A 138,561-nucleotide genomic window follows, 5' to 3' on the forward strand; every position below is an offset into this window, starting at 1 on the left:
TAATAGAGCCCTCACTGCTGGAGCGCTTGGCAGTGTGCAACACACCGGCAACTAAGACGTCCACAAGAACGCCTGGGGACTAGGTGCAAAGGCAACGCAGGAGTGGAGCTGAGGCCAGGAAGGCGCCAGTAGCATCTCCCAGTCTCGCGCAGCCCGCTCATTTCTGGACAGGAAGCCTATGCGAGGCAAGTCTGGGCAAGGCTCGCCCAGGGCACAGCAGCCTCACGCCAGCAACTCTGCCAGATCAGGCCTTTGAGCAGAGCTGGAGCTCTGCCGTACTGGAAGGGCACTTGGCTCCGCCAAAGCAGTGATTGCAGCCGCACGCAGCTGGGCTGCCTTCTCTTCTACCGAGGAGGCTCGCTTCCCGCATGCTGTGCACTAGGCTTCCAGGCGGGGGCGCCCCGCTCCTCCTACAAGTCTTAGCTGAGGAGCTGCTTCCCTGAGCTGGGAGTGTGGAAGGGAGTCCAGACACTCAAGGGCAGGCCCCAACCACCTGCACACGTCTCTGTTGGGGAGGAGAGCACTAGGGAAATGACGTCTGTCAGGCACCTTCTGGGCGCTCACCGAGTCAGCCTCCGCGTGTGTGGGGCTGCAGACCCCAGGCAGGGGCCCTGTGAGCCTTGTGCTCTCCGTGCTGTGCTGAGTCTGGGCGGTCAAGCCACCGCTGGAGGAGCCCTGCAGTTGCCCTCCCATTGCCGCTAATAGAGCCCACACTGCTGCAGCGCTTGGCAGTGTGCAACCCACCGGCAACTAAGCCCTCCACAAGAACGCCTGGGGACTAGGTGCAAAGGCAAGGCAGGAGTGGAGCTGAGGCCAGGAAGGCGCCAGTAGCATCTCCCAGTCTCACGCAGCCAGCTCCTTTCTGGACTGGAAGCCTAACGTGAGGCAAGTCTGGGCAAGGCTCGCCCAGGGCAGAGCAGCCTCACGCCAGCAACTCTGCCAGATCGGGCCTCTGAGCAGAGCTGGAGCTCTGCCGTAATGGAGGGGCACTCGGATCCGCCAAAGCAGTGATTGCAGCCACACGCAGCTGGGCTGCCTCCCCTTCTCCCAAGGAGGCTCGCTTCCCGCATGCTGTAAACTGGGCTTCCAGGCGGGGCCCCCTGCGCCTCCCACAGGTCTTGGCTCAGGAGCTGCTTCCCTGAGGTGGGGCGGTGGACGGTAGCCCAGACACGCAGGGGCAGGCCCCAACCACCTGCACATGTCTCTGCTGGGGAGGAGAGCACTACGGAATTGACGTCTGTCAGGCACCTTCTGGGCGCTCAAGGAGTCAGCCTCCGCGTGTGTGGGGCTGCAGACCCCAGCCAGGGGCCCTGTGAGCCTTGTGCTTTCCGTGCTGTGCTGCGTCTGGGTGGTCAAGCAAACGCAAGAGGCGACTTGCAGTAGCCCTCCCTTTGCCTCTGATAGAGCCCTCACTGCTGGAGCGCTTGGCAGTGTGCAACCCACCGGCAACTAAGCCCTCCACAAGAACGCCTGGGGACTAGGTGCAAAGGCAAGGCAGGAGTGGAGCTGAGGCCAGGAAGGCGCCAGTAGCATCTCCCAGTCTCGCGCAGCCCGCTCCTTTCTGGACTGGAAGCCTAACGCGAGGCAAGTCTGGGCAAGGCTCGCCCAGGGCACAGGAGGCTCACGCCAGGAACTATGAGAGATCGGGCATTTGAGCAGAGCTGGAGCTCTACCGTACTGGAGGGGCACTCGGCTCCGCCAAAGTACTGATTGCATTCGCTCGCAGCTGGGCTGCCTTCTCTTGTACTGAGGAGGCTCGCTTCCGGCATGCTGTAAACTAGGCTTCCCGGCGGGGGCGCCCCGCGCCTCCTACAGGTCTTAGCTGAGGAGCTGCTTCCCTGAGCTGGGGCTGTGGAAGGGAGTCCAGACACTCAGGGGCAGGCACCAACCACCTGCACACGTCTCTGCTGGGGAGGAGAGAAGTAGGAAAATGACGTCTGTCTGGCACCTTCTGGGCGCTCCCGGAATTCCCCTCCGGTGTGTGGGGCTGCAGACCCCAGCCAGGGGCCCTGTGAGCCTTGGGCTCTCCGTGCTGTGCTGTCTGGGCGGTCAGGCAACCGCTGGAGGAGCCCTGCAGTTGCCCTCCCATTGCCTCTAATTGAGCCCTCACTGCTGGAGCGCGTGGCAGTGTGCAACCCAAAGGCAACTAAGCCCTCCACAAGAACGCCTGGGGACTAGGTGCAAAGGCAAGGCAGGAGTGGAGTTGAGGCCAGGAAGACGCCAGTAGCATCTCCCAGTCTCGCGCAGCCTGCTACTTCCTGGACTGGAAGCCTAGCCGCGATGCAAGTCTGGGCAAAGCTCGACCAGGGCAGAGCAGCCTCACGCCAGCAACTCTGCCAGATAGGGCCTCTGAGCAGAACTGGAGCTCTGCTGTACTGGAGGGGCACTCGGCTCCGCCAAAGCAGTGAATGCAGCCGCACGCAGCTGGGCTGGCTCCTCTTCTCCCGAGGAGACTCGCTTTCCTGCATGCTGTAAACTAGGCTTCCAGGCGGGGCCCCCTGCACCTCCCACAGGTCTTGGCTGAGGAGCTGCTTCCCTGAGGTGGGGCTGTGGACGGAAGCCCAGACACGCAGGGGCAGGCCCCAACCATCTGCACACGTCTCTGCTGGGGAGGAGAGCACTAGGGAAATGACGTCTGTCAGGCACCTTCTGGGCGCTCACCGAGTCAGCCTCCGCGTGTGTGGGGCTGCAGACCCCAGCCAGGGGCCCTGTGAGCCTTGGGCTCTCCGTGCTGTGCTGAGTCTGGGCGGTCAAGCAACCTCTGGAGGAGCCCTGCAGTTGCCCTCCCATTGCCTCTAATAGAGCCCTCACTGCTGGAGCGCTTGGCAGTGTGCCACCCACCGGCAACTAAGCGCTCCACAAGAACGCCTGGGGACTAGGTGCAAAGGCAAGGCAGGAGTGGAGCTGAGGCCAGGAAGGCGCCAGTAGCATCTCCCAGTCTCGCGCAGCCTGCTCCTTTCTGGACTGGAAGCCTATGTGAGAGGCAAGTCTGGGCAAGGCTCCCCCAGGGCAGAGCAGCCTCACGCCAGCAACTCTGCCAAATCGGGGCTCTGAGCAGTGCTGGAGCTCTGCCGTACTGGAAGCGCACTCGGCTCCGCCCAAGCAGTGAATGCAGCCGCACGCAGCCGGCTTGCCTTCTCTTCTCCTGAGGAGGCTCGCTTCCCGCAATCTGTTAACTAGGCTTCCAGGCGGGGCCCGCTGCGCCTCCCACAGGTCTTGGCTCAGGAACTCCTTCCCTGAGCTGGTGCTGTGGACGGGAGCCCAGACACGCAGGGGCAGGCCCCAACCACCTGCACACGTCTCTGCTGGGGAGGAGAGCACTAGGGAAATGACGTCTTTCAGGCACCTTCTGGGCGCTCTCGGAGTTCGCCTCCGGTGTGTGGGGCTGCAGACCCCAGCCAGGGGCCCTGTGAGCCTTGTGCTTTCCGTGCTGTGCTGAGTCTGTGCGGTCAAGCAAACGTAAGAGGCGACTTGCAGTAGCCCTCCCTTTGCCTCTGATAGAGCCCTCACTACTGGAGCGCTTGGCAGTGTGCAACCCACCGGCAACTAAGCCCTCCACAAGAACGCCTGGGGACTAGGTGCAAAGGCAAGGCAGGAGTGGAGCTGAGGCCAGGAAGGCGCCAGTAGCATCTCCCAGTCTCGCGCATCCCGCTCCTTTCTGGACTGGAAGCCCAACGCGAGGCAAGTCTGGACAAGGCTCGCCCAGGGCACAGGAGGCTCACGCCAGCAACTATGGGAGATCGGGCCTTTGACCAGAGCTGGAGCTCTGCCGTACTGGAGGGGCACTCGGCTCCGCCAAAGTACTGATTGCAGCCGCACGCAGCTCGGCTGCCTTCTCTTGTACTGAGGAGGCTCGCTTCCGCCATTCTGTAAACAAAGCTTCCCGGCGGGGGCGCCCCTCGCCTCCTACAGGTCTTAGCTGAGGAGCTGCTTCCCTGAGCTGGGTCTGTGGAAGGGAGTCCAGACACTCAAGGGCAGGCACCAACCACCTGCACACGTCTCTGCTGGGGAGGAGAGCACTTGGAAAATGACGTCCGTCTGGCACCTTCTGGGCGCTCCCGGAATTCCCCTCCGGTGTGTGGGGCTGCAGACCCCAGCCAGGGGCCCTGTGAGCCTTGGGCTCTCCGTGCTGTGCTGTCTGGGCGGTCAGGCAACCGCTGGAGGAGCCCTGCAGTTGCCCTCCCATTGCCTCTAATAGAGCCCTCACTGCTGGAGCGCGTGGCAGTGTGCAACCTACCGGCAACTAAGCCCTCCACAAGAACGCCTGGGGACTAGGTGCAAAGGCAAGGCAGGAGTGGAGCTGAGGCCAGGAAGGCGCCAGTAGCATCTCCCAGTCTCGCGCAGCCTGCTCCTTCCTGGACTGGAAGCCTAGCCGTGAGGCAAGTCTGGGCAAGGCTTGCCCAGGGCAGAGCAGCCTCACGCCAGCAACTCTGCCAGATCGGGCCTCTGAGCAGAGCTGGAGCACTGCCGTACTGGAGGGGCACTCGGCTCCGCCAAAGTATTGATTGCAGCCGCACGCAGCTGGGCTGGCTCCTCTTCTCCTGAGGAGTCTCGCGTCCCGCATGCTGTACACTAGGCTTCCAGGCGGGGCCCCCTGCGCCTCCCACAGGTCTTGCTCAGGAGCTGCTTCCCTGAGCTGGGGCTGTGGACAGGAGCCCAGACACGCAGGGGCAGGCCCCAACCACCTGCACACGTCTCTGCTGGGGAGGAGAGCACTAGGGAAATGACGTCTGTCAGGCACCTTCTGCGCGCTCACCGACTCGGCCTCCGCGTGTGTGGGGCTGCAGACCCCAGCCAGGGGCCTTGTGAGCCTTGTGCTCTCCGTGCTGTGCTGAGTCTGGGCGGTCAAGCAGCCGCTGGAGGAGCCCTGCAGTTGCCCTCCCATTGCCTCTAATAGAGCCCTCACTGCTGGAGCGCTTGGCAGTGTGCAACCCACCGGCAACTAAGCCCTCCACAGGAACGCCTGGGAACTAGGTGCAAAGGCAAGGCAGGAGTGGAACTGAGGCCAGGAAGGCGCCAGGAGCATCTCCCAGTCTCGCGCAGCCCGCTCCTTCCTGGACTGGAAGCCTATGTGTGAAGCAAGTCTGGGAAAGGCTCGCCCAGGACAGAGCAGCCTAACGCCAGCAATTCTGTCAGATCGGGCCTCTGAGCAGAGCTGGAGCTCTGCCGTACTGGAGGCACACTCGGCTGCGCCAAAGCAGTGAATGCAGCCGCACACAGCAGGGCTGCCTTCTCTTCTCCGGAGGAGGCTCGCTTCCCGCATGCTGTAAACTAGGCTTCCAGGCGGGGCCACCTGCGCCTCCCACAGGTCTTGGCTCAGGAGCTGCTTCCCTGAGCTGGGGCTGTGGACGGGAGATCAGACACGCAGGGGCAGGCCCCAACCACCTGCATACGTCTCTGCCTGGGAGGAGAGCACTAGGGAAATGCCGGCATTCAGGCACCTTCTGGGCGCTCCTGGAGTTCACCTCAGGTGTTTGGGGCTGCAGACCACAGCCAGGGGTCCTGTGAGCCTTGTGCTCTCCGTGCTGTGCTGAGTCTGGGCGGTCAAGCAACCGCTGGAGGAGCCCTGCAGTTGCCCTCCCATTGCCTCTAATAGAGCCCACACTGCTGGAGCGCTTGGCAGTGTGCAACCCACCGACAACTAAGCCCTCCACAAGAACACCTAGGGACTAGGTGCAAAGGCAAGGCAGGAGTGGAGCTGAGGCCAGGAAGGCGCCAGTAGCATCTCCCAGTCTCACGCAGCCCGCTCCTTTCGGGACTGGAAGCCTAACGTGTGGCAAGTCTGGGCAAGGCTCGCCCACGGCAGAGCAACCTCACGCCAGCAACTCTGCCATATCAGGCCTCTGAGCAGAGCTGGTGCTCTGCCGTACTGGAGGGGCACTCGGCTCCGCCAAAGCAGTGAATGTAGCCGCAAACAGCAGGGCTGCCTTCTCTTCTCTCGAGTAGGCTCGCTTCCCGCATGCTGTGCACTAGGCTTCCAGGCGGGGGCGCCCCGCGCCTCTTACAGATCTTGGCTGAGGAGCTGCTTCCCTGAGCTGGGGCTGTGGACGGGAGCCCAGACACGCAGGGGCAAGCCACAACCACCTGCACACGTCTCTGCTGGGGAGGAGAGCACTAGGGAAATGACGTCGGTCAGGCAACTTCTGGGCACTCACCGAGTCAGCCTCCGCGTGTGTGGGGCTGCAGACCCCAGCCAGGGGCCCTGTGAGTCTTGTGCTCTGCATGCTGTGCTGAGTCTGGGCGGTCAAGCAGCCGCTGGAGGAGCCCTGCAGTTGCCCTCCCATTGCCTCTAATAGAGCCCTCACTGCTGGAGCGCTTGGCAGTGTGCAACCCACTGGCAACTAACCCCTCCACAAGAACGCCTGGGGACTAGGTGCAAATGCAAGGCAGGAGTGGAGCTGAGGCCAGGAAGGCGCCAGTAGCATCTCCCAGTCTCGCGCAGCCTGCTCCTTCCTGGAATGGAAGCCTAACGTGCGGCAAGTCTGGGCAAAGCTCGCCCTGGGCAGCGCAGCCTCACGCCAGCAACTCTGCCAGATCGGGCCTCTGAGCAGAGCTGAAGCTCTGCCGTACTGGAGGGGCACTCGGCTCCGCCAAAGCAGTGATTGCAGCCGCACGCAGCTGGGCTGGCTCCTCTTCTCCCGAGGAGACTCGCTTCCCGCATGCTGTAAACTAGGCTTCCATGCGGGGCCCCCTGCACCTCCCACAGGTCTTGGCTCAGGAGCTGCTTCCCTGAGCTGGGGCTGTGGACGTGAGCCCAGACACACAGGGGCAGGCCCCAAACACCTGCACACGTCTCTGCTGGGGAGGAGAGCACTAGGGAAATGATGTCTGTCAGGCACTTTCTGGGCACTCACCGAGTCAGCCTCCGCGTGTGTGGGGCTGTAGACCCCAGTCAGGGGCCCTGAGAGCCTTGTGCTCTTCGTGCTGTGCTGAGTCTGTGCGGTCAAGCAACCGTAAGAATAGACTTCCAGTTGTCCTCACTTTGCCTCTAATAGAGCCCTCAAGCTGGAGCGCTTGGCAGTGTGCAACCCACCGGCAACTAAGCCCTCCACAAGAACGCCTGGGGACTAGGTGCAAAGGCAAGGCAGGAGTGGAGCTGAGGCCAGGAAGGCGCCAGTAGCATGTCCCAGTCTCACGCAAACAGCTCCTTTCGGGACTGGAAGCCTAACGTGCGGCAAGTCTGGGCAAGGCTCGCCCAGGGAAGAGCAGCCTCACGCCAGCAACTCTGCCAGATCGGGCCTCTAAGCAGAGATGGAGCTCTGCCGTAATGGAGGGGCACTCGGCTCCGCCAAAGCAATGATTGCAGCTGCACGCAGCTGGGCTGCCTCCCCTTCTCCCAAGGAGGCTCGCTTCCCACATGCTGTAAACTAGGCTTCCAGGCGGTGCCCCCTGCGCCTTCCACAGGTCTTGGCTCAGGAGCTGCTTCCCTGAGCTGGGGCTGTGGACGGGAGCCCAGAAACGCAGGGGCAGGCACTAAACACCTGCAGACGTCTCTGCTGGGGAGGAGAGCACTAGGGAAATGACATCTGTCAGGCACATTCTGGGCGCTCGCCGAGTCAGCCTCCGCGTGTGTGGAGCTGCAGACCCCAACCAGTGGCCCTGTGAGCCTTGTGCTCTCCGTGCTGTGCTGAGTCTGTGCTGTCAAGCAACCGCTGGAGGAGCCCTGCAGTTTCCCTCCCGTTACCAATAATAGAGCCCTCACTGCTGGAGCGCTTGGCAGTGTGCAACCCACCGGCAACTAAGCCCTCCACAAGAACGCCTGGGGACTAGGTGCAAAGGCAAGACAGGAGTGGAGCTGAGGCCAGGAAGGCGCCAGTAGCATCTACCAGTCTCGCGCAGCCTTCTCCTTCCTGGACTGGAAGCCTATGTGCGAGGCAAGTCTGGGCAAGGCTCGCCCAGGACAGAGCAGCCTAACGCAAGCAACTCTGCCAGATCCGGACTCTGAGCAGAGCTGGAGCTCTGCCGTACTAGAGGCGCACTCGGCTCCGCCAAAGCAGTGAATGCAGCCGCACACAGCAGGGTTGCCTTCTCTTCTCCCGAGGAGGCTGGCTTCCCGCATGCTGTAAACTAGGCTTCCAGGAGGGGCCCCCTGCGCCTCCCACAGGTCTTGGCTCAGGAGCTGCTTCCCTGAGCTGGGGCTGTGGACGTGAGCCCAGACACACAGGGGCAGGCCCCAACCACCTGCACATGTCTCTGCTGGGGAGGAGAGCACTAGGGAAATGACGTCTTTCAGGCACCTTCTGGGCGCTCCTGGAGTTCGCCTCCGGTGTGTGGGGCTGCAGACCCCAGCCAGGGGCCCTGTGAGCCTTTTGCTCTCCGTGCTGTGCTGAGTCTGGGCGGTCAAGCAACCGCTGGAGGAGCCCTGCAGTTGCCCTCCCATTGCCTCTAATAGAGCCCTCACTGCTGGAGCGCTTGGCAGTGTGCAACCCACCGGCAACTAAGCCCTCCACAAGAACGTCTGGGGACTAGGTGCAAAGGCAAGGAAGGAGTGGAGCTGAGGCCAGGAAGGCGCCAGTAGCATCTGCCAGTCTCACGCAGCCTGCTCCTTCCTGGACTGGAAGCCTAGCCGCGAGGCAAGTCTGGGCAAGGCTCGCCCAGGGCAGAGCAGCCTCACGCAAGCAACTCTGCCAGATCGGGCCTCTGAGCAGAGCTGGAGCACTGCCGTACTGGAGGGGCACTCGGCTCGGCCAAAGTATTGATTGAAGCCGCACGCAGCTGGGCTGGCTCCTCTTCTCCCGAGGAGTCTCGCTTCCCGCATGCTGTAAACTAGGCTTCCAGGAGGGGCCCCCTGCGCCTCCCACAGGTCTTGGCTCAGGAGCTGCTTCCCTGAGCTGGGGCTGTGGACTGGAGCCCAGACACGCAGGGGCAGGCCCCAAACACCTCCACACGTCTCTGCTGGGGAGGAGAGCACTAGGGAAATGACGACTGTCAGGCACCTTCTGGGCGCTAACTGAGTTAACCTCCGCGTGTTTGGGGCTGCAGACCCCAGCCAGGGGCCCTGTGTGCCTTGTGTTCTCCGTTCTGTGCTGAGTCTGGGCGGTCAAGTAACCGTAAGAATACATTTCCAGTTGCCCTCACTTTGCCTCTAATAGAGCCCTCAAGCTGGTGCGCTTGGCAGTGTGCAACCCACTGGCAACTAAGCCCTCCACAAGAAATCCTGGGGACTAGGTGCAAAGGCAAGGCAGGAGTGGAGCTGAGGCCAGGAAGGCGCCAGTAGCATCTCCCAGTCTCACACAGCCCGCTCCTTTCTGGACTAGAAGCCTAGCCGCGAGGCAAGTCTGGGCAAGGCTCGCCCAGGGCAGAGCAGCCTCACGCCAGCACACTGCCATATCGGGCCTCTGAGCAGAGCTGGAGCTCTGCCCTACTGGAGGTGCACTCGGCTCCACCAAAGCAGTGATTGCAGCCGCACGCATCTGGGCTGCCTCCTCTTCTCCCAAGGAGGCTCGCTTCCCGCATGCTGTGCACTAGGCTTCCAGGCGGGGGCGCTCCGCGCCTTCTACAAGTCTTGGCTGAGGAGCTGCTTCCCTGAGCTGGGGCTGTGGACGGGAGCTCTGACACGCAGGGTCAGGAACAAACCACCTGCACACGTCTCTGCTGGGGAGGAGAGCACTAGGGAAATGACGTCTGTCAGGCACCTTCTGGACGCTCACCGAGTCAGCCTCCGCGTGTGTGGGGCTGCCGACCCCAGCCAGGGGCCCTGTGAGCCTTGTGCTCTCCGTGCTGTACTGAGTCTGGTCGGTCAAGCAACCGCTGGAGGAGCCCTGAAGTTGCCCTCCCATTACCTCTAATAGAGCCCTCACTGCTGGAGCGCTTGGCAGTGTGCAACCCACCGGCAACTAAGCCCTCCACAGGAACGCCTGGGGACTAGGTGCAAAGGCAAGGCAGCAGTGGAGCTGAGGCCAGGAAGGCGCCAGTAGCATTTCCCAGTCTCGCGCAGCCTGCTCCTTCCTGGACTGGAAGCCCACCGCGAGCCAAGTCTGGGCAAGGCTCGCCCAGGGCAGTGCAGCCTCAGGCCAGCAACTCTGCCAGATCGGGTCTCTGAGCAGAGCTGGAGCTCGGCCGTCCTGGAGGCGCACTCGGCTCTGCCAAAGCAGTGAATGCAGCCGCACACAGCATGGCTGCCTCCTCTTCTCCAGAGGAGGCTCGCTTCCCGCATGCTGTAAACTAGGCTTCCAGGTGGCGCTCCCTGCGCCTCACACAGGTCTTGGCTCAGGAGCTGCTTCCCTGAGCTGGGGCTGTGGACGGGAGCCCAGACACGCAGGGGCAGGCCCCAACCACCTGCACACGTCTCTGTTGGGGAGGAGAGCACTAGGGAAATGACGTCTGTCAGGCACCTTCTGGGCGCTCACCGAGTCAGCCTCCGCGTGTGTGGGGCTGCAGACCCCAGCCAGGGGCCCTGTGAGCCTTGTGCTCTCCGTGCTGTGCTGAGTCTGGGCGGTCAAGCAACCGCTGGAGGAGCCCTGCAGTTGCCCTCCAATTGCCTCTAATAGAGCCCTCACCGCTGGAGCGCTTGTCAGTGTGCAACCCCCGGGCAATTAAGCCCTCCACAAGAACGCCTGGGGACTAGGTGCAAAGGCAAGGCAGGAGTGGAGCTGAGGCCAGGAAGGCGCCAGTAGCATCTCCCAGTCTCGCACAGCCCCCTCCTTTCTGGACTGGAAGCCTAGCCGCAAGGCAAGTCTGGGCAAGGCTCGCCAAGGGCAGACAGCCTCACATCAGCCCTCTGCCAGATCGGGCCTCTGAGCAGAGCTGGAGCTCTCTCGTACTGGAGGCGCACTCCGCTCCGCCCAAGCAGTGATTGCAGCCGCACGCATCTGGGCTGACTCCTCTTCTCCCAAGGAGGCTCGCTTCCCGCATGCTGTGCACTAGGCTTCCAGGCGGGGGCGCCCCAAGCCTCCTACAGGTCTTGGCTGAGGAGCTGCTTCCCTGAGCTGGGGCTGTGTTCGGAAACCCAGACACGCAGGGGCAGGCCCAAACCACCTGCACACGTTTATGCTGGGGAGGAGAGCACTAGGGAAATGACGTCTGTCAGGCACCTTCTGGGCGCTCACCGAGTCAGCCTCCGCGTGTGTGGGGCTGCAGACCCCAGCCAGGGGCCCTGTGAGCCTTGTGCTCTCCGTGCTGTGCTGAGTCTGGGCGGTCAAGCAACCGCTGGAGGAGCCCTGCAGTTGCCCTCCCATTGCCTCTAATAGAGCCCTCACTGCTGGAGCGCTTGGCAGTGTGCAACCCACGGTCAACTAAGCCCTCCACAAGAACGCCTGGAGACTAGCTGCAAAGGCAAGGCAGGAGTGGAGCTGAGGCCAGGAAGGCGCCAGTAGCATCTCCCAGTCTCGCGCAGCCCGCTCCTTCCTGGAATGGAAGCCTAGCCGCAGCAATTCTGGGCAAGGCTCGCCCAGGGCAGAGCAGACTCACGCCAGCAACTCTGCCAGATCGGGCCTCTGAGCAGAGCTGGAGCTCTGCCGTACTGGAAGCAAACTCGGCTCGGCAAAGCAGTGAACGCAGCTGCACACAGCAGGGCTGCCTTCTCTTCTCCTGAAGAGGCTCGCTTCCCGCATGCTGTGCACTAGTCTTCCAGGCGGGGGCGACCAGCGCCTCCTACAGGTCTTGGCTGAGGAGCTGCTTCCCTGAGCTGGGGCTGTGGACGGGAGCCCAGACACGCAGGGGCAGGCCCCAACCACCTGCACACGTCTCTGCTGGGGAGGAGAGCACTAGGGAAATGACGTCTGTCAGGCACCTTCTGGGCACTCACCGAGTCAGCCTCCGCGTGTGTGGGGCTGCAGACCCCAGCCAGGGGCCCTGTGTGCCTTGTGTTCTCCGTGCTGTACTGAGTCTGGGCGGTCAAGTAACCGTAAGAATACATTTCCAGTTGCCCTCACTTTGCCTCTAATAGAGCCCTCAAGCTGGTGCGCTTGGCAGTGTGCAACTCACTGGCAACTAAGCCCTCCACAAGAAATCCTGGGGACTAGTTGCAAAGGCAAGGCAGGAGTGGAGCTGAGGCCAGGAAGGCGCCAGTAGAATCTCCCAGTCTCGCACAGCCCGCTCCTTTCTGGACTAGAAGCCTAGCCGCGAGGCAAGTCTGGGCAAGGCTCGCCCAGGGCAGAGCAGCCTCACGCCAGCACACTGCCAGATCGGGCCTCTGAGCAGAGCTGGAGCTCTGCCCTACTGGAGGTGCACTCGGCTCCACCAAAGCAGTGATTGCAGCCGCACGCATCTGGGCTGCCTCCTCTTCTCCCAAGGAGGCTCGCTTCCCGCATGCTGTGCACTAAGCTTCCAGGCGGGGGCGCTCCGCGCCTCCTACAGGTCTTAGCTGAGGAGCTGCTTCCCTGAGCTGGGGCTGTGGACGGGAGCCCAGACACGCAGGGTCAGGAACAAACCACCTGCACACGTCTCTGCTGGGGAGGAGAGCACTAGGGAAATGACGTCTGTCAGGCACCTTCTGGGCGCTCACCGAGTCAACCTCTGCGTGTGTGGGGCTGCAGACCCCAGCCAGTGGCCCTGTGAGCCTTGTGCTTTCCGTGCTGTGCTGAGTCTGGGCGGTCAAGCAACCGATGGAGGAGCCCTGCAGTTGCCCTCCCATTACCACTGAACTGGGGCTGTGGAAGGGAGTCCAGACACTCAAGGGCAGGCCCCAACCACCTGCACACGTCTCTGCTGGGGAGGAGAGCACTAGGGAAATGACATCTGTCAGGAACCTTCTGGGCGCTCCCGGAGTTTCCCTCCAGTGTGTGGGGCTGCAGACCACAGCCACGGGCCCTGTGAGCCTTGTACTTTCCGTGCTGTGCTGAGTCTGGGCGGTCAAGCAAACACAAGAGGCGACATGCAGTAGCCCTCCCTTTGCCTCTAATAGAGTCCTCACGGCTGGAGCGCTTGGCACTGTGCAACCCACCGGCAACTAAGCCTTTCACAAGAACGCCTGGGGACTAGGTGCAAAGGCAAGGCAGGAGTGGAGCTGAGGCCAGGATGGCGCCAGTAGCATCTCCCAGTCTCGCGCAGCCTGCTCCTTCCTGGACTGGAAGCCTAGCCGCGAGGCAAGTCTGGGCAAAGCTCGCCCAGGGCAGAGCAGCCTCACGCCAGCAACTCTGCCAGATAGGGCCTCTGAGCAGAGCTGGAGCTCTGCTGTACTGGAGGGGCACTCGGCTCCGCCAAAGCAGTGATTGCAGCCGCACGCAGCTGGGCTGGCTCCTCTTCTCCTGAGGAGACTCGCTTTCCTGCATGCAGTAAACTAGGCTTCCAGGCGGGGCCCCCTGCACCTCCCACAGGTTTTGGCTGAGGAGCTGCTTCCCTGAGGTGGGGCTGTGGACGGAAGCCCAGACACGCAGGGGCAGGCCCCAACCACCTGCACACGTCTCTGCTGGGGAGGAGAGCACTAGGGAAATGACGTCTGTCAGGCACCTTCTGGGCGCTCACCGAGTCAGCCTCCGCGTGTGTGGGGCTGCAGACCCCAGCCAGGGGCCCTGTGAGCCTTGGGCTCTCCGTGCTGTGCTGAGTCTGGGCGGTCAAGCAACCGCAAGAGGAAACTTGCAGTTGCCCTCCCTTTGCCTCTAATAGAGCCCTCACTGCTGGAGCGCTTGGCAGTGTGCAACACACCGGCAACTAAGACGTCCACAAGAACGCCTGGGGACTAGGTGCAAAGGCAACGCAGGAGTGGAGCTGAGGCCAGGAAGGCGCCAGTAGCATCTCCCAGTCTCGCGCAGCCCGCTCATTTCTGGACAGGAAGCCTATGCGAGGCAAGTCTGGGCAAGGCTCGCCCAGGGCACAGCAGCCTCACGCCAGCAACTCTGCCAGATCGGGCCTTTGAGCAGAGCTGGAGCTCTGCCGTACTGGAAGGGCACTTGGCTCCGCCAAAGCAGTGATTGCAGCCGCACGCAGCTGGGCTGCCTTCTCGTCTACCGAGGAGGCTCGCTTCCCGCATGCTGTGCACCAGGCTTCCAGGCGGGGGCGCCCCGCTCCTCCTACAAGTCTTAGCTGAGGAGCTGCTTCCCTGAGCTGGGGGTGTGGAAGGGAGTCCAGACACTCAAGGGCAGGCCCCAACCACCTGCACACGTCTCTGTTGGGGAGGAGAGCACTAGGGAAATGACGTCTGTCAGGCACCTTCTGGGCACTCACCGAGTTAGCCTCCGCGTGTGTGGGGCTGCAGACCCCAGGCAGGGGCCCTGTGAGCCTTGTGCTCTCCGTGCTGTGCTGAGTCTGGGCGGTCAAGCAACCGCTGGAGGAGCCCTGCTGTTGCCCTCCCATTGTCGCTGATAGAGCCCACACTGCTGCAGCGCTTGGCAGTGTGCAACCCACCGGCAACTAAGCCCTCCACAAGAACGCCTGGGGACTAGGTGCAAAGGCAAGGCAGGAGTGGAGCTGAGGCCAGGAAGGCGCCAGTAGCATCTCCCAGTCTCACGCAGCCAGCTCCTTTCTGGACTGGAAGCCTAACGTGAGGCAAGTCTTGGCAAGGCTCGCCCAGGGCAGAGCAGCCTCACGCCAGCAACTCTGCCAGATCGCGCCTCTGAGCAGAGCTGGAGCTCTGCCGTAATGGAGGGGCACTCGGATCCGCCAAAGCAGTGATTGCAGCCGCACGCAGCTGGGCTGCCTCCCCTTCTCCCAAGGAGGCTCGCTTCCCGCATTCTGTAAACTGGGCTTCCAGGCGGGGCCCCCTGCGCCTCCCACAGGTCTTGGCTCAGGAGCTGCTTCCATGATGTGGGGCTGTGGACGGTAGCCCAGACACGCAGGGCCAGGCCCCAACCACCTGCACATGTCTCTGCTGGGGAGGAGAGCACTACGGAATTGACGTCTGTCAGGCACCTTCTGGGCGCTCAAGGAGTCAGCCTCCGCGTGTGTGGGGCTGCAGACCCCAGCCAGGGGCCCTGTGAGCCTTGTGCTTTCCGTGCTGTGCTGCGTCTGGCCGGTCAAGCAAACGCAAGAGGCGACTTGCAGTAGCCCTCCCTTTGCCTCTGATAGAGCCCTCACTGCTGGAGCGCTTGGCAGTGTGCAACCCACCGGCAACTAAGCCCTCCACAAGAACGCCTGGGGACTAGGTGCAAAGGCAAGGCAGGAGTGGAGCTGAGGCCAGGAAGGCGCCAGTAGCATCTCCCAGTCTCGCGCAGCCCGCTCCTTTCTGGACTGGAAACCTAACGTGAGGCAAGTCTGGGCAAGGCTCGCCCATGGCACAGGAGGCTCACGCCAGCAACTATGAGAGATCGGGGCTTTGAGCAGAGCTGGAGCTCTACCGTACTGGAGGGGCACTCGGCTCCTCCAAAGTACTGATTGCATTCGCTCGCAGCTGGGCTGCCTTCTCTTGTACTGAGGAGGCTCGCTTCCGGCATGCTGTAAACTAGGCTTCCCGGCGGGGGCGCCCCGCGCCTCCTACAGGTCTTAGCTGAGGAGCTGCTTCCCTGAGCTGGGGCTGTGGAAGGGAGTCCAGACACTCAAGGGCAGGCACCAACCACCTGCACACGTCTCTGCTGGGGAGCAGAGCAGTAGGAAAATGACGTCTGTCTGGCACCTTCTGGGCACTCCCGGAATTCCCCTCTGGTGTGTGGGGCTGCAGACCCCAGCCAGGGGCCCTGTGAGCCTTGTGCTTTCCATGCTGTGCTGAGTCTGGACAGTCAAGCAAACGGAAGAGGCGACTTACAGTAGCCCTCCCTTTACCTCTGATAGAGCCCTCACTGCTGGAGCGCTTGGCAGTTTGCAACCCACCGGCAACTAAGCCCTCCACAAGAACGCCTGGGGACTAGGTGCAAAGGCAAGGCAGGAGTGGAGCTGAGGCCAGGAAGGCGCCAGTAGCATCTCCCAGTCTCGCGCAGCCCGCTCCTTTCTGGACTGGAAGCCTAGCCGCGAGGCAAGTCTGGGCAAGGCTCGCCCAGGGCAGAGCAGCCTCAGGCCAGCAACTCTGCAAGATCGGGTCTCTGAGCAGAGCTGGAGCTCTCTCGTACTGGAGGCGCACTCCGCTCCGCCCAAGCAGTGAATGCAGCCGCACGCATCTGGGCTGCCTCCTCTTCTCCCAAGGAGGCTCGCATCCCGCATGCTGTGCACTAGGCTTCCAGGCGGGGGCGCCCCACGCCTCCTACAGGTCTTGGCTGAGGAGCTGCTTCCCTGAGCTGGGGCTGTGTTTGGAAGCCCAGACACGCAGGGGCAGGCCCCAACCACCTGAACACGTCTCTGCTGGGGAGGAGAGCACTAGGGAAATGACGTCTGTCAGGCACCTTTTGGGCGCTCACCGAGTCAGCTTCCGCGTGTGTGGGGCTGCAGACCCCAGCCAGGGGCCCGGTGAGCCTTGTGCTCTCCATGCTGTGCTGAGTCTGGGCGGTCAAGCAACCGCTGGAGGAGCCCTGCAGTTGCCCTCCCATTGCCTCTAATAGAGCCCTCACTGCTGGAGCGCTTGGCAGTGTGCAACCCACCGGCAACTAAGCCCTCCACAAGAAAGCCTGGGGACTAGGTGCAAAGGCAAGGCAGGAGTGGAGCTGAGGCCAGGAAGGCGCCAGTAGCATCTCCCAGTCTCACGCAGCCCGCTCCGTTCTGGACTGGAAGCCTAGCCGCGAGGCAAGTCTGGGCAAGGCTCGCTGAGAGCAGAGCAGCCTCACGCCAGCACTCTGCCAGATCGGGCCTCTGAGCAGAGCTGGAACTCTGACGTAGTGGAAGCGCACTCGGCTACGCCCAAGGAGTGATTGCAGCCTCACGGGTCTGGGATGCCTCCACCTCTCCCAAGGAGGCTCGCTTCCCGCATGCTGTGCACTAGGCTTCCAGGCGGGGGCGCCCCGCGCCTCCTACAGGTCTTGGCTGAGGAGCTGCTTCCCTGAGCTGGGGCTGTGTTCGGGAGCCCAGACACGCAGGGGCAGGCCCAAACCACCTGCACACGTCTCTGCTGGGGAGGAGAGCACTAGGGAAATGACGTCTGTCAGGCACCTTCTGGGCGCTCACCGAGTCAGCCTCCGCGTGTGTGGGGCTGCAGACCCCAGCCAGGGGCCCTGTGAGCCTTGGGCTCTCCGTGCTGTACTGAGTCTGGTCGGTCAAGCAACCGCTGGAGGAGCCCTGAAGTTGCCCTCCCATTACCTCTAATAGAGCCCTCACTGCTGGAGCGCTTGGCAGTGTGCAACCCACCGGCAACTAAGCCCTCCTCAGGAACGCCTGGGGACTAGGTGCAAAGGCAAGGCAGGAGTGGAGCTGAGGCCAGGAAGGCGCCAGTAGCATTTCCCAGTCTCGCGCAGCCTGCTACTTCCTGGACTGGAAGCCTACCGCGAGCCAAGTCTGGGCAAGGCTCACCCAGGGCAGAGCAGCCTCAGGCCAGCAACTCTGCCAGATCGGGTCTCTGAGCAGAGCTGGAGCTCGGCCGTCCTGGAGGCGCACTCGGCTCCGCCAAAGCAGTGAATGCAGCCGCACACAGCAGGGCTGCCTCCTCTTCTCCATAGGAGGCTCGTTTCCCGCATGCTGTAAACTAGGCTTCCATGCAGCGCTCCCTGCGCCTCACACAGGTCTTGGCTCAGGAGCTGCTTCCCTGAGCTGGGGCTGTGGACGGGAGCCCAGACACGCAGGGGCAGGCCCCAACCATCTGCACATGTCTCTGCTGGGGTGGAGAGCACTACGGAATTGACGTCTGTCAGGCACCTTCTGGGCGCTCAAGGAGTCAGCCTCCGCGTGTGTGGGGCTGCAGACCCCAGCCAGGGGCCCTGTGAGCCTTGTGCTTTCCGTGCTGTGCTGCGTCTGGGCGGTCAAGCAAACGCAAGAGGCGACTTGCAGTAGCCCTCCCTTTGCCTCTGATAGAGCCCTCACTGCTGGAGCGCTTGGCAGTGTGCAACCCACCGGCAACTAAGCCTTCCACAAGAACGCCTGGGGACTAGGTGCAAAGGCAAGGCAGGAGTGGAGCTGAGGCCAGGAAGGCGCCAGTAGCATCTCCCAGTCTCGCGCAGCCCGCTCGTTTCTGGACTGGAAGCCTAACGCGAGGCAAGTCTGGGCAAGGCTCGCCCAGGGCACAGGAGGCTCACGCCAGCAACTATGAGAGATCGGGCCTTTGAGCAGAGCTGGAGCTCTACCGTACTGGAGGGGCACTCGGCTCCGCCAAAGTACTGATTGCATTCGCTCGCAGCTGGGCTTCCTTCTCTTGTACTGAGGAGGCTCGCTTCCGGCATGCTGTAAACTAGGCTTCCCGGCGGGGGCGCCCCGCGCCTCCTACAGGTCTTAGCTGAGGAGCTGCTTCCCTGAGCTGGGGCTGTGGAAGGGAGTCCAGACACTCAAGGGCAGGCACCAACCACCTGCACACGTCTCTACTGGGGAGGAGAGCAGTAGGAAAATGACGTCTGTCTGGCACCTTCTGGGCGCTCCCGGAATTCCCCTCCGGTGTGTGGGGCTGCAGACCCCAGCCAGGGGCCCTGTGAGCCTTGGGCTCTCCGTGCTGTGCTGTCTGGGCGGTCAGGCAACCGCTGGAGGAGCCCTGCAGTTGCCCTCCCATTGCCTCTAATAGAGCCCTCACTGCTGGAGCGCGTGGCAGTGTGCAACCCAAAGGCAACTAAGCCCTCCACAAGAACGCCTGGGGACTAGGTGCAAAGGCAAGGCAGGAGTGGAGCTGAGGCCAGGAAGACGCCAGTAGCATCTCCCAGTCTCGCGCAGCCTGCTCCTTCCTGGACTGGAAGCCTAGCCGCGAGGCAAGTCTGGGCAAGGCTCGCCCAGGGCAGAGCAGCCTCACGCCAGCAACTCTGCCAGATCGGGCCTCTGAGCAGAGCTGGAGCACTGCCGTACTGGAGGGGCACTCGGCTCGCCAAAGTATTGATTGCAGCCGCTCGCAGCTGGGCTGGCTCCTCTTCTCCCGAGGAGTCTCGCTTCCCGCATGCTGTTACATAGGCTTCCAGGAGGGGCCCCCTGCGCCTCCCACAGGTCTTGGCTCCGGAGCTGCTTCCCTGAGCTGGGGCTGTGGACAGGAGCACAGACACGCAGGGGCAGGCCCCAAGCACCTGCACACGTCTCTGCTGGGGCGGAGAGCAATAGGGAAATGACGTCTGTCAGGCACCTTCTGGGCGCTAACTGAGTTAGCCTCCGCGAGTGTGGGGCTGCAGACCCCAGCCAGGGGCCCTGTGAGCCTTGTGCTCTCTGTGCTGTGCTGAGTCTGGGCGGTCAAGCAACCTCTGGAGGAGCCCTGCAGTTGCCCTCCTATTGCCTCTAATAGAGCCCTCACTGCTGGAGCGCTTGTCAGTGTGCCACCCACCGGCAACTAAGCGCTCCACAAGAACGCCTGGGGACTAGGTGCAAAGGCAAGGCAGGAGTGGAGCTGAGGCCAGGAAGGCGCCAGTAGCATCTCCCAGTCTCGCGCAGCCTGCTTCTTTCTGGACTGGAAGCCTATGTGCGAGGCAAGTCTGGGCAAGGCTCCCCCAGGGCAGAGCAGCCTCACGCCAGCAACTCTGCCAAATCGGGGCTCTGAGCAGTGCTGGAGCTCTGCCGTACTGGAAGCGCACTCGGCTCCGCCCAAGCAGTGAATGCAGCCGCACGCAGCCGGCTTGCCTTCTCTTCACCTGAGGAGGCTCGCTTCCCGCATTCTGTTAACTAGGCTTCCAGGCGGGGCCCCCTGCGCCTCCCACAGGTCTTGGCTCAGGAACTCCTTCCCTGAGCTGGTGCTGTGGACGGGAGCCCAGACACGCAGGGGCAGGCCCCAACCACCTGCACACGTCTCTGCTGGGGAGGAGAGCACTAGGGAAATGACGTCTTTCAGGCACCTTCTGGGCGCTCCCGGAGTTCGCCTCCGGTGTGTGGGGCTGCAGACCCCAGCCAGGGGCCCTGTGAGCCTTGTGCTTTCCGTGCTGTGCTGCGTCTGGGCGGTCAAGCAAACGTAAGAGGCGACTTGCAGTAGCCATCCCTTTGCCTCTGATAGAGCCCTCACTGCTGGAGCGCTTGGCAGTGTGCAACCCACCGGCAACTAAGCCCTCCACAAGAACGCCTGGGGACTAGGTGCAAAGGCAAGGCAGGAGTGGAGCTGAGGCCAGGAAGGCGCCAGTAGCATCTCCCAGTCTCGCGCAGCCCGCTCCTTTCTGGACTGGAAGCCTAACGCGAGGCAAGTCTGGGCAAGGCTCGCCCAGGGCACAGGAGGCTCACGCCAGCAACTATGAGAGATCGGGCCTTTGAGCAGAGCTGGAGCTCTGCCGTAAGGGAGGGGCACTCGGCTCCGCCAAAGTACTGATTGCAGCCGCACGCAGCTCGGCTGCCTTCTCTTGTACTAAGGAGGCTCGCTTCCGGCATGCTGTAAACTAGGCTTCCCGGCGGGGGGGCCCCGCGCCTCCTACAGGTCTTAGCTGAGGAGCTGCTTCCCTGAGCTGGGGCTGTGGAAGGGAGTCCAGACACTCAAGGGTAGGCACCAACCACCTGCACACGTCTCTGCTGTGGAGGAGAGCACTAGGAAAATGACGTCTGTCTGGCACCTTCTGGGCGCTCCCGGAATTCCCCTCCGGTGTGTGGGGCTGCAGACCCCAGCCAGGGGCCCTGTGAGCCTTGGGCTCTCCGTGCTGTGCTGTCTGGGCGGTCAAGCAACCGCTGGAGGAGCCCTGCAGTTGCCATCCCATTGCCTCTAATAGAGCCCTCACTGCTGGAGCGCGTGGCAGTGTGCAACCCACTGGCAACTAAGCCCTCCACAAGAACGCCTGGAGACTAGGTGCAAAGGCAAGGCAGGAGTGGAGCTGAGGCCAGGAAGGCGCCAGTAGCATCTCCCAGTCTCGCGCAGCCTGCTCCTTCCTGGACTGGAAGCCTAGCCGCGAGGCAAGTCTGGGCAAGGCTTGCCCAGGGCAGAGCAGACTCACGCCAGCAACTCTGCCAGATCAGGCCTCTGAGCAGAGCTGGAGCACTGCCGTACTGGAGGGGCACTCTGCTCCGCCAAAGTATTGATTGCAGCCGCACGCAGCTAGGCTGGCTCCTCTTCTCCTGAGGAGTCTCGCGTCCCGCATGCTGTACACTAGGCTTCCAGGCGGGGCCCCCTGCGCCTCCAACAGGTCTTGGCTCAGGAACTGCTTCCCTGAGCTGGGGCTGTGGACAGGAGCCCAGACACGCAGGGGCAGGCCCCAACCACCTGCACACGTCTCTGCTGGGGAGGAGAGCACTAGGGAAATGACGTCTGTCAGGCACCTTCTGCGCGCTCACCGACTCGGCCTCCGCGTGTGTGGGGCTGCAGACCCCAGCCAGGGGCCCTGTGAGCCTTGTGCTCTCCGTGCTGTGCTGAGTCTGGGCGGTCAAGCAGCCGCTGGAGGAGCCCTGCAGTTGTCCTCCCATTGCCTCTAATAGAGCCCTCACTGCTGGAGCGCTTGGCAGTGTGCAACCCACCGGCAACTAAGCCCTCCACAGGAACGCCTGGGAACTAGGTGCAAATGCAAGGCAGGAGTGGAACTGAGGCCAGGAAGGCGCCAGCAGCATCTCCCAGTCTTGCGCAGCCCGCTACTTCCTGGACTGGAAGCCTATGTGCGAGGCAAGTCTGGGCAAGGCTCGCCCAGGACAGAGCAGCCTAACGCAAGCAACTCTGCCAAATCCGGACTCTGAGCAGAGCTGGAGCTCTGCCGTACTGGAGGTGCACTCGGCTCCGCCAAAGCAGTGAATGCAGCCGCACACAGCAGCGCTGCCTTCTCTTCTCCCGAGGAGGCTGGCTTCCCGCATGCTGTAAACTAGGCTTCCAGGAGGGGCCCCCTGCGCCTCCCACAGGTCTTGTCTCAGGAGCTGCTTCCCTGAGCTGGGGCTGTGGACTGGAGCCCAGACACGCAGGGACAGGCCCCAACCACCTACACACGTCTCTGCCTGGGAGGAGAGCACTAGGGAAATGACGTCTGTCAGGCACCTACTGGGCGCTAACTGAGTTAGCCTCCGCGTGTGTGGGGCTGCAGACCCCAGCCAGGGGCCCTGTGAGCCTTGTGCTCTCCGTGCTGTGCTGAGTCTGGGCGGTCAAGCAACCGATGGAGGAGCCCTGCAGTTGCCCTCCCATTGCCTCTAATAGAGCCCTCACTGCTGGAGCGCTTGGCAGTGTGCAACCCACCGGCAACTAAGCCTTCCACAAGAACACCTGGGGACTAGGTGCAAAGGCAAGGCAGGAGTGGAGCTGAGGCCAGGAAGGCGCCAGTAGCATCTCCCAGTCTCGCGCAGCCTGCTCTTTTCTGGACTGGAAGCCTATGTGCGAGGCAAGTCTGGGCAAGGCTCGCCCAGGGCAGAGCGGCCTCACGCCAGCAACTCTGCCAGATCGGGCCTCTGAGCAGTGCTGGAGCTCTGCAGTACTGGAGGCGCACTTGGCTCCGCCAAAGCAGTGAATGCCGCCACACACAGCAGGGCTGCCTTCTCTTCTCCCGAGGAGGCTCGCTTCCCGCATGCTGTAAACTAGGCTTCCAGGCGGGGCCCCGTGCGCATATCACATGTATTGGCTTAGGAGCTGCTTCCCTAAGCTGGGGCTGTGGACGGGAGCCCAGACACGCAGGGGCAGGCCCCAACCACCTGCACACGTCTCTGCTGGGGAGGAGAGCACTAGGGAAATGACGTCTGTCAGGCACCTTCTGCGCGCTCACCGAGTCAGCCTCCGCGTGTGTGGGGCTGCAGACCCCAGCCAGGGGCCCTGTGAGCCTTGTGCTCTCCGTGCTGTGCTGAGTCTGGGCGGTCAAGCAACCGTAAGAATAGACTTCCAGTTGCCCTCACTTTGCCTCTAATAGAGCCCTGAAGCTGGAGCGCTTGGCAGTGTGCAACCCACCGGCAACTAAGCCCTCCACAAGAAAGCCTGGGGACTAGGTGCAAAGGCAAGGCAGGAGTGGAGCTGAGGCCAGGAAGGCGCCAGTAGCATCTCCCAGTCTCACGCAGCCCGCTCCGTTCTGGACTGGAAGCCTAGCCGCGAGGCAAGTCTGGGCAAGGCTCGCTGAGAGCAGAGCAGCCTCACGCCGGCACTCTGCCAGATCGGGCCTCTGAGCAGAGCTGGAACTCTGACGTAGTGGAAGCGCACTCGGCTCCGCCCAAGGAGTGATTGCAGCCTCACGGGTCTGGGATGCCTCCACCTCTCCCAAGGAGGCTCGCTTCCCGCATGCTGTGCACTAGGCTTCAAGGCGGGGGCGCCCCGCGCCTCCTACAGGTCTTGGCTGAGGAGCTGCTTCCCTGAGCTGGGGCTGTGTTCGGGAGCCCAGACACGCAGGGGCAGGCCCAAACCACCTGCACACGTCTCTGCTGGGGAGGAGAGCACTAGGGAAATGACGTCTGTCAGGCACCTTCTGGGCGCTCACCGAGTCAGCCTCCGCGTGTGTGGGGCTGCAGACCCCAGCGAGGGGCCCTGTGAGCCTTGTGCTCTCGGTGCTGTGCTGAGTCTGGGCGGTCAAGCAACCGCTGGAGGAGCCCTGCAGTTGCCCTCCCATTGCCTCTAATAGAGCCCTCACTGCTGGAGCGCTTGGCAGTGTGCAACCCACCGGCAACTAAGCCCTCCACAAGAACGCCTGGGGACTAGGTGCAAAGGCAAGACAGGAGTGAAGCTGAGGCCAGGAAGGCGCCAGTAGCATCTCCCAGGCTCACGAAGCCCGCTCCTTTCTGGACTGGAAGCCTAACGTGCGGCAAGTCTGGGCAAGGCTCGCCCACGGCAGAGCAGCCTCACGCCAGCAACTCTGCCAGATAGGGCCTCTGAGCAGAGCTGGAGCTCTGCCGTAATGGAGGGGCACTCGCCTCCGCCAAAGAAGTGATTGCAGCCGCACGCAGCTGGGCTGGCTCCTCTTCTCCCAAGGAGGCTCGCTTCCCGCATGCTGTAAACTAGGCTTCCAGGCGGGGCCCCCTGCGCCTACCACAGGTCTTGGCTGAGGAGCTGCTTCCCTGAGCTGGGGCTGTGGACGTGAGCCCAGACACGCAGGGGCAGGCCCAAACCCCCTGCACACGTCTCTGCTGGGGAGAAGAGCACTAGAGAAATGACGTCTGTCAGGCACCTTCTGGTCGCTCACCGAGGCAGCCTTCGCGTGTGTGGGGCTGCAGACACCAGCCAGGGACCCTGTGAGCCTTGTGCTCTCCGTGCTGTGCTGAGTCTCGGTGTTCAAGCAACCGTAAGAATTGACTTCCAGTTGCCCTCCCATTGCCTCTAATAGAACCCTCACTGCTGGAGCGCTTGGCAGTGTGCAACCCACCGGCAACTAAGCCCTCCACAAGAACGCCTGGGGACTAGGTGCAAAGGCAAGGCAGGAGTGGAGCTGAGGCCAGGAAGGCGCCAGTAGCATCTCCCAGTCTCGCGCAGCCCGCTCCTTTCTGGACTGGAAGCCTAAAGTGCGGCAAGTCTGGGCAAGGCTCGCCCAGGGCACAGCAGCCTCACGCCAGCATCTCTGAGAGATCGGGGCTTTGAGCAGAGCTGGAGATCTGCCGTACTGGAGGGGCACTCGGCTCTGCCAAAGTAGTGATTGCCACCGCACGCAGCTGGGCTGCCTGCTCTTGTACTGAGGAGGCTCGCTTCCGGCATGCTGTAAACTAGGCTTCCAGGCGGGGGCGCCCCCCGCGTCCTACAGGTCTTAGCTGAGGAGCTGCTTCCCTGAGCTGGGGCTGTGGAAGGGAGTCCAGACACTCAAGGGCAGGCCCCAACCACCTGCACACGTCTCTGCTGGGGAGGAGAGCACTAGGGAAATGACGTCTGTCAGGCACCTTCTGGGCGCTCCCGGAGTTCCCCACCTGTGTGTGGGGCTGCAGACCCCAGCCAGGGGCCCTGTGAGCCTTGTGCTTTCCGTGCTGTGCAGATATTGGGCGGGCAAGCAAACGCAAGAGGCAACTTGCAGTAGCCCTCCCTTTGCCTCTAATAGAGCCCTCACGGCTGGAGCGCTTGGCAGTGTGCAACCCACCGGCAACTAAGCCTTTCACAAGAACGCATGGGGACTAGGTGCAAAGGCAACGCAGGAGTGAAGCTGAGGCCAGGAAGGGGCCAGTAGCATCTCCCAGTCTCACGCAGCCCGCTCCTATCTGGACTGGAAGCCTAACGTGCGGCAAGTCTGGGCAAGGCTCGCCCAGGGCAGAGCAGACTCACGCAAGCAACTCTGCCATAGCGGGCCTCTGAGCAGAGCTGGAGCTCTGCCGTAATGGAGGGGCACTCGTATCCGCCAAAGCAGTGATTGCAGCCGCACGCAGCTGGGCTGCCTCCCCTTCTCCCAAGGAGGCTCGCTTCCCGCATGCTCTAAACTGGGCTTCCAGGCGGGACCTCGAGCGCCTCCCACAGGTCTTGGCTGAGGAGCTGCTTCCCTGAGGTGGGGCTGTGCACGGGAGCAAAGACACGCAAGGACAGGCCCCAACCTCCTGCACATGTCTCTGCTGGGGAAGAGAACACTATGGAAATGACGTCTGTCAGGCACCTTCTGGGCCCTCCCGGAGTTCACCTCAGGTGTGTGGGGCTGCAGACCCCAGCCAGGGGCCCTGTGAGCCTTGTACTTTCCATGCTGTTCTGAGTCTGGGCGGTCAAGCAAACGCAAGAGGCGACTTGCAGTAGCCCTCCCTTTGCCTCTAATAGAGCCCTAACGGCTGGAGCGCTTGGCAGTGTGCAACCCACCGGCAACTAAGCCTTTCATAAGAACGCCTGGGGACTAGGTGCAAAGGCAAGGCAGGAGTGGAGCTGAGGCCAGGAAGGCGCCAGAAGCATCTCTCCGTCTCGCGCAGCCTACTCCTTCCTGGACTGGAAGCCTAGCCGCGAGGCAAGTCTGGGCAAGGCTCGCCCAGGGCACAGCAGCCTCACGCCAGCAACTCTGCCATATCGGTCCTCTGAGCAGAGCTGGAGCTCTGCCGTACTGGAGGCACACTCGGCTCCGCCAAAGCAGTGAATGCAGCCGCACACAGCAGGGCTGCCTTCTCTTCTCCCGAGGAGGCTCGCTTCCCGCATGCTGTAAACTAGGCTTCCAGGAGGGGACCCCTGCGCCTCCCACAGGTCTTGGCTCAGGAGCTGCTTCCCTGAGCTGGGGCTGTGGACGGTAGCCAAGACACGCAGGGGCAGGCCCCAACCACCTGCACACGTCTCTGCTGGGGAGGAGAGCACTAGGAAAATCACGTCTGTCAGGCACCTTCTGGGCACTCACCGAGTCAACCTCCGCGTGTGTGGGGCTGCAGACCCCAGCCAAGCGCCCTGTGAGCCTTGTGCTTTCCGTGCTGTGCAGAGTCTGGGCGGTCAAGCAAACGCAAGAGGCGACTTGCAGTAGCCCTCCCTTTGGTTCTAATAGAGCCCTCACGGCTGGAGCACTTGGCAGTGTGCAACCCACCGGCAACTAAGCCGTCCACAAGAACGCCTGGGGACTAGGTGCAAAGGCAAGGCAGGAGTGGAGCTGAGGCCAGGAAGGCGCCAGTAGCATCTCCCAGTCTCACGCAGCCTGCTCCTATCTGGACTGGAAGCCTAACGTGCGGCAAGTCTGGGCAACGCTTGCCCAGGGCAGAGCAGCCTCACGCTAGCAACTCTGCCAGATCGGGCCTCTGAGCAGAGCTGGAGCTCTGCCGTACTGGAGGCGCACTCGGCTCCGCCAAAGCAGTGAATGCAGCCGCACGCAGCCAGGCTGCCTTCTTTTCTCCCGAGGAGGCTCGTTTCCCGCATGCTGTAAACTAGGCTTCCAGGCGGGGCCCCCTGCGCCTCCCACAGGTCTTGACACAGGAGCTGCTTCCCTGAGCTGGGGCTGTGGACGGGAGCCCAGAAACGCAGGGGCAGGCCCTAACCACCTGCACACGTCTCTGCTCGAGAGGAGAGCACTAGGGAAATGACGTCTGTCAGCCACCTTCTGGGCGCTCACCGAGTCAGCCTCCGCGTTTGTGGGGCTGCAGACCCCTGCCAGGGGTCCTGTGAGCCTTGTGCTCTCCGTGCTGTGCTGAGTCTGGGCGGTCAAGCAACCGCACAAAAAAACTTGAAGTTGCCCTCCCTTGCCTCTAATAGAGCCTTCACTGCTTGAGAGCTTGGCAGTGTGCAACCCACCGGCAACTAAGCCTTTCACAAGAACGCCTGGGGACTAGGTGCAAAGGCAAGGCAGGAGTGGAGCTGAGGCCAGGAAGGCGCCAGTAGCATCTCCCAGTTTCGCGCAGCCTGCTCCTTCCTGGACTGGATGCCTAGCCGCAAGGCAAGTCTGGGCAAACTTGCCCTGGGCAGAGCAGCCTCACACCAGCAACACTGCCAGATCGGGCCTCTGCGCAAGGCTGGAGCTCTGCCGTACTGGAGGCGCACTCGGCTCCGCCAAAGCAGTGAATGCAGCCGCACACAGCAGGGCTGCCTTCTTTTCTCCCGAGGAGGCTCGCTTCCCGCATGCTGTAAACTAGGCTTCCAGTCGGGGTCCCCTGCGCTTCCCACAGGTCTTGACTCAGGAGCTGCTTCCCTGAGCTGGGGCTGTGGACGGGAGCTCAGACACGCAGGGGCAGACCCCAACCACCTGCACACGTCTCTGCCTGGGAGGAGAAGACTAGGGAAATGACGGCACTCAGGCACCTTCTGGGCGCTCCCGGAGTTCACCTCCGGTGTGTGGGGCTGCAGACCCCAGCCAGGGGCCCTGTGAGCCTTGTGCTCTCCGTGCTGTGCTGAGTCTGGGCGGTCAAGCAGCCGCTGGAGGAGCCCTGCAGTTGCCCTCCCATTGCCTCTAATAGAGCCCTCACTGCTGGAGCGCTTGGCAGTGTGCAACCCACTGGCAACTAAGCCCTCCACAAGAACGCCTGGGGACTAGTTGCAAAGGCAAGGCAGGAGTGGAGCTGAGGCCAGGAAGGCGCCAGTAGCATCTCCCAGTCTCGCGCAGCCCTCTCCTTTCTGGACTGGAAGCCTAACGCGAGGCAGGTCTGGGCAAGGCTCACCCAGGGCACAGCAGCCTCACGCCAGCAACTCTGAGAGATCGGGTCTTTGAGCAGAGCTGAAGCTCTGCCATACTGGAGGGGCACTCGGCTCCGCCAAAGTACTGATTGTAGCCGCACGCACCTGGGCTGCCTTCTCTTGTACTGAGGAGGCTCGCTTCCGGCATGCTGTAAACTAGGCTTCCCAGTGGGGGCGCCCCGCGCCTCCTACAGGTCGTAGCTGAGGAGCTGCTTCCCTGAGCTGGGGCTGTGGAAGGGAGTCCAGACACTCAAGGTCAGGCCCCAACCACCTGCACACGTCTCTGCTGGGGAGGAGAGCACTAGGGAAATGACGTCTGTCAGGAACCTTCTGGGCGCTGCCGGAGTTCCCCTCCGGTGTGTGGGGCTGCAGACCCCAGCCAGGGGCCCTGTGATCCTTGTACTTTCCGTGCTGTGCTGAGTCGGGGCGGTCAAGCAAACGCAAGAGTCGACTTGCAGTAGCCCTCCCTTTGCCTCTAATAGAGCCCTCACGGCTGGAGCGCTTGGCAGTGTGCAACCCACCGGCAACTAAGCCCTCCACAAGAACGCCTGGGGACTAGGTGCAAAGGCAAGGCAGGAGTGGAGCTGAGGCCAGGAAGGCGCCAGTAGCATCTCCCAGTCTCGCGCAGCCTGCTCCTTCCTGGACTGGAAGCCTAGCCGCGAGGCAAGTCTGGGCAAAGCTCGCCCTGGGCAGAGCAGCCTCACGCCAGCAACTCTGCCAGATCGGGCCTCTGAGCAGAGCTGGAGCTCTGCCGTACTGGAGGGGCACTCGGCTCTGCCAAAGAAGTGATTGCAGCCGCAAGCAGCTGGGCTGGCTCCTCTTCTCCCGAGGAGACTCGCTTCCCGCATGCTGTAAACTAGGCTTCCAGGCGGGGCCCCCTGCACCTCCCACAGGTCTTGGCTCAGGAGCTGCTTCCCTGAGCTGGGGCTGTGGACGGGAGCCCAGACACACAGGGGCAGGCCCCAACCACCTGCACACGTCTCTGCTGGGGAGGAGAGCACTAGGGAAATGACGTCTGTCAGACACTTTCTGGGCACTCACCGAGTCAGCCTTTGCGTGTCTGGGGCTGTAGACCCCAGCCAGGGGCCCTGAGAGCCTTGTGCTCTCCGTGCTGTGCTGAGTCTGGGCGGTAAAGTAACCGTAAGAATAGACTTCCAGTTGCCCTCACTTTGCCTCTAATAGAGCCCCCAAGCTGGAGCCCTTGGCAGTGTGCAACCCACCGGCAACTAAGCCCTCCAAAAGAACGCTTGGGGACTAGGTGCAAAGGCAAGGCAGGAGTGGAGCTGAAGCCAGGAAGGCGCCAGTAGCATCTCCCAGTCTCGCGCAGCCTGCTCCTTCCTGGACTGGAAGCCTAGCCGAAAGGCAAGTCTGGGCAAGGCTCGCCCAGGGCAGAGCAGCCTCACGCCAGCAACTCTGCCAGATCAGGCCTCTGAGCAGAGCTGGAGCTCTGCCGTACTGCAGGCACACTCATCTCCGCCAAAGCAGTGAATGCAGCCGCACACAGCAGGGCTGCCTTCTCTTCTCCCGAGGAGGCTCGCTTCCCACATGCTGTAAACTAAGCTTCCAGGAGGGGCCCCCTGCGCCGCCCACAGGTCTTGGCTCAGGAGCTGCTTCCCTGAGCTGGGCCTGTGGACGGTAGCCCAGACACGCAGGGGCAGGCCCCAACCACCTGCACTCGTCTCTGCTGGGGAGGAGAGCACTAGGAAAATGACGTCTGTCAGGCACCTTCTGGGCGCTCACCGAGTTAGCCTCTGCGTGTGTGGGGCTGCAGACCCCAGCCAGGCGCCCTGTGAGCCTTGTGCTTTCCGTGCTGTGCAGAGTCTGGGCTGTCAAGCAAACGCAAGAGGCGACTTGCAGTAGCCCTCCCATTGCCTCTAATAGAGCTCTCACGGCTGGAGCGCTTGGCAGTGTGCAACCCACCGGCAACTAAGCCTTTCACAAGAACGCCTGGGGACTAGGTGCAAAGGCAAGACAGGAGTGGAGCTGAGGCCAGGAAGGCGTCAGTAGCATCTACCAGTGTCGCGTAGCCCGCTCCTTCCTTCACTGGAAGCCTGTGTGCGAGGCAAGTCTGGGCAAGGCTCGCCCAGGACAGAGCAGCCTAACGCCAGCAACTCTGCCAGATCGGGCCTCTGAGCAGAGCTGGAGCTCTGCCGTACTGGAGGCGCACACGGCTCCACAAAAGCAGTGAATGCCTCCGCACGCAGCCAGTCTGCCTTCTCTTCTCCCGAGGAGGCTCGCTTCTCACATGCTGTCAACTAGGCTTCCAGGTGGGGCCCCCCGCGCCTCCCACAGGTCTTGACTCAGGAGCTGCTTCCCTGAGCTGAGGCTGTGGACGGGAGCCCAGACACGCAGGGGCAGTCCCCAACCACCTGCACATGTCCCTGATGGGGAGGAGATTACTAGGGAAAGGACGTCTGCCAGGCACATTCTGGGCGCTCACCGAGTCAGCCTCCGCGTGTGTGGGGCTGCAGACCCCAGCCAGTGGCCCTGTGAGCCTTGTGCTCTCCGTGCTGTGCTGAGTCTGGGCGGTCAAGGAACCGCTGGAGGAGCCCTGCAGTTGCCCTCCCATTACCACTAATTGAGCCCTCACTGCTGGATCGCGTGGCAGTGTGCAACCCACCGGCAACTAAGCCCTCCACAAGAACGCCTGGGGACTAGGTGCAAAGGCAAGGCAGGAGTGGAGCTGTGGCCAGGAAGGCGCCAGTAGCATCTCCCAGTCTCACGCAGCCCGCTCCTATCTGGACTGGAAGCCTAACTTGCGGCAAGTCTGGGCAAGCCTCACTTAGGACAGAGCAGCCTCACACCAGCAACTCTGCCAGATCGGGCCTCTGAGCAGAGGTGGAGCTCTGCCATAATGGAGGGGCACTCGGATCCGCCAAAGCAGTGATTGCAGCCGCACGCAGCTGGGCTGCCTTCTCTTCTCCCGAGGAGGCTCGCTTCCCACATGCTGTAAACTAGGCTTCCAGGGGAGGCCCCCCGCGTCTCCCACAGGTCTTGACTCAGGAGCTGCTTCCCTGAGCTGGGGCTGTGGACGGGAGCCCAGACACGCAGGGGCAGGCCCCAACCACCTGCACACGTCTCTGCTGGGAAGGAGAGTACTAGGGAAATGACGTCTCTCAGGCAACTTCTGGGCTCTCCGGGATTTCACCTCCGGAGTGTGGGGCTGCAGACCCCAGCCTGGGGCCCTGTGATCCTTTTGCTCTCCGTTCTGTGCTGAGTCTGGGCGGTAAAGCAACCGCTGGAGGAGCCCTGCAGTTGCCCTCCCATTGCCTCTAATAGAGCCCTCACTGCTGGAGCGCTTGGCAGTGTGCAACCCACCGGCAACTAAGCCCTCCAAAAGAACGCCTGGGGACTAGCTGCAAAGGCAAGGCAGGAGTGGAGCTGAAGCCAGGAAGGCGCCAGTAGCATCTCCCAGTCTCGCGCAGCCCGCTCCGTTCTGGACAGGAAGCCTACGAGAGGCAAGTCTGGGCAAGGCTCGCCCAGGGCACAGGAGGCTCACGCCAGCAACTATGAGAGATCGGACCTTTGAGCAGAGCTGGAGCTCTGCCTTACTGGAGGCGCTCTCGGCTCCGCCCAAGCCGTGATTGCAGCCGTACGCATCTGGGCTGCCTCCTCTTCTCCCAAGGAGGCGCTCTTCTCGCATGCTGTGCACTAGGCTTCCAGGCGGGGTAGCCCTGCGCCTCCTACAGGTCTTGGCTCAGGTCCTGATTCCCTGAGCTGGGGCTGTGGACGGGAGCCCAGACACGCAGGGGCAGGCCCCAACCACCTGCACACGTCTCTGCTGTGGAGGAGAGCGCTAGGGAAACTACGTCTGTCAGCCACCTTCTGGGCGCTCACGGATTCAGCCCCCGGTGTGTGGGGCTGCAGACTGCAGCCAGGGGCCCTGGGAATCTTGTGCTCTCCGCGCTGTGCTGAGTCTGGCAGGCCAAGCTACAGCTGGAGAAGCCCTGCAGTTGCCCTTACCTTCCCTCTGACAGAGCTCGTATTGCTGGATCCCTTGGCCATGTGTCACTCACTATCCCCTAACCGCGAGTCCAAACCACGAACTCCACCCTGACTTCAAAACCCTATATCCCGAACCCAGAAACTGAATCCCGAGCTCCAGTCTCCAAACCGTGAACCTGAACCCTAACCCAACCCCGAACCCAAACACCGACCCCTAAATCCCAAACCCAAAGTCCATTCTCTAAAGCAAAACCCCAAAGCGCGAACCTCTAACCCTCAGCCGAACCCCATACCCCAAACCCCAAGCCCATAGTCAGAACCAGAAACCCCAAACTCCGAACGCCAAACCCCTAACCCAAACACCAAACCGTGTACCCCAACCCTTATACCGAATCCAAATCTCGAACCCCAAGGACCGAACTTCCAACCTGAATCAGGATCCCCTAACCCAAACCCCTAACTGAACCCCTAATCCAAACCCGAAAACCAAGCACCAAACCCCTAACCCATAACCTGAACTGCAAACCCCTACCTTAAAACACCAACCCCAATCACTAACCCCTAACCTGATCAGCGAACCCCTAAACTGAACCCCAATCCATGAATCCCGAACCTTGAGCCCCAAACCCCAAACCCCAAAGCCTGATGCCAAACCCAAAGCGCTAACCTCTAAACTGAATCGAAACCCCAAAACCTAAACCCTTGACCCCAAACTCCTAACTCATACCCCAAAGTCCAAACTGCAAAACCCTAACCGGAACCCCATACCCCAAACAATGAACCACGTACCCCAAACCCCGAACCACATACCCCAAACATGGAACCCGAACCCCAAACCCCATACCCTGAATCCGAACCCCTATCCCAACTGCAAACCCCAAACCCCGAACCGGGAACCCCAAACCCCTAAACCGAACCGTGAACCCCTAACCCTAACCCGAACCCGAACCCTAACCCGAGCCCCAAACCCCAAACCCAAACCCCGACCCCCATACCCCAAACCGCAAACACTGATCCACGTAGCCCAAACCCCGAATCCATAACTCGAACCCCGAACCCCAAATCCAGAACCCAAACCCCGAACCCCAAACCGCTAACCCGAACCCCAAACCTAAACCCAAACCCAAACCGCACAGCCCTAATCCCTTACTGGAACCGCAAACCCCTAAACCGAACCCTAAACCCTGAACCAAAACCCCTAACCTGTACCCCACACCCCACACCCCGAACCCAAACCCAAACCCCTAACCCCAATCGCAAACCCCTAACCTGAACCCCAAAGCCCAACCGCGAACACCGAAACTGAACCCTAAAACCCGAAACCCAATCCCCAAAACCCAAACCTCCAAACCCAAACTCCAAACCCCTAACCCGAACCCCAAACCCCAAACCCCTAACCGGAACCCCAAACCTCAAACCCCAAACCGCACACCCCAAACCCCTAAGCCAAACCCCAAACCGCCAACCCCTAACTCCTAACCCGAACAGCGAAACTCTAAACTGCACCTCACACCCCCAACCCCAAACCATGAACCCAAACCCCCGAACCCCAAACCCCAAACCTCAAATCTCGACCCCCGAAACACAAACCTCACATACTGAACCCCTAATCGGAACCTCGAACCCCAATCCCCGAACCCCAAACCCAAATCCCAAAACCCCCAAACCCCAACCCTGAACCCAAATCCCAAACCCATAACAGGAACCCCAAATCGCGAACCCCTGACCCAAATCCCAAACTCCAAACCCCAAACCCCTAAACCGCGAACCCCTAACCCGAACTGAGAACCCCTAACCCGAACCCCAAACCCCAAACCCTAACCGCGAACCCCTAACCCAAACCCCAAACCCCAAACCCAAACCGCGAAGCCCAAACCCCAAACCCCTAACCCGAATCCCAAACCCAAAACCCTTAACCCCAATCCCAAACCCCCAACCCAAACCACAAACCCCAAACCCCTAACCCTAACCTCAAACCCCAAACCCGAACTGCGAACCCCTAACCCAAACCAAGAACCCCTAACCTGATCCCCAAACCCCAAACCCCAAACCCTTAACCCGATCCTCAAATCCCAAACCCAAACCGCGAACCCCTCACCCGAACCCCAAATCCCAAGCCCCTGTGCTGGACCTTGAACCCCTAATCGGAACCCCAAACCCCAAACTAGAACCGCGAAGCCCTAACCCCAAACCCTGAACTCCAAACCCCAAACACGAACCGCGTACTGCAAACCCGAACCCTGAACTCTAACCCGAACCCGAATCCAAACCCTAAGAAGAGAGGGGATTCCCCGAACCCGAACTCTGAACCTGAACCCTAACAAGTTGAGGGGATGCCGGAATCCTAACCCTAACCCTCACAATAAAACTCTAAAGTAAAAAGAAACTTTTCTGCCCTAAGCCCCGCCCCTTGCGGTCCCCCACCCTAAAGGCAGAAGAGATAAGCCTGGGCTTGAACTTCTGACCCACGGAGCCGGATTGCCTGTTTATTCGGCTGTCCACCTAACCGCTATGCTACCCAGATTCACGGGGTTAGATGTTGCTCCCAGGCACTCTTCAAGCCTCGGCCCACCAGGGCAGGCTAATAAAGCACTATGGGCCCTATTAGCGCTCACTTTAAGCCATATCCCTAACACTAATGCCAACCCTAACTGTAACCCGAACCCTGACCCTGACCTGAACCCTAACCCAAATCCAAACTATAAGAAGAGGGGGTCCCCGAATTCTAACCCTAACCCCGAACCCGAACCTGAACCCTAACAAGTGGGGGGGTTGCCCGAACCCTAACCCTAAACATAACAATAAACCTCTAAAATAAAAATAAACTTTTCTAGTCTAAGCCCCGCCTCTTGCGGTCCCCCGCCCCCTAAGAGCAAAAGGAGACTTGAACTCCTGACTTACAGGCCACAGTCTGCCTGCTCCCCAGCCTGCCTAACCGCTACGCTACAGAGGTTTCCTGTTGCTGACAGCGCTTCCGGGCCCTCTTCAAGCCTCTGCCCGCCAGGGTCTGGTTCTGTAGAATATCATGGCTGTCCTAGGTCATCTTTGCTTTCTGTAGTCATAGTTTTATCCCAAAATCATAGACAGATCAGCTGAGAAAAAGCTTGGATTGTCTCGGTGGGGTGGATTTGCTTGTCCTGTGTTTCACCTGGAGGCAGTCGCGGTCCCGCCGGCCCGTCCTGGAAGGGGGCGTGGGGGCGGGGCGCACCGTGCGCGCGTCGGGGGCGGGGCGAACCTGGGCGGCTGGTCAGGGGCGCGGCTCACGTGAGCGGGTCTGGGGCGGGATGACCATGGCGGCGCGTCGGGGCCAGGGGTTCCCGGTTGTGCTCTCAGGGCTCGCCATCGCAGCTGGGAATGCTCGTTTCGTGGGCTCCTGGGTCCCCGTCGATCGGCAGCCAGCGAGCAGAGCGGAGGGCTGTGGACCACAGGTAAGGGAACTCGGACTCGGCGGAGCAGGGAACCATGTATTCTGCCCTCTTTGTTTGCAGTCTCGGAGCCGACTAACATGGCGGTCGCAGAAAAGCCTCGCCTTTGGGGCCAACGGTTTTACCGCTTTACCCCTTTGCATAAAGCTCAGACCCGCGCGGTTTTCCCAAGCAGCTTAGTGTATTGCTTCCTAAAGGCCTGGAGCGGATACCAGGCAGGAAGGCCAGGGGTCTCCAGACAGAGAAAATAGACTGCAAGTGTCAGACGTTTTTTTCTCTCTCTTAAGAGGCAGGAGGAGACAAAACAGTGTTGCATTTTTTTTTCTCCATCTTGATACAAATTTAAAAGGAGGTTTCTCGGAAAATTCTGTGTTGCCAGGACAACTCCTGGCTCCACCTGAATTTAACTTTTCTCAAACCTTGAACTAAGCAATGCCTTTTTCTTATGGAAATGTTTGTCTTAAGGTATGGAAATGTTTGTCTTAAGTTATGTTAATGTACTATTTACCCAAGGCTCTGTCTTCAGGTCAGTTCCCCCTAAAGGCTCAGAAACGACTTGACAAACCAGTATGTTTACTCATACCTTGTTCTCTTAATCTATGTGAATGAAACTATATATTTGCTTGGAAATCTGCCTTTCTTCAAGATTCATGTCCATCATTTTATGGCCTGGGACGACTCATCTGCTGCCAGTGTTATCTCAATGCATGCTGTGGGTGAGGGGCCTGGTGCCATTCTCTGAGACATTGTCTTTTCTTTCATGCTAGTGGCTGTATAACATCTGGCTAAAGACTAGCAGGGGGTCCTCTTTCTTCCCCCTTTTAATGTCTACGTCAGCAGCTCTCTCGATCTCTTTTATACTTTAATAAAACTTTATAACAGAAAACCTCTGAGCCATCAAGCTTCGTCACTTGCCCTGGATGGAATTCTCCTCTGGAGGCCAAGAATGCTGGCATCTTTTGTGGTTTAGCAACCACCTTTCAGCCTTTTGTAATTCATATTGAATCTTCATTTCAGATTGAAGATGCATTCCACGGTATTGCCAACTGAAGTCTTCTCATCGCTATGGAGTATCTGTCCATGTCTTTAGGGTATTTTTCAGCAATCATGTATCATTTGCAGTGTGCCAGTCTTGTCATCCTCATTCTGTCCATAGCAAAGTCTTTTATTAATGTTGACATGATTGAAAGGGAATTGTTTGTTTAACTTCCTTTTCAGATTGTTATTTGCTGGTGTATACAGATAACACTGTGTCATCGTTCATTTTTATCAGTTTGGACAGCTTGATAGTTGTCTTTAATTTCTTTAATTTCTCATAATTTAAGATGACCCTGGCTCATATTTTTACAGTCTCACCCCTAGTCTCAGTCATTTCTTCAAAGAACTGTCCCTTTTTTTAACATTACATTATTTTTGACTGTGCTGGGTCTTTATGGCTAGTTTGTCTAGTTGTAGTGAGCAGAGGCAACCCTCTAGTTGCTGTGCCATGGCTTCTCATTGCAGTGCTTTCTCTGTTTGCAGAACTTGGGCTCTGGAGCATGCAAACTTCAAGAGTTGTTCAAAGGCTTCGTTGTCCGTGGGCGTGTGGAATCTTCTACACAGGGATTGAACCCGTGTTCCCTGCATCGGTAGGCAGATTCTTTACCACCGGGCCATCGGAGATGTTTTCTGTTCCCTTTTATTAGAGAATGATATTTAAAACATACATGTAGGAGCTCAATATGCTCAGCTGACAATACATGGATATATATATATACATGTATTCCAGCTCACCTTTGAACATATTCAGTTAAAGGTAATTTGTGATGATGTCTCCAGCCCGATCCACCACGACATGGACATTGTAACGTTTCCTTTTGTTTATCTGTAACTTTGCATTCCAATGGTAAGATACCTGGCTTCCACCGCTTGTCATACACAGAATTCAGTGCTTGTCCCACGTGGTTACTGAAAAAAAACTGTCAGATTGTCTTTCAAAGGGGGCTCTGCGTGCATGGCACCAGTATCTTGAGGATGTTTTTGTATGATAGTTTACTATCTGTATACCCTCAGTGGCCAGGTGTCTATTTCAGTCGCTACCAATTATGAATGGGCTTGTTTGCTCTAGTGTTCTTGGACAATTCGAGTACAGTTTCTTTGTCAGATATGCCTTTTTTTAGGAAAAGAGTTTTATTTATTGTTGGCTGTGTTGCATCTTTGTGTGTGGGCTTTTCTCTAGTTTTGGTGAGCATGGGCCATAACTAGTGGTTTGCAGGCTTCTCACTGCAGTGTCTCCTCTTGTTGAGGGGCACAGGCTCACGGGCTTCAGTGGCTGCAGCATGTGAACTCAGCATCGTGGCTTCCAGGATCTAGAGCACAGGCTCGGCAGTTGTGGCACACAGACTCCATTGGATGTGGGATCTTCCCATCCTAGGGATCGCACATGCATCTCCAGCACTGGCAGGTGGATTCTTTACTATGGAACCACCAGGGCATATTTTAGATTCTCATTTTCCACACATGTATCTAGTGAAGGAGGCCAGGATCAAGAGGCATGGCAGCTGGGAATCCTCAGCCACAGCTCTGGTGTGCTATCCAAAGCTCTGGGGCCTTTGGTGAGCACCTCAGCTTCCCTGGGACTGTTTCCTGCCATCAGAAATGCCCTGCTTTTGGACTGTACCCACCAAGCTCCTCTGTCCCTGGAATTTCTGAGACCAGAGTACTGCAGGTAGTGCCATTTCCTTCTCTGCTGCTGCTGCTGTGTCGCTTCAGTCGTGCCTGACTGTGCGTGACCCCATAGACAGCAGCCTACCAGGCTCCTCTGTCCCCGGGATTCTCCAGGCCAGAACCCTGGAGTGGGCTGCCATGTCCTTCTCCAGTGCAGGAAAGTGAAAAGTGAAAGTGAAGTCACTCAGTGAAGTCGTGTCCGACTCTTAGTGACCCCGGGGTTGCAGCCTACCAGGCTCCTCTGTCCATGGGATTCTCCAGGCAATGGTACTGGAGCGGCTGCCATTGCCATTTCCTTCTCTACAAGATAGCGTTTTGAAGATATTTTCTCCTGGATATTGCTTTTGATGAAGGAAGGGGGATCCCTTCCAGGGCTTGAGAGTGAGTTCTTGTCTGACACTGGGCAATGAGTTGTCTGAGGAGAGGAGTGCTGTCCAAGCGAGAGGCTTTCTTGGGAAGGGCTGCCGGGGTGGAGGGCAGGAGGGTGAGGGAAACGGAGAGAACCACTCTGTCACGTGGCTCACAGTCTCAGGTTTTATGGTCATTGGGTTCATTTCTGGTTTGTCTCTTGCCAGGCATTCTGAATTGGGATCCTTCTTGGGGGCACACCCACCACTCAGCCGAGATGGATTCCAGAGAAGTGGATCCTGGGAGGTTGGTAGGACCTCTGAACTGGAGCCTCCCATCACCTGACCTCTCCAGAATTCTGCTTGGTGGTAGCTTGTTCGTTCCTTGTTCCTTCCCAGGACCTCCTGTTGTAAGATGACTCCTGCAAGTGTTTTCTTTTCTCTGTCGCCTGGCCAGGGTGGGTGGTCCGTGGTTCATTTAACCGTTTGTTTTTGGTTCTCTCGAGTAAGGTCCTCCACAGGGTAAATGTATGAAATGATAAAAGGCAATGTTTTAAATAATTTATATTCATAATTTGGTAAGTTGCCTTTTTGTGTGTATGTTAGACCTGATCACCAGACCAAAGTTCATGTAGAACTTTTGTAGTTTTCTAAAATTTCTATAGTTTTTAAAATGGAGTTACCTTGTTGCAAAGTTTGTGTTTATGTTCATATTTTTTTAAAGAGTTATTACTTTTTAGTTGATTGATCATTGCTTTACAATATTGGTTTGATTTGTCATGCATCCACATTAGGTGTACCTATGTCCTCTTGCTCTTGAATCTCCCTCCCACTTCACACCCATTCCCACCTCTCTAGGTCACTACAGAGCCCCAGTTTGAGTTCCCTGAATCATACAGCAAATTCCCATTGGTTGTCTATTTACAAATGTTGCTGTACCTGCATCCATGCTGCGCTCTCCATTCATCTCACCCTCTCCTTCTTGTTCCCCACCCTTGTCTGTAAATCTGTTCTCCATGTCTGGATCTCCATTGCTGCTCTGTGAACAGACTCGTCAGTACCATCCTTCTAGATTCCATGTTTTTCTCTCTTTGACTGACTCCCTCCCCTTTATTAGAACAGACTCAAATGTGTTCCTTTTTATGGCTGCATTCCATACAGGCTCTGATTGTTCCTTAGCCATGTTTTGCGGAGGGTCATGGGGCTATTCTGCTCCATTTCAGTTTGGGCTTCCAGTCTGAGTGCTCACAGCAGAGCTGCTTCTGGGTGAGCCCTCTGAGGTCTGTGAGCGCCGGGCTGCCCGCTCTTCTCTTGTGGCCCGCAGGGGGCGCCAAACCCCCTTCTGACCCGCGGGCACAGGACGCTTTGCCTTTAGACTCTGCTCCGTGAGCAGCTGGCGGGAGCTTTGTCTCCTCAGGACCATCAGGGCTCAGGCTTCTGGATAACAGGGCTGCATCCAGGCTGAGAGGAGCAGGGTTGCCTCAGTGCCCACCAGCAGGGAGGCGCTGCCAGAGCGAAAAATGAGGACCGAGTAGACGTTTCTTGTGTCCAGCTGAGGGCTGACTGGAGGTCCATCTCAGAGGACTCAGGGGAAAAGAGCTCCGTGAGCAAAACGGTGGGTTTTTAGTTAGATTTGCGTTAGATGATGTAGAGGATGAACACTGATATTCTTCCGTGTAGGTGGCCGTTTTCCTGTCACTGTTTCTTGAGAAGACTGTCCTTTCCTCTTCGCTCGTTCCTGGTTTGATTTTCAGGAATTGACCATGTACACGTGGGTTCGTTTCTGGGCTCTCTCTTCTCTCCTGGAGTCCATGTGTCTGTGTTCCTGCCAGTTCCTCACTGTGGTGGTCACTCCAGCTCCGTGATGTAGTTTGAAGAGGGATAGGAAGATGCCTCCAGCTGTGTTCCCCTTTCTCAGAGTCTTTTTGGCCATTTAAGGTCCTGTTCAACATTAGCAGTCTAATATTAGGACTATTTCTATTTCTGTGAAAAATGCCATCGAATATTATTTTGTGATTGCAGTCACTGTATTTGTTGATGACTTTGGTTGGAATGGACCTTTTAATTCCTCATTGTTCCAGTGCATGAGCGTGGGATAATTTTCTGTGTATTTGTGTTTTCTTTGGTTTCTTTATGAGTGCTTTCTAGTTTTCTGACTACTGGTCTTTCATGTTCTTGATTAAGTTTGTTGCTAGATGTTTTATTTAAGTGGGATTTTCTTAATTTTTTTTTCTGATTGTTATTAGTGTATAGAAATGCAAGTGATTTTTGGACTGTAAATGGTAGTATTTTATAGGATTGTAAATTGATCCGAAATGATTCAGCTTTACTGAATGTAGTCTAACAACTTTTTGTGAAGTTATGTGGAACATTTTATCTGTCAAATCTGTTTCTCCTGCAGTAGGTCATCCAGAGGACCCAAGACATGGTGGTTACTAATAGACTTCCCACAGTACTTCTTCATTCCACGTGGACTCCTTCAAGAGCAGTGAGCATCGCAGCTTCCCTTGAACTTCGTCTGGGTAAGTCTTGGCCTGTGTAAGAAAGTTTCCTGCCTGTCTACTCTAAATGTCTTTTGTGGTATTGGCATGGTTGTTTTGAAACCTAGTATACTTTCCAGTCATTTAAAATGTACAGAAAATGCCTAGCAATGGGAACAAGTGCTAGCATTTGCCACATCATCTAAAATACTCTCTGTGTTTTATCCAAAATGGGTACCTTCTGCAGAACCAGCACATAATCTCCAAAATCAGGAAATCATATGGTATCTACATTATAATGTAATCCACAGCCCCGCTTCCACTTTTAGCAATTGTTCAAGTGTATGAGTATATCTTTTGTTTCCATCTTCATCCTTTTTTCGTTATTTAGAGTGTTACCGAGATTTTCAGTTATTTGGACAAACTTGATGGATTGAAAGCAGACATGGTGAATAAGGGTTCTGGGTGGCCTTTCCTATATGGATTTTTTTTCACTGAAGATGGTTTTAATATTTCTTCCTGTTGTAACATGTATGAATCCTGCATTCTTTCTCCCCCCATAGTAATTAAAAATAAATAATATGCCATTTACCGTTTAGATATTTGTAAGCATACAGTGTTGTAGCAGACAACCTTTTCTTGTTTTGCAAACCAGTTTAATAATGTGCACCTTTTGCGTGCTTTGGAGAAACTCAGGAAACTGAGTCAGTGACTGAAATGGCCCAAGATATCACCTTAGATTCCACCTTCATCTAAAAACAAAACAGGCACTTCCTGGTGGTCCAGTGGCTGAGACTGGACACTCCCAAAGAAGGAGGCCCAGGTTCATTCCCTGATCCAAGAACTAGATCTCCCATGCCACAGTGGAGAATTTGCATGCTGTAGCTAAATATCTGGCTTGCCTCAATGAAGGTTGACCTGGTGCAGGCAAATTAAAAAAGAAACAAATATTTAAAAAATACAACCAAAGGAAAGGAAGGGTATGGTTGTTGTGCAGATTTATGGCTTAGCTTTCCCTATGGATAGAAAAGAAAAAAGAGTTTCAAAAGACTGTGTCTCATCCTTCTATCTGGCATCTAGAGAGGATTCCTTTGAAATGAGATTTCTGTGGTAAATGTGACTCACAGAAGAGCTGTCTTGAACTTGGGTTTCAGAGACGATCATGTGTCCTCTAAACAATAAAAGTTAATTGGGTCCAACTAATTCTCATGCTGAGGTGGTATATTTTGTGGTAGCATTTGCTCCCCTTCACTTCGGATGTATCCCCATTTGTTTACACTGTCATCTACTGAAGACATCCTGATCTTTGAAAGTGTTTAGTTATTACAAGTAGAGATGTTGTATATAATCATGTGATACTTTTTTTCTGGACATGTTTTCAAAGCTGTTTAGTAAGTGCTAGACATGTAGTATTCAGATCACAGGTGAGCCTTGTTTAGCTGTGGAAAAATCCAGCTATGTTTCTCTGTGGCATGTGGGATCTTCTGGGGTAAGGGATCGAACTAGCGTGTCTTGCATTGTCAGGCAGATTCTTCACCACTGAGCCGCCGGAGAAGCTGTGCCCTACCCCCTTTTTTGAGTTTACTGGATCTAATAGGTGTGCAGTGCTACCTCCCTGTTATTTTAGTTTGTCATTTCCTCGTGATATGTGATTTTGAGTCTTTTTGATAGGCTTATTTACTATCTTGATATTTCTGTAGGCCAGGTGTTTAGGTGTATACATTGTTTACCAGATTGTTCTAGATTTTTTGGTATATTTAGAGTACAATCCTTTATCAGATATGTATTTTATCAATATATTTTCCTGTGGCTTGTGTTTAAGTTTTGTGAATAAGGTTTTTCACAGTTTAAATTTCTAATGGTTTAAAGTTGAGGTGATATATGTTTTATATCCTTTTTTGGATAGACTTTAGTGTGTTGTTGCTGTTATTACATTTTAAAAGCAGAAGTGAGGTACTGTAGATACAGTTTTAAGCTAAGCTGAAGTACCATAGATACAGTTTTGCCTTTTGTCTGTTGAGAAGTTTGAGTGAGTTTGGTGTACACTGTAACATTACGTCTACGTTCATTTGACTGGATATAGCTTCCAATTATTTGTCTAATTGGTTTTGGAGATATCACGGGAAGTCAGTTTTTCCAAGGGAAACTGAGGTCCATGAAACATGAACTCTCTTTGATCGGTCGGAATCACTTTCTGCTATTTCTGACAGATTTGACTCGTTTGGATATCTCATATGAGTGGAATCACAGAACGTTTGTCTTTTTCTTGGTCTGGTTTATTTCACTGAATCTAATGACCATAAGGTTTGTCCACATTGTCGCATTGTCAGAATTACTGACTTTGAAGGGCCGAATCAGATTCCATTGTGGGTATACCACAGTTTGTTTATGGAATTGGTTGCCATGGACACTTAGATTACTTCTGTTTGTTTGCCAGTGTGAATCATGCTGTTGTCAGTATGACTGAAGAAGTATCCATTTTTTCAGCCCCCTTTCCCAATCCTTTTGGGTACATAGCATGAACTGGAATCAAACTATGTATTTATTCCATGTGTTCCTTTTGGAGTCATTTCTGTAATGTCTTGCAGAGTGGCAGCACCATTTCATGTACTTTTTTGTATGGTGGAATACCGTTCAAGCTTCTGAATATACCTTGTGTGGCATATTCAGTCTCCCACCAACGGACACTTGAATGAGTTCTACCTTTGAGCTATTGTGAATGTAACTGTGAATATCTGTGTACCAGTTTTTGTTTGAATTATTAACAAATACATTCCTATATATAAAAGAAGCCACAAGGACCTACTGTACAGTTTAGGAAACTATTAAATATCTTTTGATAATGTATCATGGAAGAGAATCTCAAAAGGAATATATGAAAAGCACATAGTAAGCATGATATTTATTGTGCCAACACTATGAGTTATCATAGCACTACTCAACGTGTATTTATACATGTCACTAAAATATCCACATCTGTAAGGATGTTATAAAAAATTATATAAAAAATCAAGAATTCAAACAGAGAATAAGTAAACTTCCTGCCATTGCTCCTCCTCGTTTATACACTAATACTACCTGTAACGCTCATCGTATAAGTGCTGGACTAGCAATTGACATTCTTGTAAACCAAGAGATTGTGAAGGTAGAAGGAAATATAACTTATTGAATTCCTTAATGAAGGATTGTAGAACTCTATGTCCATGAAGCGAATGAAATTCCGTTTTATTGAGCCACATTCTTACTAGAGAGATGAGCTTCCACCCCACCCAACGTTAGTTCACAGTGAAACCCTGCCGTCCTCTGGCCTCAATGTCTGCTTCCTGCTACCGAGAAAGAAAAGATGAGGAAGTCCTGACCAAACCGATGCTATTTTTCTTTTTCTGATTTGTATTTTATCGCAGGGCTTGGCAAAAAGAGGGCCCAACCTGTTTTCAGAGTTCCATCCCGAGGGTTCCTCCGGCATGTTCCCTATGTTGACAAACTGCTGATTATTTTCAACAAAGGACAATGATCTGCACTTCACTATCTGTTGCTTGAGCTGGAATAGCAGGCGTCCCTTGCAGTGCAGTCCTTCATGCTGGAGTAGGCATCCCTGAAGCAATAGTGTAAGAGGAACACATTTATCATGTAGACATCGCATCCCACGCATTTGTAGTAATTTTTCAGTTATAGCCATCATCATCGGAGGAACTGACTTGTCCGAGTAATAACGAGAGTACCCCGTATAACAGTTCCTTGACTTACGAGTACTTCCTATGAGTACCCTTTTGAGTACTTCTTCCAATGTTGTTTCTCCTACTTTGGTCATGAACAGTAGAAGCTGATGGCAGTGGTCCTTGAAATGTATGTCGATTCCCAGGTGGCGCAGTTGATAAATAAATAATCTGCCTACCAGTGCAGGAGGTGAAAGTGATGTGGGTTTGATCCCTGTTTCAGGAAGGTAACAATTCATACACATGTTTTATGTGAACAAGTTTGATACTCAGGAGTTTTTTTCTTCTGTATACAGAAAAACAAATGCTGTTCAAGGACACTGAAAGAACCCTGATTTCGAAAATCAGATCTGTATTGTGAGCAATGCTTAGATATCCATGAGTCGAAGCATAGTATTATGCCTATCATCCTTGTATTTCCCTCAGTGAAATATGTTGAGGAAAACTCTTCATTCGTGGTCTAGATTCACGAAGAAGCTAAATAGCATTCATCCTTTACATTGACAACTGTGAATTTAAATCTCCTGTGAATCCTATGTGACAACCACACATACCAACATGAGTTATTAGTATTATATCAATATTTTTAGTCCTATTGTATGTCAACTAAAAAAATCACTGTATAATTGTACATGAAGTCAAGACATAAAATCAGTGCAAATACAAAATGTTCCGTCCTTTGAGAAAGGGAGAAAAACATCTCTGTGCTTAGCCTATTGCATTTTTATGTATTAGATCCGTAAGTAGTTTATTCACCACACCCTATGAATGATTCACAGATCTTCAGAGAAGAAAGGATCATTTCTCTTTAACAATGAGTAGTTCAACTCTTCTCAAAGCAAAGTCATAAGTGAGTCTAATTTTGCGTGAGACCATGAAAACTCAGTGTTTTCATTATGCTTGTGCTTATGATGGGAGGAGGTCTGAGAAGGCACTTCTGAAGGTTTCTTCATACCAGTCGTTCTCATATGTATCGAGTCTTTAAAGGTCGAATCACCGAGGTGTTGCTTCTACACTTGGACTAGGCTGAGTAGCAACATTCCCTTTCTCCCTAAGTGCAGTAGACGTGTTCCCAACCTGTCTGTCTTCTGTCCTCTGGAGTATGTATTGCTTGAGCTCACCACAGCCTAGTAGATGGAAATCTTCAGGATATTCTGGAAACCCTGTTTATTTCAGTCTGTTCAGGAGGTTACCACTGCTGCAAACCTCTGGATTTTACCATGCACTTTTAACAACCTGAGATGAAGGATCCAAGTCAACACTCGTGACAGCCACGGGCTTCCATGGCCTATCCATGATTGTTGGCTTTGCTTTCATAATCATCCTGTTTCTTATACCAACTAAACTGTCACTGTATTTTTTTATTACCATTCTATCTTTGATGGTTTTTGGATCTATTATGGATTTTCCTATATATCTTCACTTATCGGTGAGGGTCTTATGTTAGTAGTAGTTACGACAACTGACTTCCAGTCAGTTAGCTGTGGCAGAACAGAAAAAAGAATGACCCAGTGTATATTATTAATATTATGTATCAATATATTATTCGTTTTATTGTTTGCAGTCATCCACTTCCAAGTTTCCGAAATAAACTGTCAGAAAAATCACATCCTTTTGAATGTCTGTTTGACTGAGTAGGAGCACGGAAATGTTATTCCATAAAATTGTTTACAGTTTCCATTCCGTTCCTCCTGTTTGATGTAGATATTGGCCTTTGGTTCTATCACTAGCTTTGCAAGTAAAAAAAAAATTAATTAGAGCTCGTATGGTAATTTTACTGTTAGCAATAAGTTTAGCATAAAATGAACACAGAAGAGGTTACAGTAGACCAAATATGAGAGTCAGTTTAAAAGAAAACGTCGTGGTGAATGTTTACAGTAGGAATATAGTTATGAAGTTCCTTTATTATTATTCTATCCTTTCCGTCTCTTTTGCAGGGGTGTGAATGTACAGATTCCAGTACTATGGCTGCAGTGAATAATAGTATCATTATTCTTGAGAGCAACTCTACTACGTCTTCACGCTCATGTCACTCAAGGTTTTATAATAGCTATTATGTTAGTCGTGTTTGTAGTTTGTGAAGTCACATAAGTTGCATTCATTCAAGCAATAGTATCAAACAGCTATGGCATCAATTATAGATGTGACTCGATAGCGAATGTGAATCCATTTCACTGTGACAAATTATTATTGTAGATATTCTATTCATGCCAGTAACAAAGCTGTGCAGAAATCATACAATGTTTATTAAGAAAATAAGATTTACTAATTTGTTGTATTATTCTATTTCTTTTAAACAGATTGAATGACAACAGGCTCAACTTTTCATTCACTTGTATGACTATGAGCAGTTTGACCAAGTTGAAGAAGATGACTCGTTTGTAGTCTTCCTCATGAGCTCATTCCATCTACTGGCTTTAAAATCATTTAGTACAGAGCTCACCGTCTAGGTGTTCATCCAGTGTTTTGTTTGCGTATCATGCAGGATCATTTTAAAAGGAAAAGCATGTGTGTATGAGTTAGAGCTCTGATCCCAAGAGTCCATGTAGAAGCTTCCCCTGAGAAATGTATCGTTTTGGCACCAATGCTACTGAAATGTGTGAATGTGGCCTACCACGCATCCCAATAAGTGTAAACAGCTTCACATGCTACTTATTTGAAACGACCAGTACTCATGACATTCCATTCATCTGAGGACTAAATATAGCCAACTTAGGTTGTGTTTGCCAAATAGACTTGGAAGCATTCTTCACACAATCCTTCATCGATGCCAGTTTTCAGATCGAAGAAACCCTTGCTCCGTGAAGTTTGTGAACACATACACTCATGTTTTGTTTGAGATTTTAAAGTCATTCTTCAGTTTTGTTGGAGGAATGGTTCTGTATATGGCCCGTGGATCCCCAAATCCACTGATGTTCATGTGTCTTGGGGCTTCCCAGGTGGTTCTAGTGGTAAAGAACATGCGGAACATACCCATGCAGGAGACATAGGAGATATGGATTCTATCCCTGGGGCAGGAAGATCTCCTGAGGGAGAGCATGGCAACCCACTCCAGTATCCTTGCCTAGAGAATCTCATGGAGAGAGGAGCCTGGTGGGGCCTAGTCCATATGATCCCAAAGAGTTGGACACAATGTAAGTGACTTAGCACAGCACATGCTTCATTGTCATAGCTAATATAATGGAGATGACATAAAAAGAATCACCAGCGGGCGAAAGTCAATATCCATCACTTTTCAACTTTGGAATGTATTGTGATATTTTACATCCATATTTGTATGAGTTGATAGTTGGCGAATCGATGCATATGAAGGCCTGATTGTGTTATATGTATGTTGAGGGAAGATATATTTTTATGTGGTTTGACATATGGGTCCCATTTCATTCGTAGACATCTGCATACTCATCACTTATCATCATTTTTTTTTGAAAAGACCATTGTTTTTAAAGGTTGTTGTCTAACCGGGAAAGATGCTTGAATTCTTGGGCTCCTTAGAGGAAGAATTCAACCTGGGGCCAGTGATGAGGCTTGATCACTCAGAGCTTTTGTGTCGCAACGTTTTATGAAAGTATAAAAGAGAGAAAGCTTCTGACATAGACATCAGAAGGGGGCAGAAAGAGTGCCCCCTACTCATCTTTAGCTGCATGTTATCTAGCTACTAGCAGTCTACTCATTAGAGAAAGGAATGGCAGCAGACCCCTCACCCACAAGATATATGGAGATGACCGTGGCACCAGGTCAGTCATCCTGGGCCATAAAATGATTGATATGAGCAAATAGATAGCTTCATTCACATAGATCAGGAGAACCATGTATGAGTAAAGCTAATTGGTTTGTCAAGTCAGTTCTGAGCCTTTAGGCAGAACCTCCTTGAAGATAGAGTCTAGGGTAAATACATAGTACATTCACATAGCTTAAGGCAAACCTTTCCATAAGAAAAATGCCTTGGTCAGCTCAAAGTATGAGAAAAGTGAAGTTCAGGTGGAACCAGGTGTCATTATAGCAACCCAGAATTGTAAGAGAAAACCTCTTTTTAAATTTGTATCGAGAAGGGGAAGAAAGAGAACAGCTTGTTTCCTCCTGCCTGGGAAGTGACAGATAACAACTGTCTGACACTTGCACCCCGTTTCCTCCCTTTGGAGACCCCTGGCCTTCCTGGCTGTTACCCTCTCAGTTTCATTCATTGAGTGTTTTCTGCCTTGTGAAACATTGGGCATAGAAGTATGTGTTAATTTAGGGGTATTTCATCCAATTTCATTTAAATGCATATGTGAATTAGAAAGTTTGACATGCCATTGCTTTGTATACCGATTGGGAAATGTGAGTCTCCAAGTTTAATTTAGTTTTTCATGTTCATTTTTCTTTTTAGGGGTACAAAGAAAAATAATATGACTGTTAAGATCAGCTTTCGTATATTTTGCCAAATATGAATTGAGATCACATCGATCGGAAATGAGTCTGTGCATGAAAGCCCTAATAACTAATGTTAATTGACTTCACTACCATGGGATGTTTTCCTGTCTATTGAGGATTTACTTCATGTATTTCGATTTTGACTTTCTGTCTTACAGCCTTGTTTGTAGATCAAAGCTATTTGAAATTGTCATCTGGTTTTCAATGGCTTGTGAGGTTATTCATGAGTGGTTTATAAAACCGAATGGATTGTACATAGCCATACTTTGTTGTCATTTTATGAATTTGAAGAATGTCTGAAGAATGTCTGCAGTTATGCCTTAAAGATTCACACAATTGATGTCCAATATTTATCTCAATAGACTTGCTTTCAATGTGTAGTTTCCTATGCGTACGTCTCTCCTTATGGATTTGGGTAGAACTTGTATTGGAACACTGAAAAATCTGTGATATCAACCGTGCTGACCTTCTTACTGGTGGTCATCATTAAGATTTTCACGCTCACTGTCACTTTGTGCAATGATATGGATCCTAGTGGAAACAGGTGCTGTTCATCCTACTTTTGTGAAGATTGAATTCATCGTAGAAAGTGGAATGTGTTGAAATATTTATGGTATAAATATATCTTGTGTATATAATTACCCAGATTACTGCTGCGTATTTGATTGCTAAGTTATGAAATGTATGAGATAGATGTGATCCATCAATGGCGATTGGATACGTGGTGGAGAGGTATTTTGGTGATGCAAGAGATTTAAATGATGTGATCAGAGTATGTATATTCTTTTTATGTGGATAATGGGTCTTGGATCCATGTTTGAAACATTACGACCTTGTCTTTTGTTATGCATGGGAAGTGTCAAAAATGAAGATGAGGCGGGTACGTGCTTCAAGGGTAAGTATAGGGTTGAGGGCGTGACTATGATGTGGGTTAGGTTTAGGATGTGGATAGGGTGTCGGGGGCCAGCGTGAGGAACTCCGCCCATGGCAAAGGTCATGAGGAAGAAGGCTTGGCATATGCAAAGGCGTGATCAAGCCTCAGGAAACCCCCTGTTCCTGAGCATCTACCCCAAAACCAGACTCTGTTTTATGCTCTCACCTACACCTCTGACTTTACAGGGGGCTCTCCCCAATAACCGTTTCTCTCGGAGAAGGAGTAAACCTGCAGCTCCAAGGCAATAAAAATTCTTGGGCGTGACAAGAGTGTTTCAGCTTCCGGACTGCTCTGAAGGTTATCTAGCCCACCTGTTTAGGTTAGTCCAGCCACATGTGATTTACAGCCTCCCAATCTGAGAGGCACGAGATGTTTTAGACTTTCTAAAGGCAAATTATTTTGGGGAGTTAGAAATTATTAGTATAATGGGTTGGTTAGGAATTATATTGGTGAAGGGTTTTTTCATTTGTTGTGTCAATAATTGCTGCTAATTCCCTGCTCTGGGTGGGACAAGGATGTCTCAGGTCAAACCTCTCTGCTGACAGACTAGCTTGTGTGACAGGATTATCCATACTCCTGCCACATGATTGTTTACTACCTCTTAACCATAAACAGCACAGAGTTTTGGAGAGTCTTAATTAGCATAGGGCTTTTTCTTCTTGTTGAGTCAATGATTGCCGCCAGGCCTCCATATCCTTAGGCACTTGGGAATATATTAATCAATGTATTTGGAATATAGAAAAGGAAATACAGTCGTTTTTGATGTTAGCAATACTAGACTTTTTAGCTAATGGATTTTCTCTTTTGTAATAGACCACTGGACTTTGCTACAAATCACTGTATCCTTGCTATGTAAGAATGTAACTTTATCATATCTTAAGACTAAATAGATCTTAAGGGGAGCATTGGTGAAAGGATTTTCATTTGTTGGGCTGATGTTTGCTGCTAAATCTCCATGTTCCCTACCCTTCTAATGAATATAACTAACATATAGGAGAAATAAGTATTAACCTTTAAGATGAATCCTGTTAACCTTGGGTTAAGTAAATTCCTTTCTTGATTGTAACTCACTACACCCACACCCTATAGGAATGCAGCTTTATTTGGAGGGTGGTGCCTGGTTTGAGAAAAAACACACTTGGAAAAAATAAGTTTTTTGGTTATCAGAAAGAAAGGATCATAAAATGTCAGCAGGTCTCACTCATGGCCAGAAGATGATGTAGTATCCCTAAGACTTTTTTTATACATTTATGTGAAGCACGTGATTTTGATAAAGGTCAGGACTGCTGACCCCCACGTGACTCTGTATTCATCCCTATGTGTAACAAAAGGTATATAAGCAAACCCAAAAATAAAGAAATCGGATCAGTTTCCGGAAAGACTGATTCCCCCATGTCACTTCTTTCTTGCTCCCATTTTTCTGGCTGAATTCCCATCTGGAGCATGGATGCTATTCCACGTAATCTAAGTTATTCAGCCTCCTTTTCTTCACTAATCTTCCTACTGCACTAACCATTTCTAATCTCTCTATATCTGTGATTAAATATGTATTTTTCTAAAGACGCCGGCTCCGCCCCCAACTTCAAATCACCCTGGATCCACTGGGGCTGGACCCCGGCAGTAGGGTTAAGGTTAGAGTTTGGGGAAGAGCCCCCCAACTTGTTAGGGTGAGGGGTGAGGCGTGAGGGTTCAGGGTGAGGGTGTGGGTGAGGGTAAGGGTTCGGGGTGAGGGTTCAGGCTGAGGGTGTGGGCCTCATATCTGATAAAGGATTGTACTCCAAATATACCCTTCCCTTCCCTCGAACAGAGCTCTCACTGCTGGAGCCCTTGGCAGTGTGAAACACACCAGCCCCTAAAACCTCCACAAGGACGCCTGCGGCCTAGGTGCAAAGGCAAGGCAGGAGCGGAGCTGAGGCCAGGAAGGCGCCAGTCGTGTCTCCGAGCCTCGCGCAGCCTGCTCCTTCCTGGGAACTAACATTAGCAGCGAGGCAAGTCTGGGCAACGCTCGCCCAGAGCAGAGCAGCCTCACGCCAGGAACTCTGCCAGATCGGGCCTCTGAGCAGAGCTGAAGCTCTGCAGTAGTGGAGGCGCACTTGACTCCGCCCAAACTGGGCTTGCAGCTGCACGCGGTTGGGCTGCCTCATTTCCCCCGAGGAGGCTCGTTTCCCCTCATGCTGCGCACTTGGCTTCCAGGCAGGGGCCTCCTGCTTCTCCTACAGGTCTTACCTCAGGGGCTGCTTCCCCTGAGCTGGGGCTGTGGGCGGGAGCCCAGACACGCAGGGGCAGGCCCCAACCACCTGCACACGTCTCTGCTGGGGACGAGAGCGCTAGGGAATATACATCTGTCAGGCACCTGCAGGGCGCCCACGGAGTGAGTCTCCGAGTCTGGGGACTGCAGATCCCAGCCAGGGGCCCTGGGTGTATGGTGCTCTCCGTGCGGCACATGTCTGGGCAGCCAAGCAACAACTGAAGGAGCCAAGCAGTTGCCCTTCCATTCCCTCTGACAGAGCACTCACTGCTCTAGCCCGTGGCAATGTGGAACCCACCGGCCCCTAACTCCTCCCCAAGGACGCTTGGGGCCTACCTGCAAAGGCAAGGCAGGATCAGAGCTGAGGCAAGGAAGGTGCCCGTGGGATATACCAGCCTCGCACAGCCTGCTACTTCATGGGCAAGAGCCTAGCAGCGAGGCACGTCTCGGAAAGGTTCGCCCAGGGCAGAGCAGCCTCGCTCCAGGAACTCTGCCAGATCGGGCCTCTGAGCAGACCTGGAGCTATGCCCTAGAGGAGGAGCACTTGACTCTGACCAACCAGGGCTTGTAGCGCCACGCGGCTATGCTGTCTCATCTACCTCCGAGGAGGCTCGATTCCCCTCATGCTGTGCACTCCGCTTCCAGGCGAGCCGACCCTCGCCTCTTGCAGGTTTGGCTTAGGGTCTGCATCCCCTGAGCTGGGTTGTGGGCAGGAGCTCAGAGACGCAAGTGCAGGCCCCAACCACCTGCACAACTCTCTGCTGGGGAGGAGAGCACTAGGGAAACGACGTCTGTCAGGCACCTTCTGGGGGCTCACCGAGTCAGCCTCCGCGTGTGTGGGGCTGCAGACCCCAGCCAGTGGCGCTGTGAGCCTTGTGCTTTCCGTGCTGTGCAGAGTCTGGGCGGTCAAGCAAACGCAAGAGGCGACTTGCAGTAGGCCTCCCTTTGCCTTTAATAGAGCCCTCACTGCTGGAACGCTTGGCAGTGTGCAACCCACCGGCAACTAAGCCTTTCACAAGAACGCCTGGGGACTAGGTGCAAAGTCAAGGCAGGAGTGGAGCTGAGGCCAGGAAGGCGCCAGTAGCATCTCCCAGTCTCACGCAGCCCGCTCCTATCTGGACTGGAAGCCTAACGTGCGGCAAGTCTGGGCAAGGCTCGCCCAGGGCAGAGCAGCCTCACACCAGAAACTCTGCCAGATCGGGCCTCTGAGCAGAGCTGGAGCTCTGCCGTACTGGAGCCGCACTCGGCTCCGCCAAAGCAGTGAATGCAGCCACACGCAGCAGGGCTGCCTTCTCTTCTCCCGAGGAGGCTCGCTTCCCGCATGCTGTAAACTAGGCTTCCAGTAAGGGCCCCCTGCGCCTCCCACAGGTCTTGGCTGAGGAGCTGCTTCCCTGAGCTGGGGCTGTGGACGGGAGCCCAGACACGCAGGGGCAGGCCCCAAGCACCTGCACACGTCTCTGCTGTGGAGGAGAGCACTAGGGAAACGACGTCTGTCAGGCACCTTCTGGGCGCTCACCGAGTCAGTTTCCGCGTGTGAGGGGCTGCAGACCCCAGCCAGGGGCCCTGTGAGCCTTGGGCTCTCCGTGCTGTGCTGTCTGGGCGGTCAAGCAACCGCAAGAGGAAACTTGCAGTTGCCCTACCTTTGCCTCTAATAGAGCCCTCACTGCTGGAGCGCTTGGCAGTGTGCAACACACCGGCAACTAAGACGTCCACAAGAATGCCTGGGGACTAGGTGCAAAGGCAAGGCAGGAGTGGAGCTGAGGCCAGGAAGGCGCCAGGAGCATCTCCCAGTCTCGCGCAGCCCGCTCCTTTCTGGACAGGAAGCCTACGCGAGGCAAGTCTGGGCAAGGCTCGCCCAGGGCACAGCAGTCTCACGGAAACAACTCTGCCAGATCGGGCCTTTGAGCAGAGCTGGAGCTCTGCCGTACTGGAAGGGCCCTCGGCTCCGCCAAAGCAGTGATTGCAGCCGCACGCAGCTGGGCTGCCTTCTCTTCTACGGAGGAGGCTCTCTTCCCGCATGCTGTGCCCTAGGCTTTCAGGCGGGGGCGCCCCGCTCCTCCTACAAGTCTTAGCTGAGGAGCTGCTTCCCTGAGCTGGGGCTGTGGAAGGGAGTCCAGACACTAAAGGGCAGGCCCCAACCACCTGCACACGTCTCTGCTGGGGAGGAGAGCACTAGGGAAATGACGTCTGTCAGGCACCTTCTGGGTGCTCCCGGAGTTCGCCTCCGGTGTGTGGGGCTGCAGACCCCAGCCAGGGGCCCTGTGAGCCTTGTGCTTTCCGTGCTGTATGAGTCTGGGCGGTCAAACAAACGCAAGAGGCGACTTGCAGTAGCTCTCCCTTTGCCTCTAATAGAGCCCTCACTGCTGGAGCGCTTGGCAGTGTGCAACACACCGGCTACTAAGCCCTCCACAAGAACGCCTGGGGACTAGGTGCAAAGGCAAGGCAGGAGTGGAGCTGAGGCCAGGAAGGCGAAAGTAGCATCTCCCAGTCTTGCACAGAATGCTCCTTCCTAGACTGGAAGCCTAGCCGCGAGGCAAGTCTGGGCAAGGCTCGCCCAGGGCAGAGCAGCCTCACGCCAGCAGCTCTGCCAGATCGGGCCTCTGAGCAGAGCTGGAGCTCTGCCGTACTGGAGGTGCACTCGGCTCCGCCAAAGCAGTGAATGCATCCGCACGCAGCAGGGCTGCCTTCTCTTCTCCCGAGGAGGATCGCTTCCTGCATGCTGTAAACTAGGGTTCCAGGCGGGGCCCCCTGCGCCTCCCACAGGTCTTGGCTGAGGAGCTGCTTCCCTGAGCTGGGGCTGTGGACGGGAGCCCAGACACGCAGGGGCAGGCCCCAAGCACCGGCACACGTCTCTGCTGGGGAGGAGAGCACTAGGGAAATGACGTCTGTCAGGCACCTTCTGGGTGCTCACCGAGTCAGCTTCCGCGTTTGTGGGGCTGCAGACCCCAGCCAGGGGCCCTGTGAGCCTTGGGCTCTCCGTGCTGTGCTGAGTCTGGGCGGTCAAGCAACCGCTGGAGGAGCCCTGCAGTTGCCCTCCCATTGCCTCTAATAGAGCCCTCACTGCTGGAGCGCTTGGCAGTGTGCAACCCACCGGCAACTAAGCTCTCCACAAGAACGCCTGGGGACTAGGTGCAAAGGCAAGGCAGGAGTGGAGCTGAGGCCAGGAAGGCGCCAGTAGCATCTCCCAGTCTCACGCAGCCCGCTCCTATCTGGACTGGAAGCCTAACGTGCGGCAAGTCTGGGCAAGGCTCGCCCAGGGCAGAGCAGCCTCACGCCAGAAACTCTGCCAGATCGGGCCTCTGAGCTGAGCTGGAGCTCTGCCGTACTGGAGCCGCACTCGGCTCCGCCAAAGCAGTGAATGCAGCCACACGCAGCAGGGCAGCCTTCTCTTCTCCCGAGGAGGCTCGCTACCCGCATGCTGTAAACTAGGCTTCCAGTCAGGGCCCCCTGCGCCTCCCACAGGTCTTGGCTGAGGAGCTGCTTCCCTGATCTGGGGCTGTGGACGGGAGCCCAGACACGCAGGGGCAGGCCCCAAGCACCTGCACACGTCTCTGCTGTGGAGGAGAGCACTAGGGAAACGACGTCTGTCAGGCACCTTCTGGGCGCTCACCGAGTCAGTTTCCGCGTGTGAGGGGCTGCAGACCACAGCCAGGGGCCCTGTGAGCCTTGGGCTCTCCGTGCTGTGCTGAGTCTGGGCGGTCAAGCAACCGCAAGAGGAAACTTGCAGTTGCCCTCCCTTTGCCTCTAATAGAGCCCTCACTGCTGGAGCGCTTGGCAGTGTGCAACACACCGGCAACTAAGACGTCCACAAGAACGCCTGGGGACTAGGTGCAAAGGCAAGGCAGGAGTGGAGCTGAGGCCAGGAAGGCGCCAGTAGCATCTCCCAGTCTCGCGCAGCCCGCTCCTTTCTGGACAGGAAGCCTACGCGAGGCAAGTCTGGGCAAGGCTCGCCCAGGGCACAGCTGTCTCACGGAAACAACTCTGCCAGATCGGGCCTTTGAGCAGAGCTGGAGCTCTGCCGTACTGGAAGGGCCCTCGGCTCCGCCAAAGCAGTGATTGCAGCCGCACGCAGCTGGGCTGCCTTCTCTTCTACCGAGGAGGCTCTCTTCCCGCATGCTGTGCCCTAGGCTTTCAGGCGGGGGCGCCCCGCTCCTCCTACAAGTCTTAGCTGAGGAGCTGCTTCCCTGAGCTGGGGATATGGAAGGGAGTCCAGACACTCAAGGGCAGGCCCCAACCACCTGCACACGTCTCTGCTGGGGAGGAGAGCACTAGGGAAATGACGTCTGTCAGGCACCTTCTGGGTGCTCACCGAGTCAGCTTCCGCGTGTGTGGGGCTGCAGACCCCAGCCAGGGGCCCTGTGAGCCTTGTGCTCTCCGTGCTGTGCTGAGTCTGGGCGGTCAAGCAACCGCTGGAGGAGCCGTGCAGTTGCCCTCCCATTGCTTCTAATAGAGCCCTCACTGCTGGAGCGCATGGCAGTGTGCAACCCAACGGCAACTAAGCCCTCCACAAGAACGCCTGGGGACTAGGTGCAAAGGCAAAGCAGGAGTGGAGCTGAGGCCAGGAAGGCGCCAGTAGCATCTCGCAGTCTCGCGCAGCCTACTCCTTTCTGGACTGGAAGCCTAACGCGAGGCAAGTCTGGGCAAGGCGCGCCCAGGGCACAGCAGCCTCACGCCAGCATCTATGAGAGATCGGGCCTTTGAGCAGAGCTGGAGCTCTGCCGTACTGGAGGGGCACTCGGCTCCGCCAAAGTACTGATTGCAGCCGCACGCAGCTGGGCTGCCTTCTCTTGTACTGAGGAGGCTCGCTTCCGGCATGCTATAAACTGGGCTTCCAGGCGGGGGCGCCCCGCGCCTCCTACAGGTCTTAGCTGAGGAGCTGCTTCCCTGAGCTGGGGCTGTGGAAGGGAGTCCAGACACTCAAGGGCAGGCCCCAACCACCTGCACACGTCTCTGCTGGGGAGGAGAGCAATAGGGAAATGACATCTGTCAGGCACCTTCTGGGCGCTCCCGGAGTTCCCCTCTGGTGTGTGGGGCTGCAGACCCCAGCCAGGGGCCCTGTGAGCCTTGTGCGTTCCGTGCTGTGCAGAGTCTGGGCGGTCAAGCAAACGCAAGAGGCGACTTGCAGTAGGCCTCCCTTTGCCTTTAATAGAGCCCTCACTGCTGGAGCGCTTGGCAGTGTGCAACCCACCGGCAACTATGTCTTTCAAAAGAACGCCTGGGGACTAGGTACAAAGGCAAGGCAGGAGTGGAGCTGAGGCCAGGAAGGCGCCAGTAGCATCTCCCAGTCTCACACAGCCCGCTCCTATCTGGACTGGAGGCCTAACGTGCGGCATGTCTGGCCAAGGCTCGCCCAGGGCAGAGCAGCCTCACGCGAGAAACTCTGCCAGATCGGGCCTCTGAGCAGAGCTGGAGCTCTACCGTACTGGAGGCGCACTCGGCTCCGCCAAATCAGTGAATGCACCGCACACACCAGGGCTGCCTTCTCTTATCCCGAGGAGGCTCGCTTCCCGCATGCTGTAAACTAGGCTTCCAGGCAGGGCCCCCTGCGCCTCCCACAGGTCTTGGCTCAGGAGCTGCTTCCCTGAGCTGGGGCTGTGGACGGGAGCCCAGACACGCAGGGGCAGGCCCCAAGCACCTGCACACGTCTCTGCTGGGGAGGAGAGCACTAGGGAAATGACGTCTGTCAGGCACCTTCTGGGCACTCACCGAGTCAGCCTCCGCGTGTGTGGGGCTGCAGACCCCAGCCAGTGGCCCTGTGAGCCTTGTGCTCTCCGTGCTGTGCTGAGTCTGGGCGGTCAAGCAACCATAAGAATAGACTTCCAGTTGCCCTCACTTTGCCTCTAATAGAACCCTCACTGCTGGAGAGCTTGGCAGTGTGCAACCCACCGGCAACTAAGCCCTCCATAAGAACGCCTGGGGACTAGGTGCAAAGGCAATGCAGGAGTGGAGCTGAGGCCAGGAAGGCGCCAGTAGCATCTCCCAATCTCACGCAGCCCGCTCATTTCTGGACTGGAAGCATAACGTGCGGCAAGTCTGGGCAAGGCTCGCCCAGGGCAGAGGAGCCTCACGCCAGCAACTCTGCCAGATCGGGCCTCTGAACAGAGCTGGAGCTCTGCCGTACTGGAGGCGCACTCGGCTCCGCCAAAGTACTGATTGCAGCCGCACGCAGCTGGGCTGCCTTCTCTTGTAATGAGGAGGCTCGCTTACGGCATGCTATAAACTGGGCTTCCAGGCGGGGGCGCCCCGCGCCTCCTACAGGTCTTAGCTGAGGAGCTGCTTCCCTGAGCTGGGGCTGTGGAAGGGAGTCCAGACACTCAAGGGCAGGCCCCAACCACCTGCACACGTCTCTGCTGGGGAGGAGAGCACTAGGGAAATGACGTCTGCCAGGCACCTTCTGGGCGCTCACCGAGTCATCCTCCGCGTGTGTGGGGCTGCAGACCCCAGCCAGGGGCCCTGTAAGCCTTGTGCTTTCCGTGCTGTGCTGAGTCTGGGCGGTCAAGCAACCACACAAGGAAACTTGAAGTTGCCCTCCCTTTGCCTCTAATTGAGCCCTCACTGCTGGAGCGCTTGGCAGTGTGCAACCCACCGGCAACTAAGCCTTTCACAAGATCGCCTGGGGACTAGGTGCAAAGGCAAGGCAGGAGTGGAGCTGAGGCCAGGAAGGCGCCAGTAGCATCTCCCAGTCTCGCGCAGCCTGCTCCATCCTGGACTGGAAGCCTAATCGCAAGGCAAGTCTGGGCAAAGCTTGCCCTGGGCAGAGCAGCCTCACGCCAGCAACTCTGCCAGATCGGGCCTCTGAGCAGAGCTGGAGCTCTGCCGAAATGGAGGGGCACTCGGCTTCGCCAAAGCAGTGATTGCAGCTGCACGCAGCTGGGCTGCCTCCCCTTCTCCCAAGGAGGCTCGCTTCCCGCATGCTGTAAACTAGGCTTCCAGGCGGGGCCCCCTGCGCCTCCCACCGGTCTTGGCTCAGGAGCTGCTTCCCTGAGCTGGGGCTGTGGAAGGGAGCCCAGACACGCAGGGGCAGGCCCTAACCACCTGCACACGTCTCTGCTGGGGAGGAGAGCACAAGGGAAATGACGTCTGTCAGGCACCTTCTGGGCACTCACCGAGTCAGCCTCCGCGTGTATGGGGCTGCAGACCCCAGCCAGTGGTTCTGTGAGCCTTGTGCTCTCCGTGCTGTGCTGAGTCTGGGCGGTCAAGCAACCGCTGGAGGAGCCCTGCAGTTGCCCTCCCATTACCACTAAAAGAGCCCTCACTGCTGGAGCGCGTGGCAGTGTGCAACCCACCGGCAACTAAGCCCTCCACAAGAACGCCTGGGGACTAGGTGCAAAGGCAAGGCAGGAGTGGAGCTGAGGCCAGGAAGGCGCCAGTAGCATCTCTCAGTCTCGCGCAGCCTGCTCCTTTCTGGACTGGAAGCCTAACGCGAGTCAAGTCTTGTCAAGGCTCGCCCAGGGCACAGCAGCCTCACGCCAGCAACTCTGAGAGATCGGGCCTTTGAGCAGAGCTGGAGCTCTGCCATACTGGAGGGGCACTCGGCTCCGCCAAAGTACTGATTGCAGCCGCACGCAGCTGAGCTGCCTTCTCTTGTACTGAGGAGGCTCGCTTCCGGCATGCTGTAAACTAGGCTTCCCGAGGGGGGCGCCCCGCGCCTCCTACAGGTCTTAGCTGAGGAGCTGCTTCCCTAAGCTGGGGCTGTGGAAGGGAGTCCAGACACTCAATGGCAGGCCCCAACCACCGGCACACGTCTCTGCTGGGGAGGAGAGCACTAGGGAAATGACGTCTGTCAGGCACTTTCTGGGCGCTCACCGAGTCAGCCTCCGCGTGTGTGGGGCTGTAGACCCCAGCCAGGGGCCCTGAGAGCCTTGTGCTCTCCGTGCTGTGCTGAGTCTGGGCGGTCAAGCAACCGCTGGAGGAGCCCTGTAGTTGCCCTCCCATTGCATCTAATAGAGCCCTCACTGCTGGAACGCTTAGCAGTGTGCAACCCACTGGCAACTAAGCCCTCCACAAGAACGCCTGGAGACTAAGTGCAAAGGTAAGGCAGGAGTGGAGCTGAGGCCAGGAAGGCGCCAGTAGCATCTCGCAGTCTCACGCAGCCTTCTCCTTCCTGGACTGGAAGCCTAGTCACGAGGCAAGTCTGGGCAAGGCTCGCCCAGGGCAAAGCAGCCTCACGCCAGCAACTCTGCCCGATGGGGCCTCTGAGCGGAACTGGAGCTCTGCCGTACTGGAGGCGCTCTCGGCTCCGCCCAAGAAGTGATTGCAGCCGCACGCATCTGGGCTGCCTCCTCTTCTCCCAAGGAGGGTCGCTTCCCGCATGCTATGCACTAGACTTCCAGGCGAGGTCGCCGCGCGCCTCCTTCAGGTCTTGGCTGAGGAGCTGCTTCCCTGAGCTGGGGCTGTGGACGGGAGCCCAGACATGCAGGGGCAGGCCCAAACCACCTGCACATTTCTCTGCTGGGGTGGGGAGAACTAGGGAAATGACGTCTGTCAGGCACCTTCTGGGCGCTCACCGAGTCAGCCTCCGCGTGTGTGGGTCTGCAGACCCCAGCCAGGGGCCCTGTGAGCTTTCTGCTCTCCGTGCTGTGCTGAGTCTGGGCGGTCAAGCAACCGCTGGAGGCGCCATGCAGTTGCCCTCCCATTGCCTCTAATAGAGCCCTCACTGCTGGAGCGCTTGGCAGTGTGCAACCCACCGGCAACTAAGCCCTCCACAAGAACGCCTGGGGACTATCTGCAAAGGCAAGGCAGGAGTGGAACTGAGGCTAGGAAGGCGCCAGTAGCATCTCTCAGTCTCGCGCAGCCTGCTCCTTCCTGGACTGGAAGCCTAGCCGCGAGGCAAGTCTGGGCAAGTTTCGCCCAGGGCAGAGCAGCCTCACGCCAGCAGCTTTGCCAGATCTGGCCTTGAGCAGAGCTGGAGCTCTGCTGTACTGGAGGCACACTCGCCTCCGCCAAAGCAGTGAATGCAGCCGCACACAGCAGGGCTGCCTTCTCTTCTCCCGAGGAGGCTCGCTTCCCGCATGCTGTAAACTAGGCTTCCAGGCGGGGCCCACTGCGCCTCCCAAAGGTCTTGGCTCAGGAGCTGCTTCCCTGAGCTGGGGCTGTGGATGGGAGCCCAGACACGCAGGGGCAGGCCCCAAGCACCGGCACACGTCTCTGCTGGCGAGGAGAGCACTAGGGAAATGACGTCTGTCAGGCACCTTCGGGGCGCTCCCGGAGTTCACCTCCGGTGTGTGGGGCTGCAGACCCCAGCCAGGGGCCCTGTGAGCCTTGTGCTCTCCGTGCTGTGCTGAGTCTGGGCGGTCAAGCAACCGCTGGAGGAGCCCTGCAGTTGCCCTCCCATTGCCTCTAATAGAGCCCTCACTGCTGGAGCGCTTGGCAGTGTGCAACCCACCGGCAACTAAGCCCTCCACAAGAACGCCTGGGGACTAGGTGCAAAGGCAAGGCAGGAGTGGAGCTGAGGCCAGGAAGGCGCCAGTAGCATCTCCCAGTCTCACGCAGCCCGCTCATTTCTGGACTGGAAGCCTAACGTGCGGCAAGTCTGGGCAAGGCTCGCCCAGGGCAGAGCAGCCTCACGCCAGCAACTCTGCCAGATCGGACCTCTGAGCAGAGCTGGAGCTCTGCCGTAATGGAGGGGCACTCGACTCCGCCAAAGCAGTGATTGCAGCCGCACGCAGCTGGGCTGGCTCCCCTTCTCCCAATGAGGCTCGCTTTCCGCATGCTGTAAACTAGGCTTCCAGGCGGGGCCCCCTGCCCCTCCCACAGGTCTTGGCTGAGGAGCTGCTTCCCTGAGCTGGGGCTGTGGACGGGAGCCCAGAAATGCAGGGGCAGGCCCTAACCACCTTCACACGTCTCTGCTGGGGAGGAGAGCACTAGGAAAATGACGTCTGTCAGGCACCTTCTGGGCGCTCACCGAGTCAGCCTCCGCGTGTGTGGGGCTGCAGACCCCAGCCAGTGGCGCTGTGATCCTTGTGCTCTCCGTGCTGTCCTGAGTCTTGGCGATCAAGCAACCGTAAGAATAGACTTCCAGTTACCCTCACTTTGCCTCTAATAGAGCCCTCACTACTGGAGCGCTTGGCAGTGTGCAACCCACCGGCAGCTAAGCCCTCCACAAGAACGCCTGGGGACTAGGTGCAAAGGCAAGGCAGGAGTGGAGCTGAGGCCAGGAAGGCGCCAGTAGCATCTCCCAGTCTCACGCAGCCCGCTCATTTCTGGACTGGAAGCCTAACGTGCGGCAAGTCTGGGCAAGGCTCGCCCAGGGCAGAGCAGGCTCACGCCAGCAACTCTGCCAGATCGGGCCTCTGAGCAGAGCTGGAGCTCTGCCGTACTGGAGGGGCACTCGGCTCCGCCAAAGTACTGATTGCAGCCGCACGCAGCTGGGCTGCCTTCTCTTGTACTGAGGAGGCTTGCTTCCGGCATGCTATAAACTGGGCCTCCAGGCGGGGGCGCCCCGCGCCTCCTACAGGTCTTAGCTGAGGAGCTGCTTCCCTGAGCTGGGGCTGTGGAAGGGAGTCCAGACACTCAAGGGCAGGCCCCAACCACCTGCACACGTCTCTGCTGGGGAGGAGAGCACTAGCGAAATGACGTCAGTCAGGCACCTTCTCGGCGCTCCCGGAGTTCCTCTCCGGTGTGTGGGGCTGCAGACCCCAGCCAGGGGCCCTGTGAGCCTTGTGCTTTCCGTGCTGTGCAGAGTCTGGGCGGTCAAGCAAATGCAAGAGGCGACTTGCAGTAGGCCTCCCTTTGCCTTTAATAGAGCCCTCACTGCTGTAGCGCTTGGCAGTGTGCAACCCACCAGCAACTAAGCCTTTCACAAGAACGCCTGGGGACTAGGTGCAAAGGCAAGGCAGGAGTGGAGCTGAGGCCAGGAAGGCGCCAGTAGCATCTCGCAGTCTCACGCAGCCTTCTCCTTCCTGGACTGGAAGCCTAGTCACGAGGCAAGTGTGGGCAAGGCTCGCCCAGGGCAAAGCAGCCTCACGCCAGCAACTCTGCCCGATCGGGCCTCTGAGCGGAACTGGAGCTCTGCCGTATTGGAGGCGCACTCGGCTCTGACAAAGCAGTGAATGCAGCCGCACACAGCAGGGCTGCCTTCTCTTCTCCCGAGGAGTCTCGCGTTCCGCATGCTGTAAACTAGGCTTCCAGGCGGGGCCCCCTGCGCCTCCCAAAGGTCTTGGCTCAGGAGCTGCTTCCCTGAGCTGGGGCTGTGGACGGGAGCCCAGACACGCAGGGGCAGGCCCCAAGCACCGGCACACATCTCTGCTGGCGAGGAGAGCACTAGGGAAATGACGTCTGTCAGACACCTTCTGGGCGCTGCCGGAGTTAACCTCCGGTGTGTGGGGCTGCAGACCCCAGCTAGGGGCCCTGTGAGCCTTGTGCTCTCCGTGCTGTGCTGAGTCTGGGCGGTCAAGCAACCGCTGGAGGAGCCCTGCAGTTGCCCTCCCATTGCCTCTAATAGAGCCCTCACTGCTGGAGCGCTTGGCAGTGTGCAACCCACCGGCAACTAAGCCCTCCACAAGAACGCCTGGGGACTAGGTGCAAAGGCAAGGCAGGAGTGGAGCTGAGGCCAGGAAGGCGCCAGTAGCATCTCCCAGTCTCACGCAGCCCGCTCATTTCTGGACTGGAAGCCTAACGTGCGGCAAGTCTGGGCAATGCTCGCCCAGGGCAGAGCAGCCTCACGCCAGCAACTCTGCCAGATCGGGCCTCTGAGCAGAGCTGGAGCTCTGCCGTAATGGAGGGGCACTCGACTCCGCCAAAGCAGTGATTGCAGCCGCACGCAGCTGGGCTGGCTCCCCTTCTCCCAATGAGGCTCGCTTTCCGCATGCTGTAAACTAGGCTTTCAGGCGGGGCCCCCTGCGCCTCCCACAGGTCTTGGCTGAGGAGCTGCTTCCCTGAGCTGGGGCTGTGGACGGGAGCCCAGAAATGCAGGGGCAGTCCCTATCCACCTGCACACGTCTCTGCTGGGGAGGAGAGCACTAGGGAAATGACGTCTGTCAGGCACCTTCTGGGCGCTCACCGTGTCAGCCTCCGCGTGTGTGGGGCTGCAGACCCCAGCCAGTGGCGCTGTGATCCTTGTGCTCTCCGTGCTGTGCTGAGTCTCGGCGGTCAAGCAACCGTAAGAAGAGACTTCCAGTTGCCCTCCCTTTGCCTCTAATAGAGCCCTCACTGCTGGAGCGCTTGGCAGTGTGCAACCACCGGCAACTAAGCCCTCCACAAGAACGCCTGGGGACTAGGTGCAAAGGCAAGGCAGGAGTGGAGCTGAGGCCAGGAAGGCGCCAGGAGCATCTCTCAGTCTCGCGCAGCCTGCTTCTTCCTGGACTGGAAGCCTAGCCGCGAGGCAAGTCTGGGCAAGGCTCGCCCAGGGCAGAGCAGCCTCACGCCAGCAACTCTGCCAGATCAGGCCTCTGAGCAGAGCTGGAGCTCTGCCGTACTGGAGGCGCACTCGGCTCCGCCAAAGCAGTGAATGCAGCCGCACACAGCAGGGCTGCCTTCTCTTCTCCCGAGGAGGCTCGCTTCCCGCATGCTGTAAACTAGTCTTCCAGGCGGGGCCCCCTGGGCCTCCCACAGGTCTTGGCTCAGGAGCTGCTTCCCTGAGCTGGGGCTGTGTACGGGAGCCCAGACACGCAGGGGCAGGCCCAAACCACCTGCACACGTCTCTGCTGGGGAGGGGAGCACTATGGAAATGACGTCTGTCAGGCACCTTCTGGGCGCTCACCGAGTCATCCTCCGCGTGTGTGGGGCTGCAGACCCCAGCCAGGGGCCCTGTGAGCCTTGTGCTTTCCGTGCTGTGCTGAGTCTGGGCGGTCAAGCAACCGCACAAGGAAACTTGAAGTTGCCCTCCCTTTGCCTCTAATAGAGCCCTCGCTGCTGGAGCGCTTGGCAGTGTGCAACCCACCGGCAACTAAGCCTTTCACAAGATCGCCTGGGGACTAGGTGCAAAGGCAAGGCAGGAGTGGAGCTGAGGCCAGGAAGGCGCCAATAGCAATTCCCAGTCTCGCGCAGCCTGCTCCTTCCTGGACTGGAAACCTAGCCGCGAGGCAAGTCTGAGCAAGGCTCGCCCAGGGCAGATCAGCCTCACGCCAGCAACTCTGCCAGATTGGGACACAGAGCAGAGCTGGAGCTCTGCCGTACTGGAGGCGAACTCGGCTCCGCCAAAGCAGTGTATGCAGCCGCACACAGCAGGGCTGCCTTCTCTTCTTCCGAGGAGGCTCGGTTCCCGCAAGCTGTAAACTAGGCTTCCAGGCGGGGCCTCCTGCACCTACCACAGGTCTTGGCTTAGGAGCTGCTTCCCTGAGCTGGGGCTGTGGACGGGAGCGCAGACACGAAGGGGCAGGCCCCAAACACCTGCACATGTCTCTGTTGGGGAGAAGAGCACTAGGGAAATGACGTCTGTCAGGCACCTTCTGGGCGCTCCCGGAGTTCACCTCCGGTGTGTGGGGCAGCAGACCCCAGCCAGGGGCCCTGTGAGCCTTGTGCTCTCTGTCCTGTGCTGAGTCTGGGCGGTCAAGCAACCGCTGGAGGAGCCCTGCAGTTGCCCTCCCATTACCACTAATAGAGCCCTCACTGCTGGAGCGCTTGGCAGTGTGCAACCCACCGGCAACTGAGCCCTCCACAAGAACGCCTGGGGACTAGGTGCAAAGGCAAGGCAGGAGTGGAGCTGAGGCCAGGAAGGCGCCAGTAGCATCTCCCAGTCTCGCGCAGCCCGCTCCTTTCTGGACTGGAAGCCTAACGCGAGGCAAGTCTGGGCAAGGCTCGCCCAGGGCAGAGCAGCCTCACGCCAACAACTATGCCCTATCGGGCCTCTGAGCAGAACTGGAGCTCTGCCGTAATGGAGGCGCACTCGGCTCTGACAATGCAGTGAATGCAGCCGCACACAGCATGGCTGCTTTCTCTTCTCCCGAGGAGGCTCGCTTCCCAAATGCTGTAAACTATTCTTCCAGCCGGGGCCACCTGCGCCTCCTACAGGTCTTGGCTCAGGAGCTGCTTCCCTGAGCTGGGGCTGTGGACGGGAGCTGAGACACGCAGGGGCAGGCCCCAACCACCTGCACACGTCTCTGCTGGACAGGAAAGCACTAGGGAAATGACCTCTGTAAGGCACCTTCTGGGTGCTCACCGAGTCAGCTTCCGCGTGTGTGGGGCTGCAGACCCCAGCCAGGGGCCCTGTGAGCCTTGTGCTCTCCGTGCTGTGCTGAGTCTGGGCGGTCAAGCAATCGCTGGAGGAGCCCTGCAGTTGCCCTCCCATTGCGTCTAATAGAGCCCTCACTGCTGGAGCGCTTGGCAGTGTGCAACCCACCGGCAACTAAGCCCTCCACAAGAACGCCTGGGGACTAGGTGCAAAGGCAAGGCAGGAGTGGAGCTGAGGCCAGGAAGGCGCCAGTAGCATCTCCCAGTCTCACGCAGCCCGCTCATTTCTGGACTGGAAGCCTAACGTGCGGCAAGTCTGGGCAATGTTCGCCCAGGGCAGAGCAGCCTCACGCCAGCAACTCTGCCAGATCGGGCCTCTGAGCAGAGCTGGAGCTCTGCCGTAATGGAAGGGCACTCGACTCCGCCAAAGCAGTGATTGCAGCCGCACGCAGCTGGGCTGGCTCCCCTTCTCCCAATGAGGCTCGCGTTTCGCATGCTGTAAACTAGGCTTCCAGGCGGGGCCCCCTGCGCCTCCCACAGATCTTGGCTGAGGAGCTGCTTCCCTGAGCTGGGGCTGTGGAAGGGAGTCCAGACACTCAAGGGTAGGCCCCAACCACCTGCACACGTCTCTGCTGGGGAGGAGAGCACTAGCGAAATGACGTCTGTCAGGCACCTTCTGGGCGCTCACCGAGTCATCCTCCGCGTGTGTGGGGCTGCAGACCCCAGCCAGGGGCCCTGTGAGCCTTGTGCTTTCCGTGCTGTGCAGAGTCTGGGCGGTCAAGCAAACGCAAGAGGCGACTTGCAGTAGGCCACCCTTTGCCATTAATAGAGCCCTCACTGCTGGAGCGCTTGGCAGTGTGCAACCCAACGGCAACTAAGCCTTTCACAAGAACGCCTGGGGACTAGGTGCAAAGGCAAGGCAGGAGTGGAGCTGAGGCCAGGAAGAGGCCAGTAGCATCTACCAGTCTCACGCAGCCCGCTCCTATCTGGACTGGAAGCATAACGTGCGGCAAGTCTGGGCAAGGCTCGCCCAGGGCAGAGCAGCCTCACGCCATTAATTCTGAGAGATCGGGCCTTTGAGCAGAGCTGGAGCTCTGCCATACTGGAGGGGCACTCGGCTCCGCCAAAGTACTGATTGCAGCCGCACGCAGCTGGGCTGCCTTCTCTTGTACTGTGGAGGCTCGCTTCCGGCATGCTGTAAACTAGGCTTCCCGGAGGGGGCGCCCCGCGCCACCTACAGGTCTTAGCTGAGGAGCTGCTTCCCTGAGCTGGGGCTGTGGAAGGGAGTCCAGACACTCAATGGCAGGCCCCAACCACCTGCACACGTCTCTGCTGGGGAGGAGAGCACTAGGGAAATGACGTCTGTCAGGATCTTTCTGGGCGCTCACCGAGTCAGCCTCCGCGTGTGTGGGGCTGTAGACCCCAGCCAGGGGCCCTGAGAACCTTGTGCTCTCCATGCTGTGCTGAGTCTGGGCGGTCAAGCAACCGCTGGAGGAGCCCTGTAGTTGCCCTCCCATTGCATCTAATAGAGCCCTCACTGATGGAACGCTTAGCAGTGTGCAACACACTGGCAACTAAGCCCTCCACAAGAACGCCTGGAGACTAAGTGCAAAGGTAAGGCAGGAGTGGAACTGAGGCCAGGAAGCCGCCAGTAGCATCTCCAAGTCTCGCACAGCCTGCTCCTTCCTGGACTGGAAGCCTAGCCGCGAGGCAAGTTTGGGCAAGGTTCGCCCAGGGCAGAGCAGCCTCACGCCAGCAGCTCTGCCAGATATGGCCTTGAGCAGAGCTGGACCTCTGCTGTACTGGAGGCACACTCGGCTCCGCCAAAGCAGTGAATGCAGCCGCACACAGCTGGGCTGCCTTCTCTTCTCCCGAGGAGTCTCGCGTTCCGCATGCTGTAAACTAGGCTTCCAGGCGGGGCCCCCTGCGCCTCCCAAAGGTCTTGGCTCAGGAGCTGCTTCCCTGAGCTGGGGCTGTGAACGGGAGCCCAGACACGCAGGGGCAGGCCCCAAGCACCGGCACACATCTCTGCTGGCGAGGAGAGCACTAGGGAAATGACGTCTGTCAGGCACCTTCTGGGCGCTGCCGGAGTTAACCTCTGGTGTGTGGGGCTGCAGACCCCAGCTAGGGGCCCTGTGAGCCTTGTGCTCTCCGTGCTGTGCTGAGTCTGGGCGGTCAAGCAACCGCTGGAGGAGCCCTGCAGTTGCCCTCCCATTGCCTCTAATAGAGCCCTCACTGCTGGAGCGCTTGGCAGTGTGCAACCCACCGGCAACTACGCCCTCCACAAGAATGCCTGGGGACTAGGTGCAAAGGCAAGGCAGGAGTGGAGCTGAGGCCAGGAAGGCGCCAGTAGCATCTCCCAGTCTCACGCGGCCCGCTCATTTCTGGACTGGAAGCCTAACGTGCGGCAAGTCTGGGCAATGCTCGCCCAGGGCAGAGCAGCCTCACGCCAGCAACTCTGCCAGATCGGGCCTCTGAGCAGAGCTGGAGCTCTGCCGTAATGGAGGGGCACTCGACTCCGCCAAAGCAGTGATTGCAGCCGCACGCAGCTGGGCTGGCTCCCCTTCTCCCAATGAGGCTCGCTTTCCGCATGCTGTAAACTAGGCTTCCAGGTGGGGCCCCCTGCGCCTCCCACAGGTCTTGGCTGAGGAGCTGCTTCCCTGAGCTGGGGCTGTGGACGGGAGCCCAGAAATGCAGGGGCAGTCCCTATCCACCTGCACACGTCTCTGCTGGGGAGGAGAGCACTAGGGAAATGACGTCTGTCAGGCACCTTCTGGGCGCTCACCGAGTCAGCCTCCGCGTGTGTGGGGCTGCAGACCCCAGCCAGTGGCGCTGTGATCCTTGTGCTCTCTGTGCTGTGCTGAGTCTCGGCGGTCAAGCAACCGTAAGAAGAGACTTCCAGTTGCCCTCACCTTGCCTCTAATAGAGCCCTCACTGCTGGAGCGCTTGGCAGTGTGCAACCACCGGCAACTAAGCTTTCCACAAGAACGCCTGGGGACTAGGTGCAAAGGCAAGGCAGGAGTGGAGCTGAGGCCAGGAAGGCGCCAGGAGCATCTCCCAGTCTCGCGCAGCCTGCTTCTTCCTGGACTGGAAGCCTAGCCGCGAGGCAAGTCTGGGCAAGGCTCGCCCAGTGCATAGCAGCCTCACGCCAGCAACTCTGCCAGATCAGGCCTCTGAGCAGAGCTGGAGCTCTGCCGTACTGGAGGGGCACTCGGCTCCGCCAAAGTACTGATTGCATCCGCACGCAGCTGGGCTGCCTTCTCTTGTACTGAGGAGGCTCGCTTCCGGCATGCTGTAAACTAGAGTTCCCGGCGGGGACGCCCCGCGCCTCCTACAGGTCTTAGCTGAGGAGCTGCTTCCCTGAGCTGGGGCTGTGGAAGTGAGTTCAGACACTCAAGGGCAGGCCCCAACCACCTGCATACGTCTCTGCTGGGGAGGAGAGGACTAGGAAAATGACGTCTGTCTGGCACCTTCTGGGCGCTCCCGGAATTCCCCTCCGGTGTGTGGGGCTGCAGACCCCAGCCAGGGGCCCTGTGAGCCTTGGGCTCTCCGTTCTGTGCTGTCTGGGCGGTCAAGCAACCGCTGGAGGAGCCCTGCAGTTGCCCTCCCATTGCCTCTAATAGAGCCCTCACTGCTGGAGCGCTTGGCAGTGTGCAACCCACCGGCAACTAAGCCCTCCACAAGAACGCCTGGGGACTAGGTGCAAAGGCAAGGCAGGAGTGGAGCTGAGGTCAGGAAGGCGCCAGTAGTATCTCCCAGTCTCACGCAGCCTGCTCCTTCTTGGACTGGAAGCCTAGCCACGAGGCAAGTCTGGGCAAGGCTCGCCCAGGGCAAAGCAGCCTCACGCCAGCAACTCTGCCAGATCGGGCCTCTGACCGGAGCTGGAGCTCTGCCATACTGGAGGCGCTCTCGGCTCCGCCCAAGCAGTGATTGCAGCCGCACGCATCTGGGCTGCCTCCTCTTCTCCCAAGGAGGGTCGCTTCCCGCATGCTGTGCACTAGGCTTCCAGGCGGGGGCGCCGCGCGCCTCCTTCAGGTCTTGGCTTAGGAGCTGCTTCCCTGAGCTGGGGCTGCGGACGGGAGCGCAGACACGCAGGGGCAGGCCCAAACCACCTGTACATTTCTCTGTTGGGGTGGGGAGCCCTAGGGAAATGACATCTGTGAGGCAGCTTCTGGGCGCTCACCGAGTCAGATTTCGCGTGTGTGGGGCTGCAGACCCCAGCCAGGGGCCCTGTGAGCCTTGTGCTCTCCATGCTGTGCTGAGTCTGGGCGGTCAAGCAACCGCTGGAGGAGCCCTGCAGTTGCACTCCCATTGCCTCTAATAGAGCCCTCACTGCTGGAGCGCTTGGCAGTGTGCAACCCACCGGCAACTAAGCCCTCCACAAGAACGCCTGGGGACTAGGTGCAAAGGCAAGGCAGGAGTGGAGCTGAGGCCAGGAAGTTGCCAGTAGCATCTCCCAGTCTCGCGCAGCTTGCTCCTTCCTGGACTGGAAGACTAGCCGAGAGGCAAGTCTGGGAAATGCTCGCCCAGGGCAGAGCAGCCTCACGCCAGCAACTCTGCCAGATCAGGCTTCTGAGCAGAGCTGGAGCTCTGCCGTACTGGAGGCGAACTCGGCTCCGCCAAAGCAGTGAATGCAGCCGCACACAGCAGGGCTCCCTTCTCTTCTCCCGAGGAGGCTCGCTTCCCGCATGCTGTAAACTAGGCTTCCAGGCGGGGCCCCCTGCGACTCCCACATGTCTTGGCTCAGGAGCTGCTTCCCTGAGCTGGTGCTGTGGACGGGAGCCCAGACACGCAGGGGCAGGCCCAAACCACCTGCACACGTCTCTGCTGGGGAGGAGAGCACTAGGGAAATGACGTCTGTCAGGCACCTTCTGGGCGCTCACTGAGTCAGCCTCCGCGTGTGTGGGGCTGCAGACCCCAGCCAGGGGCCCTGTGAGCCTTGTGCTCTCCGTGCTGTCCTGAGTCTGGGCGGTAAAGAAACCGCTGGAAGAGCCCTGCAGTTGCCCTCGCATTGCCTCTAATAGAGCCCTCACTGCTGGAGCGCTTGGCAGTGTGCAACCCACTGGCAACTAAACCCTCCACAAGAACGCCTGGGGACTAGGTGCAAAGGCAAGGCAAGAGTGGAACTGAGGCCAGGAAGGCGCCAGTAGCATCTCCCAGTCTCGCGCATCCTGCTCCTTCCTGGACTGGAAACCTAGCCGCGAGGCAATTCTGGGCATGGCTCGCCCAGTGCAGAGCAGCCTCACGCCAGCAACTCTGCCAGATAGGGCCTCTGAGCAAAGCTGGAGCTCTGCAGTACTGGAGGCGCACTCGGTTCCGCCAAAGCAGTGAATGCAGCTGCACACAGCAGGGCTGCCTTCTCTTCTCCCAAGGAGGCTCGCTTCCCGCATGCTGTGCACTAGGCTTCCAGGCGGGGGCGCCCCGCGCCTCCTACATGTCTTGGCTGAGGAGCTGCTTCCCTGAGCTGGGGCTGTGGACGGGAGCCCAGACACGCAGGGGCAGGCCCCAACAACCTGCACACGTCTCTGCTGGGGAGGAGAGCACTAGGGAAATGACGTCTGTCAGGCACCTTCTGGGCGCTCACCGAGTCAGCCTCCGCGTGTGTGGGGCTGCAGACCCCAGCCAGGGGCCCTGTGAGCCTTGTGCTCTACGTACTGTAGTGACTCTGGTGGGTCAAGCAACCGCTTGAGGAGCCCTACAGTTGCCCTCCCATTACCTCTAATAGAGGCCTCACTGCTGGAGCGCTTGGCACTGTGCAGCCCACCGGCAACTAAGCCCTCCACAGGAACGCCTGGAGACTAGGTGCAAAGGCAAGGCAGGAGTGGAGCTGAGGCCAGGAAGGCGCCAGTTGCATCTCCCAGTCTCGCGCAGCCCGCTCCTTTCTGGACTGGAAGCCGAGCCTCGAGGCAAGTCTGGGCAAGGCTCGCCCAGGGCAGAGCAGCCTCACGCCAGCAACTCTGCCAGATCAGGCCTCTGAGCAGAGCTGGAGCTCTGCCATACTGGAGGCACACTCGGCTCCGCCAACACAGTGAATGCAGCCGCACACAGCAGGGCTGCCTTCTCTTCTCCCGAGGAGGCTCGCTTCCTGCATGCTGTAAACTAGCCTTCCAGTCGGGGCCCCCTGTGCCTCCCACAGGTCTTGGCTCAGGAGCTGCTTCCCTGAGCTGGGGCTGTGGACGGGAGCCCAGACACGCAGGGGCAGGCCCAAACCACCTGCAAACGTCTCTGCTGGGGAGGAGAGCACTAGGGAAATGATATCTCTCAGGCACCTTCTTGGCACTCACCGAGTCAGAATCCGTGTGTGTGGGGCTTCAGACCCCAGCCAGGGGCCCTGTGAGCCTTGTGCTCTCCGTGCTGTGCTGAGTCTGGGCGGTAAAGAAACCGCTGGAGGAGCCCTGCAGTTGCCCTCCCATTGCCTCTAATAGAGCCCTCACTGCTGGAGCGCTTGGCAGTGTGCAACCCACTGGCAACTAAACCGTCCACAAGAACGCCTGGGGACTAGGTGCAAAGGCAAGGCAGGAGTGGAACTGAGGCCAGGAAGGCGCCAGTAGCATCTCCCAGTCTCGCGCATCCTGCTCCTTCCTGGACTGGAAACCTAGCCGCGAGGCAATTCTGGGCATGGCTCGCCCAGTGCAGAGCAGCCTCACGCCAGCAACTCTGCCAGATCGGGCCTCTGAGCAGTGCTGGAGCTCTGCCGTACTAGAAGCGCACTCGGCTCCGCCCAAGCAGTGAATGCAGCCGCACGCAGCCGGGCTGCCTTCTGTTCTCCCGAGGAGTCTCGCGTTCCGCATGCTGTAAACTAGGCTTCCAGGCGGGGCCCCCTGCGCCTCCCAAAGGTCTTGGCTCAGGAGCTGCTTCCCTGAGCTGGGGCTGTGAACGGGAGCCCAGACACGCAGGGGCAGGCCCCAAGCACCGGCACACATCTCTGCTGGCGAGGAGAGCACTAGGGAAATGACGTCTGTCAGGCACCTTCTGGGCGCTGCCGGAGTTAACCTCTGGTGTGTGGGGCTGCAGACCCCAGCTAGGGGCCCTGTGAGCCTTGTGCTCTCCGTGCTGTGCTGAGTCTGGGCGGTCAAGCAACCGCTGGAGGAGCCCTGCAGTTGCCCTCCCATTGCCTCTAATAGAGCCCTCACTGCTGGAGCGCTTGGCAGTGTGCAACCCACCGGCAACTACGCCCTCCACAAGAATGCCTGGGGACTAGGTGCAAAGGCAAGGCAGGAGTGGAGCTGAGGCCAGGAAGGCGCCAGTAGCATCTCCCAGTCTCACGCGGCCCGCTCATTTCTGGACTGGAAGCCTAACGTGCGGCAAGTCTGGGCAATGCTCGCCCAGGGCAGAGCAGCCTCACGCCAGCAACTCTGCCAGATCGGGCCTCTGAGCAGAGCTGGAGCTCTGCCGTAATGGAGGGGCACTCGACTCCGCCAAAGCAGTGATTGCAGCCGCACGCAGCTGGGCTGGCTCCCCTTCTCCCAATGAGGCTCGCTTTCCGCATGCTGTAAACTAGGCTTCCAGGTGGGGCCCCCTGCGCCTCCCACAGGTCTTGGCTGAGGAGCTGCTTCCCTGAGCTGGGGCTGTGGACGGGAGCCCAGAAATGCAGGGGCAGTCCCTATCCACCTGCACACGTCTCTGCTGGGGAGGAGAGCACTAGGGAAATGACGTCTGTCAGGCACCTTCTGGGCGCTCACCGAGTCAGCCTCCGCGTGTGTGGGGCTGCAGACCCCAGCCAGTGGCGCTGTGATCCTTGTGCTCTCTGTGCTGTGCTGAGTCTCGGCGGTCAAGCAACCGTAAGAAGAGACTTCCAGTTGCCCTCACCTTGCCTCTAATAGAGCCCTCACTGCTGGAGCGCTTGGCAGTGTGCAACCCACCGGCAACTAAGCCCTCCACAAGAACGCCTGGGGACTAGGTGCAAAGGCAAGGCAGGAGTGGAGCTGAGGCCAGGAAGGCGCCAGTAGTATGTCCCAGTCTCGCACAGCCTGCTCCTTCCTGGACTGGAAGCCTAGCCGCGAGGCATGTCTGGGCAAGGTTCGCCCAGGGCAGAGCAGCCTCACGCCAGCAGCTCTTCCAGATCTGGCCTTCAGCATAGCTGGAGCTCTGCCGTACTGGAGGGGCACTCGGCTCCGCCAAAGCAGTGATTGCAGCCGCACGCAGCTGGGCTGCCTCCCCTTCTCCCAAGGACGCTCGCTTCCCTCATGCTGTAAACTGGGCTTCCAGGTGGGGCCCCCTGCGCCTCCCACAGGTCTTGGCTGAGGAGCTGCTTCCCTGAGGTGGGGCTGTGGACGGGAGACCAGACACGCAGGGGCAGGCCCCAACCACCCGCACACGTCTCTGCTGGGGAGGAGAGCACTAGGGAAATGACGTCTGTCAGTCACCTTCTGGGCGTTCCCGGAGTTCACCTCCGGTGTGTGGGGCTGCAGACCCCAGCCAGGGGCCCTGTGAGCCTTGTGCTCTCCGTGCTGTGCTGAGTCTGGTCGGTCAAGCAACCGCTGGAGGAGCCCTGCAGTTGCCCTCCCATTGCCTCTAATAGAGCCCTCACTGCTGGAGCGCTTGGCAGTGTGCAACCCACCGGCAACTAAGCCCTCCACAAGAACGCCTGGGGACTAGCTGCAAAGGCAAGGCAGGAGTGGAGCTGAGGCCAGGAAGGCGCCAGTAGCATCTCCCTGTCTCACGCAGCCCGCTACTTTCTGGACTGGAAGCCTAACGTGCGGCAAGTCTGGGCAAGGCTCGCCCAGGGCAGAGCAGCCTCACGCCAGCAACTCTGCCAGATCGGGCCTCTGAGCAGAGCAGGAGCTCTGCCGTACTGGAGGCACCCTCGGCTCCGCCCAAGCAGTGAATGCAGCCGCACACAGCAGGGCTGCCTTCTCTTCTCCCGAGGAGGCTCGCTTCCCGCATGCTGTAAACTAGCCTTCCAGGCGGGGCCCCCCTCGCCGCCCACATGTCTTGGCTCAGGAGCTGCTACACTGAGCTGGGGCTGTGGACGGGAGCCCAGACACGCAGGGGCAGGCCCCAAGCACCTGCACACGTCTCTGCTGGGGAGGAGATCACTAGGGAAATGACGTCTGTCAGGCACCTTCTGGGCCCTCACCGAGTCAGTTTCCGCGTATGTGGGGCTGCAGACCCCAGCCAGGGGCCCTGTGAACCTTGTGCTCTCCGTGCTGTGCTGAGTCTGGGCGGTCTAGCAACCGCTGGAGGATCCCTGCAGTTGCCCTCCCATTGCCTCTAATAGAGGCCTCACTGCTGGAGCGCTTGGCAGTGTGCAACCCACCGGCAACTAAGCCCTCCACAAGAACGCCTGGGGACTAGCTGCAAAGGCAAGGCAGGAGTGGAGCTGAAGCCAGGAAGGCGCCAGTAGCATCTCCCAGTCTCGCGCAGCCCGCTCCTTCCTGGACTGGAAGCCTATGTGTGAAGCAAGTCTGGGCAAGGCTCGCCCAGGACAGAGCAGCCTAACGCCAGCAACTCTGTCAGATCGGGCCTCTGAGCAGAGCTGGAGCTCTGCCGTGCTGGAGGCACACTCGGCTGCGCCAAAGCAGTGAATGCAGCCACACACAGCAGGGCTGCCTTCTCTTCTCCGGAGGAGGCTCGCTTCCCGCATGCTGTAAACTAGGCTTCCAGGCGGGGCCACTTGCTCCTCCCACAGGTCTTGGCTCAGGAGCTGCTTCCCTGAGCTGGGGCTGTGGACGGGAGATCAGACACGCAGGGGCAGGCCCCAACCACCTGCATACGTCTCTGCCTGGGAGGAGAGCACTAGGGAAATGCCGGCACTCAGGCACCTTCTGGGCGCTCCCGGAGTTCACCTCAGGTGTGTGGGGCCGCAGACCCCAGCCAGGGGTCCTGTGAGCCTTGTGCTCTCCGTGTTGTGCTGAGTCTGGGCGGTCAAGCAACCGCTGGAGGAGTCCTTCAGTTGCCCTCCCATTGCCTCTAATAGAGCCCACACTGCTGGAGCGCTTGGCAGTGTGCAACCCACCGGCAACTAAGCCCTCCACAAGAACGCCTGGGGACTAGGTGCAAAGGCAAGGCAGGAGTGGAGCTGAGGCCAGGATGGCGCCAGTAGCATCTCCCAGTCTCACGCAGCCCGCTCCTTTCGGGACTGGAAGCCTAACGTGCGGCAAGTCTGGGCAAGGCTCGCCCAGGGCATAGCAGCCTCACGCCAGCAACTCTGCCAGATCGGGCCTCTGAGCAGAGCTGGAGCTCTGCCGTACTGGAGGGGCACTCGACTCCGCCAAAGCAGTGATTGCAGCCGCACGCAGCTGGGCTGGCTCCCCTTCTCCCAAGGAGGCTCGCTTCCCTCATGCTGTAAACTAGGCCTCCAGGCGGGGCCCCCTGCGCCTCCCACAGTTCTTGGCTCAGGAGCTGCTTCCCTGAGCTGGGGCTTTGGACGGGAGCCCTGAAACGCAGGGGCAGGCCCTAACCACCTGCACACGTCTCTGCTCGGGAGGAGAGAACTAGGAAAATGACGTCTGTCAGGCACCTTCTGGGCGCTCACCGAGTCAGCCTCCGCGTGTGTGGGGCTGCAGACCCCAGCCAGTGGCCCTGTGATCCTTGTGCTCTCCGTGCTGTGCTGAGTTCGGCGTTCAAGGAACCGTAAGAATTGACTTCCAGTTGCCCTCCCATTGCCTCTAATAGAGCCGTCACTGCTGGAGCGCTTGGCAGTGTGCAACCCACCGGCAACTAAGCCCTCCACAAGAACGCTTGGGGACTAGGTGCAAAGGCAAGGCAGGAGTGGAGCTGAGGCCAGGAAGGCGCCAGTAGCATCTCCCAGTCTCGCCCAGGCCGTTCCTTTCTGGACTGGAAACCTAACGTGCGGCAAGTCTGGGCAAGGCTCGCCCAGGGCACAGCAGCCTCACGCCAGCAACTCTGAGAGATCGGGCCTTTGAGCAGAGCTTGAGCTCTGCCGTACTGGAAGGGCACTCGGCTCTGCCAAAGTAGTGATTGCCGCCGCACGCAGCTGGGCTGCCTGCTCTTGTACTGAGGAGGCTCGCTTCCGGCATGCTGTAAACTAGGCTTCCAGGCGGGGGCGCCCCGCGCATCCTACAGGTCTTAGCTGAGGAGCTGCTTCCCTGAGCTGGGGCTGTGGAAGGGAGTCCAGACACTCAAGGGCAGGCCCCAACCACCAGCACACGTCTCTGCTGGGGAGGAGAGCACTAGGGAAATGACGTCTGTCAGGCACCTTCTGGGCGCTCCCGGAGTTCCCCACCGGTGTGTGGGGCTGCAGACCCCAGCCAGGGGCCCTGTGAGCCTTGTGCTTTCCGTGCTGTGCAGATTTTGGGCGGTCAAGCAAACGCAAGAGGCGCCTTGCAGTAGCCCTCCCTTTGCCTCTAATAGAGCCCTCACGGCTGGAGCGCTTAGCAGTGTGCAACCCACCGGAAACTAAGCCTTTCACAAGAACGCCTGGGGACTAGGTGCAAAGGCAATGCAGGAGTGAAGCTGAGGCCAGGAAGGCGCCAGTAGCATCCCCAGTCTCACACAGCCCGCTCCTATCTGGACTGGAAGCCTAACGTGTGGCAAGTCTGGGCAAGGCTCGCCCAGGGCAGAGCAGACTCATGCAAGCAACTCTGCCAGAGCGGGCCTCTGAGCAGAGCTGGAGCTCTGCCGTAATGGAGGGGCACTCGTATCCGCAAAAGCAGTGATTGCAGCCGCACGCAGCTGGGCTGCCTCACCTTCTCCCAAGGAGGCTCGCTTCCCGCATGCTGTAAACTAGGCTTCCAGGCGGGGCCCCCTGCGCCTCCCACAGGTCTTGGCTCAGGAGCTGCTTCCCTGAGCTGGAGCTGTGGACGGGAGCCCAGACACGCAGGATCAGGCCCCAACCACCTGCATTCGTCTCTGCTGGGAAGAAGAGCACTAGGGAAATGACGTCTCTCAGGCACCTTCTGGGCGCTCCCGGAGTTCACATCCGGTGTGTGGGGCTGAAGACCCCAGCCAGGGGCCCTGTGAGCCTTGTGTTCTCCGTGCTGTGCTGAGTCTGGGCAGTCAAGCAACCGCTGGAGGAGCCCTGCAGTTGCCCTCCCATTGCCTCTAATAGAGCCCTCACTGCTGGAGCGCTTGGCAGTGTGCAACCCACCGGCAACTAAGCCCTCCACAAGAACGCCTGGGGACTAGGTGCAAAGGCAAAGCAGGAGTGGAGCTGAGGCCAGGAAGGCGCCAGTAGCATCTCCCAGTCTCGCGCACCCCGCTCCATCCTGGACTGGAAGCCTATGTGTGAGGCAAGTCTGGGCAAGGCTCGCCCAGGACAGAGCAGCCTAACGCCAGCAACTCTGTCAGATCGGGACTCTGAGCAGAGCTGGAGCTCTGCCGTACTGGAGGCGCACTCGGCTCCGCAAAAGCAGTGAATGCAGCCGCACACAGCAGGGCTGCTTCTCTTCTCCCGAGGAGGCTCGCTTCCCGCATGCTGTAAACTAGGGTTCCTGGAGGGGCCACTTGCGCCTCCCACAGGTCTTGGCTCAGGAGCTGCTTCCCTGAGCTGGGGCTGTGGACGGGAGCCCAGACACGCAGGGGCAGGCCCCAACCACCTGCACACGTCTCTGCTGGAGAGGAGAGAAATAGGGAGATGACGTCTGTCAGGCACCTTCTGGGCGCTCCCGGAGTTCACCTACGGTGTGTGGGGCTGCAGGCCCCAGCCAGGGGCCCTGTGGGCCTTGTAGTTTCCGTGCTGTGCTGAGTCTGGGCGGTCAAGCAAACCCAAGAGGCGACTTGCAGTAGCCCTCCCTTTGCCTCTAATAGAGCCCTCACGGCTGGAGCGCTTGGCAGTGTGCAACCCACCGGCAACTAAGCCTTTCACAAGAACACCTGGGGACTATGTGCAAAGGCAAGGCAGGAGTGGAGCTGAGGCCAGGAAGGCGCCAGTAGCATCTCCTAGTCTCGCGCAGCCTGCTCCTTCCTGGACTGGAAGCCTAGCCGCGAGGCAAGTCTGGGCAACGCTGGCCCTGGGCAGAGCAGCCTCAAGCCAGCAACTCTGCCAGATCGGGCCTCTGAGCAGAGCTGGACCTCTGCCGCACTGGAGGGGCACTCGGCTCCGCCAAAGCAGTGATTGCAGCCTCACGCAGCTGGACTGGCTCCTCTTCTCCCGAGGAGACTCGCTTCCCGCATGTTGTAAACTAGGCTTCCAGGCGGGGCCACCTGCGCCTCCCACAGGTCTTGGCTCAGGAGCTGCTTCCCTGAGCTGGGGCTGTGGACGGGAGCCCAGACACGCAGGGGCAGGCCCCAACCACCTGCACACGTCTCTGCTTGGGAGGAGAGCACTAGGGAAATGACGTCTGTCAGGCATCTTCTGGGCGCTCATCGAGTCCGCCTCCGAGTGTGTGGGGCTGCAGACCCCAGCAAGGGGCCCTGTGTGCCTTGTGCTCTCCGTGCTGTGCTGAGTCTGGGCGGTCAAGCAACCGCTGGAGGAGCCCTGCAGTTGCCCTCTCATTGCCTCTAATAGAGCCCTCACTGCTGGAGCGCTTGGCAGTGTGCAACCCACTGGCAACAAGCCCTCCACAAGAACGCCAGGGGACTAGGTGCAAAGGCAAGGCAGGAGTGGTGCTGAGGCCAGGAAGACGCCAGTAGCATCTCCAAATCTCGCGCAGCCTGCTCCTTCCTGCACTGGAAGCCTAGCCGAGAGGCAAGTCTGGGCAAGGCTCGCCCAGGGCACAGCAGCCTCACGCCAGCAACTCTGCCAGATCGGGCCTCTGAGCAGAGCTGGAGCTCTGCCGTACAGGAAGCACTCTCGGCTCCGCCCAAGCAGTGATTGCAGCCGCAGGCATCTGGGCTGCCTCCTCTTCTCCCAAGGAGGGTCGCTTCCCGCATGCTGTGCACTAGGATTCCAGGCGGGGGCGCCGCGCGCCTCCTTCAGTTCTTGGCTGAGGAGCTGTTTCCCTGAGCTGGGGCTGTGGACGGGAGCCCAGACACGCAGGGGCAGGCCCAAACCACCTGCACATTTCTCTGCTGGGGTGGGGAGCCCTAGGGAAATGACGTCTGTCAGGCACCTTCTGGGCGCTCACCGAGTCAGCCTCCGCCTGTGTGGGGCTGCAGACCCCAGTCTGGGGCCCTGTGAGCCTTGTGCTCTCCGTGCTGTGCTGAGTCTGGGCGGTCAAGCAACCGCTGAAGGAGCCCTGCAGTTGCCCTCCCATTGCCTCTAATAGAGCCCTCACTTCTGGAGCGCTTGGCAGTGTGCAACCCACCGGCAACTAAGCCCTCCACAAGAACGCCTGGGGACTAGGTGCAAAGGCAAGGCAGGAGTGGAGCTGAGGCCAGGAAGGCGCCAGTAGTATGTCCCAGTCTCGCACAGCCTGCTCCTTCCTGGACTGGAAGCCTAGCCGCGAGGCAAGTCTGGGCAAGGTTCGCCCAGGGCAGAGCAGCCTCACGCCAGCAGCTCTTCCAGATCTGGCCTTCAGCATAGCTGGAGCTCTGCCGTACTGGAGGGGCACTCGGCTCCGCCAAAGCAGTGATTGCAGCCGCACGCAGCTGGGCTGCCTCCCCTTCTCCCAAGGACGCTCGCTTCCCTCATGCTGTAAACTGGGCTTCCAGGTGGGGCCCCCTGCGCCTCCCACAGGTCTTGGCTGAGGAGCTGCTTCCCTGAGGTGGGGCTGTGGACGGGAGACCAGACACGCAGGGGCAGGCCCCAACCACCCGCACACGTCTCTGCTGGGGAGGAGAGCACTAGGGAAATGACGTCTGTCAGTCACCTTCTGGGCGTTCCCGGAGTTCACCTCCGGTGTGTGGGGCTGCAGACCCCAGCCAGGGGCCCTGTGAGCCTTGTGCTCTCCGTGCTGTGCTGAGTCTGGTCGGTCAAGCAACCGCTGGAGGAGCCCTGCAGTTGCCCTCCCATTGCCTCTAATAGAGCCCTCACTGCTGGAGCGCTTGGCAGTGTGCAACCCACCGGCAACTAAGCCCTCCACAAGAACGCCTGGGGACTAGGTGCAAAGGCAAGGCAGGAGTGGAGCTGAGGCCAGGAAGGCGCCAGTAGTATCTCCCTGTCTCACGCAGCCCGCTCCTTTCTGGACTGGAAGCCTAACGTGCGGCAAGTCTGGGCAAGGCTCGCCCAGGGCAGAGCAGCCTCACGCCAGCAACTCTGCCAGATCGGGCCTCTGAGCAGAGCAGGAGCTCTGCCGTACTGGAGGCACCCTCGGCTCCGCCCAAGCAGTGAATGCAGCCGCACACAGCAGGGCTGCCTTCTCTTCTCCCGAGGAGGCTCGCTTCCCGCATGCTGTAAACTAGCCTTCCAGGCGGGGCCCCCCTCGCCGCCCACATGTCTTGGCTCAGGAGCTGCTACACTGAGCTGGGGCTGTGGACGGGAGCCCAGACACGCAGGGGCAGGCCCCAAGCACCTGCACACGTCTCTGCTGGGGAGGAGATCACTAGGGAAATGACGTCTGTCAGGCACCTTCTGGGCCCTCACCGAGTCAGTTTCCGCGTATGTGGGGCTGCAGACCCCAGCCAGGGGCCCTGTGAACCTTGTGCTCTCCGTGCTGTGCTGAGTCTGGGCGGTCTAGCAACCGCTGGAGGAACCCTGCAGTTGCCCTCCCATTGCCTCTAATAGAGGCCTCACTGCTGGAGCGCTTGGCAGTGTGCAACCCACCGGCAACTAAGCCCTCCACAAGAACGCCTGGGGACTAGCTGCAAAGGCAAGGCAGGAGTGGAGCTGAAGCCAGGAAGGCGCCAGTAGCATCTCCCAGTCTCGCGCAGCCCGCTCCTTCCTGGACTGGAAGCCTATGTGTGAAGCAAGTCTGGGCAAGGCTCGCCCAGGACAGAGCAGCCTAACGCCAGCAACTCTGTCAGATCGGGCCTCTGAGCAGAGCTGGAGCTCTGCCGTGCTGGAGGCACACTCGGCTGCGCCAAAGCAGTGAATGCAGCCACACACAGCAGGGCTGCCTTCTCTTCTCCGGAGGAGGCTCGCTTCCCGCATGCTGTAAACTAGGCTTCCAGGCGGGGCCACTTGCTCCTCCCACAGGTCTTGGCTCAGGAGCTGCTTCCCTGAGCTGGGGCTGTGGACGGGAGATCAGACACGCAGGGGCAGGCCCCAACCACCTGCATACGTCTCTGCCTGGGAGGAGAGCACTAGGGAAATGCCGGCACTCAGGCACCTTCTGGGCGCTCCCGGAGTTCACCTCAGGTGTGTGGGGCCGCAGACCCCAGCCAGGGGTCCTGTGAGCCTTGTGCTCTCCGTGTTGTGCTGAGTCTGGGCGGTCAAGCAACCGCTGGAGGAGTCCTTCAGTTGCCCTCCCATTGCCTCTAATAGAGCACACACTGCTGGAGCGCTTGGCAGTGTGCAACCCACCGGCAACTAAGCCCTCCACAAGAACGCCTGGGGACTAGGTGCAAAGGCAAGGCAGGAGTGGAGCTGAGGCCAGGAAGGCGCCAGTAGCATCTCCCAGTCTCACGCAGCCCGCTCCTTTCGGGACTGGAAGCCTAACGTGCGGCAAGTCTGGGCAAGGCTCGCCCAGGGCATAGCAGCCTCACGCCAGCAACTCTGCCATATCAGGCCTCTGAGCAGAGCTGGAGCTCTGCCGTACTGGAGGGGCACTCGACTCCGCCAAAGCAGTGATTGCAGCCGCACACAGCTGGGCTGGCTCCCCTTCTCCCAAGGAGGCTCGCTTCCCTCATGCTGTAAACTAGGCCTCCAGGCGGGGCCCCCTGCGCCTCCCACAGGTCTTGGCTCAGGAGCTGCTTCCCTGAGCTGAGGCTGTGGACGGGAGATCAGACACGCAGGGGCAGGCCCCAACCACCTGCACTCGTCTCTGCCTGGGAGGAGAGCACTAGGGAAATGCCGGCACTCAGGCACCTTCTGGGCCCCCCCCCGAGTTCACCTCCGGTGTGTGGTGCTGCAGACCACAGCCAGGGGCCCTGTGAGCCTTGTTGTCTCCGTGCTGTGCTGAGTCTGGGCGGCAAGCAACCGTAAGAATAGACTTCCACTTGCCCTCACTTTGCCTCTAATAGAGCCCTCAAGATGGAGCTCTTGGAAGTGTGCAACCCACCGGCAACTAAGCCCACCACAAGAACGCCTGGGGTCTAGGTGCAAAGGCAAGGCAGGAGTGGAGCTTAGGCCAGGAAGGCGCCAGTAGCATCTCCCAGTCTCGCGCAGCCCGCTCCTTTCTGGACTGGAAGCCCAATGCGAGGCAAGTCTGGGCAAGGCTCGCCCAGGGCACAGGAGGCTCACGCCAGCAACTATGAGAGATCGGGCCTTTGAGCAGAGCTGGAGCTCTGCCGTACTGGAGGGGCACTCGGCTCCGCCAAAGTACTGATTGCAGCCGCACGCAGCTCGGATGCCTTCTCTTGTACTGAGGAATATCGCTTCCGCCATGCTGTAAACTAGGCTTCCCGGCGGGGGCGCCCCGCGCCTCCTACAGGTCTTAGCTGAGGAGCTGCTTCCCTGAGCTGGGTCTGTGGAAGGGAGTCCAGACACTCAAGGGCAGGCACCAACCACCTGCACACGTCTCTGCTGGGGAGGAGAGCACTAGGAAAATGACGTCTGTCTGGCACCTTCTGGGCGCTCCCGGAATTCCCCTCCGGTGTGTGGGGCTGCAGACCCCAGCCAGGGGCCCTGTGAGCCTTGGGCTCTCCGTGCTGTGCTGTCTGGGCGGTCAGGCAACCGCTGGAGGAGCCCTGCAGTTGCCCTCCCATTGCCTCTAATAGAGCCCTCACTGCTGGAGCGCGTGGCAGTGTGCAACCCACCGGCAACTAAGCCCTCCACAAGAACGCCTGGGGACTAGGTGCAAAGGCAAGGCAGGAGTGGAGCTGAAGCCAGGAAGGCGCCAGTAGCATCTCCCAGTCTCGCGCAGCCTGCTCCTTCCTGGACTGGAAGCCTAGCCGAGAGGCAAGTCTGGGCAATGCTCGCCCAGGGCAGAACAGCCTCACGCCAGCAACTCTGCCAGATCAGGCCTCTGAGCAGAGATGGAGCTCTGCCGTACTGGAGGCGCACTCGGCTCTGCCAAAGCAGTGATTGCAGCCGCACACAGCAGGGCTGCCTTCTCTTATCCCGAGGAGGCTCGCTTCCCGCATGCTGTAAACTAGGCTTCCAGGCGGGGCCACCTGCGCCTCCCACATGTCTTGGCTCAGGAGCTGCTTCCCTGAGCTGGGGCTGTGGACGTGAGTCCAGAACCGCAGGGGCAGGCCCAAACAACCTGCACACGTCTCTGCTGGGGAGGAGAGCAATAGGGAAATGACGTCTGTCAGGCACCTTCTGGGCGCTCACCGAGTCAGCTTCCGCGTGTGTGGGGCTGCAGACCCCAGCCAGGGGCCCTGTGAGCCTTGTGCTCTCCGTGCTGTGCTGAGTTTGGGCGGTCAAGCAACCGCTGGAGGAGCCCTGCAGTTGCCCTCACATTGCCTCTAATAGAGCCCTCACTGCTGGAGCGCTTGGCAGTGTGCAACCCACCGGCAACTAAGCCCTCCACAAGAACGCCTGGGGACTAGGTGCAAAGGCAAGGCAGGAGTGGAGCTGAGGCCAGGAAGGCGCCAGTAGCATCTCCCAGTCTCGCGCAGCCCGCTCCTTTCTGGACAGGAAGCCTACGCGAGGCAAGTCTGGGCAAGGCTCGCCCAGGGCACAGGAGGCTCACGCCAGCAACTATGAGAGATCGGACCTTTGAGCAGAGCTGGAGCTCTGCCGTACTGGAGGGGCACTCGGCTCCGCCAAAGTACTGATTGCATTCGCACGCAGCTGGGCTGCCTTCTCTTGAACTGAGGAGGCTCGCTTCCGGCATGCTGTAAACTAGGCTTCCCGGCGGGGTCGCCCCGCGCCTCCTACAGGTCTTATCTGAGGAGCTGCTTCCCTGAGCTGGGGCTGTGGAAGGGAGTCCAGACACTCAAGGTCAGGCCCCAACCAACTGCACACGTCTCTGCTGGGGAGGAGAGCACTAGGGAAATGACGTCTGTCAGGCACTTTCTGGGCACTAACCGAGTCAGCCTCCGCGTGTGTGGGGCTGTAGACCCCACCCAGGGGCACTGAGAGCCTTGGGCTTTCCGTGCTGTGCTGAGTCTGGGCGGTCAAGCAACTGTAAGAATAGACTTCCAGTTGCCCTCACTTTGCCTCTAATAGAGCCCTCAAGCTGGAGCCCTTGGCAGTGTGCAATCCACCGGCAACTAAGCCCTCCACAAGAACGCCTGGGGACTAGGTGCAAAGGCAAGGCAGGAGTGGAGCTGAGGCCAGGAAGGCGCCAGTAGCATCTCCCAGTCTCGCGCAGCCCGCTCCTTTCTGGACTGGAAGCCTAGCCGCGAGGCAAGTCTGAGCAAGGCTCGCCAAGGGCAGAGCAGCCTTACGCCAGCACTCTGCCAGATCGGGCCTCTGAGCAGAGCTGGAGCTCTGCGGTACTGGAGGCGCACTCGGCTCCGCCCAAGCAGTGATTGCAGCCCCACGCATCCGGGCTGCCTCCTCTTCCCCCAAGGAGGCTCGCTTCCCGCATGCTGTGCACTAGGCTTCCAGGAGGGGGCGCCCCGCGCCTCCTACAGGTCTTGGCTGAGGAGCTGCTTCCCTGAGCTGGGGCTGTGGACGGGAGCCCAGACACGCAGGGTCAGGCCCCAACCACCTGCACACGTCTCTGCTGGGGAGGAGAGCACTAGGGAAATGACGTCTGTCAGGCACCTTCTGGGCGCTCAACGAGTCAGCCTTCGCTTGTGTGGGGCTGCAGACCCCAGCCAGGGGCCCTGTGAGCCTTGTGCTCTCCGTGCTGTGCTGAGTCTGGGCGGTCAAGCAACCTCTGGAGGAGCCCTGCAGTTGCCCTCCCATTGCCTCTAATAGAGACCTCACTGCTGGAGCGCTTGGCAGTGTGCAACCCACCGGCAACTAAGCCTTCCACAAGAACGCCTGGGGACTAGGTGCAAAGGCAAGGCAGGAGTGGAGCTTAGGCCAGGAAAGCGCCAGTAGCATCTCCCAGTATCGCGCATTCTGCTCCTTCCTGGACTGGAAGCCTAGCCTCGAGGCAAGTCTGGGCAAGGCTCGCCCACCAGAGCAGCCTCACGCCAGCAACTCTGCCAGATCAGGCCTCTGAGCAGAGCTGGAGCTCTGCCGTACTGGAGGTGCACTCGGCTCCGCCAAAGCAGTTAATGCAGCCGCACACAGCAGGGCTGCCTTCTCTTCTCCCGAGGAGGCTGGCTTCCCGCATGCTGTAAACTAGGCTTCCAGGAGGGGCCCCCTGCGCCTCCCACAGGTCTTGGCTCAGGAGCTGCTTCCCTGAGCTGGGGCTGTGGACGGTAGCCCAGACACGCAGGGGCAGGCGCCAACCACCTGCACACGTCTCTGCTGGGGAGGAGAGCACTAGGAAAATGACGTCTGTCAGGCACCTTCTGGGCGCTCACCGAGTCAGCCTCTGCGTGTGTGGGGCTGCAAACCCCAGCCAGGCGCCCTGTGAGCCTTGTGCTTTCCGTGCTGTGCAGAGTCTGGGCGGTCAAGCAAAAGCAAGAGGCGACTTGCAGTAGCCCTCCCTTTGCCTCTAATAGAGCCCTCACGGCTGGAGCGCTTGGCAGTGTGCAACCCACCGGCAACTAAGCCTTTCACAAGAACGCCTGGGGACTAGGTGCAAAGGCAAGGCAGGAGTGGAGCTGAGGCCAGGAAGGCGCCAGTAGCATCTCCCAGTCTCACGCAGCCCGCTCCTATCTGGACTGGAAGCCTAACGTGCGGCAAGTCTGGGCAAGGCTCGCCCAGGGCACAGCAGCCTCACGCCAGCAACTCTGCCAGATCGGGCCTCTGAGCAGAGCTGGAGCTCTGCCGTACCGGAGGTGCACTCGGCTCCGCCAAAGCAGTGAATGCAGCCGCACACAGCAGGGCTGCCTTCTCTTCTCCCGAGGAGGCTCGCTTCCCACATGCTGTAAACTAGGCTTCCAGGCGGGGCCCCCTGCTCCTCCCACAGGTTTGGCTCAGGAGCTGCTTCCCTGAGCTGGGGCTGTGGACGGGAGCTCAGACACGCAGGGGCAGGCCCCAACCACCTACACACTTCTCTGCCTGGGAGGAGAGCACTAGGGAAATGATGGCACTCAGGCACCTTCTGGGCGCTCCCGGAGTTCAGCTCCGGTGTGTGGGGCTGCAGACCCCAGCCAGGGGCCCTGTGAGCCTTGTGCTCTCCATGCTGTCCTGAGTCTGGGCGGTCAAGCAACCGCTGGAGGAGCCCTGCAGTTGCCCTCCCATTGCCTCAAATAGAGCCTTCATGCTGGAGCGCTTGGCAGTGTGCAACCCACCGGCAACTAAGCCCTCCACAAGAACGCCTGGGGACTAGGTGCAAAGGCAAGGCAGGAGTGGAGCTGAGGCCAGGAAGGCGACAGTAGCATCTCCCAGTCTCGCGCAGCCCGCTCCTTCCTGGATTGGAAGCCTATGTGCGAGGCAATTCTGGGCAAGTTCGCCCAGGACAGAGCAGCCTAACGCCAGCAACTCTGCCAGATCGGGCCTCTGAGCAGAGCTGGAGCTCTGCCGTACTGGAGGCGCACTCGGCTCCGCCAAAGCAGTGAATGCAGCCGCAAGCAGCCAGGCTGCCTTCTCTTCTCCCGAGGAGGCTCGCTTCCCACATGCTGTAAACTAGGCTTCCAGGTGGGTCCCCCCGCGCCTCCCACAGGTCTTGACTCAGGAGCTGCTTCCCTGAGCTGAGGCTGTGGACGGGAGCCCAGACACGCAGAGGCAGGCCACAACCACCTGCCCACGTCTCTGCAGGGAAGGAGAGCACTAGGGAAATGACGTCTGTCAGGCACCTTCTGGGCGCTGCCGGATTTCGCCTCCGGTGTGTGGGGCTGCAGACCCCAGCCAGGGGCCCTGTGAGCCTTGTGCTCTCCGTGCTGTGCTGAGTCTGGGCGGTCAAGCAGCCGCTGGAGGAACCATGCAGTTGCCCTCCCATTTCCTCTAATAGAGCCCTCACTGCTGGAGCGCTTGGCAGTGTGCAACCCACCGGCAACTAAGCCCTCCACAGGAACGCCTGGGAACTAGGTGCAAAGGCAAGGCAGGAGTGGAGCTGAGGCCAGGAAGGCGCCAGCAGCATCTCCCAGTCTCGCGCAGCCCGCTCCTTCCTGGACTGGAAGCCTATGTGCGAGGCAAGTCTGGGCAAGGCTCGCCCAGGACAGAGCAGCCTAACGCAAGCAACTCTGCCAGATCCGGACTCTGAGCAGAGCTGGAGCTCTGCCGTACTAGAGGCCCACTCGGCTCCGCCAAAGCAGTGAATGCAGCCGCACACAGCAGGGTTGCCTTCTCTTCTCCCGAGGAGGCTGGCTTCCCGCATGCTGTAAACTAGGCTTCCAGGAGGGGCCCCCTGCGCCTCCCACAGGTCTTGGCTCAGGAGCTACTTCCCTGAGCTGGGGCTGTGGCCTGGAGCCCAGACACGCAGGGGAAGGCCTCAACCACCTACACACGTCTCTGCTGGGGAGGAGAGCACTAGGGAAATGACGTCTGTCAGGCACCCTCTGGGCGCTCACCGAGTCAGCCTCCGCGTGTGTGGGGCTGCAGACCCCAGCCAGGGGCCCTGTGAGCCTTGTGCTCTCCGTGCTGTGCTGAGTCTGGGCGGTCAAGCAACCGTAAGAATAGACTTCCAGTTGCCCTCACTTTGCCTCTAATAGAGCCCTCAAGCTGGAGCGCTTGGCTGTGCGCAACCCAACGGCAACTAAGCCCTCCACAAGAATGCCTGGGGACTAGGTACAAAGGCAAGGCAGGAGTGGAGCTGAGGCCAGGAAGGCGCCAGTAGCATCTCCCAGTCTCGCGCAGCCCGCTCCTTTCTGGACTGGAAGCCTAGCCGCGAGGCAAGTCTGGGCAAGGCTCGCCCAGGGCAGAGCAGCCTCAGGCCAGCAACTCTGCCAGATCGGGTCTCTGAGCAGAGCTGGAGCTCTCTCGTACAGGAGGCGCACTCCGCTCCGCCCAAGCAGTGAATGCAGCCGCTCGCATCTGGGCTGCCTCCTCTTCTCCCAAGGAGGCTCGCTTCCCGCATGCTGTGCACTAGGCTTCCAGGCGGGGGCGCCCCACGCCTCCTACAGGTCTTGGCTGAGGAGCTGCTTCCCTGAGCTGGGGCTGTGTTTGGAAGCCCAGACACGCAGGGGCAGGCCCCAACCACCTGAAGACGTCTCTGCTGGGGAGGAGAGCACTAGGGAAATGACGTCTGTCAGGCACCTTTTGGGCGCTCACCGAGTCAGCCTCCGCGTGTGTGGGGCTGTAGACCCCAGCCAGGGGCCCTGTGAGCCTTGTGCTCTCCATGCTGTGCTGAGTCTGGGCGGTCAAGCAACCGCTGGAGGAGCCCTGCAGTTGCCCTCCCATTGCCTCTAATAGAGCCCTCACTGCTGGAGCGGTTGGCAGTGTGCAACCCACCGGCAACTAAGCCCTCCACAAGAAAGCCTGGGGACTAGGTGCAAAGGCAAGGCAGGAGTGGAGCTGAGGCCAGGAAGGCGCCAGTAGCATCTCCCAGTCTCGCGCAGCCTGCTCCTTCCTGGACTGGAAGCCTACCGCGAGCCAAGTCTGGGCAAGGCTCGCCCAGGGCAGAGCAGACTCAGGCCAGCAACTCTGCCAGATCGGGTCTCTGAGCAGAGCTGGAGCTCGGCCGTCCTTAAGGCGCACTCGGCTCCGCCAGAGCAGTGAATGCAGCCGCACACAGCAGGGCTGCCTCCTCTTCTCCAGAGGAGGCTCGCTTCCCGCATGCTGTAAACTAGGCTTCCAGGCGGCGCTCCCTGCGCCTCACACAGGTCTTGGCTCAGGAGCTGCTTCCCTGAGCTGGGGCTGTGGACGGGAGCCCAGACACGCAGGGGCAGGCCCCAACCACCTGCACACGTCTCTGCTGGGGAGTAGAGCACTAGGGAAATGACGTCTGTCATGCACCTTCTGGGCGCTCACCGAGTCAGCTTTCGCGTGTGTGGGGCTGCAGACCCCAGCCAGGGGCCCTGTGAGCCTTGTGCTCTCCGTGCTGTGCTGAGTCTGGTCGGTCAAGCAACCGCTGGAGGAGCCCTGCAGTTGCCCTCCCATTGCCTCTAATAGAGCCCTCACTGCTGGAGCGCTTGGCAGTGTGCAACCCACTGGCAACTACGCCTTTCACAAGAACGCCTGGGGACTAGGTGCAAAGGCAAGGCAGGAGTGGAGCTGAGGACAAGAAGGCGCCAGTAGCATCTCCCAGTCTCAAGCAGCCCGCTCCTATCTGGACTGGAAGCCTAACGTGCGGCAAGTCTGGGCAAAGCTCGCCCAGGGCAGAGCAGCCTCACGCCAGCAACTATGCCATATCGGGCCTCTGAGCAGAGCTGGAGCTCTGCCGTAATGGAGGGGCACTCGGATCCGCCAAAGCAGTGATTGCAGCCGCACGCAGCTGGGCTGCCTCACCTTCTCCCAAGGAGGCCCGCTTCCCGGATGCTGTAAACTAGGCTTCCAGGCGGGGCCCCCTGCGCCTCCCACAAGTCTTGGCTGAGGAGCTGCTTCCCTGAGGTGGGGCAGTGGACGGGAGCCCAGACACGCACGGCCAGGCCCCAACCACCTGCACATGTCTCTGCTGGGGAGGAGAGCACTAGGGAAATGACGTCTGTCAGGCACATTCTGCGCGCTCACCGACTCGGCGTCCGCGTGTGTGGGGCTGCAGACCCCAGCCAGGGGCCCTGTGAGTCTTGTGCTCTGCATGCTGTGCTGAGTCTGGGCGGTCAAGCAGCCGCTGGAGGAGCCCTGCAGTTGCCCTCCCATTGCCTCTAATAGAGCCCTCACTGCTGGAGCGCTTGGCAGTGTGCAACCCACTGGCAACTAACCCCTCCACAAGAACGCCTGGGGACTAGGTGCAAAGGCAAGGCAGGAGTGGAGCTGAGGCCAGGAAGGCGCCAGTAGCATCTCCCAGTCTCGCAAAGCCTGCTCCTTTCTGGACTGGAAGCCTAACGCGAGGCAAGTCTGGGCAAGGCTCGGGCAGGGCACAGCAGTCTCACGCCAGCAACTCTGAGAGATCGGGCCTTTGAGCAGAGCTGGAGCTCTGCCATACTGGAGGGGCACTCGGCTCCGCCAAAGTACTGATTGCAGCCGCACGCACCTGTGCTGCCTTCTCTTGTACTGAGGAGGCTCGCTTTCGGCATGCTGTAAACTAGGCTTCCCGGTGGGGGCGCCCCGCGCCTCCTACAGGTCTTAGCTGAGGAGCTGCTTCCCTGAGCTGGGGCTGTGGAAGGGAGTCCAGACACTCAAGGGCAGGCCCCAACCACCTACACACGTCTCTGCTGGGGAGGAGAGCACTAGGGAAATGACATCTGTCAGGCACCTTCTGGGCGCTCCCAGAGTTCCCCTCCGGTGTGTGGGGCTGCAGACCCCAGCCAGGGGCCCTGTGAGCCTTGTACTTTCCGTGCTGTGCAGAGTCTGGGCGGTCAAGCAAACGCAAGAGGCGACTTGCAGTAGCCCTCCCTTTGCCTCTAATAGAGCCCTCACGGCTGGAGCGCTTGGCAGTGTGCAACCCACCGGCAACTAAGCCTTTCACAAGAACGCCTGGGGACTAGGTGCAAAGGCAAGGCAGGAGTGGAGCTGAGGCCAGGAAGGCGCCAGTAGCATCTCCCAGTCTCGCGCAGCCTGCTCCTTCCTGGACTGGAAGCCTAGCCGCGAGGCAAGTCTGGGCAAATCTCCCCCTGGGCAGAGCAGCCTCACGCCAGCAACTCTGCCAGATCGGGCCTCTGAGCAGAGCTGGAGCTCTGCCGTACTGGAGGGGCACTCGGCTCCGCCAAAGCAGAGATTGCAGCCGCACGCAGCTGGGCTGGCTCCTCTTCTCCCGAGGAGACTCGCTTCCCGCATGCTGTAAACTAGGCTTCCAGGCGGGGCCCCCTGCGCCTCCCACAGGTCTTGGCTCAGGAGCTGCTTTCCTGAGCTGGGGCTGTGGACGGGAGCTCAGACACGCAGGGTCAGGAACAAACCACCTGCACATGTCTCTGCATGGGAGGAGAGCACTAGGGAAATGACGGCACTCAGGCACCTTCAAGGCGCTCCCAGAGTTCCCCTCCGGTGTGTGGGCTTGCAGACCCCAGCCAGGGGCCCTGTGAGCCTTGTGCTCTCCGTGCTGTGCTGAGTCTGGGCGGTCAAGCAACCGCTGGAGGAGCCCTGCAGTTGCCCTCCCATTGCCTCTAATAGAGCCCTCACTGCTGGAGCGCTTGGCAGTGTGCAACCCACCGGCAACTAAGCCCTCCACAAGAACGCCTGGGGACTAGGTGCAAAGGCAAGGCAGGAGTAGAGCTGAGGCCAGGAAGGCGCCAGTAGCATCTCCCAGCCTCGCGCAGCCCGCTCCTTTCTGGACTGGAAGCCTAACGCTAGGCAAGTCTGGGCAAGGCTCGCCCAGGGCACAGCAGCCTCACGCCAGCAACTCTGAGAGATCGGGCCTTTGAGCAGAGCTGGAGCTCTGCCATACTGGAGGGGCACTCGGCTCCGCCAAAGTACTGATTGCAGCCGCACGCACCTGGGCTGCCTTCTCTTGTACTGAGGAGGCTCGCTTCCGGCATGCTGTAAACCAGGCTTCCCGGCGGGGGCGCCCCGCGCCTCCTACAGGTCTTAGCTGAGGAGCTGCTTCCCTGAGCTGGGGCTGTGGAAGGGAGTCCAGACACTCAAGGGCAGGCCCCAACCAACTGCACACGTCTCTGCTGGGGAGGAGAGCACTAGGGAAATGACGTCTGTCAGGCACTTTCTGTGCACTAACCGAGTCAGCCTCCGCGTGTGTGGGGCTGTAGACCCCACCCAGGGGCCCTGAGAGCCTTGTGCTCTCCGTGCTGTGCTGAGTCTGGGCGGTCAAGCAACTGCAAGAATAGACTTCCAGTTGCCCTCACTTTGCCTCTAATAGAGCCCTCAAGCTGGAGCCCTTGGCAGTGTGCAACCCACCGGCAACTAAGCCCTCCACAAGAACGCCTGGGGACTAGGTGCAAAGGCAAGGCAGGAGTGGAGCTGAGGCCAGGAAGGTGCCAGTAGCATCTCCCAGTCTCGCGCAGCCCGCTCCTTTCTGGACTGGAAGCCTAGCCGCGAGGCAAGTCTGGGCAAGGCTCGCCAAGGGCAGAGCAGCCTTACGCCAGCACTCTGCCAGATCGGGCCTCTGAGCAGAGCTGGAGCTCTGCGGTACTGGAGGCGCACTCGGCTCCGCCTAAGCAGTGATTGCAGCCCCAGGCATCCGGGCTGCCTCCTCTTCTCCCAAGGAGGGTCGCTTCCCGCATGCTGTGCACTAGGCTTCCAGGAGGGGGCGCCCAGCGCCTCCTACAGGTCTTGGCTGAGGAGCTGCTTCCCTGAGCTGGGGCTGCGGACGGGAGCCCAGACACGCAGGGTCAGGCCCCAACCACCTGCACACGTCTCTGCTGGGGAGGAGAGCACTAGGGAAATGACGTCTGTCAGGCAACTTCTGGGCGCTCAACGAGTCAGCCGCCGCTTGTGTGGGGCTGCAGACCCCAGCCAGGGGCCCTGTGAGCCTTGTGCTCTCCGTGCTGTGCTGAGTCTGGGCGGTCAAGCAACCGCTGGAGGAGCCCTGCAGTTGCCCTCCCATTGCCTCTAATAGAGACCTCACTGCTGGAGCGCTTGGCAGTGTGCAACCCACCGGCAACTAAGCCTTTCACAAGAACGCCTGGGGACTAGGTGCAAAGGCAAGGCAGGAGTGGAGCTTAGGCCAGGAAAGCGCCAGTAGCATCTCCCAGTATCGCGCATTCTGCTCCTTCCTGGACTGGAAGCCTAGCCTCGAGGCAAGTCTGGGCAAGGCTCGCCCAGGGCAGAGCAGCCTCACGCCAGCAACTCTGCCAGATAGGGCCTCTGAGCAGAGCTGGAGCTCTGCCGTACTGGAGGTGCACTCGGCTCCGCCAAAGCAGTGAATGCAGCCGCACACAGCAGGGCTGCCTTCTCTTCTCCCGAGGAGGCTCGCTTCACGCATGCTGTAAACTAGGCTTCCAGGCGGGGCCCCCTGCGCCTCCCACAGGTCTTGGCTCAGGAGCAGCTTCCCTGAGCTGGGGCTGTGGACGGGAGCTCAGACACGCAGGGGCAGGCCCCAACCACCTGCACACGTCTCTGCCTGGGAGGAGAGCACTAGGGAAATGACGGCACTCAGGCAACTTCTGGGCGCTCCCGGAGTTCCCCTCCGGTGTGTGGGGCTGTAGACCCCAGCCAGGGGCCCTGTGAGCCTTGTGCTCTCCGTGCTGTCCTGAGTCTGGGCGATCAAGCAACCGCTGGAGGAGCCCTGCAGTTGCCCTCCCATTGCCTCTAATAGAGCCCTCACTGCTGGAGCGCTTGGCTGTGTGCAACCCACCGGCAACTAAGCCCTCCACAAGAACGCCTGGGGACTAGGTGCAAAGACAAGGCAGGAGTGGAGCTGAGGCCAGGAAGGCGACAGTAGCATCTCCCAGTCTCGCGCAGCCCGCTCCTTCCTGGACTGGAAGCCTATGTGCGAGGCAAGTCTGGGCAAGTTCGCCCAGGACAGAGCAGCCTAACGCCAGCAACTCTGCCAGATCGGGCCTCTGAGCAGAGCTGGAGCTCTGCCGTACTGGAGGTGCACTCGGCTCCGCCAAAGCAGTGAATGCAGCCGCAAGCAGCCAGGCTGCCTTCTCTTCTCCCGAGGAGGCTCGCTTCCCACATGCTGTAAACTAGGCTTCCAGGTGGGGCCCCCCGCGCCTCCCACAGGTCTTGACTCAGGAGCTGCTTCCCTGAGCCGAGGCTGTGGACGGGAGCCCAGGCACGCAGAGGCAGGCCACAACCACCTGCCCACGTCTCTGCAGGGAAGGAGAGCACTAGGGAAATGACGTCTGTCAGGCACCTTCTGGGCGCTCCCGGAGTTCCCCTCCGGTGTGTGGGGCTGCAGACCCCAGCCAGGGGCCCTGTGAGCCTTGTACTTTCCGTGCTGTGCTGAGTCTGGGCGGTCAAGCAAACGCAAGAGGCGACTTGCAGTAGCCCTCCCTTTGCCTCTAATAGAGCCCTCACGGCTGGAGCGCTTGGCAGTGTGCAACTCACCGGCAACTAAGCCCTCCACAAGAACGCTTGGGGACTAGGTGCAAAGGAAAGGCAGGAGTGGAGCTGAGGCCAGGAAGGCGCCAGTAGCATCTCCCAGTCTCGCGCAGCCTGCTCCTTCCTGGACTGGAAGCCTAGCCGCGAGGCAAGTCTGGGCAAAGCTCGCCCTGGGCAGAGCAGCCTCACGCGAGCAACTCTGCCAGATCGGGCCTCTGAGCAGAGCTGGAGCTCTGCCGTACTGGAGGGGCACTCGGCTCCGCCAAAGCAGTGATTGCAGCCGCACGCAGCTGGGCTGCTCCTCTTCTCCCGAGGAGACTCGCGTCCCTCATGCTGTAAACTAGGCTTCCAGGCGGGGCCCCCTGCACCTCCCACAGGTCTTGGCTCAGGAGCTGCTTCCCTGAGCTTGGGCTGTGGACGGGAGCCAGACACACAGGGGCAGGCCCCAACCACCTGCACACGTCTCTGCTGGGGAGGAGAGCACTAGGGAAATGACGTCTGTCAGGCACTTTCTGGGCACTCACCGAGTCAGCCTCCGCGTGTGTGGGGCTGTAGACACCAGCCAGGGGCCCTGAGAGCCTTGTGCTCTCCGTGCTGTGCTGAGTCTGGACGTTCAAGCAACCGTAAGAATAGACTTCCAGTTGCCCTCACTTTGCCTCTAATAGAGCCCTCAAGCTGGAGACCTTGGCAGTGTGCAACCCACCGGCAACTAAGCCCTCCACAAGAACGCCTGGGGACTAGGTGCAAAGGCAAGGCAGGAGTGGAGCTGAGGCCAGGAAGGCGCCAGTAGCATCTCCCAGTCTCGCGCAGCCTGCTCCTTCCTGGACTGGAAGCCTAGCCGCGAGGCAAATCTGGGCAAGGCTCGGGCAGGGCAGAGCAGCCTCACGCCAGCAGCTCTGCCAGATCTGGCCTTGAGCAGAGCTGGAGATCTGCCGTACTGGAGGCGCACTCGGCTCCGCCAAAGCAGTGAATGCAGCCGCACACAGCAGGGCTGCTTTCTCTTCTCCCGAGGAGGCTCGCTTCCCGCATGCTGTAAACTAGGCTTCCAGGCGGGGCCCCCTGCGCCTCCCACAGTTCTTGGCTCAGGAGCTGCTTCCCTGAGCTGGGGCTGTGGACGGGAGCCCAGACACGCAGGGGCAGGCCCCAACCACCTGCACACGTCTCTGCTGGGGAGGAGAGCACTAGGGAAATGACGTCTGTCAGGCACCTTCTGGGCGCTCCCGGAATTCAACTCCGGTGTGTGGGGCTGCAGACCCCAGCCAGGGTCCCTGTGAGCCTTGTGCTCTCCGAGCTGTGCTGAGTCTGGGCGGTCAAGTAACCGTAAGAATAGACTTCCAGTTGCTCTCATTATGCCTCTAATAGAGCCCTCAAGCTGGAGCGCTTGGCAGTGTGCAACCCACTTGCAACTAAGCCCTCCACAAGAACTCCTGGGGACTAGATGCAAAGGCAAGGCAGGAGTGTAGCTGAGGCCAGGAAGGCGCCAGTAGCATCTCCCAGTGTCGCACAGCCCGCTCCTTTCTGGACTAGAAGCCTAGCCGCGAGGCAATTCTGGGCAAGGCTCGCCCAGGGCAGAGCAGCCTCACGCCAGCACTCTGCCAGATCGGGCCTCTGAGCAGAACTGGAGCTCTGCCGTACTGGAGGTGCACTCGGCTCCACCAAAGCAGTGATTGCAGCCGCACGCATTTGGGCTGCCTCCTCTTATCCCCAGGAGGCTCTCTTCCCACATGCTCTGCACTAGGCTTCCAGGCGGGGGCGCCCCGCGCCTCCTACAGGTCTTGTCTGAGGAGCTGCTTCCCTGAGCTGGGGCTGTGGACGGGAGCCCAGACACGCAGGGTCAGGAAGAAACCACCTGCACACGTATCTGCTGGGGAGGAGAGCACGAGGGAAATGACGTCTGTCAGGCACCTTCTGGGAGCTCACCGAGTCAGCCTCCACGTGTGTGGGGCTGCAGACCCCAGCCAGTGGCCCTGTGAGCCTTGTGCTTTCCGTGCTGTGCTGAGTCTGGGCGGTCAAGCAACCGCTGGAGGAGCCCTGCAGTTGCCCACCCATTACGACTAATAGAGCCCTCACTGCTGGAGCGCTTGGCAGTTTGCAACCCAAAGGCAACTAAGCCCTCCACACGAACGCCTGGGGACTAGGTGCAAAGGCAAGGCAGGAGTGGAGCTGAGGCCAGGAAGGCGCCAGTAGCATCTCCCAGTCTCGCGCAACCCGCTCCTTCCTGGACTGGAAGCCTAACGCGAGGCAAGTCTGGGCAAGGCTCGCCCAGGACACAGCAGCCTCACGAAAGCAACTCTGAGAGATCGGGCCTTTGAGCAGAGCTGGAACTCTGCCGTACTGGAGGGGCACTCGGCTCCGCCAAAGTACTGATTGCAGCTGCACGCAGCTGGGCTGCCTTCTCTTGTACTGAGGAGGCTCGCTTCTGTCATGCTGTAAACTAGGCTTCCGGGCGGGGGCGCCCCGCGCCTCCTACAGGTCTTAGCTGAGGAGGTGCTTCCCTGAGCTGCGGCTGTGGAAGGGAGTCCAGACACTCAAGGGCAGGCCCCAACCACCTGCACACGTCTCTGCTGGGGAGGAGAGCACTAGGAAAATGACGTCTGTCTGGCACCTTCTGGGCGCTCCTGGAATTCCCCTCCGGTGTGTGGGGCTGAGACCCCAGCCAGGGGCCCTGTGAGCCTTGGGCTCTCCGTGCTGTGCTGAGTCTGGGCGGTCAAGCAACCGCTGGAGGAGCCCTGCAGTTGCCCTCCCATTGCCTCTATAGAGCCCTCACTGCTGGAGCGCTTGTCAGTGTGCAACCCACCGGCAACTAAGCCCTCCACAAGAACGCCTGGGGACTAGGTGCAAAGGCAAGGCAGGAGTGGAGCTGAGGCCAAGAAGGCGCCAGTAGCATCTCCCAGTCTCGCGCAGCCTGCTCCTTCCTGGACTAGAAGCCTAGCCGCGAGGCAAGTCTGGGCAAGGTTCGCCCAGGGCAGAGCAGCCTCACGCCAGCAGCTCTGCCAGATCTGGCCTTGAGCAGAGCTGGAGCTCTGCCGTACTGGAGGCGCAATCGGCTCCGCAAAAGCAGTGAATGCAGCCGCACACAGCAGGGCTGTTTTCTCTTCTCCCTAGGAGGCTCGCTTCCCGCATGCTGTAAACTAGGCTTCCAGGCGGGGCCCCCTGCGCCTCCCACAGGTCTTGGCTCAGGAGCTGCTTCCCTGAGCTGGGGCTGTAGATGGGAGTTCAGAAACGCAGGGGCAGGCCCCAACCACCTGCACTCGTCTCTGCCTGGGAGGAGAGCACTAGGGAAATGACGGCACTCAGGCACCTTCTGGGAGCTCCCGGAGTACACCTCCGTTGTGTGGGGGCTGCAGACCCCAGCCAGGGGCCCTGTGAGCCTTGTGCTCTCCGTGCTGTACTGAGTCTGGGCAGTCAAGAAACCGCTGGAGGAGCCCTGCAGTTTCCCTCCCATTGCCTCTAAGAGAGCCCTCACTGCTGGAGCGCTTGGCAGTGTGCAACCCACAGGCAACTAAGCCCTCCACAAGAACGCCTGGGGACTAGGTGCAAAGGCAAGGCAGGAGTGGAGCTGAGGCCAGGAAGGCGCCAGTAGCATCTCCCAGTCTCGCGCAGCCTGCTCCTTCCTGGACTGGAAGCCTAGCCGCGAGGCACGTCTGGGCAAGGTTCGCCCAGGGCAGAGCAGCCTCACGCCAGCAGCTCTGCCAGATCTGGCCTTGAGCAGAGCTGGAGCTCTGCCGTACTGGAGGGGCACTCGGCTCCGAAAAAGCAGTGATTGCACCGCACACAGCAGGGCTGCCTCCCCTTCTCCCAAGGACGCTCGCCTCCCGCATGCTGTAAACTGGGCTTCCAGGCGGGGCCCCCTGCGCCTCCCACAGGTCTTGGCTGAGGAGCTGCTTCCATGAGGTGGGGCTGTGGACGGGTTCCCAGACACGCAGGGGCAGGCCCCAACCACCTGCACACGTCTCTGCTGTGGAGGAGAGCACTAGGGAAATGACGTCTGTCAGGCACCTTCTGGGCGCTCACCGAGTCAGCCTCCGCGTGTGTGGGGCTGCAGACCACAGCCAGGGACCCTGTGAGCCTTGTGCTCTAAGTGCTGTGCTGAGTCTGGGGGGTCAAGCAACCGTTAGAATAGACTTCCAGTTGCCCTCACTTTGCCTCTAATAGAGCCCTCAAGCTGGAGCGCTTGGAAGTGTGCAACCCACCGGCAACTAAGCCCTCCACAAGAACGCCTGGGGACTAGGTGAAAAGGCAAGGCAGCAGTGGAGCTGAGGCCAGGAAGGCGCCAGTAACATCTCCCAGTCTCGCGCAGCCCGCTCCTTTCTGGACTGGAAGCGGAGCCTCGAGGCAAGTCTGGGCAAGGCTCGCCAAGGGCAGAGCAGCCTCACGCTAGAACTCTGCCAGATCGGGCCTCTGAGCAAAGCTGGAGCTCTGCCGTACTGGAGGCACACTCGGCTCCGCCAAAGCAGTGAATGCAGCCACACACAGCAGGGCTGCCTTCTCTTCTCCCGAGGAGGCTCGCTTCCCGCATGCTGTAAACTAGGCTTCCAGGCGGGGCCCCCTGCGCCTACCACAGGTCTTGGCTCAGGAGCTGGTTCCCTGAGCTGGGGCTGTGGACGGGAGCCCAGACACGCAGGGGCAGGCCCAAACCACCTGCAGACGTCTCTGCTGGGGAGGAGAGCACTAGGGAAATGACGTCTCTCAGGCAACTTCTGCGTGCTCACCGAGTCAGTTTCCGTGTGTGTGGGACTGCAGACCCCAGCCAGGGGCCCTGTGAGCCTTGTGCTCTCCGTGCTGTGCTGAGTCTGGGCGGTCAAGCAACCGTAAGAATAGACTTCCAGTTGCCCTCACTTTGCCTCTAATAGAGCCCTCAAGCTGGAGCGCTTGGCAGTGTGCAACCCACCGGCAACTAAGCCCTCCACAAGAACGCCTGGGGACTATGTGCAAAGGCAAGGCAGGAGTGGAGCTGAGGCCAGGAAGGCGCCAGTAGCATCTCCCAGTCTCGCGCAGCCCACTCCTTTCTGAACTGGAAGCCTAGCCGCGAGGCAAGTCTGGGCAAGGCTCGCCCAGGGCAGAGCAGCCTCACGCCAGCACTCTGCCAGATCGGGCCTCTGAGCAGAGCTGGAGCTCTGCCGTACTGGAGGCGCACTCGGCTCCGCCCAAGCAGTGATTGCAGGCCCAGGCATCTGGGCTGCCTCCTCTTCTCCCAAGGAGGCTCGCTTCCCGCATTCTGTGCACTAGGCTTCCAGGCAGGGCCCCCTGCGCCTCCCACAGGTCTTGGCTCAGGAGCTGCATCCCTGAGCTGGGGCTGTGGACGGGAGCCCAGACACGCAGGGGCAGGCACCAAGCACCTGCACACGTCTCTGCTGGGGAGAAGAGCACTAGCGAAATAACGTCTGTCAGGCACCTTCTGGGCGCTCACCGAGTCAGTTTCCACGTGGGTGGGGCTGCAGACCCCAGCCAGGGGCCTTGTGAGCCTTGGGCTCTCCGTGCTGTGCTGAGTCTGGGCGGTCAAGCAACCGCAAGAGGAAACTTGCAGTTGCCCACACTTTGCCTGTAATAGAGCCCTCACTGCTGGAGCGCTTGGCAGTGTGCAACACACCGGCAACTAAGCCGTCCACAAGAATGCCTGGGGACTAGGTGCTAAGGCAAGGCAGGAGTGGAGCTGAGGCCAGGAAGGCGCCAGTAGCATCTCCCAGTCTCGCGCAGCCTGCTCCTTTCTGGACAGGAAGCCTACGCGAGGCAAGTCTGGGCAAGGCTCCCCCAGGGCAGAGCAGCCTCACGCCAGCAATTCTGCCAGATCGGGCCTCTGAGCAGTGCTGGAGCTCTGCCGTACTAGAAGCGCACTCGACTCCGCCCAAGCAGTGAATGCAGCCGCACGCAGCCGGGCTGCCTTCTCTTCTCCCGAGGAGGCTCGCTTCCCGCATGCTGTAAACTAGGCTTCCAGGCGAGGCCCCCCGCGCCTCCCAAAGGTCTTGACTCAGGTTCTGCTTCCTTGAGCTGGGGCTGTGGACGGGAGCCCAGACACGCAGGGGCAGGCCCCAACCACCTGCACACGTCTCTGCTGGGAAGGAGAGTACTAGGGAAATGACGTCTCTCAGGCACCTTCTGGGCTCTCCCAGAGTTCACCTCCGGAGTGTGGGGCTGCAGACCCCAGCCAGGGGCCCTGTGAGCCTTGTGCTCTCCGTGCTGTGCTGAGTCTGGGCGGTCAAGCAACCGCTGGAGGAGCCCTGCAGTTGCCCTCCCATTGCCTCTAATAGAGCCCTCACTGCTGGAGCGCTTGGCAGTGTGCAACCCACCGGCAACTAAGCCCTCCACAAGAACGCCTGGGGACTAGCTGCAAATGCAAGGCAGGAGTGGAACTGAGGCCAGGAAGGCGTCAGTAGCATCTCCCAGTCTCGCGCAGCCCGCTCCTTTCTGGACAGGAAGCCTACGCGAGGCAAGTCTGGGCAAGGCTCGCCCAGGGCACAGGAGGCTCACGCCAGCAACTATGAGAGATCGGAACTTTGAGCAGAGCTGGAGCTCTGCCGTACTGGAGGGGCACTCGGCTCCGCCAAAGTACTGATTGCCTTCGCACGCAGCTGGGCTGCCTTCTCTTGTACTGAGGAGGCTCGCTTCCGGCATGCTGTAAACTAGGCTTCCCGGCGGGGGCGCCCCGCGCCTCCTACAGGTCTTAGCTGAGGAGCTGCTTCCTTGAGCTGGGGCTGTGGAAGGGAGTCCAGACACTCAAGGGCAGGCCCCAACCCCCTGCACACGTCTCTGCTGGGGAGGAGAGCACTAGGAAAATGACGTCTGTCTGGCACCTTCTGGGCGCTCCCGGAATTCCCCTCCGGTGTGTGGGGCTGCAGACCCCAGCCAGGGGCCCTGTGAGCCTTTGGCTCTCCGTGCTGTGCTGTCTGGGCGGTCAAGCAACCGCTGGAGGAGCCCTGCAGTTGCCCTCCCATTGCCTCTAATAGAGCCCTCACTGCTGGAGCGCTTGGGAGTGTGCAACCCACCGGCAATTAAGCCCTCCACAAGAACGCCTGGGGACTAGGTGCAAAGGCAAGGCAGGAGTGGTTCTGAGGCCAGGAAGGCGCCAGTAGCATCTCCCAGTCTCACGCAGCCTGCTCCTTCCTGGACTGGAAGCCTAGCCGCGAGGCAAGTCTGGGCAAGGCTCGCCCAGGGCAGAGCAGCCTCACGCAAGCAACTCTGCCAGATCGGGCCTCTGAGCAGAGCTGGAGCACTGCCGTACTGGAGGGGCACTCGGCTCCGCCAAAGTATTGATAGCAGCCGCACGCAGCTGGGCTGGCTCCTCTTCTCCCGAGGAGTCTCGCTTCCCGCATGCTGTAAACTAGGCTTCCAGGCGTTGCCCCCTGCGCCTCCCACAGGTCTTGGCTCAGGAGCTGCTTCCCTGAGCTGGGGCTGTGGACTGGAGCCCAGACACGCAGGGGCAGGCCCAAACCACCTACACACGTCTCTGCTGGGGAGGAGAGCACTAGGGAAATGACGTCTGTCAGGCACCATCTGGGCGCTAACTGAGTTAGCCTCCGCGTGTGTGGGGCTGCAGACCCCAGCCAGGGGCCCTGTGAACCTTATGCTCTCCGTGCTGTGCTGAGTCTTGGCGGTCAAGCAACCGCTGGAGGAGCCCTGCAGTTGCCCTCCCATTGCCTCTAATAGAGCCCTCACTGCTGGAGCGCTTGGCAGTGTGCAACCCACCGGCAATTAAGCCCTCCACAAGAACGCCTGGGGACTAGGTGCAAAGGCAAGGCAGGAGTGGAGCTGAGGCCAGGATGGCGCCAGTAGAATCTCCCAGTCTCGCGCAGCCTGCTCCTTACTGGACTGGAAGCCTAGCCGCGAGGCAAGTCTGGGCAAGGCTCGCCCAGGGCAGAGCAGCTTGACGCCAGCAGCTCTGCCAGATCGGGCCTCTGAGCAGAGCTGGAGCTCTGCCGTACTGGAGGCGCACTCGGCTCCGCCAAAGCAGTGAATGCAGCCACACGCAGCAGGGCTGCCTTCTTTTCTCCCGAGTAGGCCCGCTTCCCGCATGCTGTAAACTAGGCTTCCAGTAAGGGCCCCCTGCGCCTCCCACAGGTCTTGGCTCAGGAGCTGGTTCCCTGAGCTGGGGCTGTGGACGGGAGCCCAGACACGCAGGGGCAGGCCCCAAGCACCTGCACACGTCTCTGCTGGGGAGGAGAGCACTTGGGAAATGACGTCTGTCAGGCACCTTCTGGGCGCTCCCGGAGTTCGCCTCCGGTGTGTGGGGCTGCAGACCCCAGCCAGGGGCCCTGTGAGCCTTGTGCTTTCCGTGCTGTGCTGAGTCTGGGCGGTCAAGCAAACGAAAGAGGCGACTTGCAGTAGCCCTCCCTTTGCCTCTGATAGAGCCCTCACTGATGGAGCGTTTGGCAGTGTGCAACCCACCGACAACTAAGCCCTCCACAAGAACGCCTGGGAACTAGGTGCAAAGGCAAGGCAAGACTGGAGCTGAGGCCAGGAAGGCGCCAGGAGCATCTCCCAGTCTCGCGCAGCCTGCTTCTTCCTGGACTAGAAGCCTAGCCACGAGGCAAGATTGGGCAAAGCTCGCCCTGGGCAGAGCAGCCTCACGCCAGCAACTCTGCCAGATAGGGCCTCTGAGCAGAGCTGGAGCTCTGCCGTACTGGAGGGGCACTCGGCTTCGCCAAAGCAGTGATTGCAGCCACAAGCAGCTGGGCTGACTCCTCTTCTCCCGAGGAGACTCGCTTCCTGCATGCTGTAAACTAGGCTTCCAGGCGGGGCCCCCTGCACCTCCCACAGGTCTTGGCTGAGGAGCTGCTTCCCTGAGGTGGGGCTGTTGACGGGTTCCCAGACACGCGGGGGCAGGCCCCAACCACCTGCACACGTCTCTGCTGTGGAGGAGAGCACTAGGGAAATGACGTCTGTCAGGCACATTCTGGGCGCTCACCGAGTCAGCATCCGCGTGTGTGGGGCTGCAGACCCCAGCCAGGGACCCTGTGAGCCTTGTGCTCTAAGTGCTGTGCTGAGTCTGGGGGGTCAAGCAACCGTTAGAATAGACTTCCAGTTGCCCTCACTTTGCCTCTAATAGAGCCCTCAAGCTGGAGCGCTTGGAAGTGTGCAACCCACCGGCAACTAAGCCCTCCACAAGAACGCCTGGGGACTAGGTGAAAAGGCAAGGCAGCAGTGGAGCTGAGGCCAGGAAGGCGCCAGTAACATCTCCCAGTCTCGCGCAGCCCGCTCCTTTCTGGACTGGAAGCGGAGCCTCGAGGCAAGTCTGGGCAAGGCTCGCCAAGGGCAGAGCAGCCTCACGCTAGAACTCTGCCAGATCTGGCCTCTGAGCAAAGCTGGAGCTCTGCCGTACTGGAGGCACACTCGGCTCCGCCAAAGCAGTGAATGCAGCCGCACACAGCAGGGCTGCCTTCTCTTCTCCCGAGGAGGCTCGCTTCCCGCATGCTGTAAACTAGGCTTCCAGGCGGGGCCCCCTGCGCCTACCACAGGTCTTGGCTCAGGAGCTGGTTCCCTGAGCTGGGGCTGTGGACGGGAGCCCAGACACGCAGGGGCAGGCCCAAACCACCTGCAGACGTCTCTGCTGGGGAGGAGAGCACTAGGGAAATGACGTCTCTCAGGCAACTTCTGCGTGCTCACCGAGTCAGTTTCCGTGTGTGTGGGACTGCAGACCCCAGCCAGGGGCCCTGTGAGCCTTGTGCTCTCCGTGCTGTGCTGAGTCTGGGCGGTCAAGCAACCGTAAGAATAGACTTCCAGTTGCCCTCACTTTGCCTCTAATAGAGCCCTCAAGCTGGAGCGCTTGGCAGTGTGCAACCCACCGGCAACTAAGCCCTCCACAAGAACGCCTGGGGACTATGTGCAAAGGCAAGGCAGGAGTGGAGCTGAGGCCAGGAAGGCGCCAGTAGCATCTCCCAGTCTCGCGCAGCCCACTCCTTTCTGAACTGGAAGCCTAGCCGCGAGGCAAGTCTGGGCAAGGCTCGCCCAGGGCAGAGCAGCCTCACGCCAGCACTCTGCCAGATCGGGCCTCTGAGCAGAGCTGGAGCTCTGCCGTACTGGAGGCGCACTCGGCTCCGCCCAAGCAGTGATTGCAGGCCAAGGCATCTGGGCTGCCTCCTCTTCTCCCAAGGAGGCTCGCTTCCCGCATTCTGTGCACTAGGCTTCCAGGCAGGGCCCCCTGCGCCTCCCACAGGTCTTGGCTCAGGAGCTGCATCCCTGAGCTGGGGCTGTGGACGGGAGCCCAGACACGCAGGGGCAGGCCCCAAGCACCTGCACACGTCTCTGCTGGGGAGAAGAGCACTAGCGAAATAACGTCTGTCAGGCACCTTCTGGGCGCTCACCGAGTCAGTTTCCACGTGGGTGGGGCTGCAGACCCCAGCCAGGGGCCTTGTGAGCCTTGGGCTCTCCGTGCTGTGCTGAGTCTGGGCGGTCAAGCAACCGCAAGAGGAAACTTGCAGTTGCCCACACTTTGCCTGTAATAGAGCCCTCACTGCTGGAGCGCTTGGCAGTGTGCAACACACCGGCAACTAAGCCGTCCACAAGAATGCCTGGGGACTAGGTGCTAAGGCAAGGCAGGAGTGGAGCTGAGGCCAGGAAGGCGCCAGTAGCATCTCCCAGTCTCGCGCAGCCTGCTCCTTTCTGGACTGGAAGCCTATGTGCGAGGCAAGTCTGGGCAAGGCTAGCCCAGGGCAGAGCAGCCTCACGCCAGCAACTCTGCCAGATCGGGCCTCTGAGCAGTGCTGGAGCTCTGCTGTACTGGAAGCGCACTCGGCTCCGCCCAAGCAGTGAATGCAGCCGCACGCAGCCGGCCTGCCTTCACTTCTCCCGAGGAGGCTCGCTTCCCGCATGCTGTAAACTAGGCTTGCAGGCGGGGACCCCTGCGCCTCCCACAGGTCTTGGCTCAGGAACTCCTTCCTTGAGCTGGGGATGTGGACGGGAGCCCAGACACGCAGGGGCAGGCCCCAACCACCTGCACACGTCTCTGCTGGGGAGGAGAGCACTAGGGCCATGACGTCTTTCAGGCACCTTCTGGGCGCTCCCAGAGTTCGCCTCCGGTGTGTGGGGCTGCAGACCCCATCCAGGGGCCCCGTGAGCCTTGTGCTTTCCGTGCTGTGCTGATTCTGGGCGGTCAAGCAAACGAAAGAGGCGACTTGCAGTAGCCCTCCCTTTGCCTCTGATAGAGCCCTCACTGCTGGAGCGCTTGGCAGTGTGCAACCCACCGGCAACTAAGCCCTCCACAAGAACGCCTGGGGACTAGGTGCAAAGGCAAGGCAGGAGTGGAGCTGAGGCCAGGAAGGCGCCAGTAGCATCTCCCAGTCTCGCGTAGCCCGCTCCTTTCTGGACTGGAAGCCTAACGCGAGGCAAGTCTGGGCAAGGCTGGCCCAGGGCACAGGAGGCTCACGCCAGCAACTATGAGAGATCGGGCCTTTGAGCAGAGCTGGAGCTCTGCCGTACTGGAGGGGCACTCGGCTCCGCCAAAGTACTGATTGCATCCGCACGCAGCTGGGCTGCCTTTTCTTGTACTGAGGAGGCTCGCTTCAAGCATGCTGTAAACTAGAGTACCCGGCGGGGGCGCCCCGCGCCTCCTACAGGTCTTAGCTGAGGAGCTGCTTCCCTGAGCTGGGGCTGTGGAAGGGAGTCCAGACACTCAAGGGCAGGCCCCAACCACCTGCACACGTCTCTGCTGGGGAGGAGAGCACTAGGAAAATGACGTCTGTCTGGCACCTTCTGGGCGCTCCCGGAGTTCACCTCCGGTGTGTGGGGCTGCAGACCCCAGCCAGGGGCCCTGTGAACCTTGTGCTCTCCGTGCTGTGCTGAGTCTGGGCGGTCAAGCAACCGCTGGAGGAGCCCTGCAGTTGCCCTCCCATTGCCTCTAATAGAGCCCACACTGCTGGAGCGTTTGGCAGTGTGCAACCCACCGGCAACTAAGCCCTCCACAAGAACGCCTGGGGAGTAGGTGCAAAGGCAAGGCAGGAGTGGAGCTGAGGCCAGAAAGGCGCCCGTAGCATCTCCCAGTCTCGCGCAGCCCACTCCTTTCTGGACTGGTAGCCTAACGTGAGGCAAGTCTGGGCAAGGCTCGCCCAGGGCAGAGCAGCCTCACGCCAGCAACTCTGCCAGATCGGGCCTCTGAGCAGAGCTGGAGCTCTTCCGTACTGGAGGGGCACTCGGCACCGCCAAAGCAGTGATTGCAGCCGTACACAGCTGGGCTGCCTCCCCTTCTCCCAAGGAGGCTCGCTTCCCGCATGCTCTAAACTGGGCTTCCAGGCGGGGCCCCGTGCGCCTCGCACAGGTCTTGGCTGAGGAGCTGCTTCCCTGAGGTGGGGCTGTGCACGGGAGCCCAGACACGCAAGGACAGGGCCCAACCACCTGCACATGTCTCTGCTGGGGAGGAGAGCACTAGGGAAATGACGTCTGTCAGGCACCTTCTGGGCGCTCATCGAGTCAGTTTCCGCGTGTGTTTGGCTGCAGACCCCAGCCAGGGGCCCTGTGAGCCTTGGGCTCTCCGTGCTGTGCTGAGTCTGGGCGGTCAAGCAACCGCAAGAGGAAACTTGCAGTTGCCCTCCCTTTGCCTCTAATAGAGCCCTCACTGCTGGAGCGCTTGTCAGTGTGCAACACACCGGCAACTAAGCCGTCCACAAGAACGCCTGGGGACTAGCTGCAAAGGCAAGGCAGGAGTGGAGCTGAGGCCTGGAAGGCGCCAGTAGCATCTCCCAGTCTCGCGCAGCCCGCTCCTTTCTGGACAGGAAGCCTACGCGAGGCAAGTCTGGGCAAGGCTCGCCCAGGGCACAGGAGGCTCACGCCAGCAACTATGAGAGATCGGACCTTTGAGCAGAGCTGGAGCTCTGCCGTACTGGAGGGGCACTCGGCTCCGCCAAAGTACTGATTGCATTCGCACGCAGCTGGGCTGCCTTCTCTTGAACTGAGGAGGCTCGCTTCCGGCATGCTGTAAACTAGGCTTCCCGGCGGGGGCGCCCCGCGCCTCCTACAGGTCTTAGCTGAGGAGCTGCTTCCCTGAGCTGGGGCTGTGGAAGGGAGTCCAGACACTCAAGGGCAGGCTCCAACCACCTGCACACGTCTCTGCTGGGGAGGAGAGCACTAGGAAAATGACGTCTGTCTGGCACCTTCTGGGCGCTCCCGGAATTCCCCTCCGGTGTGTGGGGCTGCAGACCCCAGCCAGGGGCCCTGTGAGCCTTGTGCTTTCCGTGCTGTGCTGAGTCTGGGCGGTCAAGCAAACGAAAGAGGCGACTTGCAGTAGCCCTCCCTTTGCCTCTGATAGAGCCCTCACTGCTGGAGCGCTTGGCAGTGTGCAACCCACCGGCAACTAAGCCCTCCACAAGAACGCCTGGGGACTAGGTGCAAAAGCAAGGCAGGAGTGGAGCTGAGGCCAGGAAGGCGCCAGTAGCTTCTCCCAGTCTCACGCAGCCTGCTCCTTCCTGGACTGGAAGCCTAGCCGCGAGGCAAGTCTGGGCAAGGCTCGCCCAGGGCAGAGCAGCCTCACGCAAGCAACTCTGCCAGATCGGGCCTCTGAGCAGAGCTGGAGCACGGCCGTACTAGAGGGGTACTCGGCTCCGCCAAAGTATTGATTGCAGCCGCATGCAGCTGGGCTGGCTCCTCTTCTCCCGAGGAGTCTCGCTTCCCGCATGCTGTAAACTAGGCTTCCAGGCGGGGCCCCCTGCGCCTCCCACAGGTCTTGGCTCAGGAGCTGCTTCCCTGAGCTGGGGCTGTGGACAGGAGCCCAGACACGCAGGGGCAGGCCCCAACCACCTGCACACGTCTCTGCTGGGGAGGAGAGCACTAGGGAAATGACGTCTGTCAGGCACTTTCTGCGCGCTCACCGACTCGGCCTCCGCGTGTGTGGGGCTGCAGACCCCGGCCAGGGGCCCTGTGAGCCTTGTGCCTCCGTGCTGTGCTGAATCTGGGCGGTCAAGCAGCCGCTGGAGGAGCCCTGCAGTTGCCCTCCCATTGCCTCTAATAGAGCCCTCACTGCTGGAGCGCTTGGCAGTGTGCAACCCACCGGCAACTAAGCCCTCCACAGGAACGACTGGGAACTAGGTGCAAAGGCAAGGCAGGAGTGGAGCTGAGGCCAGGAAGGCGTCAGCAGCATCTCCCAGTCTCGCGCAACCCGCTCCTTCCTGGACTGGAAGCCTATGTGCGAGGCAAGTCTGGGCAAGGCTCGCCCAGGAAAGAGCAGCCTAACTCAAGCAACTCTGCCAGATCCGGACTCTGAGCAGAGCTGGAGCTCTGCCGTATTGGAGGCGCACTCGGCTCCGCCAAAGCAGTGAATGCAGCCGCACAAAGCAGGGCTGCCTTCTCTTCTCCCGAGGAGGCTCGCTTCCCGCATGCTGTAAACTAGGCTTCCAGGCGAGGCCCCCCGCGCCTCCCAAAGGTCTTGACTCAGGAGCTGCTTCCCTGAGCTGGGGCTGTGGACGGGAGCCCAGACACGCAGGGGCAGGCCCCAACCACCTGCACACGTTTCTGCTGGGAAGGAGAGTACTAGGGAAATGACGTCTCTCAGGCACCTTCTGGGCTCTCCCGGAGTTCACCTCCGGAGTGTGGGGCTGCAGACCCCAGCCAGGGGCCCTGTGAGCCTTTTGCTCTCCGTGCTGTGCTGAGTCTGGGCGGTCAAGCAACCGCTGGAGGAGCCCTGCAGTTGCCCTCCCATTGCCTCTAATAGAGCCCTCACTGCTGGTGCGCTTGGCAGTGTGCAACCCACCGGCAACTAAGCCCTCCACAAGAACGCCTGGGGACTAGGTGCAAATGCAAGGCAGGAGTGGAGCTGAGGCCAGGATGGCGCCAGTAGCATCTCCCAGTCTCGCGCAGCCCGCTCCTTTCTGGACAGGAAGCCTACGCGAGGCAAGTCTGGGCAAGGCTCGCCCAGGGCACAGGAGGCTCACGCCAGCAACTATGAGAGATCGGACCTTTGAGCAGAGCTGGAGCTTTGCCGTACTGGAGGGGCACTCGGCTCCGCCAAAGTACTGATTGCATTCGCACGCAGCTGGGCTGCCTTCTCTTGTACTGAGGAGGCTCACTTCCGGCATGCTGTAAACTAGGCTTCCCGGCGGGGGCGCCCCGCGCCTCCTACAGGTCTTAGCTGAGGAGCTGCTTCCCTGAGCTGGGGCTGTGGAAGGGAGTCCAGACACTCAAGGGCAGGCCCCAACCACCTGCACACGTCTCTGCTGGGGAGGAGAGCACTAGGAAAATGACGTCTGTCTGGCACCTTCTGGGCGCTCCCGGAGTTCACCTCCGCTGTGTGGGGCTGCAGACCCCAGCCAGGGGCCCTGTGAGCCTTGTGCTCTCCGTGCTGTGCTGAGTCTGGGCGGTCAAGCAACCGCTGGAGGAGCCCTGCAGTTGCCCTCCCATTGCCTCTAATAGATCCCACACTGCTGGAGCGTTTGGCAGTGTGCAACCCACCGGCAACTAAGCCCTCCACAAGAACGCCTGGGGACTAGGTGCAAAGGCAAGGCAGGTGTGGAGCTGAGGCCAGAAAGGCGCCCGTAGCATCTCCCAGTCTCGCGCAGCCCACTCCTTTCTGGACTGGTAGCCTAACGTGAGGCAAGTCTGGGCAAGGCTCGCCCAGGGCAGAGCAGCCTCACGCCAGCAACTCTGCCAGATCGGGTCTCTGAGCAGAGCTGGAGCTCTTCCGTACTGGAGGGGCACTCGGCACCGCCAAAGCAGTGATTGCAGCTTGGCTGCCTCCCCTTCTCCCAAGGAGGCTCGCTTCCCGCATGCTCTAAACTGGGCTTCCAGGCGGGGCCTCGTGCGCCTCCCACAGGTCTTGGCTGAGGAGCTGCTTCCCTGAGGTGGGGCTGTGCACGGGAGCCCAGACACGCAGGGACAGGGCCCAACCACCTGCACATGTCTCTGCTGGGGAGGAGAGCACTAGGGAAATGACGTCTGTCAGGCACCTTCTGGGCGCTCATCGAGTCAGTTTCCGCGTGTGTTTGGCTGCAGACCCCAGCCAGGGGCCGTGTGAGCCTTGGGCTCTCCGTGCTGTGCTGAGTCTGGGCGGTCAAGCAACCGCAAGAGGAAACTTGCAGTTGCCCTCCCTTTGCCTCTAATAGAGCCCTCACTGCTGGAGCGCTTGTCACTGTGCAACAAACCGGCAACTAAGCCGTCCACAAGAACGCCTGGGGACTAGGTGCAAAGGCAAGGCAGGAGTGGAGCTGAGGCCTGGAAGGCGCCAGTAGCATCTCCCAGTCTCGCACAGCCCGCTCCTTTCTGGACAGGAAGCCTACGCGAGGCAAGTCTGGGCAAGGCTCGCCCAGGGCACAGGAGGCTCACGCCAGCAACTATGAGAGATCGGACCTTTGAGCAGAGCTGGAGCTCTGCCGTACTGGAGGGGCACTCGGCTCCGCCAAAGTACTGATTGCCTTCGCACGCAGCTGGGCTGCCTTCTCTTGTACTGAGGAGGCTCGCTTCCGGCATGCTGTAAACTAGGCTTCCCGGCGGGGGCGCCCCGCGCCTCCTACAGGTCTTAGCTGAGGAGCTGCTTCCTTGAGCTGGGGCTGTGGAAGGGAGTCCAGACACTCAAGGGCAGGCCCCAACCCCCTGCACACGTCTCTGCTGGGGAGGAGAGCACTAGGAAAATGACGTCTGTCTGGCACCTTCTGGGCGCTCCCGGAATTCCCCTCCGGTGTGTGGGGCTGCAGACCCCAGCCAGGGGCCCTGTGAGCCTTTGGCTCTCCGTGCTGTGCTGTCTGGGCGGTCAAGCAACCGCTGGAGGAGCCCTGCAGTTGCCCTCCCATTGCCTCTAATAGAGCCCTCACTGCTGGAGCGCTTGGCAGTGTGCAACCCACCGGCAATTAAGCCCTCCACAAGAACGCCTGGGGACTAGGTGCAAAGGCAAGGCAGGAGTGGTTCTGAGGCCAGGAAGGCGCCAGTAGCATCTCCCAGTCTCACGCAGCCTGCTCCTTCCTGGACTGGAAGCCTAGCCGCGAGGCAAGTCTGGGCAAGGCTCGCCCAGGGCAGAGCAGCCTCACGCAAGCAACTCTGCCAGATCGGGCCTCTGAGCAGAGCTGGAGCACTGCCGTACTGGAGGGGCACTCGGCTCCGCCAAAGTATTGATAGCAGCCGCACGCAGCTGGGCTGGCTCCTCTTCTCCCGAGGAGTCTCGCTTCCCGCATGCTGTAAACTAGGCTTCCAGGCGTTGCCCCCTGCGCCTCCCACAGGTCTTGGCTCAGGAGCTGCTTCCCTGAGCTGGGGCTGTGGACTGGAGCCCAGACACGCAGGGGCAGGCCCCAACCACCTACACACGTCTCTGCTGGGGAGGAGAGCACTAGGGAAATGACGTCTGTCAGGCACCATCTGGGCGCTAACTGAGTTAGCCTCCGCGTGTGTGGGGCTGCAGACCCCAGCCAGGGGCCCTGTGAACCTTATGCTCTCCGTGCTGTGCTGAGTCTTGGCGGTCAAGCAACCGCTGGAGGAGCCCTGCAGTTGCCCTCCCATTGCCTCTAATAGAGCCCTCACTGCTGGAGCGCTTGGCAGTGTGCAACCCACCGGCAACTAAGCCCTCCACAAGAACGCCTGGGGACTAGGTGCAAAGGCAAGGCAGGAGTGGAGCTGAGGCCAGGATGGCGCCAGTAGAATCTCCCAGTCTCGCGCAGCCTGCTCCTTACTGGACTGGAAGCCTAGCCGCGAGGCAAGTCTGGGCAAGGCTCGCCCAGGGCAGAGCAGCTTGACGCCAGCAGCTCTGCCAGATCGGGCCTCTGAGCAGAGCTGGAGCTCTGCCGTACTGGAGGCGCACTCGGCTCTGCCAAAGCAGTGAATGCAGCCACACGCAGCAGGGCTGCCTTCTTTTCTCCCGAGTAGGCCCGCTTCCCGCATGCTGTAAACTAGGCTTCCAGTAAGGGCCCCCTGCGCCTCCCACAGGTCTTGGCTCAGGAGCTGGTTCCCTGAGCTGGGGCTGTGGACGGGAGCCCAGACACGCAGGGGCAGGCCCCAAGCACCTGCACACGTCTCTGCTGGGGAGGAGAGCACTTGGGAAATGACGTCTGTCAGGCACCTTCTGGGCGCTCCCGGAGTTCGCCTCCGGTGTGTGGGGCTGCAGACCCCAGCCAGGGGCCCTGTGAGCCTTGTGCTTTCCGTGCTGTGCTGAGTCTGGGCGGTCAAGCAAACGAAAGAGGCGACTTGCAGTAGCCCTCCCTTTGCCTCTGATAGAGCCCTCACTGATGGAGCGTTTGGCAGTGTGCAACCCACCGGCAACTAAGCCCTCCACAAGAACGCCTGGGAACTAGGTGCAAAGGCAAGGCAAGACTGGAGCTGAGGCCAGGAAGGCGCCAGGAGCATCTCCCAGTCTCGCGCAGCCTGCTTCTTCCTGGACTGGAAGCCTAGCCGCGAGGCAAGATTGGGCAAAGCTCGCCCTGGGCAGAGCAGCCTCACGCCAGCAACTCTGCCAGATAGGGCCTCTGAGTAGAGCTGGAGCTCTGCCGTACTGGAGGGGCACTCGGCTCCGCCAAAGCAGTGATTGCAGCCACAAGCAGCTGGGCTGACTCCTCTTCTCCCGAGGAGACTCGCTTCCTGCATGCTGTAAACTAGGCTTCCAGGCGGGGCCCCCTGCACCTCCCACAGGTCTTGGCTGAGGAGCTGCTTCCCTGAGGTGGGGCTGTGGACGGGTTCCCAGACACGCGGGGGCAGGCCCCAACCACCTGCACACGTCTCTGCTGTGGAGGAGAGCACTAGGGAAATGACGTCTGTCAGGCACATTCTGGGCGCTCACCGAGTCAGCATCCGCGTGTGTGGGGCTGCAGACCCCAGCCAGGGACCCTGTGAGCCTTGTGCTCTAAGTGCTGTGCTGAGTCTGGGCGGTCAAGCAACCGTAAGAATAGACTTCCACTTGCCCTCACTTTGCCTCTAATAGAGCCCTCACTGCTGGAGCGCTTGGCAGTGTGCAACCCACCAGCAACTAAGCCCTCCACAAGAACGCCTGGGGACTAGGTGCAAAGGAAAGGCAGGAGTGGAGCTGAGGCCAGGAAGGCGCCAGTAGCATCTCCCAGTCTCACGCAGCCTGCTCCTTTCTGGACTGGAAGCCTATGTGCGAGGCAAGTCTGGGCAAGGCTAGCCCAGGGCAGAGCAGCCTCACGCCAGCAACTCTGCCAGATCGGGCCTCTGAGCAGTGCTGGAGCTCTGCTGTACTGGAAGCGCACTCGGCTCCGCCCAAGCAGTGAATGCAGCCGCACGCAGCCGGCCTGCCTTCACTTCTCCCGAGGAGGCTCGCTTCCCGCATGCTGTAAACTAGGCTTGCAGGCGGGGACCCCTGCGCCTCCCACAGGTCTTGGCTCAGGAACTCCTTCCTTGAGCTGGGGATGTGGACGGGAGCCCAGACACGCAGGGGCAGGCCCCAACCACCTGCACACGTCTCTGCTGGGGAGGAGAGCACTAGGGCCATGACGTCTTTCAGGCACCTTCTGGGCGCTCCCAGAGTTCGCCTCCGGTGTGTGGGGCTGCAGACCCCATCCAGGGGCCCCGTGAGCCTTGTGCTTTCCGTGCTGTGCTGATTCTGGGCGGTCAAGCAAACGAAAGAGGCGACTTGCAGTAGCCCTCCCTTTGCCTCTGATAGAGCCCTCACTGCTGGAGCGCTTGGCAGTGTGCAACCCACCGGCAACTAAGCCCTCCACAAGAACGCCTGGGGACTAGGTGCAAAGGCAAGGCAGGAGTGGAGCTGAGGCCAGGAAGGCGCCAGTAGCATCTCCCAGTCTCGCGTAGCCCGCTCCTTTCTGGACTGGAAGCCTAACGCGAGGCAAGTCTGGGCAAGGCTGGCCCAGGGCACAGGAGGCTCACGCCAGCAACTATGAGAGATCGGGCCTTTGAGCAGAGCTGGAGCTCTGCCGTACTGGAGGGGCACTCGGCTCCGCCAAAGTACTGATTGCATCCGCACGCAGCTGGGCTGCCTTTTCTTGTACTGAGGAGGCTCGCTTCAAGCATGCTGTAAACTAGAGTACCCGGCGGGGGCGCCCCGCGCCTCCTACAGGTCTTAGCTGAGGAGCTGCTTCCCTGAGCTGGGGCTGTGGAAGGGAGTCCAGACACTCAAGGGCAGGCCCCAACCACCTGCACACGTCTCTGCTGGGGAGGAGAGCACTAGGAAAATGACGTCTGTCTGGCACCTTCTGGGCGCTCCCGGAGTTCACCTCCGGTGTGTGGGGCTGCAGACCCCAGCCAGGGGCCCTGTGAACCTTGTGCTCTCCGTGCTGTGCTGAGTCTGGGCGGTCAAGCAACCGCTGGAGGAGCCCTGCAGTTGCCCTCCCATTGCCTCTAATAGAGCCCACACTGCTGGAGCGTTTGGCAGTGTGCAACCCACCGGCAACTAAGCCCTCCACAAGAACGCCTGGGGAGTAGGTGCAAAGGCAAGGCAGGAGTGGAGCTGAGGCCAGAAAGGCGCCCGTAGCATCTCCCAGTCTCGCGCAGCCCACTCCTTTCTGGACTGGTAGCCTAACGTGAGGCAAGTCTGGGCAAGGCTCGCCCAGGGCAGAGCAGCCTCACGCCAGCAACTCTGCCAGATCGGGCCTCTGAGCAGAGCTGGAGCTCTTCCGTACTGGAGGGGCACTCGGCACCGCCAAAGCAGTGATTGCAGCCGTACACAGCTGGGCTGCCTCCCCTTCTCCCAAGGAGGCTCGCTTCCCGCATGCTCTAAACTGGGCTTCCAGGCGGGGCCCCGTGCGCCTCGCACAGGTCTTGGCTGAGGAGCTGCTTCCCTGAGGTGGGGCTGTGCACGGGAGCCCAGACACGCAAGGACAGGGCCCAACCACCTGCACATGTCTCTGCTGGGGAGGAGAGCACTAGGGAAATGACGTCTGTCAGGCACCTTCTGGGCGCTCATCGAGTCAGTTTCCGCGTGTGTTTGGCTGCAGACCCCAGCCAGGGGCCCTGTGAGCCTTGGGCTCTCCGTGCTGTGCTGAGTCTGGGCGGTCAAGCAACCGCAAGAGGAAACTTGCAGTTGCCCTCCCTTTGCCTCTAATAGAGCCCTCACTGCTGGAGCGCTTGTCAGTGTGCAACACACCGGCAACTAAGCCGTCCACAAGAACGCCTGGGGACTAGCTGCAAAGGCAAGGCAGGAGTGGAGCTGAGGCCTGGAAGGCGCCAGTAGCATCTCCCAGTCTCGCGCAGCCCGCTCCTTTCTGGACAGGAAGCCTACGCGAGGCAAGTCTGGGCAAGGCTCGCCCAGGGCACAGGAGGCTCACGCCAGCAACTATGAGAGATCGGACCTTTGAGCAGAGCTGGAGCTCTGCCGTACTGGAGGGGCACTCGGCTCCGCCAAAGTACTGATTGCATTCGCACGCAGCTGGGCTGCCTTCTCTTGAACTGAGGAGGCTCGCTTCCGGCATGCTGTAAACTAGGCTTCCCGGCGGGGGCGCCCCGCGCCTCCTACAGGTCTTAGCTGAGGAGCTGCTTCCCTGAGCTGGGGCTGTGGAAGGGAGTCCAGACACTCAAGGGCAGGCTCCAACCACCTGCACACGTCTCTGCTGGGGAGGAGAGCACTAGGAAAATGACGTCTGTCTGGCACCTTCTGGGCGCTCCCGGAATTCCCCTCCGGTGTGTGGGGCTGCAGACCCCAGCCAGGGGCCCTGTGAGCCTTGTGCTTTCCGTGCTGTGCTGAGTCTGGGCGGTCAAGCAAACGAAAGAGGCGACTTGCAGTAGCCCTCCCTTTGCCTCTGATAGAGCCCTCACTGCTGGAGCGCTTGGCAGTGTGCAACCCACCGGCAACTAAGCCCTCCACAAGAACGCCTGGGGACTAGGTGCAAAAGCAAGGCAGGAGTGGAGCTGAGGCCAGGAAGGCGCCAGTAGCTTCTCCCAGTCTCACGCAGCCTGCTCCTTCCTGGACTGGAAGCCTAGCCGCGAGGCAAGTCTGGGCAAGGCTCGCCCAGGGCAGAGCAGCCTCACGCAAGCAACTCTGCCAGATCGGGCCTCTGAGCAGAGCTGGAGCACGGCCGTACTAGAGGGGTACTCGGCTCCGCCAAAGTATTGATTGCAGCCGCATGCAGCTGGGCTGGCTCCTCTTCTCCCGAGGAGTCTCGCTTCCCGCATGCTGTAAACTAGGCTTCCAGGCGGGGCCCCCTGCGCCTCCCACAGGTCTTGGCTCAGGAGCTGCTTCCCTGAGCTGGGGCTGTGGACAGGAGCCCAGACACGCAGGGGCAGGCCCCAACCACCTGCACACGTCTCTGCTGGGGAGGAGAGCACTAGGGAAATGACGTCTGTCAGGCACTTTCTGCGCGCTCACCGACTCGGCCTCCGCGTGTGTGGGGCTGCAGACCCCAGCCAGGGGCCCTGTGAGCCTTGTGCCTCCGTGCTGTGCTGAATCTGGGCGGTCAAGCAGCCGCTGGAGGAGCCCTGCAGTTGCCCTCCCATTGCCTCTAATAGAGCCCTCACTGCTGGAGCGCTTGGCAGTGTGCAACCCACCGGCAACTAAGCCCTCCACAGGAACGCCTGGGAACGAGGTGCAAAGGCAAGGCAGGAGTGGAGCTGAGGCCAGAAAGGCGCCCGTAGCATCTCCCAGTCTCGCGCAGCCCACTCCTTTCTGGACTGGTAGCCTAACGTGAGGCAAGTCTGGGCAAGGCTCGCCCAGGGCAGAGCAGCCTCACGCCAGCAACTCTGCCAGATCGGGTCTCTGAGCAGAGCTGGAGCTCTTCCGTACTGGAGGGGCACTCGGCACCGCCAAAGCAGTGATTGCAGCCGTACGCAGCTTGGCTGCCTCCCCTTCTCCCAAGGAGGCTCGCTTCCCGCATGCTCTAAACTGGGCTTCCAGGCGGGGCCTCGTGCGCCTCCCACAGGTCTTGGCTGAGGAGCTGCTTCCCTGAGGTGGGGCTGTGCACGGGAGCCCAGACACGCAGGGACAGGGCCCAACCACCTGCACATGTCTCTGCTGGGGAGGAGAGCACTAGGGAAATGACGTCTGTCAGGCACCTTCTGGGCGCTCATCGAGTCAGTTTCCGCGTGTGTTTGGCTGCAGACCCCAGCCAGGGGCCGTGTGAGCCTTGGGCTCTCCGTGCTGTGCTGAGTCTGGGCGGTCAAGCAACCGCAAGAGGAAACTTGCAGTTGCCCTCCCTTTGCCTCTAATAGAGCCCTCACTGCTGGAGCGCTTGGCAGTGTGCAACACACCGGCAACTAAGCCGTCCACAAGAACGCCTGGGGACTAGGTGCAAAGGCAAGGCAGGAGTGGAGCTGAGGCCAGGATGGCGCCAGTAGCATCTCCCAGTCTCGCGCAGCCCGCTCCTTTCTGGACAGGAAGCCTACGCGAGGCAAGTCTGGGCAAGGCTCGCCCAGGGCACAGGAGGCTCACGCCAGCAACTATGAGAGATCGGACCTTTGAGCAGAGCTGGAGCTCTGCCGTACTGGAGGGGCACTCGGCTCCGCCAAAGTACTGATTGCATTCGCACGCAGCTGGGCTGCCTTCTCTTGTACTGAGGAGGCTCGCTTCCGGCATGCTGTAAACTAGGCTTCCCGGCGGGGGCGCCCCGCGCCTCCTACAGGTCTTAGCTGAGGAGCTGCTTCCCTGAGCTGGGGCTGTGGAAGGGAGTCCAGACACTCAAGGGCAGGCCCCAACCACCTGCACACGTCTCTGCTGGGGAGGAGAGCACTAGGGAAATGACGTCTGTCAGGCACCTTCTGGGCGCTCACCGAGTCAGTTTCCGCGTGTGTGGGGCTGCAGACCCCAGCCAGGGGCCCTGTGAGCCTTGGGCTCTCCGTGCTGTGCTTAGTCTGGGCGGTCAAGCAACCGCAAGAGGAAACTTGCAGTTGCCCTCCCTTTGCCTCTAATAGAGCCCTCACTGCTGGAGCGCTTGGCAGTGTGCAACACACCGGCAACTAAGCCGTCCACAAGAACGCCTGGGGACTAGGTGCAAAGGCAAGGCAGGAGTGGAGCTGAGGCCAGGAAGGCGCCAGTAGCATCTCCCAGTCTCACGCAGTCCGCTCCTTTCTGGACTGGAAGCCCAACGTGAGGCAAGTCTGGGCAAGGCTCGCCCAGGGCAGAGCAGCCTCACGCCAGCAACTCTGCCAGATCGGCCTCTGAGCAGAGCCTGAGCTCTTCCGTACTGGAGGGGCACTCGGCACCGCCAAAGCAGTGATTGCAGCCGCACGCAGCTGGGCTGCCTCCCCTTCTCCCAAGGAGGCTCGCTTCCCGCATGCTGTAAACTGGGCTTCCAGGCGGGGCCCCGTGTGCCTCCCACAGGTCTTGGCTGAGGAGCTGCTTCCCTGAGGTGGGGCTGTGCACGGGAGCCCAGACACGCAGGGATAGGCCACAAACACCTGCACATGTCTCTGCTGGGGAGGAGAGCACTAGGGAAATGACATCTGTCAGGCACATTCTGGGCCCTCCCGGAGTTCACCTCAGGTGTGTGGGGCTGCAGACCCCAGCAAGGGGTCCTGTGAGCTTTGTGCTCTCCGTGCTGTGCTGAGTCTGGGCGGTCAAGCAACCGCTGGAGGAGCCCTGCAGTTGCCCTCCCATTGCCTCTAATAGAGCCCTCACTGCTGGAGCGCTTGGCAGTGTGCAACCCACCGGCAACTAAGCCCTCCACAAAGACGCCTGGGGACTAGGTGCAAAGGCAAGGCAGGAGTGGAGCTGAGGCCAGGAAGGCGCCAGTAGCATCTCCCAGTCTCACGCAGCCCGCTCCTTTCTGGACTGGAAGCCTAACATGCGCCAAGTCTGGGCAAGGCTCGCCCAGGGCAGAGCAGCCTCACGCCAGCAACTCTGCCAGATCGGGCCTCTGAGCAGAGCTGGAGCTCTGCCGTAATGGAGGGGCACTCGACTCCGCCAAAGCAGTGATTGCAGCTGCACGCAGCTGGGCTGGCTCCCCTTCTTCCAAGGAGGCTCGCTTCCCGCTTGCTGTAAACTAGGCTTCCAGCCGGGGCCCCCTGCGCCTCCCAAAGGTCTTGGCTGAGGAGCTGCTTCCCTGAGCTGGGGCTTTGGACGGGAGTCCAGATACGCAGGGGCAGGCCCTAACCACCTGCACACGTCTCTGCTGGGGAAGAGAGCACTAGGGAAATGACGTCTGTCAGGCACCTTCTGGGCGCTCACAGAGTCAGCCTCTGCGTGTTTGTGGCTGCAGATCCCAGCCAGTGGCCCTGTGATCCTTGTGCTCTCCGTGCTGTGCTGAGTCTCGGCGTTCAAGCAACCGTAAGAATAGACTTCCAGTTGCCCTCCCATTGCCTCTAATAGAGCCCTAACTGCTGGAGCGCTTGGCAGTGTGCAACCCACCGGGAACTAAGCCCTCCACAAGAACGCCTGGGGACTAGGTGCAAAGGCAAGGCAGCAGTGGAGCTGAGGCCAGGAAGGCGCCAGTAGCATCTCCCAGTCTCGTGCAGCTTGCTCCTTCCAGGACTGGAAGCCTAGCTGCGAGACAAGTCTGGGCAAGTTTCGCCCAGGTTAGAGCAGCCTCACACCAGCAGCTCTGCCATATCTGGTCTTGAGCATAGCTGGAGCTCTGCCGTACTGGAGGGGCACTTGGCTCCGCCAAAGCAGTGATTGCAGCCGCACACAGCTGGGCTGCCTCCCCTTCTCCCAAGGACGCTCGCTTCCCGTATGCTGTAAACTGGGCTTTCAGGCGGGGCCCCCTGCGCCTCCCACAGGTCTTGGCTGAGGAGCTGCTTCCCTGAGGTGGGGCTGTGGACGGGAGCCCAGACACGCAGGGCCAGGCCCCAACCACCTGCACATGTCTCTGCTTGCGAGGAGAGCACTAGGGAAATGACGTTTGTCAGGCACCTTCTGGGCGCTCACCGAGTCAGCCTCCGCGTGTGTTGGACTGCAGACCCCAGCCAGGGGCCCTGTGAGCCTTGTGCTCTCCGTGCTGTGCTGAGTCTGGGCGGTCAAGCAACCGCTGGAGGAGCCCTGCAGTTGGCCTCCCATTGCCTCTAATAGAGCCCTCACTGCTGGAGCGCTTGGCAGTGTGCAACCCACTGGCAACTAACCCCTCCACAATAACGCCTGGGGACTAGGTGCAAATGCAAGGCAGGAGTGGAGCTGAGGCCAGGAAGGCGCCAGTATCATCTCCCCGTCTCGCGGAGCCTGCTCCTTTCTGGACTGGAAGCCTAACGCGAGGCAAGTCTGGGCAAGGCTCGCTCAGGGCACAGCAGCCTCACGCCAGCAACTCTGAGAGATCGGGCCTTTGAGCAGAGCTGGAGCTCTGCCATACTGGGGGGGCACTCGGCTCTGCCAAAGTACTGATTGCAGCCGCACGCAGCTGGGCTGCCTTCTCTTGTACTGAGGAGGCTCGCTTCCGGCATGCTGCAAACTAGGCTTCCCGGCGGGGGCGCCCCGCACCTCCTACAGGTCTTAGCTGAGGAGCTGCTTCCCTGAGCTGGGGCTGTGGAAGGGAGTCCAGACACTCAAGGGCAGGCCCCAACCACCTGCACACGTCTCTGCTGGGGAGGAGAGCACTAGGGAAATGACGTCTGTCAGGCACCTTCTGGGCGCTCCCGGAGTTCCCCTCCGGTGTGTGGGGCTGAAGACCCAAGCCAGGGGCCCTGTGAGCCTTGTACTTTCCGTGCTGTGCTGAGTCTGGGCGGTCAAGCAACCGTAAGAATAGACTGCCAGTTGCCCTCACTTTGCCTCTAATAGAGCCCTCAAGCTGGAGCGCTTGGAAGTGTGCAACCCACCGGTAACTAAGCCCTCCACAAGAACGCCTGGGGAGTTAGTGCAAAGGCAAGGCAGCAGTGGAGCTGAGGCCAGGAAGGGGCCAGTAGCATCTCCCAGTCTCGCGCAGCCCGCTCCTTTCTGAACTAGAAGCGGAGCCTCGAGGCAAGTCTGGGCAAGGCTCCACCAGGGCAGAGCAGCCTCACGCCAGCACTCTGCCAGATCGGGCCTCTGAGCAAAGCTGGAGCTCTGCCGTACTGGAGGCACACTAGGCTCCGCCAAAGCAGTGAATGCAGCCGCACACAGCAGGGCTGCCTTCTCTTCTCCCGAGGAGGCTCGCTTCCCGCATGCTGTAAACTAGGCTTCCAGGCGGGGCCCCCTGCGCCTACCACAGGTCTTGGCTCATGAGCTGGTTCCCTGAGCTGGGGCTGTGGACTGGAGCCCAGACACGCAGGGGCAGGCCCAAACCACCTGCACACGTCTCTGCTGGGGAGGAGAGCACTAGGGAAATGACGTCTCACAGGCACCTTCTGCGTGCTCACCGAGTCAGCTTCCGTGTGTGTGGGACTTCAGACCCCAGCCAGGGGCCCTGTGAGCCTTGTGCTCTCCGTGCTGTGCTGAGTCTGGGCGGTCAGCAAACGCAAGAGGCTACTTGCAGTAGCCCTCCCTTTGCCTCTAATAGAGCCCTCACTGCTGGAGCGCTTGGCAGTGTGCAACCCACTGGCAACTAAGCCCTCCACAAGAACGCCTGGGGACTAGGTGCAAAGGCAAGGGACGAGTGGAGCTGAGGCCAGGAAGGCGCCAGTAGCATCTCCAAATCTCGCGCAGCCTGCTCCATCCTGGACTGGAAGCCTAGCCGCGAGGCAAGTCTGGGCATGGTTCGCCCAGGGCAGAGTAGCCTCACGCCAGCAGTTCTGCCAGATCTGACCTTGAGCAGAGCTGGAGCTCTGCCGTACTGGAGGCGCACTCGGCTCCGACAAAGCAGTGAATGCAGCCGCACACAACAGGGCTGCCTTCTCTTCTCCCGAGGAAGCTCGTTTCCCGCATGCTGTAAACTAGGCTTCCAGGCAGGGCCCCCTGCGCCTCCCACAGGTCTTGGCTCAGGAGCTGCATCCCTGAGCTGGGGCTGTGGACGGGAGCCCAGACACGCAGGGGCAGGCCCCACCCACCTGCCCACGTCTCTGCAGGGAAGGAGAGCAGTAGGGAAATGACATCTGTCAGGCACCTTCTGGGCGCTCCCGGTGTTCGCCTCCGGTGTGTGGGGCTGCAGACCCCAGCCAGGGGCCCTGTGAGCCTTGTGCTCTCCGTGCTGTGCTGAGTCTGGGCGGTCAAGCAACCGCACAAGGAATCTTGAAGTTGCACTCCCTTTGCCTCTAATAGAGCCTTCACTGCTGGAGCGCTTGGCAGTGTGCAACCCACCGGCAACTAAGCCTTTCACAAGAACACCTGGGGACTAGGTGCAAAGGCAAGGCAGGAGTGGAGCTGAGCCCTGGAAGGCGCCAGTAGCATCTCCCAGTCTCGCGCAGCCTGCTCCTTCCTGGACTGGAAGCCTAGCCGCAGGGCAAGTCTGGGCAAACTTGCCCTGGGCAGAGCAGCCTCACGCAAGCAACACTGCCAGATCGGGCCTCTTAGCAGAGCTGGACTCTGCCGTACTGGAGGCGCACTCGGCTCCGCCAAAGCAGTGAATGCACCCGCACACAGCAGGGCTGCCTTCTCTTCCCTGGAGGAGGCTCGCTTCCCGCATGCTGTAAACTAGGATTCCAGGCGGGGCCCCCTGTGGCTCCCACAGGTCTTGGCTCAGGAGCTGCTTCCCTGAGCTGGGGCTGTAGATGGGAGTTCAGAAACGCAGGGGCAGGCCCCAACCACCTGCACTCGTCTCTGCCTGGGAGGAGAGCACTAGGGAAATGACGGCACTCAGGCACCTTCTGGGAGCTCCCGGAGTTCACCTCCGTTGTGTGGGGGCTGCAGACCCCAGCCAGGGGCCCTGTGAGCCTTGTGCTCTCCGTGCTGTACTGAGTCTGGGCGGTCAAGAAACCGCTGGAGGAGCCCTGCAGTTTCCCTCCCATTGCCTCTAAGAGAGCCCTCACTGCTGGAGCGCTTGGCAGTGTGCAACCCACAGGCAACTAAGCCCTCCACAAGAACGCCTGGGGACTAGGTGCAAAGGCAAGGCAGGAGTGGAGCTGAGGCCAGGAAGGCGCCAGTAGCATCTCCCAGTCTCGCGCAGCCTGCTCCTTCCTGGACTGGAAGCCTAGCCGCGAGGCACGTCTGGGCAAGGTTCGCCCAGGGCAGAGCAGCCTCACGCCAGCAGCTCTGCCAGATCTGGCCTTGAGCAGAGCTGGAGCTCTGCCGTACTGGAGGGGCACTCGGCTCCGCCAAAGCAGTGATCGCACCGCACACAGCAGGGCTGCCTCCCCTTCTCCCAAGGACGCTCGCCTCCCGCATGCTGTAAACTGGGCTTCCAGGCGGGGCCCCCTGCGCCTCCCACAGGTCTTGGCTGAGGAGCTGCTTCCATGAGGTGGGGCTGTGGACGGGTTCCCAGACACGCAGGGGCAGGCCCCAACCACCTGCACACGTCTCTGCTGTGGAGGAGAGCACTAGGGAAATGACGTCTGTCAGGCACCTTCTGGGCGCTCACCGAGTCAGCCTCCGCGTGTGTGGGGCTGCAGACCACAGCCAGGGACCCTGTGAGCCTTGTGCTCTAAGTGCTGTGCTGAGTCTGGGGGGTCAAGCAACCGTTAGAATAGACTTCCAGTTGCCCTCACTTTGCCTCTAATAGAGCCCTCAAGCTGGAGCGCTTGGAAGTGTGCAACCCACCGGCAACTAAGCCCTCCACAAGAACGCCTGGGGACTAGGTGAAAAGGCAAGGCAGCAGTGGAGCTGAGGCCAGGAAGGCGCCAGTAGCATCTCCCAGTCTCGCGCAGCCCGCTCCTTTCTGGACTGGAAGCGGAGCCTCGAGGCAAGTCTGGGCAAGGCTCGCCAAGGGCAGAGCAGCCTCACGCTAGAACTCTGCCAGATCGGGCCTCTGAGCAAAGCTGGAGCTCTGCCGTACTGGAGGCACACTCGGCTCCGCCAAAGCAGTGAATGCAGCCGCACACAGCAGGGCTGCCTTCTCTTCTCCCGAGGAGGCTCGCTTCCCGCATGCTGTAAACTAGGCTTCCAGGCGGGGCCCCCTGCGCCTACCACAGGTCTTGGCTCAGGAGCTGGTTCCCTGTGCTGGGGCTGTGGACGGGAGCCCAGACACGCAGGGGCAGGCCCAAACCACCTGCACACGTCTCTGCTGGGGAGGAGAGCACTAGGGAAATGACGTCTCTCAGGCAACTTCTGCGTGCTCACCGAGTCAGTTTCCGTGTGTGTGGGACTTCAGACCCCAGCCAGGGGCCCTGTGAGCCTTGTGCTCTCCGTGATGTGCTGAGTCTGGGCGGTCAAGCAACCGTAAGAATAGACTTCCAGTTGCCCTCACTTTGCCTCTAATAGAGCCCTCAAGCTGGAGCGCTTGGCAGTGTGCAACCCACCGGCAACTAAGCCCTCCACAAGAACGCCTGGGGACTATGTGCAAAGGCAAGGCAGGAGTGGAGCTGAGGCCAGGAAGGCGCCAGTAGCATCTCCCAGTCTCGCGCAGCCCACTTCTTTCTGAACTGGAAGCCTAGCCGCGAGGCAAGTCTGGGCAAGGCTCGCCCAGGGCAGAGCAGCCTCACGCCAGCACTCTGCCAGATCGGGCCTCTGAGCAGAGCTGGAGCTCTGCCGTACTGGAGGCGCACTCGGCTCCGCCCAAGCAGTGATTGCAGGCCAAGGCATCTGGGCTGCCTCCTCTTCTCCCAAGGAGGCTCGCTTCCCGCATGCTGTGCACTAGGCTTCCAGGCGGGGGCGCCCCGCGCCTCCTACAGGTCTTGGCTGAGGAGCTGCTTCCCTGAGCTGGGGCTGTGGACGGGAGCCCAGACACGCAGGGGCAGGCCCCAACCACCTGCACACGTCTCTGCTGGGGAGGAGAGCACTAGGGAAATGACGTCTGTCAGGCAACTTCTGGACGCTCACCGAGTCAGCCTCCGCGTGTGTGGGGCTGCAGACCCCAGCCAGGGGCCCTGTGAGCCTTGTGCTCTACGTACTGTACTGAGTCTGGTGGGTCAAGCAACCGCTGGAGGAGCCCTGCAGTTGCCCTCCCATTACCTCTAATAGAGCCCTCACTGCTGGAGCGCTTGGCAGTGTGCAGCCAACCGGCAACTAAGCCCTCCACAGGAACGCCTGGGGATTAGGTGCAAAGGCAAGGCAGGAGTGGATCTGAGGCCAGGAAGGCGCCAGTAGCATCTCCCAGTCTCGCGCAGCCTGCTCCTTCCTGGACTGGAAGCCTAGCCGCGAGGCCAGTCTGGGCAAGGCTCGTCCAGGGCAGAGCAGCCTCACGCCAGCAACTCTGCCATTTCGGGTCTCTGAGCAGAGCTGGAGCTCGGCAGTCCTGGAGGCGCACTCGGCTCCGCCAAAGCAGTGAATGCAGCCGCAAACAGCAGGGCTGCCTCCTCTTCTCCCGAGGAGGCTCGTTCCCGCATGCTGTAAACTAGGCTTCCAGGCGGCGCTCCCAGCGCCTCCCACAGGTCTTGGCTCAGGAGCTGCTTCCCTGAGCTGGGGCTGTGACGGGAGCCCAGATACGCAGGGGCAGGCCCCAACCACCTGCACACGTCTCTGCTGGGGAGGAGAGCACTAGGAAATTGAAGTCTGTCAGGCACCTTTTGGGCGCTCACTGAGTCAGCTTCCGCGTGTGTGGGGCTGCAGACCCCTGCCAGGGGCCCTGTGAGCCTTGTGCTCTCTGTGCTGTGCTGAGTCTGGGCGATCAAGCAACCGCTGGAGGAGCCCTGCAGTTGCCCTCCCATTGCCTCTAATAGAGCCCTCACTGCTGGAGCGCTTGGCAGTGTGCAACCCACCGGCAACTAAGCCCTCCACAAAACGCCTGGGTACTAGGTGCAAAGGCAAGGCAGGAGTGGAGCTGAGGCCAGGATGGCGCCAGTAGAATCTCCCAGTCTCGCGCAGCCTGCTCCTTCCTGGACTGGAAGCCTAGCCGCGAGGCAAGTCTGGGCAAGGGTCGTCCAGGGCAGAGCAGCCTCACGCCAGCAGCTCTGCCAGATCGGGCCTCTGAGCAGAGCTGGAGCTCTGCCGTACTGGAGGCGCACTCGTCTCCGCCAAAGCAGTGAATGCAGCCACACGCAGCAGGGCTGTCTTCTCTTCTCCCAAGGAGGCTCGCATCCCGCATGCTGTAATCTAGGCTTCCAGGCAGGGCCCCCTGCGCCTCCCACAGGTCTTGGCTCAGGAGCTGCATCCCTGAGCTGGGGCTGTGGACGGGAGCCCAGACACGCAGGGGCAGGCCCCAAGCACCTGCACACGTCTCTGCTGGGGAGGAGAGCACTAGCGAAATGACGTCTGTCAGGCACCTTCTGGGCGCTCACCGAGTCAGTTTCCACGTGGGTGGGGCTGCAGACCCCAGCCAGGGGCCTTGTGAGCCTTGGGCTCTCCGTGCTGTGCTGAGTCTGGGCGGTCAAGCAACCGCAAGAGGAAACTTGCAGTTGCCCACACTTTGCCTGTAATAGAGCCCTCACTGCTGGAGCGCTTGGCAGTGTGCAACACACCGGCAACTAAGCCGTCCACAAGAATGCCTGGGGACTAGGTGCTAAGGCAAGGCAGGAGTGGAGCTGAGGCCAGGAAGGCGCCAGTAGCATCTCCCAGTCTCGCTCAGCCCGCTCCTTTCTGGACAGGAAGCCTACGCGAGGCAAGTCTGGGCAAGGCTCCCCCAGGGCAGAGCAGCCTCACGCCAGCAATTCTGCCAGATCGGGCCTCTGAGCAGTGCTGGAGCTCTGCCGTACTAGAAGCGCACTCGGCTCCGCCCAAGCAGTGAATGCAGCCGCACGCAGCCGGGCTGCCTTCTGTTCTCCCGAGGAGGCTCGCTTCCCGCATGCTGTAAACTAGGCTTCCAGGCGAGGCCCCCCGCGCCTCCCAAAGGTCTTGACTCAGGTTCTGCTTCCTTGAGCTGGGGCTGTGGACGGGAGCCAGGACACGCAGGGGCAGGCCCCAACCACCTGCACACGTCTCTGCTGGGAAGGAGAGTACTAGGGAAATGACGTCTCTCAGGCACCTTCTGGGCTCTCCCGGAGTTCACCTCCGGAGTGTGGGGCTGCAGACCCCAGCCAGGGGCCCTGTGAGCCTTGTGCTCTCCGTGCTGTGCTGAGTCTGGGCGGTCAAGCAACCGCTGGAGGAGCCCTGCAGTTGCCCTCCCATTGCCTCTAATAGAGCCCTCACTGCTGGAGCGCTTGGCAGTGTGCAACCCACCGGCAACTAAGCCCTCCACAAGAACGCCTGGGGACTAGCTGCAAATGCAAGGCAGGAGTGGAACTGAGGCCAGGAAGGCGCCAGTAGCATCTCCCAGTCTCGCGCAGCCCGCTCCTTTCTGGACAGGAAGCCTACGCGAGGCAAGTCTGGGCAAGGCTCGCCCAGGGCACAGGAGGCTCACGCCAGCAACTATGAGAGATCGGAACTTTGAGCAGAGCTGGAGCTCTGCCGTACTGGAGGGGCACTCGGCTCCGCCAAAGTACTGATTGCCTTCGCACGCAGCTGGGCTGCCTTCTCTTGTACTGAGGAGGCTCGCTTCCGGCATGCTGTAAACTAGGCTTCCCGGCGGGGGCGCCCCGCGCCTCCTACAGGTCTTAGCTGAGGAGCTGCTTCCCTGAGCTGGGGCTGTGGAAGGGAGTCCAGACACTCAAGGGCAGGCCCCAACCCCCTGCACACGTCTCTGCTGGGGAGGAGAGCACTAGGAAAATGACGTCTGTCTGGCACCTTCTGGGCGCTCCCGGAATTCCCCTCCGGTGTGTGGGGCTGCAGACCCCAGCCAGGGGCCCTGTGAGCCTTTGGCTCTCCGTGCTGTGCTGTCTGGGCGGTCAAGCAACCGCTGGAGGAGCCCTGCAGTTGCCCTCCCATTGCCTCTAATAGAGCCCTCACTGCTGGAGCGCTTGGCAGTGTGCAACCCACCGGCAATTAAGCCCTCCACAAGAACGCCTGGGGACTAGGTGCAAAGGCAAGGCAGGAGTGGTTCTGAGGCCAGGAAGGCGCCAGTAGCATCTCCCAGTCTCGCGCAGCCTGCTCCTTCCTGGACTGGAAGCCTAGCCGCGAGGCAAGTCTGGGCAAGGCTAGCCCAGGGCAGAGCAGCCTCACGCAAGCAACTCTGCCAGATCGGGCCTCTGAGCAGAGCTGGAGCACTGCCGTACTGGAGGGGCACTCGGCTCCGCCAAAGTATTGATAGCAGCCGCACGCAGCTGGGCTGGCTCCTCTTCTCCCGAGGAGTCTCGCTTCCCGCATGCTGTAAACTAGGCTTCCAGGCGTTGCCCCCTGCGCCTCCCACAGGTCTTGGCTCAGGAGCTGCTTCCCTGAGCTGGGGCTGTGGACTGGAGCCCAGACACGCAGGGGCAGGCCCAACCACCTACACACGTCTCTGCTGGGGAGGAGAGCACTAGGGAAATGACGTCTGTCAGGCACCATCTGGGCGCTAACTGAGTTAGCCTCCACGTGTGTGGGGCTGCAGACCCCAGCCAGGGGCCCTGTGAACCTTATGCTCTCCGTGCTGTGCTGAGTCTTGGCGGTCAAGCAACCGCTGGAGGAGCCCTGCAGTTGCCCTCCCATTGCCTCTAATAGAGCCCTCACTGCTGGAGCGCTTGGCAGTGTGCAACCCACCGGCAACTAAGCCCTCCACAAGAACACCTGGGGACTAGGTGCAAAGGCAAGGCAGGAGTGGAGCTGAGGCCAGGATGGCGCCAGTAGAATCTCCCAGTCTCGCGCAGCCTGCTCCTTACTGGACTGGAAGCCTAGCCGCGAGGCAAGTCTGGGCAAGGCTCGCCCAGGGCAGAGCAGCTTCACGCCAGCAGCTCTGCCAGATCGGGCCTCTGAGCAGAGCTGGAGCTCTGCCGTACTGGAGGCGCACTCGGCTCCGCTAAAGCAGTGAATGCAGCCACACGCAGCAGGGCTGCCTTCTTTTCTCCCGAGTAGGCCCGCTTCCCGCATGCTGTAAACTAGGCTTCCAGTAAGGGCCCCCTGCGCCTCCCACAGGTCTTGGCTCAGGAGCTGGTTCCCTGAGCTGGGGCTGTGGACTGGAGCCCAGACACGCAGGGGCAGGCCCCAAGCACCTGCACACGTCTCTGCTGGGGAGGAGAGCACTTGGGAAATGACGTCTGTCAGGCACCTTCTGGGCGCTCCCGGAGTTCGCCTCCGGTGTGTGGGGCTGCAGACCCCAGCCAGGGGCCCTGTGAGCCTTGTGCTTTCCGTGCTGTGCTGAGTCTGGGCGGTCAAGCAAACGAAAGAGGCGACTTGCAGTAGCCCTCCCTTTGCCTCTGATAGAGCCCTCACTGATGGAGCGTTTGGCAGTGTGCAACACACCGGCAACTAAGCCCTCCACAAGAACGCCTGGGAACTAGGTGCAAAGGCAAGGCAAGACTGGAGCTGAGGCCAGGAAGGCGCCAGGAGCATCTCCCAGTCTCGCGCAGCCTGCTTCTTCCTGGACAGGAAGCCTAGCCGCGAGGCAAGATTGGGCAAAGCTCGCCCTGGGCAGAGCAGCCTCACGCCAGCAACTCTGCCAGATAGGGCCTCTGAGCAGAGCTGGAGCTCTGCCGTACTGGAGGGGCACTCGGCTCCGCCAAAGCAGTGATTGCAGCCACAAGCAGCTGGGCTGACTCCTCTTCTCCCGAGGAGACTCGCTTCCTGCATGCTGTAAACGAGGCTTCCAGGCGGGGCCCCCTGCACCTCCCACAGGTCTTGGCTGAGGAGCTGCTTCCCTGAGGTGGGGCTGTGGACGGGTTCCCAGACACGCGGGGGCAGGCCCCAACCACCTGCACACGTCTCTGCTGTGGAGGAGAGCACTAGGGAAATGACGTCTGTCAGGCACATTCTGGGCGCTCACCGAGTCAGCATCCGCGTGTGTGGGGCTGCAGACCCCAGCCAGGGACCCTGTGAGCCTTGTGCTCTAAGTGCTGTGCTGAGTCTGGGCGGTCAAGCAACCGTAAGAATAGACTTCCACTTGCCCTCACTTTGCCTCTAATAGAGCCCTCACTGCTGGAGCGCTTGGCAGTGTGCAACCCACCAGTAACTAAGCCCTCCACAAGAACGCCTGGGGACTAGGTGCAAAGGAAAGGCAGGAGTGGAGCTGAGGCCAGGAAGGCGCCAGTAGCATCTCCCAGTCTCGCGCAGCCTGCTCCTTTCTGGACTGGAAGCCTATGTGCGAGGCAAGTCTGGGCAAGGCTCGCCCAGGGCAGAGCAGCCTCACGCCAGCAACTCTGCCAGATCGGGTCTCTGAGCAGAGCTGGAGCTCTTCCGTACTGGAGGGGCACTCGGCACCGCCAAAGCAGTGATTGCAGCCGTACGCAGCTTGGCTGCCTCCCCTTCTCCCAAGGAGGCTCGCTTCCCGCATGCTCTAAACTGGGCTTCCAGGCGGGGCCTCGTGCGCCTCCCACAGGTCTTGGCTGAGGAGCTGCTTCCCTGAGGTGGGGCTGTGCACGGGAGCCCAGACACGCAGGGACAGGGCCCAACCACCTGCACATGTCTCTGCTGGGGAGGAGAGCACTAGGGAAATGACGTCTGTCAGGCACCTTCTGGGCGCTCATCGAGTCAGTTTCCGCGTGTGTTTGGCTGCAGACCCCAGCCAGGGGCCGTGTGAGCCTTGGGCTCTCCGTGCTGTGCTGAGTCTGGGCGGTCAAGCAACCGCAAGAGGAAACTTGCAGTTGCCCTCCCTTTGCCTCTAATAGAGCCCTCACTGCTGGAGCGCTTGTCAGTGTGCAACACACCGGCAACTAAGCCGTCCACAAGAACGCCTGGGGACTAGGTGCAAAGGCAAGGCAGGAGTGGAGCTGAGGCCTGGAAGGCGCCAGTAGCATCTCCCAGTCTCGCGCAGCCCGCTCCTTTCTGGACAGGAAGCCTACGCGAGGCAAGTCTGGGCAAGGCTCGCCCAGGGCACAGGAGGCTCACGCCAGCAACTATGAGAGATCGGACCTTTGAGCAGAGCTGGAGCTCTGCCGTACTGGAGGGGCACTCGGCTCCGCCAAAGTACTGATTGCATTCGCACGCAGCTGGGCTGCCTTCTCTTGTACTGAGGTGGCTCGCTTCCGGCATGCTGTAAACTAGGCTTCCCGGCGGGGGCGCCCCGCGCCTCCTACAGGTCTTAGCTGAGGAGCTGCTTCCCTGAGCTGGGGCTGTGGAAGGGAGTCCAGACACTCAAGGGCAGGCTCCAACCACCTGCACACCTCTCTGCTGGGGAGGAGAGCACTAGGAAAATGACGTCTGTCTGGCACCTTCTGGGCGGTCCCGGAATTCCCCTCCGGTGTGTGGGGCTGCAGACCCCAGCCAGGGGCCCTGTGAGCCTTGTGCTTTCCGTGCTGTGCTGAGTCTGGGCGATCAAGCAAACGAAAGAGGCGACTTGCAGTAGCCCTCCCTTTGCCTCTGATAGAGCCCTCACTGCTGGAGCGCTTGGCAGTGTGCAACCCACCGGCAACTAAGCCCTCCACAAGAACGCCTGGGGACTAGGTGCAAAGGCAAGGCAGGAGTGGAGCTGAGGCCAGGAAGGCGCCAGTAGCTTCTCCCAGTCTCACGCAGCCTGCTCCTTCCTGGACTGGAAGCCTAGCCGCGAGGCAAGTCTGGGCAAGGCTCGCCCAGGGCAGAGCAGCCTCACGCAAGCAACTCTGCCAGATCGGGCCTCTGAGCAGAGCTGGAGCACGGCCGTACTAGAGGGGTACTCGGCTCCGCCAAAGTATTGATTGCAGCAGCACGCAGCTGGGCTGGCTCCTCTTCTCCCGAGGAGTCTCGCTTCCCGCATGCTGTAAACTAGGCTTCCAGGCGGGGCCCCTGCGCCTCCCACAGGTCTTGGCTCAGGAGCTGCTTCCCTGAGCTGGGGCTGTGGACAGGAGCCCAGACACGCAGGGGCAGGCCCCAACCAGCTGCACACGTCTCTGCTGGGGAGGAGAGCACTAGGGAAATGACGTCTGTCAGGCACCTTCTGGGCGCTCACCGACTCGGCCTCCGCATGTGTGGGGCTGCAGACCCCAGCCAGGGGCCCTGTGAGCCTTGTGCCTCCGTGCTGTGCTGAGTCTGGGCGATCAAGCAGCCGCTGGAGGAGCCCTGCAGTTGCCCTCCCATTGCCTCTAATAGAGCCCTCACTGCTGGAGCGCTTGGCAGTGTGCAACCCACCGGCAACTAAGCCCTCCACAGGAACGCCTGGGAACTAGGTGCAAAGGCAAGGCAGGAGTGGAACTGAGGCCAGGAAGGCGCCAGCAGCATCTCCCAGTCTCGCGCAGCCCGCTCCTTCCTGGAATGGAAGCCTATGTGCGAGGCAAGTCTGGGAAAGGCTCGCCCAGGAAAGAGCAGCCTAACTCAAGCAACTCTGCCAGATCCGGACTCTGAGCAGAGCTGGAGCTCTGCCGTATTGGAGGCGCACTCGGATCCGCCAAAGCAGTGAATGCAGCCGCACAAAGCAGGGCTGCCTTCTCTTCTCCCGAGGAGGCTCGCCTCCCGCATGCTGTAAACTAGGCTTCCAGGCGAGGCCCCCCGCGCCTCCCAAAGGTCTTGACTCAGGAGCTGCTTCCCTGAGCTGGGGCTGTGGACGGGAGCCCAGACACGCAGGGGCAGGCCCCAACCACCTGCACACGTTTCTGCTGGGAAGGAGAGTACTAGGGAAATGACGTCTCTCAGGCACCTTCTGGGCTCTCCCGGAGTTCACCACCGGAGTGTGGGGCTGCAGACCCCAGCCAGGGGCCCTGTGAGCCTTTTGCTCTCCGTGCTGTGCTGAGTTTGGGCGGTCAAGCAACCGCTGGAGGAGCCCTGCAGTTGCCCTCCCATTGCCTCTAATAGAGCCCTCACTGCTGGAGCGCTTGGCAGTGTGCAACCCACCGGCAAGTAAGCCCTCCATAAGAACGCCTGGGGAATAGCTGCAAATGCAAGGCAGGAGTGGAGCTGAGGCCAGGATGGCGCCAGTAGCATCTCCCAGTCTCGCGCAGCCCGCTCCTTTCTGGACAGGAAGCCTACGCGAGGCAAGTCTGGGCAAGGCTCGCCCAGGGCACAGGAGGCTCACGCCAGCAACTATGAGAGATCGGACCTTTGAGCAGAGCTGGAGCTCTGCCGTACTGGAGGGGCACTCGGCTCCGCCAAAGTACTGATTGCATTCGCACGCAGCTGGGCTGCCTTCTCTTGTACTGAGGAGGCTCACTTCCGGCATGCTGTAAACTAGGCTTCCCGGCGGGGGCGCCCCGCGCCTCCTACAGGTCTTAGCTGAGGAGCTGCTTCCCTGAGCTGGGGCTGTGGAAGGGAGTCCAGACACTCAAGGGCAGGCCCCAACCACCTGCACACGTCTCTGCTGGGGAGGAGAGCACTAGGGAAATGACGTCTGTCAGGCACCTTCTAGGCGCTCACCGAGTCAGTTTCCGCGTGTGTGGGGCTGCAGACCCCAGCCAGGGGCCCTGTAAGCCTTGGGCTCTCCGTGCTGTGCTTAGTCTGGGCGGTCAAGCAACCGCAAGAGGAAACTTGCAGTTGCCCTCCCTTTGCCTCTAATAGAGCCCTCACTGCTGGAGCGCTTGGCAGTGTGCAACACACCGGCAACTAAGCCGTCCACAAGAACGCCTGGGGACTAGGTGCAAAGGCAAGGCAGGAGTGGAGCTGAGGCCAGGAAGGCGCCAGTAGCATCTCCCAGTCTCACGCAGCCCGCTCCTTTCTGGACTGGAAGCCCAACGTGAGGCAAGTCTGGGCAAGGCTCGCCCAGGGCAGAGCAGCCTCACGCCAGCAACTCTGCCAGATCGGCCTCTGAGCAGAGCCTGAGCTCTTCCGTACTGGAGGGGCACTCGGCACCGCCAAAGCAGTGATTGCAGCCGCACGCAGCTGGGCTGCCTCCCCTTCTCCCAAGGAGGCTCGCTTCCCGCATGCTGTATACTGGGCTTCCAGGCGGGGCCCCGTGTGCCTCCCACAGGTCTTGGCTGAGGAGCTGCTTCCCTGAGGTGGGGCTGTGCACGGGAGCCCAGACACGCAGGGATAGGCCACAAACACCTGCACATGTCTCTGCTGGGGAGGAGGGCACTAGGGAAATGACATCTGTCAGGCACATTCTGGGCCCTCCCGGAGTTCACCTCAGGTGTGTGGGGCTGCAGACCCCAGCAAGGGGTCCTGTGAGCTTTGTGCTCTCCGTGCTGTGCTGAGTCTGGGCGGTCAAGCAACCGCTGGAGGAGCCCTGCAGTTGCCCTCCCATTGCCTCTAATAGAGCCCTCACTGCTGGAGCGCTTGGCAGTGTGCAACCCACCGGCAACTAAGCCCTCCACAAAGACGCCTGGGGACTAGGTGCAAAGGCAAGGCAGGAGTGGAGCTGAGGCCAGGAAGGCGCCAGTAGCATCTCCCAGTCTCACGCAGCCCGCTCCTTTCTGGACTGGAAGCCTAACATGCGCCAAGTCTGGGCAAGGCTCGCCCAGGGCAGAGCAGCCTCACGCCAGCAACTCTGCCAGATCGGGCCTCTGAGCAGAGCTGGAGCTCTGCCGTAATGGAGGGGCACTCGACTCCGCCAAAGCAGTGATTGCAGCTGCACGCAGCTGGGCTGGCTCCCCTTCTTCCAAGGAGGCTCGCTTCCCTCTTGCTGTAAACTAGGCTTCCAGCCGGGGCCCCCTGTGCCTCCAAAAGGTCTTGGCTGAGGAGCTGCTTCCCTGAGCTGGGGCTTTGGACGGGAGTCCAGATACGCAGGGGCAGGCCCTAACCACCTGCACACGTCTCTGCTGGGGAAGAGAGCACTAGGGAAATGACGTCTGTCAGGCACCTTCTGGGCGCTCACCGAGTCAGCCTCCGCATGTTTGGGGCTGCAGACCCCAGCCAGTGGCCCTGTGATCCTTGTGCTCTCCGTGCTGTGCTGAGTCTCGGCGTTCAAGCAACCGTAAGAATAGACTTCCAGTTGCCCTCCCATTGCCTCTAATAGAGCCCTAACTGCTGGAGCGCTTGGCAGTGTGCAACCCACCGGGAACTAAGCCCTCCACAAGAACGCCTGGGGACTAGGTGCAAAGGCAAGGCAGCAGTGGAGCTGAGGCCAGGAAGGCGCCAGTAGCATCTCCCAGTCTCGTGCAGCCTGCTCCTTCCAGGACTGGAAGCCTAGCCGCGAGACAAGTCTGGGCAAGTTTCGCCCAGGGTAGAGCAGCCTCACACCAGCAGATCTGCCATATTTGGTCTTGAGCATAGCTGGAGCTCTGCCGTACTGGAGGGGCACTTGGCTCCGCCAAAGCAGTGATTGCAGCCGCACACAGCTGGGCTGCCTCCCCTTCTCCCAAGGACGCTCGCTTCCCGCATGCTGTAAACTGGGCTTTCAGGCGGGGCCCCCTGCGCCTCCCACAGGTCTTGGCTGAGGAGCTGCTTCCCTGAGGTGGGGCTGTGGACGGGAGCCCAGACACGCAGGGCCAGGCCCCAACCACCTGCACATGTCTCTGCTTGCGAGGAGAGCACTAGGGAAATGACGTTTGTCAGGCACCTTCTGGGCGCTCACCGAGTCAGCCTCCGCGTGTGTTGGACTGCAGACCCCAGCCAGGGGCCCTGTGAGCCTTGTGCTCTCCGTGCTGTGCTGAGTCTGGGCGGTCAAGCAACCGCTGGAGGAGCCCTGCAGTTGGCCTCCCATTGCCTCTAATAGAGCCCTCACTGCTGGAGCGCTTGGCAGTGTGCAACCCACTGGCAACTAACCCCTCCACAATAACGCCTGGGGACTAGGTGCAAATGCAAGGCAGGAGTGGAGCTGAGGCCAGGAAAGCACCAGTATCATCTCCCCGTCTCGCGGAGCCTGCTCCTTTCTGGACTGGAAGCCTAACGCGAGGCAAGTCTGGGCAAGGCTCGCTCAGGGCACAGCAGCCTCACGCCAGCAACTCTGAGAGATCGGGCCTTTGAGCAGAGCTGGAGCTCTGCCATACTGGAGGGGCACTCGGCTCTGCCAAAGTACTGATTGCAGCCGCACGCAGCTGGGCTGCCTTCTCTTGTACTGAGGAGGCTCGCTTCCGGCATGCTGCAAACTAGGCTTCCCGGCGGGGGCGCCCCGCACCTCCTACAGGTCTTAGCTGAGGAGCTGCTTCCCTGAGCTGGGGCTGTGGAAGGGAGTCCAGACACTCAAGGGCAGGCCCCAACCACCTGCACACGTCTCTGCTGGGGAGGAGAGCACTAGGGAAATGACGTCTGTCAGGCACCTTCTGGGCGCTCCCGGAGTTCCCCTCCGGTGTGTGGGGCTGCAGACCCCAGCCAGGGGCCCTGTGAGCCTTGTACTTTCCGTGCTGTGCTGAGTCTGGGCGGTCAAGCAACCGTAAGAATAGACTTCCAGTTGCCCTCACTTTGCCTCTAATAGAGCCCTCAAGCTGGAGCGCTAGGAAGTGTGCAACCCACCGGTAACTAAGCCCTCCAAAAGAACGCCTGGGGAGTTAGTGCAAAGGCAAGGCAGCAGTGGAGCTGAGGCCAGGAAGGGGCCAGTAGCATCTCCCAGTCTCGCGCAGCCCGCTCCTTTCTGAACTAGAAGCGGAGCCTCGAGGAAAGTCTGGGCAAGGCTCCACCAGGGCAGAGCAGCCTCACGCCAGCACTCTGCCAGATCGGGCCTCTGAGCAAAGCTGGAGCTCCTCCGTACTGGGGGCACACTAGGCTCCGCCAAAGCAGTGAATGCAGCCGCACACAGCAGGGCTGCCTTCTCTTCTCCCGAGGAGGCTCGCTTCCCGCATGCTGTAAACTAGGCTTCCAGGCGGGGCCCCCTGCGCCTACCACAGGTCTTGGCTCATGAGCTGGTTCCCTGAGCTGGGGCTGTGGACTGGAGCCCAGACACGCAGGGGCAGGCCCAAACCACCTGCACACGTCTCTGCTGGGGAGGAGAGCACTAGGGAAATGACGTCTCTCAGGCACCTTCTGCGCGCTCACCGAGTCAGCTTCCGTGTGTGTGGGACTTCAGACCCCAGCCAGGGGCCCTGTGAGCCTTGTGCTCTCCGTGCTGTGCTGAGTCTGGGCGGTCAGCAAACGCAAGAGGCTACTTGCAGTAGCCTTCCCTTTGCCTCTAATAGAGCCCTCACTGCTGGAGCGCTTGGCAGTGTGCAACCCACTGGCAACTAAGCCCTCCACAAGAACGCCTGGGGACTAGGTGCAAAGGCAAGGGAGGAGTGGAGCTGAGGCCAGGAAGGCGCCAGTAGCATCTCCAAATCTCGCGCAGCCTGCTCCATCCTGGACTGGAAGCCTAGCCGCGAGGCAAGTCTGGGCATGGTTCGCCCAGGGCAGAGTAGCCTCACGCCAGCAGTTCTGCCAGATCTGACCTTGAGCAGAGCTGGAGCTCTGCCGTACTGGAGGCGCACTCGGCTCCGACAAAGCAGTGAATGCAGCCGCACACAACAGGGCTGCCTTCTCTTCTCCCGAGGAAGCTCGTTTCCCGCATGCTGTAAACTAGGTTTCCAGGCGGGGCCCCCTGCGCCTCCCACAGGTCTTGGCTCAGGAGCTGCTTCCCTGAGCTGGGGCTTGGACGGGAGCCCAGACACCCAGGATCAGGCCCCAACCACCTGCACTCGTCTCTGCTGGGAAGGAGAGCACTAGGGAAATGACGTCTCTCAGGCAAATTCTGGGCGCTCCCGGAGTTCACCTCCGGTGTGTGGGGCTGCAGACCCCAGTCAGGGGCCCTGTGAGCCTAGTGCTCTGCGTGCTGTGCTGAGTCGGGGCGGTCAAGCAACCCCTGGAGGAGCCCTGCAGTTGCCCTCCCATTGCCTCTAATAGAGCCCTCACTGCTGGAGCGCTTGGCAGTGTGCAACACACCGGCAACTAAGACCTCCACAAGAACGCCTGGGGACTAGGTGCAAAGGAAAGGCAGGAGTGGAGCTGAGGCCAGGAAGGCGCGAGTAGCATCTCCCAGTCTCGCGCCGCCCGCTCCTTCCTGGACTGGAAGTCTATGTGTGAGACAAGTCTGGGCAAGGCTCGCCCAGGACAGAGCAGCCTAACGCCAGCAACTCTGTCAGATCGGGCCTCTGAGCAGAGCTGGAGCTCTGCCGTACTGGAGGCGCACTCGGCTCCGCCAAAGCAGTGAATGCAGCAGCACACAGCAGGGCTGCCTTCTCTTCTCCGGAGGAGGCTCGCTTCCCGCATGCTGTAAACTAGGCTTCCAGGCGGGGCCCCCTGCGCCTCCCACAGGTCTTGGCTCA

The sequence above is a fragment of the Capricornis sumatraensis genome, unplaced genomic scaffold (genome assembly GCF_032405125.1).
Source record: "Capricornis sumatraensis isolate serow.1 unplaced genomic scaffold, serow.2 scaffold10, whole genome shotgun sequence".
NCBI classification, from domain to species: domain Eukaryota; kingdom Metazoa; phylum Chordata; class Mammalia; order Artiodactyla; family Bovidae; genus Capricornis; species Capricornis sumatraensis.